Source organism: Clupea harengus, chromosome 22 (assembly GCF_900700415.2).
Source record: "Clupea harengus chromosome 22, Ch_v2.0.2, whole genome shotgun sequence".
Classification (NCBI taxonomy): domain Eukaryota; kingdom Metazoa; phylum Chordata; class Actinopteri; order Clupeiformes; family Clupeidae; genus Clupea; species Clupea harengus.
Genome location: NC_045173.1, coordinates 25,163,962 through 25,303,100, shown reverse-complemented (window position 1 = coordinate 25,303,100; position 139,139 = coordinate 25,163,962). Strand labels below are relative to the sequence as shown.

General features: G+C 42.3%; 6 protein-coding genes and 1 long non-coding RNA gene across 11 annotated transcripts; 3 read left to right on the top strand and 4 right to left on the bottom strand.

Annotated features, from left to right (window-relative positions):
* Window positions 1-6,575: 6,575 nt before the first annotated feature.
* Window positions 6,576-12,713, bottom strand: LOC105906146 (interferon-induced protein 44-like). Its single transcript, XM_031559334.2, has 8 exons — window positions 12,156-12,713; window positions 11,110-11,618; window positions 10,939-10,990; window positions 10,311-10,506; window positions 10,004-10,156; window positions 9,602-9,773; window positions 9,369-9,469; window positions 6,576-7,368 (listed from the first exon to the last, which is right to left on the bottom strand). Exons 2-8 carry the CDS (start codon window positions 11,594-11,596, stop codon window positions 7,177-7,179), a joined length of 1,353 nt encoding a protein of 450 aa, XP_031415194.1. The 5' UTR covers window positions 11,597-11,618; window positions 12,156-12,713; the 3' UTR covers window positions 6,576-7,176.
* Window positions 12,714-16,603: 3,890 nt separating this feature from the next.
* On the bottom strand, window positions 16,604-24,396 carry map1sb (microtubule-associated protein 1Sb). Its single transcript, XM_031559402.2, has 7 exons — window positions 24,218-24,396; window positions 22,401-22,502; window positions 20,902-20,984; window positions 20,655-20,795; window positions 17,321-20,522; window positions 16,947-17,176; window positions 16,604-16,769 (listed from the first exon to the last, which is right to left on the bottom strand). The coding sequence occupies exons 1-7, from the start codon at window positions 24,372-24,374 to the stop codon at window positions 16,614-16,616; spliced, it is 4,071 nt and encodes a 1,356-aa protein (XP_031415262.1). The 5' UTR covers window positions 24,375-24,396; the 3' UTR covers window positions 16,604-16,613.
* A 6,164-nt stretch (window positions 24,397-30,560) lies between these two features.
* On the top strand, window positions 30,561-32,170 carry gadd45bb (growth arrest and DNA-damage-inducible, beta b). Its single transcript, XM_012834244.3, has 4 exons — window positions 30,561-30,773; window positions 30,884-30,985; window positions 31,110-31,332; window positions 31,454-32,170. The coding sequence occupies exons 1-4, from the start codon at window positions 30,679-30,681 to the stop codon at window positions 31,556-31,558; spliced, it is 525 nt and encodes a 174-aa protein (XP_012689698.2). The 5' UTR covers window positions 30,561-30,678; the 3' UTR covers window positions 31,559-32,170.
* Window positions 32,171-45,290: 13,120 nt separating this feature from the next.
* Window positions 45,291-70,860, bottom strand: gng7 (guanine nucleotide binding protein (G protein), gamma 7). 2 transcript variants are annotated; one of them, XM_012834259.3, is made up of 4 exons: window positions 70,752-70,860; window positions 67,907-67,952; window positions 50,468-50,588; window positions 45,291-49,005 (listed from the first exon to the last, which is right to left on the bottom strand). In XM_012834259.3, exons 3-4 carry the CDS (start codon window positions 50,546-50,548, stop codon window positions 48,880-48,882), a joined length of 207 nt encoding a protein of 68 aa, XP_012689713.1. In that variant the 5' UTR covers window positions 50,549-50,588; window positions 67,907-67,952; window positions 70,752-70,860; the 3' UTR covers window positions 45,291-48,879. The 2 variants fall into 2 exon arrangements, with proteins under 2 accessions (XP_012689713.1, XP_031415532.1); XM_031559672.2 differs by having other exon boundaries at window positions 67,907-67,949; window positions 70,752-70,851.
* A 6,627-nt stretch (window positions 70,861-77,487) lies between these two features.
* Window positions 77,488-88,898, bottom strand: diras1b (DIRAS family, GTP-binding RAS-like 1b). 2 transcript variants are annotated; one of them, XM_031560043.2, is made up of 2 exons: window positions 88,391-88,898; window positions 77,488-80,796 (listed from the first exon to the last, which is right to left on the bottom strand). In XM_031560043.2, the coding sequence occupies exon 2, from the start codon at window positions 80,760-80,762 to the stop codon at window positions 80,166-80,168; it is 597 nt and encodes a 198-aa protein (XP_031415903.1). In that variant the 5' UTR covers window positions 80,763-80,796; window positions 88,391-88,898; the 3' UTR covers window positions 77,488-80,165. The 2 variants fall into 2 exon arrangements, with proteins under 2 accessions (XP_031415903.1, XP_031415904.1); XM_031560044.1 differs by lacking the exon at window positions 88,391-88,898 and adding an exon at window positions 85,747-86,352.
* A 3,041-nt stretch (window positions 88,899-91,939) lies between these two features.
* Window positions 91,940-101,305, top strand: yme1l1b (YME1-like 1b). Of its 3 annotated transcripts, none has more exons than XM_031560090.2 (18): window positions 91,940-92,111; window positions 92,917-93,039; window positions 93,356-93,536; window positions 93,697-93,810; window positions 93,997-94,103; window positions 94,583-94,733; window positions 94,871-94,954; window positions 95,219-95,371; window positions 95,636-95,788; window positions 95,895-96,027; window positions 96,219-96,281; window positions 96,881-96,993; window positions 97,082-97,237; window positions 97,392-97,543; window positions 97,822-97,948; window positions 98,415-98,488; window positions 99,344-99,430; window positions 99,684-101,305. In XM_031560090.2, exons 1-18 carry the CDS (start codon window positions 92,079-92,081, stop codon window positions 99,825-99,827), a joined length of 2,148 nt encoding a protein of 715 aa, XP_031415950.1. In that variant the 5' UTR covers window positions 91,940-92,078; the 3' UTR covers window positions 99,828-101,305. The 3 variants fall into 3 exon arrangements, with proteins under 3 accessions (XP_031415950.1, XP_031415948.1, XP_031415949.1); XM_031560088.2 differs by having other exon boundaries at window positions 91,941-92,111; window positions 95,198-95,371; XM_031560089.2 differs by having other exon boundaries at window positions 91,942-92,111; window positions 93,697-93,795; window positions 95,198-95,371.
* Window positions 101,306-136,910: 35,605 nt separating this feature from the next.
* On the top strand, window positions 136,911-137,886 carry LOC122128647. The gene is made up of 3 exons (XR_006151539.1): window positions 136,911-137,038; window positions 137,229-137,257; window positions 137,779-137,886. It is a non-coding gene; the product is annotated as an uncharacterized LOC122128647 (long non-coding RNA).
* Window positions 137,887-139,139: the final 1,253 nt, after the last annotated feature.

Genomic DNA, 139,139 nt, shown 5'->3' with positions numbered 1-139,139 from the left:
TTTGTCAATAAAGTATGAGGGTTAGGTACATCTGCAGGCCAATCTTCCACTATTGCATTTACACGACGTAAATCCTGCACCATTCTCCATCTCACCTTATCTGCCTTGAGTACTGGATAAATGGGCGTGTTGCATTCAGCAAACGGCACTTTCTCCAATACACCAGCCTGCAAGAGTCCCTCTATTGTGCCACGTATTCCTTCTGCTGCAGCTGGAGAGATAGGGTACTGCGCCTGAAATGGTAACTGAACTCCGGGTTTAAGTTGAAATTCCATGGGGGTTACAGATTTCACTAATCCTATATCGAAATCCCCCTTAGCCCAGACTTTATCTGGAACCTGCTTTAATATGTCATTTTTGTGTATATCTGTGCCTTCCTGTAATATCATCATTTTCCATTTCTTAATTTTTATTACAGATTTGTCCTGAGGATCACTGCTTGGTTTCTCATGTTCCGTTAATGGCTTATGTAAATTAACATGCCAACATCGATAACCTGCTCCTTCGAACTGACCATATAAACAGAATTGATTTCCATAAGGGCAGGCTACTGTGTATTCTTTTTCATCACTCATCTCCACTACCTGTGGCTCCCCTTCTAGCATTGCTACGTGTCTAATTTGCATTAGTGTATCATCTTCTGACACTCCTACTCCCTCCGTGCCTGACACATCAAGGGGCACCCAGACACTAGTTCTGGCTCTCTTCATCATTTTATTTATATCTCTTGCTCTATATCCTAAGCCTACCCTAAGTGTAACATGCGGTGTATTATTAGGCACATTAAAGACTGTCGCATGCAATTTGTTGTCTAACGTTACCTGAACTGCTACTCCTTCAGCTCCTATGATCACCCACTGGGTCCCCAGTTTGACCTGCTCTCTGTCCTGCATCGCCTTCCTCCATTCCGTGTCTTGCTCCTCACATTCGCCTGTGCATGAAATCTCACACACAATTACTGCACAATGTGACGGACAACGAGGTTTTCTTAATGTAGAGTGTCTGTCATGTATCAAAGTTCCCCATTTATCGAAAATTTCGTTTTCCCACCCTGTTTCCAGCAGTCTTATCCAATGAATATGTTTAGTTTGTGGAGTGGAAAGCGATCGGAGGGTCATGGAAAGTTGTGACATCTGGTTAGTTAATGAGAGTCCATCTGGGGTACACTTAATTTGGACTCCTAAACGGCAAAGTACATCACGTCCTAACAAATTAACAGGAGTTTTTTCTGAGATCAATATTGGCATTTTTACTGTTTTACCATTTACTTCAATTGTTATTGGAGCTGAAAAGGGAATTATTTGTACTTGCCCTGAAAATCCAATTGTCTTAGCCACCCTTCCTGTGCTAGACAGGGGAATGTGACGAGCTTCATCAGTAGAAACACAAGTGTAAGTAGCTCCTGTGTCTATCATTACTCTAACTGATTTACCCTCAATTAAAACCTGAAGTACAGGTTCTTTGTCAGCTCTCTCTGATAAAACTGTTAACTGACCCTTCCCCATAGAATCCTCTAGGCGTCCTCAGTATGGCATGCCTCCGTAGGGAGACATGGAGCCCATGGGTGCATTCATCGGTGTCTGAAAATTACTCCTTTCTGCCACATTTTGCCTCTGCGCACATGTTCTTGAGATATGTCCTGGTTGTTGACAAATCCAACAGATAGGGGTTTCTTGGCCTGGCCATCCCCCCTGGCCCCCTCTTCCCCTCCCCCTTCCTCTGAAATTCCCGTGGGTCTGACCCCAGGGCTGCCGAAGCAGCTGTGCCTTGTTTGGTTGCCCATACATGGGGTTTGGGTGGCCAAAGTCATTTTGGGGAGAGGGAGGGCTCTGTGTCATCACTGGGGCCTGAACGCTTGGTTTCTTCCCATTTTTTATAGACTCAAGTTGCGTTTGGATGAGCTTGCGTTGCCTCTCCGTATCCTGCTTTTCCAGACATTCCTCTGTTTTCCTGTGTTGATTGACAAAATGGGTTACAGCATCCCTAAATTCATTTCTTGGCATAGATCCAACTCGGTGATCATTTTCAAGTTCTTTTTTTGCCGAAAAAGGGAGAGCATCAATGATTGCCTTTCTCATCATGTTACGGACCATGGGATGCTTGTCAGGATCTAATTCCATCTTCATTCTCCAGTCTGCCTCCACTCGTTCCACAAACACTGCAGGGTTGTCGTCTGCCTTTAGTTTATTTACGACCACACTTGACAGGGAGAATGTGCTGGGGTACGCTTCTCTTAGCGCTTGCCAAATTCGTGCTCTGTAGTTATTGAAAGGCGTTGCATCCACCATTGTATCCCCTATGAGTGCTCCCAAGTTCACTCTGTTGAAAACGGATAAGGTAGTCTCTTTTGTGAGGATATGGCTCAACAATGATTTAATGTCGGCAATTGCGAGGCTTTTTCCTTCCATCTCACTTTCCAGTCTAGTGATGAAATTTGATGCGCTATCCTGCAAAATGGGCAGTCGTGAGACCAGTCCAGCCATGTCCGAATGCCCCCATGGCTGATAAACATCATTCTGACCCTTATTTATAAGAGGCATGACTACGTCAATAGTTTGAACAGGACTCTGTATCTCTGCTTTTTCTCCTTCTTCTCTCTCCTGTCGCTCGAGGACCTCTTCAATTTGTTTAACCTTATCCTGAATCTTTTTCCTTTTTTGTTTTTCTTTCTCCACTTCTTTAAGAACTTCCTTCTTAGTCAACATAGTGACAGAGCATTGCTCTACTATTCCTACGTCTTCCTCTTCTGAATCACTACTTTCTTTTCCCTTACTCCATTCCTTTATTTCTTTCAGCGTTTGTTTTAGCCTTTTTCCAACGTAATTTGTTGCTACTTTCTTTGCTGCCATTCCAAGCTTAAATGGAAGCAGTGGGTTCATCTTTCCTGTTCCCTCCTCATTGGGACTTCCTGGTCTTTCATTTAATAAACTTCCCTCAATGCGCCCTCCTGAGATCTCAAATGTCACTTCTGTACCACCTGTTTTTGTCCCGCGTGCATTTTTTGCCAGCTCTTTTTTCCTAACCACAGGCGTCAAACCCTCCAGGACCTCCTCCCGCATTTTCTTTAAACTTCGTAAATACCTTGTGGCTTTATCGTATTTTTTATGCCCTTTTACTATTTCCCCGGACTCCATAATGTCTCTAATCAACGCATCCTCGTGTTCTATTTCCTTCATCAAGTGTTCCATTCCTCCCTTTGAGATTCGCTGTTTTAGCGTTTGTGTTACGAAATCATTCAAGTGAAAAACTCTTTCATCTATTTTATCCCAAAACTCCTCATAATCTTCGTCCATGCCGAAATTTCCCTTGATATTTGACAGACCACCCCAATCGTCCTTTGCATTCTTCTCACTAAATTCCTTCATCTCTCTCTCTGTGTCACTGATCATGTCTGTCGAAAGACTGGTGAATCTTTCGTATCTTCTTCTTACTTGTTCTCTATCTTCCTCAACTAAATGACTATAATCTTTTCCTTCTATCATTTCATTAATGGTCAAAGACCCAGGTTTACTACTGATACTTTCGACATTTAACTTGCTGTCATTCTTTTCTCCCCCGCTTTTCTGACTTACGGTTCCCCCACCTGCCGCTTGTGGCGTTTCATTTCCAAGCTGGTCCCTCTTTTGCACAGCACCTGATCCTCCCTCTATTTCTCCCAATTTACAGGATATTTCATGTACTACCGTACTCACATCATTCATCATTTGCCCAAACCTTTTTTCTAAACCGTGAGTCAACTCAATTTCGCCCTGAATGGTTCCTTGTATACCTACAGCAGCGCCTTGCACAACAGGTAACTGTGGATACAGTCTATTTACTGCAGGAAAAGATTCATTTGAGAATACATACGGTGGGGGCCTGAAGGCATTTCTGTCTTCATGTTCCCTTTTCTTACTTTGATCATTAACTTGTTCTGAACTTTGTTTCTGGCTCAGAGCCTTGTTTTTCGCTATTTTCATAAAGGCGCGCAACGTTAATAATTCCTGTTTTCTCTTTGTCTCCCGTACTTCACTTGTTTCTTTATGCTTATGGTCATATATTTTTCCTTCCATTTGCAGAATCAACTTGAGATCCCAAGAGCCGTTCTTTGGCCACGGGTTCGCATCATTCTTAGTACGATCACTCCACTTTTTACTAATTTTTTCAATAATACTCGCCTCTGATGAGTACAATTTACTTATCTCCTCCAACGGTGTAATTTGTTCTGTGTCTACCAAAGCCATTTTTAAGTCCAGAAATTACCACAGAATTATTTGTATTATATTATTCCTTTCTACTCTCGGTTCTACTTGTGTATGCAGAAATTCACTTGTGGCTCAAATGCGCATAACAGCCCCTCCTTTACCACGCACTCAGGCTTGTGGGCTTGGAATAGCCCCCACCCGTTGCCTTCCTCGCCTGTCTCCCTTTCTCTCTCTCGGGAGCGACTCTCCCGTAAACTCACAATGATTGATTCAAAGAAGTCAAAGTTGATCAGTTATTATGGTCAAATTACAATACTTTGGATGATGTTAATTACGATATCATTCAATATTTTACGCGTATGCATCCGCATATATATTTCACACCATTTCGTATTTCCTTTGTTAGTCACGAAATTACCTTTAAAGGGATATTCAATGACAGTTTTTCAAGTTAAATGTTTTACAGATCACAATTCTCACTTCTTCACAGAACTGTTATTTCCTGAAAAACAAAACTCATTTAGCACATACATCAACCAATCATTCAACTTCACTTTTCTTCATACAATGACCAATATCAGTACTTACTGACATACCAAACATTTATCACAACTCAACAAGTTGTTTTTCCAAATCTTCCAATTGACAAGGAAGACCCCTTTCTTTACACACAATTTTCTACTCACCATTTACCACTTTCTTTAGTAAATTAATATATTAAAGGCCCTGCCTTTTTCCACGGCAACCCCTGATTGCCTAAATAATTTTATCAGATTATTTTCACATGCAACACATGCAATTCACATGCAATGTGCCTAATGAGTTATAAATAACTTTTTCCTAGACACACGGAAAAAAAACCTTGTTCTTTCCTTTTTCTCAGGCCGTTCCTCGAGCACCTTAATAATCTTTTCAGATTATTTTCACATGCAACACATGCAATTCACATGCAACACATAAAACGAACAGTTTTTCCTAATTACTTTCAGATTTTACACACTCAGTCTCATTCCAGGGTTTTTGTCTGAAGAATTTTGTCCAGGATAGGGTTTTCCAATTGACTCAATTTCCCCAGTCTGGCTAGCAAAAATTATTCTGCTTACCGTTTTAATTTAGGTGCCTTGGGTCAAGCGGTTCCCCCCTCGGATCTTTTTCTGATCAGTTCCTTCGATAGGTCGCCAAATATGTCGTGGCTGATCATTCCATTTCTTTTTGTTATCAATGTATTTTCTGAGACTGATTGTAGAGAAATCTGATAGTATTTATTGTAATCGTTAATGTCACAATAAGGAGACGTCCATGGTCAAGCTCGATCTCAGCGCATGTACTGGTTTCTTGGTACTATTTAAGCCTTGTTTTTGTGGGGCGTTGTCCCATATTAATTACCCTAATCATCTGTATTTGGGCTTGTATCGACTACCCCCAGGGGGTCTATTTTCTGAGGCCACCTTTGACCTGACAACTGTCTCTTCAGAGAGCCAGACTTCTTGTCTACTGTACACTTGGCACTTTTTGCTATTCTAAGAGTTCCTTACTGTAAGCATGTCCTTATCTGGCGCAAGTGTTCTTATCTATTCCTGTACTGTACCTTGCGCTGAGAACCAGTCCATTCCATATTCACATTAACATAAAAAATATCCCACAATTGCCTGCCTGGCTGTTACTTCTGTTTGGCTCAACAGACTGACATGTTGAAACTTTCTTAGTATCTTTGCCAAGAAATTTCTTATTTTTGCCATTTTCTGTTTTTAACTGTTTTATTCTTTCGATACTTTTTTGGCTCGTTTTTTACATCTTCCTGAGACAGGTTCCTTTTTACTTGGGGTTCTCCTCAATCCATTTTCAGACTTTGTAGAAGCAGTTGTTTTACAAGACCTCAGCGGGAGAACATTGTAGAGGTGCTGCTTCCTGCAGACCTGGGAAGTCCTACTTCCTGAGCAAGGGTGTGTTTCTCTGGGCAAATACCGCCATTAAAAGATAGAAAGACTGAGATAGAGGAAAGATAGAGGGTCTGAATGCTCTCTCTCTTAGTTCCAATGGTGGAAACATAGACCTGGTCAGGATGGTCTGCAGGGTTTTTATTTAGCCATTTTCTGGCATGGGAGTCTCCTATACAAAAAGACTCTGAGGAAAAGACAAAAGAATTGCCCTTCTGATGAACTTGACACCAAGAATCAACATTTTCAGGCTGGTGGCGCCAGCTTATGTAAAGCTGTTAGTAATTATATACTTAGTATTTTTATGTGCCAGTATGTCAATGTCTTGTGTACAATATTTATTATCCATTGATTAAAACTATTGAAACTTTCAACGTTTTCAAATTCCTTCAAAAGAAAAATAAGGAAGTTCAGCAGGTCAAAAGGTTTGTAAAAAAATTGGTGTGACACTCACTCCATGCTGGATTTTCTTTTAATTAACAGATTCACCAGACTTACAAAGAAAAAAAAGCCACTCGTAAAGGTGACCAACATCAATATGAATTACAGGTGATGGAACATGAAGGCTAAGGCTCTATGTAAACGAAAAGGAAGAAGCCAAGTATCACCAGAATCCCTGCATAAGCTGGATCAACTGTCAAGTCCAGCAAGTTTAAACTAAATATATTAAACAAAAGAAACACAGGAATTCAATTTCCATGTTGACATACTCCAACGCTCTGATTCTTATTTGACCCAACTGTGTGATGCATGGTTTACAGGCAACATTAATTTCAAGCCTAACAAACTTCAGTGTAAGTTGATTATTAAGCTATACAGCCATATTCACGTCAGTATTGAGAGTAAACATGACTCAAATGTAAATAAATCCTAAACATATGTTGATTTGTATTCAATATAAATGTTGGTGCTTCAGGAAATCGCGCTGTTTGAAAATAACATATGGCTGATCTAGTAATTTCCTTCAGAACGTCAAGTTGTAGGACACTTGTAGTGAGAGGATATAAATGTAACATATAAATAAATAATAAGTGGGACTACACAAAATGTGACTTCTAGTAGTCAGTCTTCTCTACTTCGTCCTGGAAGAGATCATCAAAGTAGCTCTCTACCACCCGAAGCATCTGGTTGACAGCGCTGAGCAGCAGGATGTCTGTGAGTGGGTCCAGCTCCAGCTCCTGACTGTAGTTCTTTACCGGGATCACAGCTGACATGGACACTCCCAGTTGGGCGGCAGCCTCACGCATCTACAAGAACACAGTCCCAAGCCAGATTACTATGTTTACTATGAAATGGAAAAAAAGCTAATGCTATCAATAAAAAAAAAAAATGAATTGCGCAATTTGCTGTGATTAATCACGATAGATTGCTTTTTCTTCCCTCTATAGACTGAAGCTTGTAATAATGGATGTTTTAATGTAAAATCACAGAATTATTGCTGAATCAACACATGGACGTATATTTAAATGCAAATGCTATTGTTTAATAGCATCTTTTCAACTTTGAACATAGATTCTCTTCTGTGAACTACAGATTGCCAATAAAACCATCTAGGTCATCAAAACTGATCATCAGCTTGACAGGCATATTTGTTTTATGTGTAGCTAGAGTGACCAGGTGTCCCGCTTTATACGATGATTAAGCACAATGTTTGAGACGCTTTCCATTCATTGTAGTGAGATTATATTTTCAAGGGTCAAAAGTAGCGGTGGTGGTGATGGCAATGCCAATCGTTGTGGGCACATGTCCCCAGCGTAACTGATGCCAATCGTTGTGGGGACATGTCCCCAGCGTAACTGATGCCAATCGTTGTGGGGACATGTCCCCAGCGTAACTGATGCCAAGCCTTGTGGGGACATGTCCCCAGCGTAACTGATGCCAACCGTTGTGGGGACATGTCCCCAGCGTAACTGATGCCAATCGTTGTGGGGACATGTCCCCAGCGTAACTGATGCCAAGCCTTGTGGGGACATGTCCCCAGCGTAACTGATGCCAACCGTTGTGGGGACATGTCCCCAGCGTAACTGATGCCAATCGTTGTGGGGACATGTCCCCAACGTAACTGATGCCAATCGTTGTGGGGACATGTCCCCAACGTAACTGATGCTAATAGTTGTAACTATGGCAGTTGAGAAGGCAATTCTTTGCGTTCTTTTCAAAGGCTCTTTGGATCCTGATCAAAATCAGTTTTAATACGTGTTTAATTTTTTAAATCTTTTTATTCTTATCTTGCATTTGTTAAGGACTTCAGTTGGACCCATTGTGCACACTGTCTTTTAATACAGCTGGGTTGAGCTGCATGGTGATTTCTGCTTTGCTTAAGGACAATTGCTTTTGATGGGCCTGTACTGGCCAATGCATGTTGGATGACTATCAATAAAGACATGTTACATGTTACATGTTACATGTGTGCTCATCATGTCTTTCATAGAGTTAAAGCTGTAGCCTGTATCTTTTATGGCCTAACTGGTGTGCTGTGGAATCAACTAGAGGACAAAGTGTAGGGGTTTACAAGCCAAAAGGCAGATGTTTCTTATACAGTTAGATAGACATATCAAAGTTTAAGGTTACCTCTCAGAATTGGTAACATGTCCAACATTGTCCCTCACAAACGTACTACTCCCATATTTAGTCTGTTTGCATCGGGTCACCCTATGCGTAGCACGTAAAGTGTGAAGGGACTTTTATTTTGAAACGGGAATTAAGATTAAGACGTGGAGAAACGGGAAAGAGAGATGGACTTTTGGGGAGGGAGATACATTGGAGGGAGCTAGCGACTAGGTAAGCTGGTCAGTAGTTAGAACATGGTGTGCATCTTGTTGAGTTAGATGTAAGTTTAAGTGCTCAATAAACTGGCAAGGCAGTGAATTCAACTAAGGTGTCCAATGGATGCCCCCAGATATTTGAACCATGACCAGAAATAACAACAAAAACCCAGGCAGTTGTGTTAACTACTTTCGCAACACTAATAAATACCTAGATGTACATGTACTCCTGGTAGAAAGCTCGACTCGAGAGTTGAAAAATAATTACTTAAACAAAGGAAGCCAACTAAAAACTCCCTCATTTGGTTACATTTAACCAAGTAAGTCAACTAAAAACTTGCTAATTTGCAGTAATAATGGTACAGAGGAAGTGACTGTGAAATAAACAAATACACAATGACTCATATTGATAAAGGCTTGCACATATTCAGACTAAAAGGGTGTAGTAACTGAACAGAGGGGAAAAGATATATACTCCTCACCATTGTCTCAAGGTTTTTGCTGCAGTAAACATGTTTCAGGTCCTCTGCAACTAAAGGACAAGCCTCATCCACCTTGGTCATGAGCACAAGTTGGGGAATACCTGTGACACAGAGGACAAAATAATCTGCTTTTCTCTCTCATACATATAATCTCTTATGTATGTACAATTCACATTTAATACAGCACATTTGGTAGTAATAATCATTAGGGATGACATGTTTTACACACTGACCCAGCTGGTTGGCTTTCCTGCGGAGAGCTGCAAATTTTTCTATCATTCTGTCTGGGAGGAGTTTGACTTTGGAGGCGTCAATCACAAAGGCCACACAGTGGATCTTGTCCTTCAGCGTCACAGATTTGCGGAAACCAGGAGTGTCTTCTTGCAAGGGCATTGATTGGTTGAACTGGAACAGTTATACAGCAGTCTCTTCAGCTCATATTATGAAGTAATGCGAGAGAAGGTATGGTCTATACCTATCATTGGCAGTTTAGTCCAAATTAGTCCAAAAAAAAATCTAAATTCCCTCTAAAAAAAATCTATTCAGCAGAAAGCTATTCCATAACACCTGAAAAGTTCTACTTCCAGAATATTGTAAAATCAAAAGCAGTAAACCATACAATAAACCAGTGTTACCTGGTAGCGGTCTTGCACATTTCCCTTGAGGATGCTTGTGAAATCATCTATGTCCAGACCAGCATTTGCCCCTTCTTCCAGTCCCATGGTGTCACACAGAACAACTGGCAGGGGCTTTCCCTTGTAGCCTCCTCTGATAGAGTAGGTGCGGTACTGACAGATACAAAGACATTCCATCAGGTAAGCAGTACCTATGCCATGCAAGCGTCCCGTGACAAGGCTTTTTAACATGAAATTTAGCAGTTTCATTCAAATGTGGTTAATTCAGATGTGAATTGCGTGTCTTGTGTACTTTAATCATAAGTACCTGTGTGGTCAGACTGGTCCCTGCAGTGCCTGTGTTGGCCTGACTTGACACGTGTCCTTTGAAGACTGAACACACAGAGTTGAAGAAGCTTGACTTCCCAGCCCCCACCGGACCAACAAGCAGCACACTGACCTGGTTCACCGAGTTAATGACAGGCTTCCACTTTGCAATGGTGTCCATAAGGTCTTTTCTCTTCCTAAAAACAATCATATTAACTATTCATCTTCTTTGCATTATTGCAGCACAGGTGCGTATAATCCCATCACAAAACTACATCGGCACATAAGGGCCATTGTAGGTAGAAAAAAAAATGACATTGCCATGGTGGGGGGGTCTTTGTCTATCTTATTTGTGCCACCAATCAGTAGTTATGAAGAGAGTATGAAAGTATGGGAAATATGTGGACACTGTCGTTCGGAGACATGCTAATGCAAAGTTGTTTTTCTCGTAAATTGATCTTGTCTTTAATATATTAAATTGTGAGGTTCATTCTTTAAATATTATCCCCGACCCCCGGAATTGTTTTCACCTAGAGTGGCCCTAATATGCCGTTGTACAAAACACCAAGGACAGAGAAGGTAAATGTTCAGTGTGGCTTTTAAGTTTTTAAAAAGTAAAAATGATATACTCAGGATTCCAAATGACAATCCTCCAAGGCTTTTCCAGGAGAGCACCACACTCTACGGGAACAAAGGGAAAAGATTCCACTTTAAATACACTTTTTTTTATAAATACTGCACTAACAATATTTTACATATTATAATAATATAAACATTATGTTGCTTAACATCCTACTCACCTTCAACTCTGTAGACTTCACATTCAGTCAACTGTAAATCATTTCCATGCATCTTTAATGGATCAAAGTTGAAAAAATTCCCAGGGTTACTGTAGACGGTGGCATCATGGTTGTAGAGGAAAATCAGAGATCCAAAATTTGGCCCAGTGTTTCCGTCAGTGAAGGAAGCCTGGCCAGTGACACTTTTGACACGATAAGGCTCAGGGTTCTGCTTCCTTCCATCAAGGCTGAACAAAAAAGCTTTTTCATCAACAACATTGGCCCCTGTTCGTGCATAGTCCTTACTAATGTATGCTCCAAATATGAATCCTGTATTGTTGTATGCAACTGTCAGGGTAGGACCTTGTTGGCTGCACTTATAGTAAAAATTATTGGAAGTATAGCCATGGACACTAGCTTTGTATATTAGATTGAGTCTGGCATGGCCAAACATAGAACTGATCTTCTTCTCTTGATTTCTGGTCAGTCTGGAAGTTACAACACTCATGATGGTTCTTGATGATGGCAATCTACAAAAACATTTGCGGAAAAGTTAAATTACTTAATAAAACTTTGCACTTGCAACACTATTGCAGAGAACACAAAATATTGCAACAATTATTGTAACAATGCAACAGTTTTAGTTAGTACAACAATACAATGTTTTCATTGTCAACCACCAAGCCACCATGCCACCATACCCTCTAGGAAGCTTGTAGCCTACTCTAGGGAAGAAATATGAAATTCATGTTTCACGATAATTGCAAAAGTTGTAATCTAAATATTTTGAAACAAAGGCAACACATGCTGGTCTTCACACTTAGCCTATTCGTTAATAAACCTAAATTAGCATTTGAATAAACATCTGTAAATAAGAAGTCTAAGTCTAGTCTTAGTTAGACTACAAGATGATACCGATCAGGCAGTTTCGTTTTATAGTCCACAGTACAGCACTTTACAGCCTACTTGAATATCTGAATGTCTATCATCATGAATTGTCACTATACTTTGTAAAGCATATGCCACAGACACGTTTACATTTCAATAATAGGGCCTACAATGCTTACCAGTTTCAGTGATCCAGTAGCCTAATAACGTTATGCACAGATCGGTTTGTTTATGTTAAAAACGAATTTATTATTTAGGAATCGCACGTAGGCTGCAACGGATTTGACGTTTTCTTAAGGCTAAGATCAACACTTGTACCAACGTTTCTGAGAATCGAAAGTTGACGGGCAACGTTTAGTGTGGTTGATCAACGTCACGTGCTTTCTGTGAATCGAAACTGATGACTGTATTTGCATGATTTAATTTATTTATTTGTTTGGTTATTTAGAGAGTTATTGCTACTAGTGTCTACAAAATATAATGTTAAGCGGGATCGTGTCGCATATCGTAACCAGTGCTTTTACTTTTTGAAGTGTTTCCTGACTCGGCAGGTATCAGACGGTTTGAAAGTTCAGAGTACAGCCGAGGTGACTAATAGGCGGACCACGCGCGTGTCCGGACCCAGACGCCATCCTATCCGGACCCGGGCCTATAAATTTAACCGATAAATTACTGAGAATTATTAGATTTTGACGGAGCGTTTCTATTTAAACCGGTACAGGTTTAATGGCCCAGGAAACTCACAGAACAATTGCATCCGTTGTAAATAATCTCACGTGATGCTACTCAGCCAATCAAATCTGTGCATTCCGATAAGCATTGCGACTCGAGTCAGTGAGTGAAATAAACACTCAGTGGAGTGCCGAGACGAGACAGTAGTCGGATAAATACTTGAGAGAGAAAAGTAATTTCACCTCGCGTGATCTAAAAAGAGAAAAGTAGACAGCGAAAACAGGCTTTTAATAAAGAATGGCTATTATATGGTAATTCTTCCCGCGGGCAGTTCAAAACCAATATGTCTCATATGTTCCGAGACTCTGGTGATTATTAAAAGCGACGATGTGAAGCGCCACTACGAGACGCAGCACAAATCTTACGAGCAAACATACCGACTCAAATCCGAATTGAGGGCATAGAAAATGCACGATTTAAGAGCCCAATATGATAACTCCACCAGAATCACATTCATTCACTGCCCAAAAACGTGCTAACGAATGTTCCCTTAGGGTTGCTTGGATTTTGGGTCAACAAAAAAAACAAAAAACATTTACTGACGGAGGGGTTGTCAAGGAGTGCATTGCTTGCGGTAGCTGAAACCTTACTTGAGGGGGGAAATCAAGCAAATACCTATGTCAGCATCATCAGCCACAAAGAAAACTGAAATATGAATCCAGGATGGGCTAGCACAGCTGGATGAAGCAGTTCATGCGGCACCATGTGTAGGCTTAGCTGTAGATGAGTCCACTGATGTGTGACGTGCTCAGCTGATAGTTTATGTAAGGTTCTTCAACAAGGAGAAGAAAGAGTTCAGGGAAGACGTGTTAGGTGTTACACCCCTTCAGACCAGTAGCCTACAAGAGGAGAGGACATCTATCTGGCCATAAAGGAGATGTTAACAAAGAGGGGAATAGAGCCGAAACAAGTGGTTACTTACTGGGCTACTTTAATATATATGGCACTGAAATTATGATGTTCCGGACCTCTGCTTGAGGAAATGTATTCTAACTGGACCTCATTGAATTTTAATTGAATACCCCTGGAGTATATTATATACAATAAAGCGCGGAATTTACTCACTAGCTAGTCTACTAGATTTAGACACACTGAACCACAACACGTGTTTGACATATTGGCAGACAGTAATTTCACATCAGTCATAGAAAATGACAACCACTGTTTCATAGATTCTTGCTGCATACAATCTTCACTGCCTATCATTCTAAATAAACACTCCAATAAGACAACAGTTCTCATTTTTGAAAATCTAGGAGGGCTCTTTAATAGGTGGGCATATAATTCACATGATGTACCAGTCACATGTAACCAGTGGGACAAAGAAGGAATGAAAAAGAATCCATGACAAGGACATACTAAATGTTACGCCAGCGATGTGCCCTGCTCCTGCCACGCCTCCTCCTGATTCAAATCACCTGCATCACCTTCCCAGTCCCCTGATTGCCTGATTACCTGCAACTGTCACTCTTTCCACTATATAAACTCCTCACTTCCCTGTCTGGCCTCGTTTTGAAAGGACTAAACTCCAGAAGCTCCGGACTCTTCACCTCCCGCGATCGTGCCAGTCTTCCTCCACGGCTTACAGGTCATTTTAATTCACTGCGTCCTCTCCCTAGCTCTGTGTTCCCGTGCCTTGTTTTCCCTAGTTTGCGAGATTCCTCTGTTTTCCTTAATTCTCAAAAATCTTGAACGTTGTGTTTTGTTGGACATTGAATTTCTTAGCTTTGTACCTTTGGACTATATCTTCTGAGCGTTATTTACCAGCTTTGCTTTCATGTTCTCCCCGTAATTTCCCCTGTTCCCCCCTGTGCTGGCTGTATTTAATAAACTCTGTCCATTTACGCTTCTGAGTCGTCTAAACTCCGTGACACTAATACAAAGTGATCAGTCATTACATTTTAAATGAGTTTAGAGAGACAAAAAAAAAAACGAATCTAAAACTGTAAAGTGCATAACATAATAAATAAAACCGCACAGAAACAATAACAGTGAAAATATATCAAGCTATTAAACCATCCAAATTCTGTTAATATGAAAAAGTGAACGTTTGCTTGTAATAGTGTTTGTAGGCTACTGCGGTAATGTGAGCTATTTGAATTTTCTTCACTCTCAACTGAATGGTCAAAATAGCAGATTGTATGAACACTGATCCTGACAGAGAAATGCATTATATGTCCAATGACATACGCAATTTATGGTTGTCTGTTTTCGGAGACAGACACGGAGAGCCCTCTCCGACGTTGCAAACCCTCTCCGAGCACCTCTCCGTGGCCTGACGTGCACCTCCCAAATTTAACTATCCGACTCTGTCAATCCGTCAATACATCGCTGTTTACCTTGTAGGTAGTAGTATGCCAACATTAGATAGCTGGCTGACAACTTGCAAATCCCCTCAGATGTATTTTTCAGTTACAATAACGGGGTTTTCACATTGCACAGTGTCTATTTATCTGTAACTTTAAAAAAAATCTAAGCCAAAAAAAGTCAAACAAACAACTTTTATGTACAAATACGACAATCTACGGAGTTTGGTCCGCCGCCATCTTTTAAAAAAAAAACTGCTTTGCAACACCCACAAACCGTCGGAGAATCATAAATGAAAACGAGTCCATCGAGGCAACGGCGTGATCACGAAGTAACGGAGTCGTAGAAGTATATTTCGGCCTATAAGGATTGATCTTTCACTGTGGCCAGAAGACACAGCAGAGTGGGCTCAGGATGGGTATACTGCCACCTAGTGGATAGGGCCTAAACCCTGCAATATGTAATATATGTATGGCCATAGTAATAAAAAACATTTTACAAATACAAAAAATGACTAATGGCCCAATGATAGTCTACTGGTATACATTTACAATCAGGGTCTGTTTGATGAAACCGATCTTATTTATATTACAAGTTAAATATGTTTATGAACAGTAAAGACATACATACAGTACATAAGTGGACATAGGTTTCACAGGTACACAAGGTTAACTTTACATTTTGTCAAATATCTGACCCAACATGACTGTAGGCACAAACTGAAAATAGTAATAATTTCCTCATAGAACCTCATATAATCAGTTTTCTAAGGGAACATAATTGATTGCTTGATCAATGTTCTTGCACGTATTGGTACTCCAATCAGTTTATATAAAGGACAATAAATATATTTTAAAATCTCATTGATAAGTACGTTTTCAAGTAATATCTTTTTACTTCTGAATGGCTTTAATTGGTCTTTGTTTTAAATCATTTAACATCAGTGTATTTTACCCACTCATGGGTTTAATGTTTGCACAGCAAAATGCAACATGACTACATTTCATTTACATGGAAATGAATTTCTTCTATTTCTTGTTTTATACCTAAATAGTATTTTATCTCGGGGTCAGTTTGTTCCCACAGAACTGAGCCTTTCTAGATCATATCTACAGAGGGACTCAGATTGCCCCCTTGGTTTGATATAATGAGCTCATGCACGTTAGTGTTGCCAAGAGATTCCCATGGTTACAATCGCTTTGGAATTTACTCCAACCATACAACTAGTCAGGCACTTCCTCCTCTTAATGCTCATTCACTGTGCATATGCATTATTGTGTATATATACATACAAATCTTTTAGAACAGACAAACTGTTGCATTATAGTAGGACAGTCTTTTTTTAAACTTAGTCAACTTTACGACAACCCTCAACACAAAGTGCACAGGATATATCTTTTTGGAAAACTTGTGTACCATTACACATAATCCTTATGTAAGTGCTCATATGTAGTTTCCAGTGTTAAAAGGGAACATATGTGTGTATGAGAGTATGATATCAGTGATATGACAGAGAGTAAGAGAGTGTGTGTGTGTGTGTGTGTGCACGTGTGCATGTGACTACTAAATGTGTTGTACTCTATAGATTTGCCTGCTCATCAGAACTCCACTTTGCAAGCAGGGAAGGTCTCTTCTTGCATGGCAACGGTGCTGTTGCTGCCCAGCACAGTGACGCCCAGCTTCCTTTGTCTCTCCTGTGTCTGCTGGTACCACTCATGAATGGTCAGGGACTCAAATGTGGGAATCAAAGTCACCTGAAATACCGGACAATCAGAAAGAATACATGAGAAAAATATTCAAGTTAATATTAGGACTTTATAATCATTCATGTATTCTCTAAATCACTGCTGACAGTGCACTGGTATACAAAGAAAATGTCTACTGAAACCAAAGATTTGTCTGAAGGTCAATAAAAAAGGAAGTTAGCTGACCGGCACATCATCAGGCCAGACAGATTTTCCCTCCAAGATGGCATCCAGAATGGGCTTCAAAATGGTCTCCTTCAGAGTGTCATCACCACTGATGATGTAACAGGAAGAGCGCAGACGGCTGAAGAACTCCACATCAATGGTAGCGGCTGCGTGGCCCGATGGTAGATATGCCAAGTCCAAATATACAGAAGGGCCTACAATACTTCCAGCCTTGCTGCCAATGCTGTAGCCTGTGAAGTGCATGAAAAGCAGGCAACAAGAGTCAAGCTGTGTTTTGATTATTTTACATTGAAAAAAAAAAACATAACAAAAAGAGAGCAAATTGAAAATTAAGAAATAGACAGACAAAATGCGATTCCATAATTAGATCGTACCTGACGAAGTGGGCCGTGACGCAACTCCTCTGGCACCTGAGGTACGAGGGACTGTCTGGGTTTCCGAGGCAGAGCTCGTCTTCAGATTGCCCACCGAAGCACTGGAACTGCCTGTCTTGGTTTTGTTCCCCTGAACCAAACCTGCAGCAGACAAAGGCCTCTGAGCAGCTCCGGGTAACTTTTTAGTCTTCGTTGCTGCAACCCTGACCCCTCTGCCAGGGTCAGGCATGCAGGCGCCAGGCTGTGCTGGCAAAGGAGGCAGGTCTTTCAGAGGAGCAGGTGGCGGGTCTTGAGGCAGGGGATGCCCCCCTTTCAGGGACAGGTGACTTTGTGCGCAGTCACCTGCATTCTGAAGCGGAAACGCCACGCCGCACTCCTCGTCAGAGTCCAGGGCTCCGTCAGCTGTGATGGACGGCCAGTCTTCGGTGCCTGGGGGCATGTCGGAGTCCGAGGCGGTGTGCAGGTAGTCGCTCGCAGACGTCAGCGGCGTCTCCTGGGCACATGGATGACCCTTGCTGACCAGATTCGATGGTGCGTTGGGCTTTGCCGACTCCTGGGAGAGGTCACTATCATCTGAAAATTCGTGAGGGCTGGGGTTAACCACTCTGGGTGACAGGGGATGCTGCTGAATCCCGACAGGCTTAAAATGCTTGAACTCACACGGCGACACCAGGCACAGGTCGACGTCGTGGGCAGGCTCGAATATGAGCCCGTGTGGTGCGGGGGGACGTCCGTCTGAGCCTTCATTCTGGTTTTTCATGCCATGGGGTATCTTCAAGGGCAAGGACACTTTGAAGTCAGAGTCCACAAAATGCCCATTAGAGTAGGACTGCTCATCCTCATTACTAGACTCACTTACAGGTGGAAGTACCTGCTCAAAAGACATTGACAATGATTCATCCACTTCTGTTGATTGCGGGGAACTGACTTCAGCAGGCATCGAATGTGTTGTCACTGAGGGGGATATGTCTGGGCCTATGTCTTTGAAGGAACTCAGGGACAGGAAGCTTGTGTGTTTGTCTTTGGAGGACGTGGAGGTGCTCTCTTGGTTGCTTTTGATGGGGCCTGCATCAGAGTTCTTGCAGGATTCCATCGACTGGCTGCATGAAATCCTGTTTCCAAGGCTGCTGTTCTTCTTAGAGGACCACATCTCCTCAGGTGACAGGTGATAAGGAGTATGGCCAGCACTGTTTGGGCCGGAACGTGGGGAGGTCAACTCAAGCGTCTTTTCGTCCGGACTGGCACACACTTCCACTGGGCTGTTTTTCTTTGATGAATTATCTTTCAGAGCTCCATCCAGTAAAGTATACTCTGTTGGCGTGAGGTCCAGATTTACACATTGTTCACCTTCAGTGGGTTTAGCAGAAGAAGAGGGAGATGCCATAATTTTACCATCTTTACTGCAAACCCTTTCAGGATCATCTAAGCTAGGCTTTGTCCCATCCGGCACACCTACCTCACCTGCTCCCAGTGTATGACCATCGTAGATCTCTGACAGCCCTAGGAGCTTGTCTTCAGTCAAAACCTCCTCTTCCTCTCTTAACCTCAGGAACTCTGATGTCAGGTTCTCTGGTGATGACACAGGGGAGTGATTCGGAACATCACCAGACAGAATATGATTATGTTGTTCTTTGTTAGATTTGTGGTTTATTTTTTTACATTCAGACTCGTTGCTGTTGTGTGCCCCATCTGCCTTTGCGTTGCCTGCCTGGCTGTTACTTCTGTTTGGCTCAACAGACTGACATGTTGAAACTTTCTTAGTATCTTTGCCAAGCAATTTCTTATTTTTGCCATTTTCTGTTTTTAACTCTTTCTTTCCATCCTTTTTTGGCTCGTTTTTTACATCTAACTTAGGTCTTCCTGAGACAGGTTCCTTCTTACTTGGGGTTCTCCTCAATCCATTTTCAGTCTTTGTAGAAGCAGTTGTGGCAAGGGGTTTGTCCAGTTTGGATGCCCGCATTTTACTATTGTCAGCAGATTTGGGCTTTTCTTCTCCTTTTGGCTCCTTTTGGTCACTTTCGTTTGTGGTTTTGGTCTTGTCATTTCCGCTTTTCCCTTCCCCACGGGATGCCTTGTCCTTGAAAAGTGCACTCCCTGGCCTGGAGTCCCTGTTACTGGACTTGAGGCTATCTTGGCTCTCGGCACGCTTCGGATTCTTATCTGACTTTGATGTCTCCAGATCGTTGGAGCACACCACAGGCCGTTTCAGGAACTCCAGGTGTTTCAGTTTCTCCACACCTTCCAGAATTTTAGCCTGGGGTGTAGAGCCAGGGAAAAGAACTCGGATTATCTTCTCGTGTGGGTTGGCTGGATGCCAAACCAGCAGTGCACAGACAGACACAAGGCTGGTCAGGGGTAATTCTGATCCTTTGGGACTCGTGCTGTTCTCAGGCCAGTGATGCATGAACATCTCCAGATCTTTTGAGCGTTTTGCTGGGTTGAGGACGTACAGCTCCAAACACCCCACCCCCATCTTCTGGAAGAGGGTGACTGGTTCGATGGCAGTCCCTGCTGAGCGTAGAAGTGGTTCTGGCGAGATTTTCAGCTTCTCGAGATACCGCAAGGTGAGTGCCACTTGATCACTACTCCTGAGCACGTTGGGCTCCCCGTGGACCTTTTTCAGCCTGTTCGGCGCGTTGAGAAACACGACACCGATCTCCGGGGAGATGAGATTCTTCAGCCATTTCTCTTTGATCTGTGACTCAGTGGCGTTCTCCTCCTGCTCAGCCACTTTCCTCTCCAGCAGGCTGTTCATGCCAGGCAAGCTGTCCAGCCCGACGTGCGTCAGAAGCACAGAGTCGACCCTGTCTAAGTGCCTCACCAGTTTCCAGAAGCAGGAGCGAGCATCGGCTCCTCCGTTGACCAAGATATTAAAACCGTTCACAGCGAAGAAGGCACAGTCACCCCTCCCGCCGGGGAAGACATAGCAGCAAGGTCGGCAGAGCTTCAGGAAGCCCACGCTGCTCGGGGGCTCCAGCAGGTCAAAGGGCGAGAGGAGCTCCATGGATTCGGAGAGGCAGTCTGTGAACCCCTCGAGGCCCTCCATCTTTGGCAACACCATCAGAGGGTTGATTTTGATATCGATACAGTCCTGCAAGGTTTGCTTTCCCAACACAGAGTTCTTCCACTTTCCAGATTTTGGGCAACTTAAGGTCAGAGCTACCTTGCCAGTCTCACTGGCAGCAGTCAGCAGCAAACTTATCTAACAAAAAATATAATAGATATTAATAAAATGTAAGCATCGTTTAAAGTAAAGCTAGGTACAATTCTGTTTGAACACATTCAAAAAACGTATGTGGACAGTGATATCGAATAGCTTCTGAAACACAACTACCTCCTCATCTGCAAAAATCTGGATGAAATCCTGTGGTGAGAACTGCCCAGTGTGCAGAAGCAAATCTCCAACGTCCTCTGATGACTGCCCAGTTAACACAAGCAACTTGTGACGAGATCCATCTGATATGAGCCAGTGAACCTGATATATAAATAGATTTTAAAATAAATAGATTTTTTTTATCCATAATGTATGAATAATATATTTTAAAATATCAAAAGGTATAGTAACAAGAGGTACTCCTCACCTCTGAGTGCAGTAACTCCTCAGATGGGTTGACCACAACATGGATGTTAAGAACGTCTGAACTGTACTGCAGTGACCTCTGACCTGATGGGAGAGAGACCAGACAGAAGGCTTTGAATTTCATTTAGTCACAAACTGAGGAATAAGAACCCTGATCATGACTAGACTGGATGTAACTTTGCTTTGAAAGACACACTGAATTTGTTCCTTTGAAAAGCGCATGCGGTTCTCTCTGTCTGGGTTTTTCTCTTTTCTCTGGGTTAATATTTTTTCGCAGAATCTAGTTTTATCCTAACAAGATTGAAGATCTGGAAAAACCTACTGAATGAACTAGCGTCCGTTATAAATATAAGCAGTCCATTCACAGGCTAAGAAAACCCTGTACCAAACTGTTTCCAAATATTCCAAAACTATATCTGATGGTGTATACTGATATTTCATAAGAATAAGTAAGGAGTTACCAAGGAGTAGAGAGACATTTTGAATGAGTTACAAATGTATACAATTATTGCTATTCCCAGAACCTTAACACCTTCATAACATGATAACATGAACTGTTTGCGTGTGTGTGTGTGTGTGTGTGTGTGTGTGTGTGTGTGTGTGTCCAAGAGCCTAACAATTGGTTGGGAGCACTTCCTTCCTCTCCCTTACAGGATGTGCTGAGGTGGCAGCCCAGAGAAGGCTGTAAACACACCGCTCCAAGAGAATAGGAAACCTCAACATTCCCATTTACCTGAACTAACTTTAGAGATGGTGCTGATTGTATTTGACCAAGGTATCTATAACTTGGTACAATGAAAAGGAAAAGGAATTAATAAATACTATCTTAAGGAAATGTATAGTAATAATGTGCAGTAAATCATATATGATGACTTTTGTGTTGTCATAAAGTTTTTAGTCCATGAGCTAATGCCTTCATACCAGTGCAACCAGTATAATGCAATATGCATACAATTATTATGATAATAAGTATTAAAACAATAGTAGAACAGATATACATCTTCTCCATATACATTTGGATTTAGTAAATCAATGGATTCTGAATTGGGGTCATATATCAGCAGTTTGCCAGTGCAAGAAAATCTATTGTTTTCAGTGAGAATACATTTCAAGTGGAAAGAATGGGCACGGAAGTGCGGGTCATGTTCAGCAGCAAAGGCTGTTCCAGAATATTCTTTCTTTTGTTTCCCACGTCATTCCCCCACTCGTGAGCTCCTCTTGTATACTGTGTTTATTTGCAGTTCCATCTATTTAAACTACTTTGGATATGTTTACTTGGATATGTGTATTCTTTATGGTGAAATTAAAAGATTGTTTCTGAAGGCATTGAAATGTCTTGATATAGTAATTAATCCTTGTGTTTCACTGGCAGCTTTAGCCATTGCAAAAATAAGTCTGTGTTTGTACCGTCATGACTGTCTTGGTCATTATAGGAATAACCTTTTGGATTTTTTTCTCCACATAACAAAAGTGAAACAGTGACACATATCTGAGATATACCTTTGATGTCACTAGACAGGGTGTTGGAGTGCCGGGACACGAAGAGCTTGAGGTGCTCGTCCAGGTCACAGGCAGTCAGATCAATGTCCCAGGACCGGATACCTGAACCCAGGGATTCAAATACAAGTGTGGATGTGAAACAGGGGATATTCATCAAGACTTGCCTATTAATGTCCTGAAATAGAAGTCAAGTCAACTGAAGCTTCCACTCCACACCAATAAATAGGTCTGAGTTTTTTCCCAGAGTATCCACACAGTAATGAAATCATTCTTAACTAAAGTAATACTATCACAAGGGCAAAACATTAGCTATAGCATTCATGGAACACACACACGTACTAACGGTTTGCTGGGGCTGGTCTGTGGGAAGGTACCAAATGTATAGTGAGCACAGAGGCCTCAGCATTAACTGCCTGAGAATGACATACATTAATTAAGAAGGATGAATTACTTCAGCTGTGTGAGAGCAGCTACATCAGTTTAGCTGTGCTGCACAAATCACACATTCCTTTCAACGAAGATTAAAGACATGTGCAGGCCTAAACCAGTAGAGATGAGCAGTGGTCACAAAAAGGTCCATTTTATGGGAGGAAAACCTCAATTCAAGTTGCCAAGTAGTTGGGATCAAGCAGTTAAGGATTGAAAGGGTACAACACTCTAAATGCAAATAGGTTTATCCAATAGGCCACTAAATGTAAGGTGATCTTTAGACTGATATGTAAGCATTTAAGTATTTAAAACAGTCCTTTACAGTATTACATATCAAGATGTTGATGTTATGTTGAAGACATGCAGTGCATAACATTGTGCATCTGTTGGACAGTACGTATATAAACTGATGAAGGGCAACCAACCTGAAGACACTTTCACATAATTTCATGATTTCAATTAATTGATATTAGACCAATAAGGGTTGTTTCATTTTGTCACTGTCAGTATCATTTATTTTAGAACATCTTGACCCTCCAGACTGTGCCATTTGGTGTTCATGGTCGTCTTTCTCTGAACACAGCATTACTTACTCAATACACGGTTAAGCTATGGTAGTCATCACCAGAGAACATTCACACCATGAGGCGTTTACTATCATGAACAGTACAATCTGTACAGTCAGTGGAACTGTTAAATGTATCAGTCACTCTCAGACTCATAGGCTATAGGCTGGATCAGATATCCACATTAACTACCTCTAGACATTGTTACCTATTGACACAATAAGACACGTCACAGCTCAACTAAACAGTTTGGCCACTGGTTGACGTCTGCAATAAAGGGGCGAAATGCTTTATAAAATGTACTAGTAGGCATGCTTTACAAAGCTTTACAAAACAAAGAGCGATGAACAGGCTGCGCGGAGCCTTGCAGGTATTACAATAGCCAACGAGATCTAAATTGACTCGCGTTCGACGTCCCCAGTGTAAGCACCCACACCACTGCAACAGACTGCACTGCACCAGGGTGCCGGGGCTTGTCAAACTGCATGGATTTGTAGTCATATGGACTATACTGGTAGGCATTCATGGTAACAAGGCTTGTCACTATTTCGAAATGAAAATGGCCACCCCTTGCATCGCATACAATAGCATCATTTAATAGCCTACTAGAAGAGATGGATACAGACAGACAATGTCTGTAGTCTAACACGTAACGTTAGGCTGTTTCTCTTTTGCGCATTGGAGATTTTCTGATCCTACCAGTGGTCCTACTAATCTAGTAAATATTAAAATGGTATATTATAGCCTAAACACGATATACTGACACAGTATCATACACAGTACAAATATTGCAATTACAATTTTTGAATAAAACGCCCATACCTCTTTCAATTTCTAGCATAACATATTCGACAAGGCTCAGTCGACGATGCGCTCCGACAATAATTAGAAGAGAATATTTGTCATTTCTGAAGCCTGCATGAACTGCCCGACCCTGATTTCCAAGCGGTTCCCTTGGTCGCGCTTGTTCAGACGCCATGTTGAAAAGTTATGGTTATGATGTCATACGAAAACAATCAAGTGTTATCACAGGGGAAAACTGAACGTCGGACCAATCACTGCCTTGCTGAGGGTCGCTGGGCCATGCTATTTTGCTGGCAGAAGTTTTTATTTACATTTTATTTTAAACATCCATACACTCGCGTATTCACATATTCATATGCGTAGGCTATTCTGTGCCTAAATGAATTTTAGGAAACATAGCTGAGTTTGTCTCAATGACTTTATTACAAGTGCACACTGGTCTGTTCATGCAGAAGAAATGCGTTTTATGATTAAAATGCAAAATACTGATCATTCACCCATGACCATGACGTTTGGGCAATGACTGTAACAAGGAAAACTATGTTCCTCGTTCAGCTGTAAATCTCTACGAACATTTTAAAATGAAGAAGTCGCAGGATGTTCCCTTTCGGCAGCCGCAGAGTTTCCCGACTCGTGCACCTTTTCGGATGGCACAATGCTCACCTGCATCACACTAAAAATAACAACATATACATTAAATATGTCCTGCTAAACACAGCGCCTTATGAAACATACAGAAACACATTTCTTGAACACATTGCTTTCTCCTGTGAGGGCAACACGCGTGGTGCTGGTAATAGTCGAGCCCTGTTCGTCTGTTAACCAGCCCACTACACAAACTCACAGTTGCGCTGTGTTCATAACAGTACACATAGTTTAGACATCTGGTGAATATCCTATTTGCGGAATCTTACCAACGGAATCATGCCAAACCTCTTTGCAGAATTTGATAATCCTGTACTCTTTAATTTCCTCAGAACTTCCTGGAGTGCTTTCATCTATAATAAAAATCACCAAGTAGAGTTTGAGACTGGAGCAAATTACATAGTTTTCTTTAATAGTTCAGTCATTTTTAATCAAACATAAAATGCTATTCATTTCCTTACCAGTTGCTTTTCCTCTTGCTTTTCCGATGAGCGCGTCTCAGGCAAGTTATCACATCTCACAAACATTATTGACACAGATAAAGTAACATAAAGGATGAGCTGAACGCTGACCATGGTGCTGAAGACCTAATATTTCAGAGTCGAGAGGGTGTGGCTCGCCGCCGATCTGAGAAGGGAATTTCGTGTCTAACCTCTTCGACTCTTTATACTTCACGCTGACATCAGTCAATACAGTATTCATGACACCCCAACAGCCACTCAAAAGTAGGGATTGCTTCTGAGGGCTCTATAACGACTTTCAGTATTGCAATCAGAGTCCATGTCTCTTTAACCTATAAACCGATGGAACCCTAATAATCAATTATTGCTTGAGGCCTTACTGTTCTCATAAACATGATGCTATATGGACCACTTGTTTTTTGACTGATCAGCCAATGGCATCTCTATCGTTCAACACGATATGACTGAAGTACCTGTATCTGATCCTGTTCGGGATCGGGAAGACGCTATAGGTTCGCTACAGCAGCCAAGACCATTTCCAAACGCATAAGATCTTCAGAACACTTTTCATTGATACTGGAACCATGTCCGTTATTGTTGTCTGTACTGCGCATGTTGTGTTATTTATTATTGTACTTATTGTGGTTTACTGTGATGTGTTTTAATCTGTGGACAATAAAGGGTATTATTATTATTATTGTTATTATTATACTCTATACGGTACATAAAAAGCGCAGGTAAAAACAGTTTGCACACAACTTCTAAATATCCCTGTTGACTAATTTAATTTATATCAATTGAAAACGTAAGATTTCATTGATAGGGGAGATACCTCCATGGCTCCATGGACTGTTTAAAGCCATTACACCTGATATTGTTCAATATGATAAGGCAAACAATAATATCCCGGGCAGACTAATAATGAAACTGTCTAGCCATTGCTAATGGATAATTGAACAAGGGACAAGGGTGACCTGCGTGCGGTGACTCAGTCTTTGAACAAACCCAAGCAAAGGGGAGATGGAGAAAGATTGAGTCACTGGGTACATCTGCGGATAGCAGGGTCATTCTTATTTCAGAACTTTAAGTGGAGAATGAAATGGTTGAGACTATGGTTAGCCTACACTGGGGCTATGTCTCAACGCTCATGCTAAAGCAAATGGCTAGACTTGATAAACACTTTTTTCCCGAGCAAATGTCCAGAGTATTGACATTATGTACATAAGTTCTAACTTGTTTCACTTCTACAATGTCATACAGACAAGCTGAGTAAAATATAAGCTAAACTGAAGACACAATTGAACATTTCCTATTACAGTATATTGAAATAATGACATCTTAGGCCTATATCTTGGATTTTTAGACGAAGAGGGTATTGGCATATGCGACAGCTGGCAAATAACATGACAATGCAACTGGCACCAAAAAGATTAGAAAGAATAATTAAGAAAGAAAATTAAGAGACCACTCCAAATCTTTCTTAAATCAGCATCTCTATGTGTATGACAGGCATTCCATTCCAGTGTCTGTTGAATTCCAAAACAGGCACACCTGATTCTACTTAATGTACTGATTAGATGATCACCTGGACCAAATCTTATTTAATGAAGACATTTATAAAAAATAAAACAGTGCTGTGGTTAGGGACAACAAAGCTATAGACCGGCAGAGAAAAGCGAAAACAAGTCTCCACTCACCGGGATGACCGGCAACTCTTTTGAATGTCACGCAACAACCGCAGGATGACATTGAGTTACCTCCAAAAAGAACGGCAAATGGCAGCTGGCAGCTGGGGTGAAATGCACGGCAAGGACGGTTAGAAACAGGCTCCTAGGGACACGCAGGGCTGAAGTCGTGCAAAGCTAGAAAAAAGCCCTTCATCAACGAGAAGCAAAGAAGAGCCAGGCTGAGGTTTGTAAAAGACTTGGACCATAGGAAGGATTGGACCATAGAGGACTGGAGTAAAGTCATCTTCTCTGATGAGTCCAATTTTCAGCTTTGCCCAACACCTGGTCGTCTAATGGTTAGACCGAGACCTAGAGAGGCCTACAAGCCACAGTGTCTCATGCCTGCTGTGAAATCTGGTGGAGGATCCGTGATCTGGGGGTGTTTCAGCAAGGCTGGAATCAGACAGATTTGTCTCTGTGAAGTATTAATCAAGTAAATATTTTCTGTAAGAAAACTTGCTTCCTTCTGCTCTGACAATGTTCCCTAACTCTGAGGAGTGGAGTTTCCAGCAGGACAATGCTCCATGCCACACAGCCAGGTCAGTGAAGGTGTGGATGAAGGACCACCAGATCAGGACCCTGTCATGGCCAGCCCAATCTCCAGACCTGAATCCCGTTGAAAACCTCTGGAATGTGGCATAGTCACCCAACGGCAATGTGAAAGACTGGTAGAGAGCATGCCAAGACGCATGAAAGCTGTGCTTGTAAATCAAAGTTACAGTATTCCACCAAATATTGATTTCTGAACTCTTAAGTTAAAACATTAGTATTGTGTTTTAAAAATAAATATGAACTTTAAGAAACTGATCATTTGGAAGTGGTCTCTTAATTTTTTCCAGAGCAGTACATTTTCACGTCATACCTTGTTGACTATTTATTTGTCACTATTGAGAAACCGCTCTGAGGCCTAGGCCGAACAGAGGAAAATGAAAGCACTACATTTCGTGGCTTTACTTTTCTGATCATTGTCATTGAATGGAAACGTGAGAAATCGCTTACACAGAAATGTATCGAGCACTGAAATAATTATTTGTATTCAAAGCATTTGTTTACAGTTTTTCTCGATTGCTTAGGCACGATTTTGATCGTTTTGTTTTTCAAAACACCTCACACAATTAGCAAAACACCTCAGATCCTTTGCAAAATGAAACACTCTTGTAAAAACTATACACTAATTTAACAAAACCATATTTTGTTACCATATGAAACACACACGTTGCTGTGTACCAGTTTCTGTTTGTACCAGTTACACACTGCTGTTGCAAACCTAAAACACTTTTAGCAATTCTACTTCTCAGTGATTCGAGTAGTGTAAGTGAAGTACACAGAGAAAGTGCAAATATACAATAAATTCACCAAATACTACACAAGACCAATGCTGCAGACTGATGAAAATATTATTTCATTCTCTCCATATACCCAAATCAGTCAACATGTCAACATGGAGAATCGCAACAAAACATGTCCCAGTTTTCCTGCTACTACATTATGTGTCCAGTACAGGTTACAATCCCATTCAAAAAAGATCAGTAAAATAAAGATCTTTCATTTTAACCTGATGTCTTTTTAGGATGTATGCCAAGGTTGACTGAGAGACCTGATGGACATTATTGAAAATGGCATGGTCACCAATAATGTTGGCTTGAATTTCTCTGAGCCTGATAGCATTATTGGCCAAAACCATGTTTATGATCTCTCTCTCTTGTTCTTGCGTGAATATGGGCCCCCGTCCTCCTTTCAAGTTTATTTGATACATTCGGTCTTCTTCTTCTTTGAGTATGTTTTCCTCCTGCTTCAGGTCTTCCTCTTCCTCTACCTCCACCTCAACCTCAGCCTCTGGCATGGCCTATGCCTCTTCCTCCTTCTACTCCTCTGTGGATTCCCCCTCTCACCCTCACTCTTCTTCTTCTGACTCCTTCCATTTTGGTTGAAGACAGATGAACTCCTCTGCTGCATTTCTATAATGCTTAAACCTGTTTGGGGTGTCTACAATAAAGCAATCATGTGTTTGCGCACTTGATGGCTGTGTTTATTTGACAGGCTCATAGGTGTGGTAATTTGACAGTCAGTGCTTTGGAATTGCAAGGAAGTGACATCTTGATATACTTCTGTGTCTAATGTACACAAGTGTGTTTAGTGTTTTGCAAATCACTTGAGTGTATTGTTTCGCAAAAAGTGTCATGTTGACATGTGCTTATAGTGGTGCAAATCTGAGCCGTTGTTTTGCTCCTTGAGTGAAGGTTTTGATAATTGTGAAATACTTTTGATTTTAGTGTTTATCCAATCGTAAAAAACTGTATTAGTCACATGATTTTTTTTTTCACGGAGCGAAAACCCTTGATTGGCCTACTTAAGCCATTTTACTGCATTACAGGGAATTCAATTTCTAGTGATAATGTTCATATTCATTACCATGATGGTGATTAGGCTAAACACTTTGACGATGTCTCCACTCCTGAATGCCCACTTCTTTGTGATGGATTGATGACAATTATAAAGATGAGCAAATATCTAATACATAGCCTACTAAGACGGGTTTGGTCATGGTGGTGATGTTAGCAAGCCACTGAGTAATGACCAAAGGTGTACCTTTGAAATGTCAATCATTTGGCTAATTCCTAGGTAGCCTATTATTTTCCAAATGTGTTCTCACCACCACCAAAGCAGTGTTGACTCACTTTGTCTCATCAAATCACACTCATGTTCACAGTTCAGTGTTGTAGACTAATCTTCGTATTTCTTAGCCTTGTCGATGGCTACACTATTCATTGACGTCTATATCTGATAATCCATCTGATGACGGTCATGTTCAGGCAATACATTAGTTCACAGGCATGTCTGTGCAAGCCCAGAGGATGACGCATACTGTAAATGAACCATCCCACGAACAGTCGGGGAACGTTGACCACAAGAGGGAGTTCATCATGAGATACTGATGGCTCAAGTAATCCAGTTGTGGCCAAATATTAAAACTACATCATGGAACATCAACAAAGAAATGTAAATATAATATCGGTATAACCACACAATAGCGGATCATCTTACGTTTCATTTGCATTTCAGATTTGGTGAAACTTCATTTAATGTATCCAGTTTTAGCTAAAAGGGTCCACTAGGAGGCGATGAAGATTACCGTTGAATTGCTGCGACTTGATCTTACAAAACAGCATGTTATGAAAACGTGACGCACGTGTAAGATTATGCCTGTGTCTTGTTTACTTTTGTAGACGTAGGAAAGTGCATTTTATTGAAATAATGGTTTTCATAGGCTACATAGCAGTGACATTTGCAAGGCAACATAGAAACAAAGACTAACGATCAACTGCACTTAAGATTTCATTTGGTACAGGTTTCGTCCTTACTCCTGAATAAAGGTAATGTAATTATGCAGATCATTGTGTACTTCAAAGCAGGCTAGTTTCTGTGAGCAAGATCAACGACAATCAATGAAGAGCTTCGATTGAAAGCTCTCGGCCAATTAGAGGTTTCGACTGTAGTTTCATCCACGCCCACACGCTACGAGCTATAAGAACTTGCAGTGTTGACTCAGCCGTCAGACAAGTCTTGGATCGACTGCGATAACACTGAGTGAAACTGTTTCGCGTGGATTTTAACGGATTATACATTTGCCTGTTCTGCGCAGGGTATGTTGGATTTACTTGGGGACATTCTGTGTTTGGATTCAAATCAAATTACAATGACTCTGGAAGAGGTTTCTGGATGCAGCACTACTGACAGAAAGTAAGTATTTTGCATAGTTTAAGTTTTTAGTTTCTTGTTATGGTCAGTTGTCATGACCACGTCTGCTATAAATCTACACATTCTAAGTGGAAATCGCATTTCTTTTGAAGGATGGAGACAGTAAGCCACGCGCTGGAGGAACTGCTGGTGGCAGCTCAGCGTAAAAACTCTCTCACAGTTGGTGTCTACGAATCTGCAAAGTTAATGAATGTGTAAGTATTCCTTTCTAGTATAACACAGTCTACTTGAATGTAAACTATCTAATACATATCAGATCCATATGAATTCTTTATGGACTAGCCTTGCTGACATTTTTTTTTTTTTGACATTTTACAGGGATCCAGACAACGTGGTATTGTGCATACTTGCCACAGACGAGGAGGACGAAAATGACGTTGCGCTGCAGATCCACTTCACGCTCATTCAAGCCTTTTGTTGCGACTTCGACATTAACATCTTGCGAGTCTCTGGCATGAAGCGCCTTGCACAGGTTTTGGGGGAACCCCTCACAGACAGCAACGCCAATGAATCAAAGGACCTTCATTGCATACTTGTCACTGTAAGTATCCAAACCAAATGTCCTCTCGATTATCTTTTGATTCTACATTCAACTGCTCGTCTGCATTCAAGTAACCTTCAACATGACCATTATTAATGAATAACTGTTCTTGCTCTTTCAGAATCCCCATGCTGATCACCTGAAACTGAACGAGGTGGGAAGCTACTGCAAGGAGAGCCGCTGCAACAACCAGTGGATCCCCTCTCTGGCCCTGCAGGAGCGCTGAAAGACAACGTTGTCGCGAGGAGTTGTCGAATTTGAGATTGATGTAGTCGTTCATTGAATATGAGGACACAATCATCAGTAACAGGATTTATCTCGATCCTATTGGAAGCCTCTCCGGGCGCGGATGTTCTTTGGATACACCGAGAACGCACAGCTGATCAGTGGTGATGAGGCATTCAAGTTACAAGGAGTGCTGAGTGTGATTGGCATAACGTGAAGGAGCATGCATCCGTGATGCACCCAGAAGCCGATGAAGGTCAACCGCGCAGAGCTGTGTGGAATATGCGCGACAGGACAGTTGGAGTAAACTGGAATGACTGAGACGGTGCAGCAGGGCACTTTATTAAACACGAGGAGTAGAAAGTTATGTTAAGTTATCAAGTTATGACTGAAAATGTAACATTTTGTCATAGGTCAAAAGTGGACGGGGTCTTTAACATGTGAAAAACTTTATTGGGCTGTTGAATCAGCATTAGCATATTTAATTGCATTTGTAACATGATAATATTTATGCATTTCAATAAGTTGTTCTGCATCGCAAATAGTAATATATTTGGTTATTTATTATTTGATTTTCAAGTTGTTTATCTTAAAATAAATCCTTAAAAAGAAACTACTGTTCACTGTGTGTGTGTGTTTCAAAGGGCGTGTTTTTGGGGTGTTGGGGGTGGAATTTGCATATTCTACAGAGCAGGCTTTGCATTTGCAGTTACAGCATAATATACTTAAACAGCCTTCCTTACATGTTTACAGCCTTCCATACATGTTTACATACTTCCTTACATGTTTACATACTTACTCAGTGGATGCACAGTCCAAAGGCATCTCACTCATCTCAAGGTGCCATGGCGAGTACAATTAGGTGGCTAGTATGCCACTGAAAAGCAAACGTTATGTCATCTTCGGAGCTAAGTCCACTCTGAAGCAACCTGGGGTCTAGGCTTCAGGTAACTCTTATTTGTATGAGTGGCTTTATTCAGAACCCTAAGATGAAGTATTCCTTACACAGCATGTTGAGAGGTTTTCGGCAGTGTTATAATACTTTCTTTTTTTTTAAGAGCTATTCTTAAGTGAGGCACACTCTTACTAAGGAAGTTGAAGTCTCAAGTTTATTTCATTGTGGACCCTGGTGTCTTTTGTCTAAAGCCATCTGGGCTCCTGGTTCAACACGCCGTGACAGAAAAATAGCCATTAAGGGTCTATTTTTGGATTGTAACATTCAAACATAGACAAAGACCAGCTGATTGCTCTTCATGTGATCTGTGATGTTGCTGTTTTGGGGAATTCCCCAGGCCATAAACAGCAAGAAAGCACCTCACGTGAGTCCTAACAAAAGGCCAGGGAAAGTCAAGACAGTCACACCATTAGGAATTTGGTTCAGATTTGAAAATGGAAACAGGAAGTGGTACAGTGACCTCAGCGCATTGACACACTGGCATGCTTGTCTCACATAATATTGACATGACATTATTAGACAGTGTTAACAGCACTGTAAGTCACATTCCTATTTTCTGGTGTGAATTAAAAAGCGTGGCTGTCAGTTTGAAAAGTGCTTGTTGTGTGCATCGCCTGCATGGGTTTGTTTACTTGTTCTCACTTGCACATGCAGTATTGTTGGGTTCATCAGCAGAAGCAGATGCATTTGGTATAAAATAGCTCAAAGGAGCTATGGCCGACCAGAGGCAGACAGAGAGGCATTTATTTGTAAGTAACCACACATTACTCAACAAACAGGTAGTAACCCTCTGGACAAGCTGCTCAGAGTTTCTACAGTGTCTTCTCTCCTCCACTCCTTTCCGCTGTTTTTATTAATTATTCCTTTAACACACGGATGCAGCAAACCTTCCAAAACATACAAGCACTGAGATATGACAGTAAATACACTTAGAATATTACATGCACTGCCTGTAATGTTTTCAGTTTCCAAACTTCATCAGTTTCTCCCTTCAGCCATCGCGCAGTTTGATCTGCTTGTGATCCCCGCTTGCTTGGATAGACACACCAAGAGGGGTCACCGATTTGACCCTGTGACTGTGCTCATGAGGCTCAGGGCCACGGCGGAGTGAGAGATGTGCGGAAGAGGAGAACCCGGAGCCTGGTCATGTGTGATCAGACCCCCGGAGTCTGGGAGACAGAGAGGGATGAACGGGGCCCCTGTGCTTTTAGTTTCATGTGACTGGCGCCACAAGTTACACGCCATGACCTGAATGGGATTTGCTAGAATATGTGACATGCAAAATGTATCTCTTTTACGAATATCTGGCTAATGCCAGTTGTTCATTTTCATGTAGATTGCTGATAGCATGTTTATGCTATAGGACACTAGACACACTCAGTAATATCTGAATGCCATTCTGCACATCACATCTGTTCCAGCCATTAATGCCTATTTTTTTTCATACAAATTTCCCATGGCATATTTTTTTACATTTTCATTTGTGCATTGGATGATTTCAAGGGCATTGCAAAGCTTTCCATTCTTTCAAGCTATGAGGTAGAAAGTGGCAGAATAATGATGAAGCATTGGAAATGCCTTTCTGGATATCAGGTTGCTTAACTAGAAGAAATACTGCACAAACGTTACACCACTAGGGGAAAAAAAAAGTGTGCATTGTGCAAATGTGCATTGGTTAGGGTCAATGAAATGAAATGACAAAGGCAGTGCTTCGCATATGCAGGGAGCTAACAGGAGAAGTGCAATCTGCCCCAAGGCCTCTCATTTCAACACAATCTGAGCATTGAGCCAGGGGCCTCTGCAGACAGACATGACTTAAGCCCAGTGTGTCTCTATGGGCGGCTGCGGAGAGGAGCTGCGCGCTTTGGGAGCGGGCTGACGTCAAAGCAAAGGGAAAAAATAGAAGAAAAACAGGAACAGAAGGCTTTTATTTCCATGGTAGCGCCAGCTCAACCCTTTGCAACGACGCAGGCTCAATGGAGGTAACCGCCACTGCTGCTATGAATAGTCTGACTGCATGCCTATTTTTAGGTACTGTGGGGCTATATTTGACACTCCTATTTTTTTGTGTTTGCAGTTTCATGGAGGATGTTAGCAGGACAAAAAAAAAGACTGGAGATTTCTGTGTGGGAAAGACATTATATTTTTAACATTTGGTCTGCAACTGTTTTTATTTTTATTTTTAGGTGTGAAAGGGCCTTGGTCTATCCTCTTATAGCTGAGCACAACTCTCAGTCTTCGTGAAACTCCCTGGGTTGTCCTGGTTATTCCCTGCTTCTCTATCTTTACATTGCAAAGACTATGAGCTGATGTGGGACACAGGACACAGAAATCAGACATCATCTTTCAGACAGATGAATAGCAGCGATCTCAATACCTGAGTAATATGGAAAGAGGGTTTTGCATCATATGAGCCATATGTGAACACTAAGGGGCAGATTAGTTGATAAAGACTGCTGATGAGCATTGACTTGGTTAAATCATCTAGGCAAGTCATCTGTCATGACTTTACTTCTTTAGTCAGAGCAGAGATACAGGGAGTTCCCTGGGGTTTCCACAACAGTGAATCAAAAAAAGATAGAAGATCATAGAGGAAAGTATCTTGCTGTCAAACATTGTTTTTGAGCGTGGCACACGCCTTCAGTCTTTGACGCCTTGGATGATTTCCCTGTGCGTCGATCAAACTAGTCCTGCGTGTGTAAAAGGGTGTGGAGTCCTCACTCATGTCACAATGTAAGTAAATATGGAAATTCACAGTCACCTCCATACCTGTCTCTCCTGCTACAGTATCTTTCCCTCTTGACGTAATGGGACTCAATGTTTAAACATATGGCCCCAGTGTAAAGAAAGTCCATCAACATGTCATCGTTCTGCCCACATTTCCTGTTGTCTCAACAGAATGCTTCCTGTTATGAAAGCAGATTTATGGTAGACCCATAAAGTCGAAGGTTTTAAACTAGTAGACAGAATATGAGACCTCCACTGATAAATCATGGCCCATAAACTAAACTTACATTAGCAGAGCACACTCCTTGACACTGTGCGTTACTACTACCGGAACTACATGATCACACAGAGCAGCCTTTGAAAATGTGTTTTCAACTATTCTTTGAAAATAAAGCGTGCATTATCACAGTAGCTTATGACACTGTGTTCAGGGGTGATAACTGGCGAAAATCCAAGTTAATCACCTTACATTCGAACCAAATGACCACAGTTTATTGTTGAACCCTAATGGTGCCGTTTATGACTTCTCCCAATTTAATGGCCTGTTGGTTTGCCAAGTGTGTGTTGTGAACAGAGCATCCTGTAGTGTCTGCTTGTTCCTGAGGGGTGTCTCTGATTATCCTCTCCTCGGCACACAGTCTCTTAAGAACATATTGTTGTCCAGAGCAGGGAGCACTACTACTACTACAGCAATACTATGATAACGCCATGGAACATCACGTGCAGTACTATACACCGTACTGTGCAGTACTGTAAAAGCAGAATACGAAGAGGAGGCCAGTCATAGAATAATACACTGTCATTATGGCTTTTAAGGGTGATGGGTGTGTGACATATTTGCCTCAAAAAGAAAGAAAGAAAGAAAACGTCTTTACAAGCAGAGACATTTGAAGAAAGCGTCATCAGTGTGTTGTGTGGAAATGGGTAACAGTGAGTGAAGAGAAGAGAAGAGAAGAGAAGAAGGGGGAGAGGTTAATGGAGAGGTGAGGACCCTCCCCACCGTGACAGATTCTTGAGCCGTAGCCCAGCACACGACAGGACGCTGGTCAGTCAGGCATACATTCATCAAAGCTAAAGCCTTAATCTGGCAGTGAGGCCCACAGAAACAAAACCTCCTCAGTAACCCTGCAGCAATGAATCAGAGATGGAGTTGAGGAGCGGAGACAGAGAGAGAGAGACAGAGAGAAAGAGAGAGAGAGAGAGAGGACTTTGGGTGTGTGAGAGAGCAAAATGAGCACAATACGTCACATCATCTCTTTTTATATTTACTTGTGCATGTCATGATTTGCATTCATTTTTTTTCTTTTTGTGTCTCAATTCACTGTCATCAGTGTGTGTACAACCGAGCAGTCCAGCTTGAGTTTTAGAAGGAGCCAAAAAGGATTTCTTCATTCTCCTGTTGTGACCTTAAATGAACCTTAAATGGACCTTTTTTGTCTATCATGAATGAGATGCCCACCCATATCGCATGAAGGTACCTCAGGATACTTTTAAAACCATTAAGACTTAACATGTCTGCCTCATGTTTCCCCAATCAAAATCAATCAGTCTGAAACTAAATAAAAGACCAATTTTAATATTTTCTATATGTAATCATTCATAATATGTTATACATATATTATAAATGTTCCATATACTGTTTCATCATCAGGGTTGGGGAGTAACTAGTTACATGTAACAGAGTTGCGTAAATAAAGTACAGAATAAATGTAATTGTAATCCATTGCAGTTGCTGAAATATGTAAATAAATGAAAGTTACAAGGAGATGACAAAAGGGCTACATCTGAATATATTCTTTTTGGTAAAAAGCTTTAAAGCTTAAATGTAGAAAATAAGAGTCATTATGTTGCTTTGCATCTTTTCACCGTCCAGACAGGCCCCATTCATTTGGCAGTGTGCGCTCAAATGTTGAGAGTTGTTTCTGATTGGTTCTGTTGAATTTGCACTGCCTCTCATCTGCCAACCAAAAAGTAAATAAATGCAACTTTGATGAAGTTATTAAAGTATTTACATTTCGTATTACATTTTTAACAGGGCAACTAGTAAATATGTAACCTATTACATTTAAAAAGTAGACTTCCCAACCATGGTAATTATACATCATATATTTTTCAACATACCAGGAAGGTATGACGTGTTTATTTTTACAGAAGAAAAAAAAAAACCTTAATGGACCATGTTTTTACTATTTCTCTGTGCAAAACACATTTAAAGAAAACTGTGTCTTATAATTGTGTATAATTTTAGGGGCATTGAGGCTGATAGTTGTATGTTCAAGACCACATTAGCAGTGGCATGTATACTGGCAAGACCGGTGAAACATGTCATATTCAGAACCCTCAATCAGGTCTTGTTAGTAGAAACACAGACATGGAGCAGGCATGTGGACTGACTCCAAAAACAAGGGGAAATCACGGTTCGGTTGTTCAAACTGCAAAAGATAAACTCCGCTCTGTTTCTCTGCTGCAGCAGGGGCAAGTCTGCAGCTGCTGAATCCCCAGATTACCAGGCCAGGCCGAGCACTTCCTCTTCCTTTGTGTGGACACTTCACATCACATCCCCAGGGTCAGAGGTCACCCGCAGCCTTATTCACTGGCACACTCCAAATGTCCGACTTTGCAAGTCCTTTGGTCGGTGCAGGGTCAGGTCAGATGAGACAAGAACCCTGGAAAAGTTTCTCTTCCTGCGCCTTTTGTTTTCCAGTGATCACATTAGACATAGCAGTTAAACCAGAGGCTCAAAGGTCAGTGTACTGAACACATGCAGACATGTATACACTAGGATATCATTCCCAGACTCATGGAGATGGATCTGATTATGTAGATAGCCGCTGCATACAGTGTAGGTAGTATGCATCTCACCTGGCTATACCAGGTGCCTTTAGCTCCCACTAAGCTAAGCACACATACTGAAAATACATTTTGTACCCTGTGTGCTGTTTAGCATGAAATTGTCTGCTAAATGAGTAATAAAAGGTAATAAAATAAAGTAATAATACAAATCTAATGTTGAGTTACTAACTGGAATTTGGAATATATCTTGATAATGACTTGTTATGAGGATTGGGAGTACAACAGCAGATACACTGCAGTCAACACACTGCAGAAGGAGTGATTATTTTAAACACAATTCTCTCATCACAGCCAGGCCATGTTGTTCTTCTTGGAGAACAACCCACTTCCTGCCCAATATGGTCTTCTGATCACGATTAAGTGTAATTGAATGTGTGATGACTTGTTTTGCGTCTGTCATCTTTCAACAGGTAGAAGATGAGAGGACTTATTTACTGAGCATGTCCAAAAACAGCAGGTATAGACGCAGTGAAAAGGTAATGTTTGCCTCAGTGTCTGATCAGGGGGGGGGGGGCATGAGTGTGGCTTTACTCACAGAATCTCGAGTGCTGAAATGAAAATTTATGGCGTCTGGAGTAGCTGGCTATTCATCTGGCTGACTCACCCCGTTGAGAGCTACATGCAACTGTCTGCAAATGCTCCTCCCTGCGTGCCGCAGTTCCTGCCGAGCCCGTGCAGATCACAGGGGCTTAGCAAACCTCCAGACGAGAGGCACCCGTGGCTGGCTGGCCCGCCGGTCTGGGTCGCCACAGCTCCAGCTCCTGGCCTAGAAATTCACCAGCCCTGCCCCCAAACAGACCTACTGCTAAGATTGAGGTGTGTGTGTGTGGTTATGGGGGAAGTCTTTGTTTCACATTGTGTTTTTGGTCTATTTAATACCCAAGGCAGACACCCGTATTACAGTGAGGTTTATAGCAAAACACCAAGGTTCAAAGCCTCAAAAAGGTTTTCACTCCTAAGGTCTGAGTGACTGGCCTGCTGGTGTTCATCCAGTTTACATATTAAATGTACCCTGCTAATCCGTCAAAACAAAGAATCCCTAGGATGATTTCATTAGCAGCTCCAGCATTAGTAGGGCCTCAGTGTAGCATGGCCTGAGGCATCGTAGGCATAAAACAGGATCTGAGCTAGGGAAGTTGAGAAAGCTCTTATCTTTCTTGTCTCTTTGTCTTGAACTGCTGATTTACTGGGATTTAAATGCCCTGAGATTACAAACGGCAAGAAAGATTTTTTTTGCTCCAGCTTTTCCTTTATCAAATGAACATTTCAAAGTTCCCAAATGACCCCTTGACTTATAGACCACATGTTACTTTATGTGCATAGTGCTGTGCTGTTGTGTTTGCAGGTGCAGGTATATAGAAATGTATCGTGTGTCTTTCTTTTTACATTTAGTCATTTAGCAGACGCCTTTATCCAAAGCGACTTACATATGTGCGACTTACAATGTATACACATTTTACATTTACACTGATGGCACTCTGCACATCAGGAGCAATTAGGGGTTCAGTGTCTTGCTCAAGGACGCTTCGACAGGGAATCGAACTAGCAACCTTCTGATTACTAAACGACTTCTCTACCTCCTGTACCACTGTCGCCCCTTTTGGAGTGCTGTTGGGTAGGAGGACCACTGCTGTACATGAGTCATAGCGATGAACTGATGACATCATCAAGTGTTGGCTCATGATCTTCTTTAGCTTCTGCGGGCGGCTCCTGGGAAATGCCATGTGCCTGCTGATTTCCATGTTAAAGCACAGGCATGATTGCCGCCCATTGAAAGGGCATTGAAACACTGAGAGAGCCTGATCCTCCTGCCCATTGAATGTGTGTGTGTGCGTGTGTGTGTGTGTGTGTGTGTGTGTGTGTGTGTGTGTGTGTGTGTGTGTGTGTGTGTGTGTGTGTGTGTGTGTGTGTGTGTGTGTGTGTGTGTGTGTGTGTGTGTGTGTGTGTGTGTGTGTGTGTGTGTGTGTGTGTGTGTGTGTGCAGGACTAAAGCTCCACTGCGTGACCTGGGTGGGTAGAGGAGGGACGCCATGCTGCCTTTGTGATGCACATAGCAGTGAAACCATCCCAGCACACCTCATCTGATCCGCCTCTGCAGTGTGTTCGCAGGAGCATGAGACTTACAGAAGTCACTGCCATTGTTATTTGTCAAATGCATTAACCACAGAGCTCTCTGACAGAGAACTTATTTTCAAAATGGGAAGGCATTTCTCAAGAATTCTACAGTATAGGTAGGTGCACCAACACTTCACCCCCCGCAAGAGAGCACGTGGACTACCTGAGGTCAGAATTCCAAACCATGCTGGCAAAGACAGACCGGAACATTCCACCGGAACATTCCACACATTCCTTACTCCAAAGGTCACTGTGGGAGGCGTTCAGGCTGCACCTACTAACAATTTCATGCAGGTCTAAGAAAAAAAGAACACATGCGTCTTATTTTGGAACAGAGAACAAAGACTACGCATATCAGCTCTGAGGCATTCCCAACTGGCGATTGTGACTACTACTAAGACACGTGAGCAGTGCATGAATAGGACATTGGCATTAGCCTGCTGGCTAGTGTTTCTGCAACAGGGCAGGGCAGTTCATAGCTCTCAGCCACATAGTGAAACCTCTGATCTGATAGGTTGCCAAGATTTCTCCCCACACCTGAAACTTTGACTTTGGGTGCCAGCTGGCAGGTTAGAGGGTGGGGGGGTTGGGGGGGTTGGGGGGGTGGAGGGTGGGTGGGGGTGGGGGGGCTGGCCTTGGCTGGGCAGGGGGCAGAGAGTGGAGGGAGTCTCTCTACTTGATTTACTCCCCCAGCCAGTTTCAACCTGCGTGCAGCGCACTCTCCGTGGATCAGACACCTATCATTATGAGATCAACACTAGTGAGGGTTAGGGTTAGGGTTAGAGGGGGGTGCCAGGGCTGAATCAGCATGGCTGAGTCACTGCGCCACAGCTTGTGCACACGGTGCAGGCATGCACACACTGAGAGATTGGTGAGAGAGATAAGGGGGACATAGGGGTTGAGAGAGACAAAGAAAGAGGAAAAGACAGAGAGAGGGTGAGTGTGAGAAAGAAAGATAGAGAGAAGAGGGGGAGGAGGAAGCAAAAGAGGTGCTTTCAGCGCGGGGTGGGGGGGTGGTGGGGGGGGTTCTATGAGGGGCTAATTTTCCTTTAATAGAATTAGGCCTTCCTGAAGGGAACACATTCTGCCTGGTTCATAGGGGGTCTGTTTCTCATCTCGCACAGGCCCTGTGGCCTCCCAGTAAAAACACCTAAATGGTGTGTGATTAGATTAGCTCAAACCCTATCAGTCACAATGGTTGTAATACAAGTGAGCAGAAAGGAAAAAAAAAAAGTTTCTACATGCCTTTTGACTGCGTTGAAAACGTATTGCGATCGGGGGGGGGGGGGGGGGGGGGGGGCAGAAAGACCAGGTAAAAGAGCAAACATCCTGACAGGCTACTTCTGCTTTGTGTTTGTTGTTGAGCAGACAATCGCATTGTTGTGTCCATTGTGTAAATCCCATTGGGATTGGGTATTGGGTGATGGTAGCGTAACTGTAGTTTCATCTAGTGTTGTTGGCAGAAGGTTTGCTCTCCCGTTGTAAAGGAGCATGCAGGGTGAAATGCAAAGAATGTACCAAGTCCTTTATCTCCTTGGCAACAACCTCAAAGTGTGTAGGGCTACTACGCCGAGCAGAAATGAAAACAATGTGTTCAAATGGCGTTGTGATGTTATGCTTACGGACATGAAAAGCACAGGTCATTGTATTAGTAGAACACTGCCAGGACTGCTATCCTGTTGCTTGATACAATGTGCACTCTGAAATGTACCATTATAGTACAGTCCACAACAGCTGCCAAATAGGGGCGCAGAGGTGATGGCGTATAGCCACTGTGTGCAGATGTGAATGTACAGTATGCATGCAGGAACAGGTGAGATTTCTGAGAAACACTCATGGCCTGTCTTCCCTGCGAGGAGTTATTGGTGGTGTTCTTGGTGCTTGATGGACAGCTGCAGAGGGGATTTGCATTCACAGACACAGCCCCCTCTGCCTCGTGTCTACGGCTGGTGTTTACACTGTGTGCTCAGCGGGCTTGGCCAGAGCTGGGAGCTGCCGTAACTGTGGCCGTGCCGTAACAGAATGTCCTGGCGGTTCCCACAGATTAAAAGATGCAGACTTGACACAAAAAACGATCAGGTTCCATTACGGCCACACAGTTCAGCATTCTGTTTAGGTCAGTCCTTTGTTTGTGGTTCTTTGCAAATCCACCCTGTTGGCTTTTTTAACATCTGCGCAGAACTATAATTGTCTTACCCTTATGAATCAATGCTCTACACACCAAATCAGTTTACAATAACCCTGCACTGTTGGTGGGTAACTACAGAGACTATGTTAAGCATGTGCTGTGAAAATGAACTGCACAGAAGTGGTCACAAGTTCCATGTAAGCATTGTGTTGACAAACACAAGAACTTGTGCTTTTTCCCCCCAGTGGTGCTCAACAACACTATGCATGTTCTGCACACCCTCTTGGAATGTGCAAAAACAATCCAGGGCTCTCAGTGGCTGGCCAGCCTCATGCTGCACACGCTGTGGAAACACTCCACTCCCCCCCCCCCCCCCCCCTGTTTCTCCCCACTCTTGCCCCTCACAAGCCTCTCCTACCCCCCCCCCTCTCTCTCCCTTCCCCCCCTGCAGTCCAGACCTCTCCCTCCCCACCCTGCAGTCCAGACCTCTCCCTCCCCACCCTGCAGTCCAGACCTCTCCTTCCCCCCCCTGCAGTCCAGACCTCTCCCTCCCCCCCCTGCAGTCCAGACCTCTCCTCCCCCCCCTGCAGTCCAGACCTCTCCTTCCCCACCCTGCAGTCCAGACCTCTCCTTCCCCACCCTGCAGTCCAGACCTCTCCTTCCCCACCCTGCAGTCCAGACCTCTCCCTCCCCACCCTGCAGTCCAGACCTCTCCTTCCCCACCCTGCAGTCCAGACCTCTCCCTCCCCACCCTGCAGTCCAGACCTCTCCTTCCCCACCCTCTCTCTCTCTCACACACTCTGCAGGCTTTTAAATAAAGCCTGGGCAGGAACATTGTGTGTTGCCTGTGTTATGTTCCCGTCTGAGGCACTTTGTTACCCTCAGCTGATCCAAGGGGCAGATACATGCCAACACAACACACATGGAGGGAGGGAGAGGAGGCCACCACCCCCGGCCACCTCCTCCCAGATGGATGGCCCTCTGATGCAACATCTTCAGTATCGTGTACCAGAGACTGAGCTGGCCCCTTAACCACTGAAAGGAGAGGCTTAGTGCTCAGGTATTTGGCCTAGCCCAGTAACCAGTCACCAACCTGGGTGTGCATGCATGTGTCTCTGTGTGTGTGTGCGTGTGTGTGTGTGTGTGTGTGTGTGTGTGTGGGCCTGTGTGTGTGTGTGTGCCTGTGTGTGTGCCTGTGTGCGTGTGTGTGTGTGTCGTGTGTCTGTGTGTGTGTCGTGTGTCTGTGTGTGTGTGCGTGTGTGTGTGTGTGTGTGTGTGTGTGTGTGTGCGCAGATGCTGTATTGCATATGGATGTGTCTGTTTGTATGTGTGTGGATGTGCATAGTTTGTATATACATATAAGTGTATGTATGTGTGGCGGGAGGGTTGGATGTATGTGTTGCATGCATATGTGTTTGCGTATGTAGATGTATATGTGTCTATGTGTGTGTTTGAGACAGAGAGAATTGCTTGTGTGCGTGTGTGTGTGCGTGTGTGTGTATGTGTTTGTGTGTACTAGTACAGCTCAAATCCTGCCACCCCGCCCTCTGCGCTCACATGTCTGAGCAGAATACTACGAGGGAAGGGCAGCACACACGCACATGGGGAGCTGGATTGTTTACCATCTGCTGGTGAAAAGGTCGTCTGGCTTGTATTATTACTCAAAGACAGTCGACTTTAATCCAATGTGTGATACTAACAGGACCTTTTTTTTGGAGGGTTCAAACAAAAACAAAGATCTGCCCTATGGCATTAACATTTGTGCAAAACAAAACAATTATAATAAAAAAACAAATCAATTAAAAAAAGATAAACACACTGTTTTCACACAAGTTATTATATTGGTGCAGCCTGGCTGTACTTCAGCTACAATACAACTGAGACTATCAGATAACTGCTGCAGGCTCAATACTAGAACTTGATCTGAGCATTGCAATGCTGTATGCAAAACAGGTATTCTTTGAATCCCAGGAGGGAACACACACACAAACACACACACACACACACACTACAGATGCCATCCTTTGTTATCCTCATTCCATTATTTATGTGCTGACAGATTTGAAGGTTTGTTGAATATGTGCAGGTTAAAAAATGAAAAACGTCTAATTAGATTGTTGTGTCAAGTTGATAGTATCAAAGGCTGCTTGCTTATAAGCTTGCCTATAAAATACAGAGTTAAGAGAACGATTGCACCTGAGGGAATCATCTGAAAGAACATGTTTGGGCAATTTGGCTTGGACCTGACACGATCACACGGTTTCTCAAATCCAATCTTCATGTGTTCATATATAAACATCTGCAAACGAAGCACCTTTGGAGACCGATCCCACCGCTGGTTCCTGGAAGTTCTTGCCTTTCTTGAGCCCTGCTCAGCACTTACTTTTTGTTCCAGATAAACAAAAACACAAAATTCTCACAAAGTTCTGCTTTTCCATGCACTGAGAGTGACAACACTGAAAGACCCAGGGGGAGAATAGTGGCTATGATATGACCCTCTGTAGATGGGACTGTGCTGTAGTTTTGTGAGCTCTGCACAGAGGTCTCCAAAGACAGCAGTGAACTCTGGAGCAGATATGGCCCAGATCAGGGCTGCATCTTTTCCAGAGTTGGTAGTCATCTTGCTCAGGGTTTTCCAGAGTTGTTAGCCATCTTGTCAGGTTTTTCTTTGGAAATGTTATTTTAATTTGACTACTGACCCTCTACCATCAATGTCCATTCAAGTATATAGAGATGTAAAATAATGGTGGAGGATATAAAGAGTTGGATAATATTTATTATAACTTTTGTAATATTATCCAACATGCTTTATATCCCCTTTGAAAATCACATAGAACCTGGATCATACTGGCAGAATATATAAAGAATATATATAAATATAAATATATAAAGAATATGATCAATATGCACTTTTAGAAAAAAATCGATGTACAAACGACAGAGTATGCTACACAAATGCAGTTACATTTGAACTTTATTCCTTTTGTCTACGTTTTGATATCATCTTAAACAGCAATATCCACAAAATATTAACAGTGTGCAAGAAAACATGAGTTATGGCACATAAGAGAAGAACAATTACAAAAAATAGATATATTTCTTCATAATCAAGGCAAGAAAGATACGTATGCATACACAGGAAATAACCCAAAATCATGACTCAGGCTGAGACTGGATTCTACTGGCTAACGACTTGGCTAAAGATATTACCCACATAAAGCCTCCTCTCAGCTCTTGTGAATGCACTCCGTGTTTAAAAATGGCGGACAAGAACATGCGGATTGAGGGATCGAGGTCTCGACGTCACGGCTAGGGTACCTCAGCACCTTTTTGTGTTCTCGTTAAGTGTGACTAAAAGAATGGCAACTCCTCTGTGCTAACACCGGGATATGACACAGGAAACTCCACGACCTAGCAAGCCCCCAATGAGAATAGCGATGATGGTGTGGAGATATCTCGGCTGTCCATGGGCTGGTACTGACGGAGGACTTTAGGCAATGCTGAATCTGGCACTTAAAGTAACGCTAACAGACACTCAGCACAGTGGGCCCCCTTGCACACATTGCTGGTGAAGAGGTTGGAAACTGTCCTCCTCAGAAATGCTCCGTACGTACGTTCACAGTGTTTACTCCAGTGTAATACCATCTGGAAATGGTACAAGGACTCATCAGTTTGCTTGGTTACTTGCAAAGAACCAACCTGGCTGAATAAGAGTTAGGAAATGCAGTTTGTACACTCTGACTGTACTGTTGTTGCACATCCATAAAATCACCTTTTTACTGACTGGAGGCAATTTCTTTGTATACATTTTTTTATTTAGAGAGACAGGCCGAAATGCAGCTAAATAATATGTGTCTGCGTGGTGATATCTCCCAACTGACATGTCCCTTTAACTGAATAAGAACTACAGAATTGTGTCCCCCCCCCCCTCTACAAGGCACAGTACAGCTTCTGCTCAAGCGTTCCTCAGCTACACTACAAATCTCTTCTCTCGCACGCAAAACTGTGTCACCCAACTCAGTTTTCTCTCCCTTCCTGACCCACGTGGGGAGAGCCTTGACAATGCAATCGCTCCATTCATTTCAATATAGCCCGAACTAATGGGAGAAGTCTGACACCATGGTGTTTCCTTTTGGGGAGCGCCTTCTCTTTCTTTGCACACGTGGACTAAGAGAGGCCTGTGCTGCGAGTACCAACCAAGACATGTGCTGGAGTCAAAACAGACAGTCCTCTACTCCCTCCTCCACTAAACAGTCCTTCAACTATCAGCTGATGGACAGGTGCGCGAGACACACCACTGTATGACTCATCATCAGCAGAGTAGTCTTGTGACTTCTCCCCATCTCTGACTCACTCCACGGGGAGCGCAGGGGCGACTAATCATGCTCATTTTCTATAGGGGCTTGGGACTGTTGTTCTCTCCGCAGTGACCACAGCCCAGAGCCTTACTTGGTGCCATTTTTAGCACAAAGGCGAGGGACTGACAGCATAATGCTATTGAACGTTAACCCAACCAAGTTCTGCGGTAGTGTTGACTGGCAAGCTGAACTCATCTGACTCCATTTTTAGCCAATTCAGTGCTGTCGGTCAGGCTGCCCACAGGCAGACAATGCTCCCACTGACCCTCTCTATTGCTCACACAAACACACACACACACACACATACCCACACATACCCACACACACATACCGCCCTTTCATGACTGACACTGTGTGCCTTGACCTTATTGTTCCGTACAGTTGTAGCATGTGCTACTCGAGTGATAAAACCAGGCGTGTGTCTTGTTTTGTAACATGACATCCTGCCCTTGACACCATTGGCTATGGGACCACAACACACCCCAGCTTGGAAGAGTGTTGGGCTAGATATCTGTGAACATTGGACCTGCGTACAGAACTGTTCACTCATATCATGCAGGTAATATAGACTGGCAATGCACTCGATCCATTCGCTACATTTTTCAAGAGGGTAGAGCAGGTGGAGATTGAGTTCACTGACTAGGAGTGTCTGACCACTATGCTGTTGAGTGTGGAGGTAATGAACGTATTGATCTAATCTTTCCTCTCAGACGCAGAGCCCATCCAGATATTTTCCCTTCCCAATAACAAACAGAACTGTTAAACATGGTCGATGAGAAGAAACAGAAATATTACACAAAAATTACAAAAGATAAAACATCCAGAGAAAATGAATGCGCTTTAGTTATCAAACACTGTACAGCATCACACTCAATGACTCCCATTCCATAGAGTCCATAGAAAGAAGAAGTTTCACCAAACAAATCCAAACAGCTATTCTCAAAGGTAACACTTTGAAAGAAAGTTTATACATTGTTTTCTTTCCTTTTTTTCTTCATGGATTTTACAATCAAGTTTGGTTTCAGAGAAGAACAACAACCTCTGCCTGGACGAGTCATTTTTTTTCTCAGACTCGTTCTTGTGTTGGCGTGTGGTACATACAATTCGGTTTCTTCATCAAAATACTCTGAGAATTACTCAACAGTAATATTTTTTCTTCAATTATGTATTACAGGTTTCCTTGCCTATCCTTCTGTTATCACATCTACATAAGCCGAAAAGCTTTATGTTTCAAGTAAATGGTGGCCGTACTATAGACTACTTTAATACCACTCATTATCAGTGAATAGGAGGACATTTAAATCAGGGGTATTCATTTCTTTATAGTGCTTTCATGGTATCATATAAGTAGGTATGTCTTTCCAAGGTTAGTAACAAAAACAAAAAATATTGAAAACAAAATCTATTGTTCAATGGATCCAATTAAAAGAGTTTAAAGTAATAACTTGACTGAGAACACTGTAAAAATATTGGCAAAAATATTGGCATCTCTGCCTAAAGTCTTGAATCCCTTTGTAAATCATAAAATGTGCTGTTGCAGTAAAGGTAAGCATGTATCCGCAATATGTTTTTTAAATTTTTTTTCATATTTGGCCATACAAATCTACAAGTAGCCACTTTCAAAAAAGAACACAACTAATCATTAACACTGAATAACCAGAACCACAGTGTGACTGGGCTAGCCAGCTAGACAGTCAGCATATTCCGTCAACTCATGCCACAACGACGTCCCTCAACTTTCTCTCCTCTACGCTCACCCCGCACCATAAAACCTCGTCACAAGACCCGTCCATCAACCCATGGTCCACTCTGGACTGAAAAACATGCTGTGTATCGCTCAGTCACAATATTTTTTCTCTATATTTAGCTTTTTTAAAAATTGTGAGATTCTCAAATCTGCCATCCCCCTGTTAAGTACATCTGTGTGGATAAATGTACTGTAGACAGCAGCCAGAGGTATTCTGCACAAATGTGTACATTCCTTCACAGAGATGCACTCAACTACCGGGCTGCGTGATGCTGAGACAGATATTGCCCCTTCGCCTTTATCAAGAGAGTGTGGCATTTTAGTTTTTTTTTCCAGAGTGTGTTTTTTTTCTGAGTAAAAAGTACTGTTTGAATTGTGCCCACTGACTGTAACTGGGCGCCTGTTAGGTCGGGGAGGGACAGGAGGGTTTCGGAGTGCGGCTATAGGATGATGCAGGGCTTCTTGTCTTTGAAGGGGTTCTCCGAGGTGGGCACCCCGACCAGCAGGGGGTCGTTGCGGGCGTGCTGCTCACAGTAGCTCATGAGGTCGGCAGCAGCTTTCGACACCTGGGGGAAAGGGAGGTAAGAACATTACATTCTATTACAGGGGTTGTCAATCCTCAGTCCTGTGCCCTGCATGTGTTCTATCTTCCCCCTGCTTCATGTACACCTGATTGAAATGAGTGTAATGCTCCTTAATGCCAAAATCAGATGTGTTCATTTAGTCAAGAAAGCCACTGACAAGCTAAGTCAGGTATGCAGAGCAGGGGGTGGGCTAGAGATCACCTGGCTTTGGGTGCAAGCTGCTGGTGCTTGGGAGGCCTATGTCATGTGTACAGGCTGGTGGAGAGAGGCCCTATGTCATGTGTACAGGCTGGTGGAGAGAGGCCCTATGTCATGTTTACAGGCTGGTGGAGAGAGGCCCTATGTCATGTGTACAGGCTGGTGGAGAGAGGCCCTATGTCATGTGTACAGGCTGGTGGAGAGAGGCCCTATGTCATGTGTACAGGCTGGTGGAGAGAGGCCCTATGTCATGTGTACAGGCTGGTGGAGAGAGGCCCTATGTCATGTGTACAGGCTGGTGGAGAGAGGCCCTATGTCATGTGTACAGGCTGGTGGAGAGAGGCCCTATGTCATGTGTACAGGCTGGTGGAGAGAGGCCCTATGTCATGTGTACAGGCTGGTGGAGAGAGGCCCTATGTCATGTGTACAGGCTGGTGGAGAGAGGCCCTATGTCATGTGTACAGGCTGGTGGAGAGAGGCCCTATGTCATGTTTACAGGCTGGTGGAGAGAGGCCCTATGTCATGTTTACAGGCTGGTGGAGAGAGGCCCTATGTCATGTTTACAGGCTGGTGGAGAGAGGCCCTATGTCATGTGTACAGGCTGGTGGAGAGAGGCCCTATGTCATGTTTACAGGCTGGTGGAGAGAGGCCCTATGTCATGTGTACAGGCTGGTGGAGAGAGGCCCTATGTCATGTGTACAGGCTGGTGGAGAGAGGCCCTATGTCATGTGTACAGGCTGGTGGAGAGAGGTCCAATCAGGCCTGTATCTGGGGGCCAAGCTGTGACGCAGAATAGGCCCCCATTGTGTTTCGACCTTCTCTTGCTCCTTCTCTTGCTCCTTCTCTTGCTCCTGTTCTTTCTTCTTCTGCCATTGGAGTCTATGGCAGCCTCTAGTAAAAGTTTTGAAATTTGGGACACTGATTGGGGACAGTGCCCTACAGTTTCACGTCTGCGCCTCAAGCATTGTAGCGCCACCAACGGGTCAAACTTGGAAGTGTGTTAACGCACATCACTTTTGAGCTGTATGGTACATTTTCAAAAGTGAGGTACCATTAGATTGTTTTGGATCAAGCTGAGTTCATGATGTCAATTTCTGTCACATTGGATTTGTCTTCATTTTAACTCTAGAAGCAAGAATGTGTTTTGGCTAGTAACGCTTGATGTGTTTGCCTTAAAAATAATAATTATTGGCCTTTTCATCGCTGCTTGCATCTATGTTTCTGTGTGCTTTTGTGTGTGTCACACCTTGATGCGCTCGATCCCCGCCTCAATCCTCAACTGCTCCACCAGCTTCCTGGCCTGGGCTATGTTATTATTCGTCGACATTCTCTGCCATCAGTTATGAAGCTGCAACCAGGAGAGAAAGCTGGAGCAAAGGAGAAAAAGGCCAACATATAACCAAGCACAAAAGCAGCAGGGAACAACACCTCATCATTTTCAGTTCAGACAAGCAAATATACTGGAGTTTGGATTTGCAGAATATGACGAAAGCAAAAAACACACACACACACACACACACACACACACACACACACACACACACACACACACACACACACACACACACTCATATCATAGTTTGAACTCACACATGACTGAAAAATGTTTGTGAGGTCATATTACAGGCCAATTTGCAGTGCAAGATATTCTCTTTTACGCGACCTACCAATCTCCTTACACGACATGACCCTCTGCAGTAATCAACCAACGGACCTTCTACTCAGCCACCCTGCTATTTCAGACCCTCAACAACCACCATCAATCACTCTATCAGTACAACTCAAGCACAGGGGCACCCCATCCATTGTGACCAGCTAGACAGTCTTATCTCCGGTAAACTAGTTCAGGATCCAAGCTCTGAGGGGTGTGTGTGTTTGTGTGTGTGTGTGTGTGTGTGTGTGTGTGTGTGTGTGTGTGTGTGTGTGTGTGTGTGTGTGTGTGTGTGTGTGTGTGTTTGTGTGTGTGTGTGTGTGTGTGTGTGTGTGTGTGTGTGTGTGTGTGTGTGTTTGTGTGTGTGTGTGGGCCTGTGTGTGTGTGTGTGTGTGTGCATGCATGTCTCTCTGTGTGTGTGTGTGTGTGTGTGTGTGTGTGTGTGTGTGTGTGTGTGTGTGTGTGTGTGTGTGTGTGTGTGTGTGTGTGTGTGTGTGTGTTTGTGTGTGTGTGGGGGTGGGGTGGGGACTGGGGGAACAAGCTGCAAATAGTGAAGGCTTGTTTGTGAGGATGGGCAGAAGTTCCTCAGCCATGAAACTGTGTGTGGGCCCCTGTCCTCCCCACCCCACCACCACCCAGTCCCTTCAGTGGCATCACAGACCTAAGCAGCACAGCTGCTGTTGCCTCCAGACTTGTCCCGTAGGGCCCCTGGTCACAGGACGTTACTGAAGATAAATATGCGCATTAGGAGTGTTTGTTACCAGCCTTAACCAGCCAGAGTAGAATCAGAGAACTGTGTCAAGACCACCCTCCACTCCAATCCCCCCCCCCATGTTTACCTTTGAGAAGAATGGCATGGTCTGGTCTTCAGATTCAGAGTGAACATCTCACAGGATCCAAGCTCTGAGGGGTGTGTGTGTGTGTGTGTGTGTGTGTGTGTGTGTGTGTGTGTGTGTGTGTGTGTGTGTGAACTGTCTGATAACTCCTCCCGTGTACATTTCAGTGTTAATCATGCACATGCAAACAACATCAAAGTCCAAATGTAAAACTAAAAAGTTACAAGATACAGGAAAAACTAAAAAGGCTGAAGACTGTTGCCCTCAACTTTCACACATGTGGCTCCAAAACCTAACTATCCTGCTTCGATACAACTGTACAGATCACGAACGCACTCAGAAAGAAGTCGTAAAAAAAAAGACCTCTGTTTCGTCTTTTGAGCACTAACACATATCACATCAAACCCTTTTCCTCACACACCACATTCCTCAACTCATGACTGTTCCTTTCCGAGGTTTTCCTAGAAGGACCTCTCTGCAGAACAGACACCTTTCTCAGTGGCTTTTGCCTTTGTCCTTACATACGAGACAGAGCTGCTTTTCACAAGGCACCTGCCGCCTTCCAGGAAATGGCCTGTGCAGCCCAGGAGTATAAATGCTCTCCTTGAGAATACACAGACATGCATTCATTCAAACGCATCCAACGCATACCTCTCATAAAGGACAATATTTCTGGGCTACAATTTTTTTCCGAGGCCCTCTCACTTTTCAGCGCCACACTGGTCCGACAGGAAAACGGCTAGCATACGACCGGGGCTGAGAATAGCTGCTATTTTCTCCCGTTTGTGCCGCTCCCAAAGGTTTTGCAGTCCTAGATTTTCCTGGATTTTTTAGCTTACAGATGCAGATACATATGATCCTGTACTTGCAGTAAATACACATCTGATGAAGTGGAGCTGTAATGTTAGGGGACTTCCACTCTGTTTACATTGTATAATGTTTTTCACTTTGGTGAAACATAAAGTACCCATCAACATTTACTGTAAAAAGTCACTGAGGTTGACATGTCTTTTGAGACAAAAGGTAAGTTTCAAGTCAAGTTCAAATATGTACCTAAATAGTGTGCATTTACTGTAAGAAAGCAACAGGAGGGATTAAAATAGTTCCACACTCGCTCTGACTTAACATAAAGTGGGTTAAATCAAAGGGGGTTCTAGCAGTTCGAATGGCGCCACCAGGACCCTCCTATTCCCCACGGAGAATCTATTTTCCCCTTCAAGGCCAAGTGGAGTTCCTCACCCCTACTCAAAACACACACACACGCACGCACGCACGCACGCACGCAGGCACGCACGCACGCACGCACACACACACACACACACACACGCACGCACACACACACACACACACACACACACGCACGCACACACACACACACACACACACACACACACACATACGTGCACGCACACACACACACACACACACACACACACACACACACACATACGTGCACGCACACACACACACACACACACACACACACACACACATACGTGCACGCACACACACACACACACACACACACACACACACACATACGTGCACGCACTCACCAGGCCAAATTCCCTTCTACTCTGTTCCCCTGTTTCTAAGGGCAGTAGGCCTCACGTGCTGCACCCCCCCTTGCTCATTGCTGTGTGGTCTCCTGTGTGTGTGTGTGTGTGTGTGTGTGTGTGTGTGTGTGTGTGTGTGTGTGTGTGTGTGTGTGTGTGAGTGTGTGTGTGTGTGTGTGTGTGTGTGTGTGTGTGTGTGTCTGTGTGTGTGTGTGTGTGTGTGTGTCTGTGTGTGTGTGTGTGTGTGTGTGTGTGTGTGTGTCTGTGTGTGTGTGTGTGTGTGTGTGTGTGTGTGTGTGTGTGTGTCTGTGTGTATGTGTGTGTGTGTGTGTGTGTGTGTGTGTGTGTGTGTCTGTGTCTGTGTGTGTGTGTCTGTGTGTGTGTGTGTGTGTGTGTGTGTGTGTGTGTGTGTGTGTGTGTGTGTGTATGTGTGTGTGTGTGTGTGTATGTGTATGTGTGTGTGTGTGTGTGTATGTGTGTGTGTGTGTGTGTGTGTGTGTGTGGTCTCCTGAACAGGCATCTCTTTCTCCTGACAGTAGAATTCTGTTCTTCCCAGAGGGGAGGAGGAGGCAGTTTGACACGGCTCATTCTCATTCTCATTCTCATTCTCCCCTACCTGGAACACTTTTTCTCGTTTCCATCCAATTACCTGCAATGTCCCTTTGTCCTTTCCCATTAATGAGGAAGTGTTCAAATAGAGAATGCAATGTCAAAATGCCCTCTGAAAAGGCTCTGAAGGAGCAAGACACTGCCCAGAAAGTAATATCAGTTCTTTTCCATTTCCAAGAATTGAAATGCAGTAATGCTATCAGAGAGAATCATTAAAACACTCTTTAGCATGCACAGTAATCTCAACCTTGTGACCTGGTGAATTTGGTGTCTTGAGAGGCAAGCCTTCCTTACGACTGTCTTTTGACTACATCTGCAGTGGTGGAAAATAACTAAGTACATTTACTCAAGTACAATTGGAGGTAGTTCAAAGGTATATGTTATAATACTTTATACTTCCAATCAACTACATTCCAGAGGGAAATATTGTACTACTAATTTATACTCTTCTACTCCAAATATTTGACAGATTTAGTTACTAGTTACTTTTAAGATGAAGATCTTACACAATGGATAATATAACAAGCTTTTGAAGTCTGACATCTTACAAAAAGCGGTGTGTAGTCGGGATCACATTTCAGCTGCTATTCCCCCTCTAAAACTAACCCTAACCCTAACCCTAACCCTAACATAACACATAACACATCATTTTATTTCGATTTATGTTCAAATAAATATTTTTCTTCTTTCCTCTGCCATTAATCATCTCATGACCCCCCAGATATCTGGTGTCCCTGTATATAAAACTGTATATAAAGAAGTTCAAACCAGCTCCGCCTCCAGCAGCTACAACAGTAACGAGCTGATTACACACTGATGCTTCAGTATTAATACTATAAGGATATCATATATAACAATACATCAGTCAGAGGGGCCAAACCAGTACTTTTACTTTAATACTTTACACTTTGCTGCTATTACGTATGCACCTTTGCTTAAGGAGGATTCTCTTTGCAGGACTTTTACTTGTAATGGAGTATTTTACACTGCTGTATTGGTACCTTTACTAAAGGAAAGGATTGGAATACTTCTTCCACCACTGTGTGTCTGACACTACAGCCTGACATCCCCTCGCACTCATCTCCTGCCAGCCCAGCCCAGTCGGCTCCAGGCTCCAGGCTCTGCGCTCTTGCCCTGATCTGATCAGGCCGTTACTCCAGTTCCCACTCCTCCGGGACCCCGCTGACATTGGCTTGCGCGGGAGGGAGGGAGGGAGGGAGGGAGGGACAGCGGAAAGGGAGAGTGGGAAACAGTGGCGGGAACGCTGGTGGGGAATGGGTCCACTGTGTGGCCCGCTGAGTCTGACGTGGAGCAGAGCTGACTGATGTGTGTGTGTGTGTGTGTGTGTGTGTGTGTGTGTGTGTGTGTGTGTGTGTGTGTGTGTGTGTGGAGCTGACTGAGGTACTGATTACAGCACAGGAAGAGGGGGGGGGGGGGAGGGGGGGGCAGCCACTGAGTGCAGCAGGGAAAAGGGAAAAGACCTGCACTGGCAGGAGTCTGACCAGGACAGCTTGGCCACAGAGTGTGTATTAGACTCAACATTGTGTGTGTGTGTGTATGTGTGTGTGTGTGTGTGTGTGTGTGTGTGTGTGTGTGTGTGTGTGTGTGTGTGTGTGTGTGTGTGTGTGTGTGTGGGTGTGTGGGTGTGTGTGTGTGTGCGTATGTGTGTGCATGTGTGTTTGTGTGTGTGTGTGTGTGTCTAGAATCGATGTTTTAGAGATTGCTGTTAATGTTATTTTGCAGTGTTGTAAAGCTATTACTCCAAGGTATTTAAATGCTATTCTGTACTCAATTACTAATGGTTAATGGTACAACGCTGCCATGGAAATGCAATGAAAATGGAAATGGAAAGTATCAGCTTACTCAACAGCCTGGTCATTAATGTGGGTCATTTACTGGGCCACTAAATCCATTCAGGCTGTATGCTTCTGTCAAAGTATTACACTAATACTCTAATAACATAATATGACCTACACGATAAATTACACCATTACAAAGGTCAAGCTTTATTATTTCAGTCATATTTTTCTGAGTAAAAGTACACTTGTACAATCATAACTAGTAAACAGCGGCATTTGGCCCAAGTAACAGACCTGTTTTTGTTTTTATAGAACTGCACCCCTGTCCTTTTTGTTCTGCCTTCTCACAACATGCCCTTTCCCCTGAATTAGAATGTGTGTGTGTGTGTGTGTGTGTGTGTGTGTGTGAGAGAGAGAGAGAGAGAGAGAGAGAGAGAGAGAGAGACAGAGAGAAAGAGAGAAAGAGAGAGACAAAAGTGGAGGGAGAGTTTTGCCATTCATGTCCTGATGTTTCTGCAGAAGCCATTCCAAACACGCACTGACATCAACGGCCTCAAGAAATGCTTCTGGAAAAGCTATCTGCCTCAGCCCATGTGACCTCACTTGGCAACTGGCAGTGGAATGCAGAACTGGGGGGGGGGGGGGGGGGGGGGGGGTGTTCTGATCACTCAGCTGACATCATGTGACAGAGTGTGTGAGCTCACGCCGGCGTGCGGCTGCCTGTGGAGAGGTAGAAGGACGAGCGTGGAGCAGAGGGGGAACAGTGTGAGTGTCAGTGAGCGAGTGACTGAGGTCCAGAGGCCAGCCGAGGGGGCAACAGAGGAAGGTGGGGGTGGGGTGTTTACAACTTGACTGTGTGTGTGTGTAGCTAGCTCTCGTGGTGGTGCTTTGCCTTGTCTTTTTGACCGCCACACTTGGGGACAGGGAATGTGCTGTCATGTGAGGGTGTGCTCACCTTTGCCTTCATTAAGTCATGTCTCTCTCGCTGAAGCGGTTTACACATTCACTCCCCAGTTATGGCACATTCAGATGTCTCCCTGCTTCCTGCCCTGCCCTGGCTGTATATGTTACCAAGGGCAAGCTCATTGCCCAACCCTCATGCTTTACCTCTGTGTTAAGTAAGGTAGGACAAGCGTTTATGTGCGTGTGCGTGTGCGTTTGTGTGCGCATGTATGCATATGCCTGTTTGTGTGTTTATGTGTGTCTCTGCACGTGTGTATGTATGTGTATGACTGTGTGTGTATGACTGTGTGTGTGTGTGTGTGCGTTTGTGTGTGCGTGAGCGTTTGTGTGTGCGTGTGCCTGTGCGTGGGTGTGCGCATGTATGCATATGCCTGTTTGTGTGTTTATGTGTGTCTCTGCACGTGTGTATGTATGTGTATGACTGTGTGTGTATGACTGTGTGTGTGTGTGTGTGTGTGAGTGTGTGTGTGTGTGTGTGTGTGTGTATGACTGTGTGTGTGTGTGTGTGTGTGTGTGTGTGTGTGTGTGTGTGTGTGTGTGTGTGTGTGTGTGTGAGAGAGAGAGAGAGAGAGAGAGAGAGAGAGAGAGACGACACACAGAGAGTGAGGGGGAGATGAGTAACATATGAACATATTCAGAGTGATGCCTGCATTCATCCCCTCCTCATTCAGACTGACCTGCTTGCCCACTGAGACATCAGCTCCTGATAACACATGTACGCCCATACTGAGCACAGAAATCTAAACGGCCTTGGGGGTTTTGTGCTGAATGTTTGCTGACAGCGTATCAGGGAATGGGAAGTTCTGTTGAAGTTCCATAGTGACTACTGAGGACAAATATATAATCAGATAAAAACACACACACACACACACACACACACACACCAAAGAGGGATTTCACTACTTGTGCAATTCAAAGCCTCCCACTGGCTAAGACAATCAATCTTCAGGAACATGGAAGATTTCTGCATATTCTGTGGAAATCTTATAAAACTCTTATAAATAGATACAGCCCAAATAGACTGGTCTGAACAGACATCTTTACAGCTTAGACAGCTTTTTTTTACCTATGTTCAGAAGACAGGAAATAGCTTTTAAGAAAGGAGGCGAAAGCTTTCACATGGAAGAGAAAAAAACCTAAACATTGTTATTCTCAGCTTTGCCTTTCAGGAGTTCCCTCTTTCCACTCCCATAAGTGACCAGTGAAACTTCCAAACAAACAGAACAAGCTGGTCCTCCCTGTGGAAAAACCAGGAACTGCCCTTGCAAGGCCTGGAGTGGCACAGAAACCAGCTTGTCCAGGGCTAGGGTGGGCGTAACCGGTCAGGCAGGAACCAGCGAGAGGCCAGGAAAAAGGCCAGTGTGGACCCAGGAGCCACGGCCTTCTGCTCTCTCTACGACAGCACAAATGCCGCTGCCATGGCAGAGGTCACATGATCTTTAGTGTTGGTTTAGATGCGCCCCAGGGCAGGAAACCAGCGGTTAACAATACAGGAAGACACGCTGAAAGAGGAGTCCCCTGAGATTAGCTGAGGCACTCTGATTATCTTCCACACCACTGGGAGGGAGAGCGTGTGGAGACAAAACGCAAATATTCAGTAGTAAATGCTGAAGCAGAACGATGTGTAACTTTTATGGTTTTACAATTTGTGGTATTCACAGCGAGCAAAGTAGTTAGAACAGGAAACAAAAACAAGAAACACACACACACTTTGTGTTTAGTTCAGTAGTACACTAGTACAGTGCTACACAGTAAGGGACTATCATTACTGTGATATTTGTGTCATGGCAAGCGATTGTGCTCCTTAACTGGAACAGCCGTGTTTAAAATCATAAAACCGCAGCCAAGTCCCAGTAATTCCCTGCCGTTCTGTGGCTGCAGAAAGGTGTTGAATGACTAAACCTCCACAGACTGAGTGTGTGGTTAAGCAGCACCTCCCCGGAGCCTGAGGGCGGAGCAGCGTGGCGATTTCATCTTGTGGACAGATACGAGGTCCACTGCCGTTATTGGCTTCAGTGTGCCTCTGAATTCCCCTGCCGTCGGCCAGACCGAGTGCATTGTTCAGCGGGTAACAAATAACGGCCGCTGACCAGAGAGACTAAAGCAGGCATGCCAAGCAGGGGGAGGTGTAACGAACAGAAGTCCCGTTTTCACCAGACAACGGTGCAATTGGCCCTGCACGCTCACAGTGCATCAGTCACAGGTGCGACGCAGGTGCGGAACGACACGTGTTTCTACTCCTCTCCTCTCTACTCTGCGTGCAAAACAGAACACAACACATCTCCATGGCAGGTGGAGTCAGCCAGAGCCCAGGTGCCTAATGATACTAATACAAAGCCCCTGAAGCAGGGAGGCAGGCGGTGGGTAAACAGCGCACGGGGCAAAAGACTGAGACAGACAGTGACTAAGCAGCTATCACCAGCTGGCTTCCTGCAGAGCGTGCGTGGCCTTATAAGGCAAGAGGAAGCATGGGGAAACCCTGAGGGGCCGGCCAAGCAGCTTCCAGTAAGAGCTGCTGCTCACAAGGGCCTCATTGGAGAGAGGACTCTAAACACACACATACACACACACACACACACACACACACACACACACACACATGGCATCGGAGCATTACTACTCCTCTGTCTTTTCCTCATTTGGAAACAACAACTACAAAAGAGAAGTGTGGAAAAAGAAAAGAAGAGGACAAGAAAAACCACACACACACATTAAGCTAGCCTGAAGTGTGAAGATAATTGAAGCTCTACAGCTAGCTTGGTCATTTAAGCTACATAGGGGGGTCTGTGTGTGTGTGTGTGTGTATCACTATAGTGAGGTTGGTTCTCAGGACTGGTAGAAAGAGTGATAACTGGGCCGCAGTCTGTGCGTACTCTACACACAGCGAAGTGCAGCCTGTCTGTCCTTGAGGCGGATTAATGGGGCACTGTGTCGGGGGGGGGGGCGGAGGGTAGGGTGAGTCTTGAATGACGTGGGGGATCGTCTGTCAAGGCAGCCTGTGACGCAGGAGAGCACCATGCATGGCTGTCAAGTCTCCACTGCTTCAACCCTCTTCTGATAAAACGCCTGCTCTGCTGCAGCAGCAGACGCTTGGCAATTTTACTCAGCATGGTCTTAATTCACTTTCCTCAAATTTGACTGTGCATGCAAGTACCACTTCACAATTTAGCTTTCACACGTACAGCACTAGATTTAGCACCGCCACGTGTTAAAATGGAACCATTTCTTCACAATAAAGGCAGGCTGTCTGAATATGTTCTATATCTGAACACTGAAACAGCAAGCCGACCGAGGGCGGAAACTGTGTGAATGATAAGTTTGCTCGGAGAGGGAAGCACTCGGGGTTTCGTAACTGACTCGAAACATGGAGCATTTTCACTGCAATCAGATAAGAGCACAGTAATTCAAACCACACAGTAGGTTCAATCTACGCAGACTGTGTGCATTTGGGTCAAGTATTCCAGGCAAACCCCAACGACGCAACTGATAATGATAATGAGACTCGTCCACACACACACACAGACACACACACACTCACACACATACACACAGCAAAACACCTTCCAGGTTCATCCAAGGCATAAATGAAGTGTGTTTTTATTATTTTTATTATTATTTCTCCAGATTTCAGCCTTTTGGGCTCTCCTTCCACTCATAGGTCTGCTGTATGTCTAGTGTACGTTAAGTGTCTGAGTGTGGTTAAGAATAAGGCCTTTAGCTTTACGTAAGAATAACCTGAACAGTGTTCTATATGCTTCCAGAACAACTACGGATAACCATCATGGAAGATGAGCGGGCCAGCCTGACTTGATCTAAAGATGTAAAAGAATCTGATCATTCAAGATGACTGTGTGTGTGTGTGTATGAAGCGTAGATAAACCTCTCTAAGACTTTCTCAGACCTTGACAAGCCACCATGTTACCAATCTCTGGAAAAAAAAATCTCATCACATCATGCTATCAGTGGAGGAACAGTCATCTGATCAACAGGTCACACATCAGCAGAGGTATTGCCTGCTGGGATCACATCAAGGCAGAGTGAATACAATGAAGCGTTAAGCTTCTCCTTCCTTCACCATCTCTTCCCTCACGTGACACAATTCAAATAAAATATACAAAATTCTACTTCCAGCCCAAGACTCATACTCATTCTGTTGGGTGTTAAACGTAATCATTTAGGCCGGACCAAATGTCCATCCATTTAGGGGGTGAATACACACGAGTGGCACTGGAGAGGATACGCCTAATCAGTTACTATTTATCCATTCATTTTTATTCATGTCAGTTCTGTTCCAGACAAGTTTTCCTTTGAGTTGCTACCAAACCCTGGGCGGCTGCTGCTGCTAGCTACTCCTGTTATGCCACTTCATAGAGTCGCTACCACACACACACACATGGGGTCTGATCTGAGTGATTCAGTCAGAGACCTTAAGGTAATGATGATTAGATGTCCGGCGGGTAGATAGAGTCCAAGGTCTATCTGGGCACATCTCATTATTGAAGCGCTAATCTGGCTTTGATGATTTCATTTAAGAGAGCCCATGGGAAATGAGTAATATGTGGTTTCAATCAGAGAGAGGGCTATATCACCCCCCCCCCCCCTACTGGTCATTACTACACACTGGAGTGGTCTGCCAAGCTCTTTTACTCATCTGTGGTCATCTGACTAAACAGCCTGGGAACTCTACGCAGGCCCACAGTGTTGTTGTGGGGCAGGTTTATGGCCCTTCCCTACGAGCGCTGGTGGCTGCAATAACAGCTCATTGAGCCGGGCCACCGCGAAGATCTTCACACCTCGGAGCTGGAACGGCGCAGGGGCAAGGTTCACGTGCGCGGGGGGGGGGGGGGGGGTTGGGGACCCGCAAGAAAAGCACACACGCGCAAGGGAATCTCCCAGACCGGCGTCTCCTGAGAGACCTCCTGGCGAGAGAGGCTGCTGAAGCCCTCGGCTGCACAGGTGTGTGGAGCTGGATCTTCACTGCCCCCGCGCTGGACTGGGACTTCTCACAGGGGCAGGAGGAGCACACGCACAGCACAGAGTTCAGCTCAGGCTGACCATAGCTGTTCACTATCATGTGATCTTGTCAGTTAATTGTGATATTCAACTAGTATGCCAATAATCGCGTTTGGTCGGTCAATGCCGAAACACTTCAATTTAGTGGCAGCCTATCTGTGCATATAAACCGATGATGACAAAATGCAAACCAGGGGCAAAGCAACTTCAGAATCTCTCTCTGGGCACTCCTGACCTTTCAGGTCCTGCACTGTGTGAGTCCACATCAGCTACCCACACTCTGTCCCACTCAGCGCTGCAGTGTACAGTGTGTCACTACAGTGATTGCCCCCTGAGATAAACAGCCCAAAAGGCCACACATCTTTGATGGTGATGAATCACAGTGCAAATGCAAACTATTGCACAGTTCAGTACATTCCCTGAGTTACTATCACTGACCAAAAGCCCTTCAGGTCATCAAATTTCAGTGACATTCTGCTCTGTGTGTGTTTGTATCCAAATAAATGATGCGCAGTGATCACCTCAGGGTTTCTCTCTTTGACTCAAAGTTAAGTAAACAGTGGCGTGTGTGAAGCGAACCTTTGCCCCCTCACAGCCCGGGCGGGCGGGGCATCACCGCTGAGAAGTGACACTCCCGTGCCATTCCCACAAAACACAAAGTCCATCTGAGAAGCACTCACTCACGGGGACGGCCACTTAGCTTTGCTTTTGTTTTTGTTTTTGTTTTTTTTGTTTTTTGGTCTATTGATTGGGACATGCAGTTGGAGCGGCATGTGCAGCCCGAGTAAAAACATTCATTTTCTGAAATACTCCAAAAAAAATCGTATTATTATTTCAAGATCTTATTGAGTATTTCAAGATCAAAACATATCTGGTCATAAAATCACTGGTTTGCTTAAAAAAAAAGTCCATATAAGTCCATTTAAAAAGCCATTTAAAATCATGACCCAGACAACACAAATATAAACAACAGCAGCACAGGCAAAGGTGTGAAATTCCACCACCCCCCTGTGAAGTGTCACCTCGTCCCAGAAGCTCCCTGCATCAGGCAGGACGGACGGACGGACGGCTGCAGCCTGGAGGGGTTTCACAGCCTGACTGACCGAGGTCACAGCTGAAGAGCCAAGTCCTTCAAGGAAATGGTGACAGAGTTATGACACATTTTCACAACTGATTCATCAATAGGCTTAACCTATTCATTCAAAGCCCAAGATTGCATTCAAACAGGGGCAATGCAGCTACTGGGAAATTACTCATGAGTTTGCACTAGGCTGAGCAGGCCTAACTTGGAGTCCGCCGCACTGTGAAAGTAGACGCTCATCACCACCATGTGTTACGCACCAGAGAGAGCACAAACATAGAAAGGACAGGGGGCACTCGGTGTCGCAAATGTAGCTGGGCAGCAGGAAGGCACACATGGACTGTCCTGACCCACACAGCCGCCCGTGATTCAGGTCATCTCAGATAGCCATCGCCAGCGGGGACATCGCCAGCGGGGGCATCGTATCTGCAGGAATGCTTAGTCAAGGGCACAGCCAGGCGGCAGGGGGACGGAGAAAAGGTTAACAAAGTTCAGAGGGTGCACAGACCATTTCCCTTTTGAATAGGAGGGCAATACTCGACACGTCTCAAAACCGCAGTTGCGAGAGAAGACGTGCAAATCTGCTTATGCAGCCGAGTGGACAAACAACTTGTTTTTAAAAAGCGGCCAAGATTAGGTATCAGTCTGAAAATGGCACATCTTGAGACAAAAGGAAGATTCTTATAGCAATATGTGCATACAACAAAACGTCCTGTTTGGAACATTGTAACAACCCATACGGTAGGAGTTCACATTCAGAGAACAACATACTGACCCCTTACAAACAGTTCTCCAAACCACAGAGCGAATCTATCCGTGTAGAAAGTGAAATGTTTTGTTTGTTTCTCTTGTAATGTGTGCATGCAGAGCTGCTAAATGAAAGATATAAAAAGTACAAAAAAAGCTACAATCAAACTGATTACTGGTACACCAGCTGTACAACCGTGCACATGGTACAAATATTTGAAACCATACCCACAAACACGCCTGACATTACCAGTGTTGAACTGAATGTAGGGAGGAGGGGGTGGTGGAGGAGGAGGAGGAGGAAAGGACGAGGAGGCAGAGACGTTATTTTTTTTCACACAGCATCACTATGAGCTGTTCCTCTGGCACTCACCAGTGGGCAATGAAGAGAAGGAGGTGTAGGAGAAGTGTGGGGGGGGGGGAGGCGTGTGGGAGAATAACGGCCGCTGTTACTCACATTCCCGCGCATTCCGTTCCTTCTCTCAACGGCAAAAACGACAACAACAAAAAAAAAAAAGCATCGCTATAGCGACACGGCCAAGATTTGGGGGGAATGCTAAAAGCACTGTCTGACTGGAAGTGCTCAACAGGAGAGGTAATTTGTTTACAAGAGGCTGAAATGCCATCTGAATCACCTGCAGAGAAGAGAATGGACCCTACAACCCTAACCACACTTAGCACTAAGCTTATTAACTGGCTCTTTGAAGAAAACTTTAGATCATGCCAGTGTGCATAAAACATCTGAGAGGCTGACTGATCTGATGCATGTTGCTGTGCGTTTAGCATGACATGAGTAGACATAGAAGGAAGCCTGGATGAAGTGCTGACTCACATTCTAAGCACAGAATGCCACAGAACAGCAGAGTCATCATGACACTCCGACACTCTTACTTAGGCTCCACAAGTGTCTGCGCATGGCTGGGACTTGAGTTCAGGCAAACAAAGCTTATACAAATCCACCGTAACCTTTAGCAACACTTCAGCCAATCAAAGTGCCCCTATCCCCTCCCTCTGTTGCAAAAGCATTGCACAACAGCAACAGGCACCACACATGTCGTTTCCTTGAATAAAATCAGCCATGCTGAATTGTGCTGATGCTGTCTTACAGAGCAATGCCTTTCATTGCATAGTCTATTATGCCATGTGGACCATCTTGTGATTATGTGCTACATTATGGCCATATTTTATAACCCCCGTTAGCTGGCACTGTTCCATATCTCATCCTGGCAAGACAATGTTTAGTCTGGGTGAGATAGGGGTTATGGGGGTATGCTTCCACTGGAGTTTTCTGCACATGATTATGTGCGTCTAAGCTATGCAGACTGCCTCCCGAGCGAGCACGACTCCATGGGGGGTGGGGAGATTTGAGTGCGTGGGACACACAAAATAAAATAAAAAACAGTGAGCCGGCAGTCACACAGAGGTGGCGTCCGGAGGCTTGTTTTTCCAGATGAGACCTCAAAAACGTTTTCCCCCCGACAGCCTGTGAGTCAGAGAGCTGACGTAAGAGGAGTGGAATGCAGTGGCGTGTCTGGCCTCAGTCGTGCTCCTCGATGGCTTAAGAAAACAAACCTGACGCCTGCCGCCCCACACACGCAGCCCAACACTGCCACCCTGTGGCTCGCCTTTATTACTACACAGCTATGCTCTTCTACCAGGGAAGACTTGTTGGGGAAACGTTGGATGGCACACTGTTGATTCTGAAATTCCAAAGGCACTTTAAATGAACTAAAACAGTGTAAAACCTAGGCAAGGTGAGATCTTTACTGCTGCACGTTTCATGATGGAGAGAAACTCTGGCCTGTTGACCCAGCCCATGAAAGACCTGTTAAGGGAGTTATGAATGTGGACTACCTAATGTGGGATAAACTGAAATCTTTTTGTAGTGTGTATTTTATTTTATAAATCAATCCCACATTGATATTGACCTTTGTTTGAGCCAATTATTTCAGAGATCGTGCTCAAGTTCAACCCATTTTGAAAACAACTTCAACCAGATACAAACAACACCTTGCTACATGAGAGAAGATGTTGGGTGACAGTGTGTTAAAAAATGGGGCAAATAATCTAAAACATATTAAACACAGTAGATGCAGTTGGAATTAGACTGACAGACAGAGATCTGCATAACTCTTGCAGTGAGGAAGTACACGGTGGACTAAACTGTAGCATTGTGCTGCCTATTGTAGCGTCCCATTCAATTATACAGGTCATCATACACAACAGCATTCACTCCTTACCCACAAAATAATACAGTAAATAACACTGAATAGGCTTGCCATTTCTTAAAGACTGGCCTTACAGAGTCCAATCCACTTATGGTTTTAAAACCATATGTGTATATTCTGAATGTGACTGGATGCGTGACTCACGGTGGTGGTGTCACTACTGCTCAATGCTTGCTGTTTTGACAGCAAATTTCCATTGAAACTCACCTTGTAGACAGCATGTTAGGATGCTGCAAGGAGAGTTTCTGTATAGTGAGAGTAACACGTATGTTTTGCTGAATGGCATGAAGGACCATGTTAGTGTCATCTGATTTAGACCACCAGTACTTCCATAAGCCACCATCTATCTTTTCTGTGGGGCAATAGTAGAGCTTTGTGGTTATTTATAAGATTAGGGGGGTTAGTTTTACTGCAGTAATTTGAGTTTATGTACAAAATGCCTAGTGCTGTGTCTGTGGCAGGTTGCGTACCCACGGCACACACTTACACAGAGATGTATACACTACATGTTATATCAGCATAACTCACCAGTCAAGCAGCATTCAGTGAAACAAGCTGGCATGTATGTCTGAATACGTTTATGTCATAGCTGTTATATTCAATATTTCAAGTTAAGATAAGTTATCGGTATACCAGACGGCTCCATAGTTCAAATATTGTATTGATTTATGAACTGCTCAAACAGACGTAGTTCACTACCACAACTTTTGCAATCACCAGCAATTGGAAAGTGATTGTTATAGGGGACGAGCCAGTGTATTGTTTCCCACAGATTTGTGATTCAACATTTCTGCACTTCCTATTGTTGTGGGTGGGCAGCACACACCCTGAGAAACTCTGCACATGGAAGATAACAGCTAGATCGCAGCTAATCACTCTCCAATTTCCAAGTAAACACTTCCAATTTATTTAACTGACTTTGTATTCATGCTATCGCCCACTGGCCAGTAAAAAAAAAGCATGTAGGCATGCAGGAGTTTACTGACGTGATGCAGGGGCTTAGTTTTACAGAACGTGTCTGTGTCTTTCTTTCCTAACTGAATACCCTCAAAGAAAAGCTGGTATTTCCCAGGTGTAAATATGGGCTGAATGACTGGCATTCTGACTACTTTGAAATAGACGCATTACCCCAAAAAACTGTTGAGCAGCAAGGGCCACACTTCTGTCTGGTAATAACTGTGATCATATACATAGTAACCAAGTTGGCCAAAAGTGTAATTGACACAGACATTCAGATATGATCTATTCAGAGTTCTATGTTGAATGCCGATTTTAGTGTGTACCTCTGTGTTCACTAATAATAATATAAACACTAGACGTGAATTGTTCTGACATATACGAGAGCTTCTTCCCTGAGGCTGGGATCCTGCTACACTTACCACCTTTCTAATGGCATCATTGACCTTATTACTGTGCTGTTTACAGTACTTTAACAAACATCTTATTAGTACTATTTATATTTTACACAGACTGAACCACCTACACTGTTTAAATAATGTATATATGTTGTTTATACTACAAAATGTACATGTACTGTTCCTACTGCACTACAACCTTACATTTGCACTCTTTATTCTCTGACTGTCCACTTCTCTGTATATGAATTTAAAATATTTACATATACAGTACCAGTCAAAAGTTTGGACACACCTTCTCATTTTTTGAGAAGTGTTTTCTTTACTTTTATTATTTTCTACATGGTAGATAACACTTTTTTTGTTTAGTACATCATTCCATATGTGTTCTTTCGTGGTTAAAATGTCTTCAGTATTAATCTACAATGTAGAAAATAATAAAAGTAATGAAAACACTTCTCAAAAAAATTAAAGGTGTGTCCAAACTTTTGACTGGTACTGTATCATATTTGTATATTGTAACTCTCTGCTACCCATCACTGCACGTTCTGTAAGATATAGCATAACCTCTGCTTTAGTACTTACATTACATTGCATACATCTGTAAATAATACTAAGTTTGTGCACTTCTGGTTAGATGCTAACTGCATTTCATCGGCTTCGTACCCATCCTCTGCACAATGACAATAACGTGAAATGTAATCTAGTCTAATATGTAGTATGGAATTGATCAAACTGAATGCATACACTGCACTGAAACAATGACCTAATGTAATCAAACTATGGCACTGTACTCTGGGTGATGTTCTGAAAGTGTGTGAGGATGGGATCTGTCTGTTTGACCTACCTGTATGCTGATGTTAGTTGTTCTGATCAGGTGTTGTATTCTTCTGCTGCATACACACACACACACACACACACACACACACACACACACACACACACACACACACACACAACCAGAGAGAGAGAGAGAGAAAGAGAGAGAGAGAGAGAGAGACAGAGAGATTAAATATTAAATAAAAATAATGTCACATAATTTAATTAGGTTTAGGCTGTACCTCTTTCTATCACATTTCATGATTTATCACTGATTTATCTACCATGGCAAAGTGGACATTTTCCTCCACTAGGGGGCTCTCTATAACATAGTTACAGTTACCGCAACAGCAGTTTCTCCAGTATCACATTGTTTAGAATATATGAAATACACACTTAAGGTGTCATAGGGCAGCACATCAATCTGATACATGTCAGGGTGGAACAGAGTGCATTTCCAATGTAATTAGATGGTAAAGTGCAACAGACGCCAAAACAATAAAGCTTGTGCTCGACCAGTGAATATGAACAAAAAAAAGGCAGCATGCTCAACAGTTTGGCTGCACTGAAAATCATGAATGAGATGCGCATGCATTTCCATACGGCAGATGGTTGCTATTTAGAGTACATTATAGATTAAGCAAGGACTCACACATACATTAAACAGTGGATAAATGTACTTTGAGCATTTGAGAAATTTACTGCGAACACTAAATCTAATCTTGATTGAGATTTGGCCTGTTTTGGTAATAATAATAATAATAATAATAATAATAAAACTTTACTTATATAGCACCTTTCATGCAAAAGAATGCAGCTCAAAGTGCTTTAATGCAGCTCAATGATGGGAGTGATGGTCATACTTTCAAAATATGTTTTCATTTGAACTAATTAAATGATTTACATGGTGCAGAGCTAAAGGGGAGATCGCAAAAAGTACTTCAAGAAATATACAAACATGCACAACAGAAAACAATAGCACCACAACAGTTTTCTTGAAGCAAACTTTCTGTAAAATGTAATCCTTAAACTGTGGGACCTATGTATGACCTATAGTTACGAGTTCATATAAATATATATATACATTTCTGAAAAGTGTAACCTTTGCTTGCAATACATTTTATCATCAAATAAGAAAGAATCAATATTCTTCTAAATGTAAAATCCTGCAGATAACATAAAGTATATTAGTGTATACTATACTACTATAAGAAACAGATAAGCAAGTAATACATTATGCTGCACATGAGATCATCCTGTCGACCAAGAGAGGCAATAGAGCCAAAATCAAGCACCTCACTATCCTCCCTACTGGCAGAATGGGGTCACACACGTAAAACAGTTTCTATGTCATCTGTAGAGGAACTAACATTACTAACAAAAAAAATCACTTTTAATTAAATTTCTATTAAATAGGTGAATGACTTGTTGCAGTAATTAGAGTAGTGTGCCAATACATGTAATTACATTCTTGTCCCACAGAGAAACTCGCAGAGAGGAAATATGGCCTTCTTCAAGCTTTTGGATAATGGAAAACTGATTTAAAGGTGTGACTGCTGATTCGGCCATTAAGTTTGATGCATCGCACCCTTCACTTTTCTCTGTTTTATAGGGAGGGTTAATTGCGTTAAATTGTCATTATAATTTCAACAACAAAATGAAATGAAAATGAAAAAAGCATACACCTTTGTTTACCTATGCTTTGAAAAATTGGTCTAAAAACATAACTAGAACTATAACATTATACATTTCACATGTTGACAGTTGAAGTTGAACTGTGATATGTGAGTAGTGAGACTCAGAAGACCTTACACGAATAATATCATCGAAACTCAACTCATTAAGCAGGTCTATTTAGCAAGGAGTGACATGACTCCTGAATTCAGCCCCATGACATTTTAGATTAAGAAGGGATCTTAAAATATTTCGTGTAGCCAGGATGAGAATGGTTGTGGGGGTAAAACATTAAATCGCTATTTTCTAATATTCCCGAGCAAGTCTTCAATGCCACTGGAGCACAGCATAACATAACAACACAACATTTTGCAAAAAGATAGACTAAGGCAGTGGTGTGGTAAAATAGAAAAACATATTTAGGCCTGACATGATCAAAATGATTGGTTAAGCAAAACACAGATCAAAACCAAAAGTAATGTTAGTCTCCAGCAAATGTAGGCTATGGCGAGTATGTCGTGATATTTCGAGAAATCATCCACTACGTGCGAACTGAAACTCAATGCAACAGTATAACATACTGTACCCTCCCGTTCATGCCTTCTGTTGCTACTAGTAGGCCTTATTGAGAGTGATAGAAAGACAATGCGGGTATTATAAGAAACGGTACACCATGCATATTATTTTGTTGATATATCGACAACGTACACTAATTACTAAACGCATGTTTGCAAAGATACACATTCAGCTAACATACTAGCGTCTTTAACATAGGAATATATTTTACGCGCTGGAGGTGTTGACAGGAGGCGCGTGAAGCCTGCACTCGGCTGAAATGTCGGTCTAATACGGTAGGAATTCTAGCTTATAGCGAGAAACGCCGCTATTCACGCTTAACGAGATGGGCTGTCAAATAGTTCCGTGTTTGAAAAATCCACGTTACATATGAAACCAAAGTATGCACGAGTGCTAACACCTCTTGATATCAAACGTTTCCCTTCTGCCCACTCCCCACCCCTCCGGACAAAGCTTGGAAAATTCAAGCCCTATCGCATTCGTGACACCGGTGGAGTTGAACACCCGCGCCCTGTCGGTGCCAAAGCCTTATAATGACGAGCGTATAAACGTGCAGTAGAAAAGCATGCTTGTTGCATTTCAATTAAAGGAATGGACAACATTTCCAGTTTTTCGCTACTCACCTCCGAATACGGTGAATGTGCAATTTAAAGGGCCAGATTCGCGCAGATTGTTCCCCTCGATCGTTCACTCCCCCTTACCAAACACCACCCCCTCCGTTTACCACTGTCCACCCAATCCCCCTTCTCCCCACCACTTGTGACAGCGTTTTCACACACAAACTTGCTTTTCTTTCCTGGGAAAAATAGACTCCATTCCAAGTCAAAAAAGGCGGCTCTTAGCCTACTTGAAATTTAAATCCAATCACTTGTGTACGCAGTGCTCTATCCAACCCAACCTAGAGACTCTATGCTAGGTTGTATTTTCACTTCAATCTATACGTTTGTAAGTGGTGCGTGTCAAATAGATGTATATTTTTCCATGTAAGATTCCCTTTTTCGAAATAAATCAGGACAGCTGCGCGATGCGGTGTCATCAACTCACACATCTGCGCAAAGAAAACCATGAATTTCTCCAACCGCAATATGCAATAATTGGTATTGACCCAGGAGGGCGCCGTTACTCAATGTCTGTTTCTTCAGGAGCTCGGCCTACGTGCGTCTCAGCCAACGTATATGTGTTTGTGAATTGGGGGCGGGTTGTGGTGGTGGTGCAGGCTTTGATATGTTATATCACTCACACATCTTCCATTAACCTTTTAAATGTGTCATCTAGGCTGACATAATCTCACATTCACAGTCGAGTTTAGAGATCCCATCTAAATTTTCAGGTGGCTGTTGTACCAATGCTAAGTCACACTGCTTATAAAATCATTGTCTTTACTTGCGTAATCTTCGGCTGTGTGGAGGATGATGTGGGTTGATCCACACTTCAAGGAAGATTTACTCCTTGGCACCTGATCAGGCATCTCCAATGACCTCAAGCAGAAACTAGCGGTAGGATTTCTGTGATGTCCTGTGATCTAGTGATGACAGAAATGATACTGTGTTCCTCAGAGATGGACCACTATGGGTCCATACAAAGACATGGCGTTGACATGACTGTCAATTTACAATTTTCAAACCCAATATTATCACAATTAACCCATCCCTCTTGAAACTCTTGATCTAATGTCACATACTTGTCTTGCCTCTTCCACAATATACTCCAGTGATCACATTCAAGAGACATGATCTGTACACCACTCAGACCAATGCAAATGCATAATCGGCGCCTGCTGTTTGCATTGCATTGTGGTGCATAGCTCCCACCAGAACCATGAGAGGGATTCTGTCCATTCCATCTTCACATCATCTGCCGTTCCCTTATGGCGATCTGCGCTGCTGCTACAGTCAACGCAAACATCTGAGATGGCACTTTGACTTTTGTGGGACAACTGGTGTCTCCCCCGTGGATGTTATTTATAGCCCATGGGAAGAGGAGAGACGAGGCTCTACTGCATTGGCCTCATTTCCTATGGAGCATGAAATTATGCTGATGCATGGACATCTCTATTTCTCCCTCCCTTTGAAGTCCCTCTCACCAGCGGCAGCCGCAGCAGCAGCAGCAGCAGCAGTGCATTTCTCAGAGGTTGGGGCGCTGCAAACGCTGCGTTCATGCTGACATAAAGCCAAGCTCACGACAGCACTCTGACAGAGAGAAAGAGGGATGAGAGGGAAAGAGAGATGGAGAGAGCGAGCGGGAGAAGGAGAAAGCTAAACGAATGAGAATAATATGGAGAGAGAGAGAGAGAGAGAGAGATGGAGACAAGAGTGAGAAAGGAGAGGAAGAGAGGAAAGACAAGAGAGAAGACGGAGACAGAGATGAAGAGAGAGCGAGAAGGGAGAGGAAGAGAGGAGGATTAAGGAGAGAAAGAAGAAGCAGAGAAACAGATGGAGAGACAGGGAGGAAGGGAGGAAGGGAGGAAGGGAGAGAGTGAGAGAGCGAGAGTGAGAAAAAAAGAGAGCGAGGAGGAGGGAAAGAGAGACGGCGATGAGAAGAGAAGGAGCGTGAGGGAGCAAGAGGCAGGCAGTGGATCAGTCAGAGGAGAGCCGAGTTATTTCATGCCAGCTCCCAGCAGCCATTTTCTAACGTGTGCTTCTGGTCAGCAGTGGATCACAGGCCTTTGATGGTGATAAGCTTGCTGATTAAGGAGTAGCTACTGCTTGCTTTTTTAATCAGTGTTTCAGTACATTTCTGATGCCGTAACATCTAGTTGGAAGGCTGACACAGTTCGATGTTATGCACGGTGCTTACACATGAGCATAGGGAAAGAGGATTCTATTCTTGTAATTATTGCATGGTGGGAGTGGCTCAGTGGACATCAGAAAAAAATGGTTGCCAAGACCATGGACCAGTGCAGACACGAAAGCGTACCAAAACCCCCCCCCCCTCTCTCTTACCATGACAGCGAGAGTCAGCCTCTTCTTATTAGGAGATTAGCTATAGTGTTTAAGGACTGACATCAGTATGTGTGCTTTTGGAGTACACCCGACAAAGGGACACGCATCCGTTCTTTTGATGTGCCGCTGTCAACGTGCCTCCCAATGCGTCTGAGTTTGGCTTTCATCTCATTCTGCTTTTCGTTGTCATTCGGTTCTGTAAGCGGTGTCGGTGGTGACGATCCTAATGAACTAAATGACTCCTCCTCATCTTGACATTTGAGCTTGTCATTCCTGTGCTTTGGTAACCCCTGCGTAACATCACCTAATTAAAAGAAAACGTCTGTTATTTTTCAGGTGCTGGGCCTTGGGACTAATTGCTCTATGTAAGGCTATGTATCACTGCCTCCGCACGCTCCGGTCCTCACCTGATTCAGCCAAGCATAAGATGGGGAGACCGTCATGACGTTGCCATGGAAACAGTGCATGGGGCAGAAATCTCAGAGCGGAGTGGATTTCCTGGATAAAACTTCAGAAGCATGTTATCTACTCTGTATGTGTATGTATCTCTCTCTATATAATATGAATATATATAAATATACTCTTATCTATATGTCAAGAAATGTCAGCCAGAGGAATGTGAATTTTATTTCCATTTTATTATGAAAATCAGTTTGCAGATTTATCATAGAGAATATCAATTAAGTATATATCATATATATATTTATTTATATATTCAATATTTACGTCATATTTTTGTTTGTCGAGGGATGCATGAGGACAGCATATTGTTAATAGGAAGACTATTGCTAGGAAACGTCTGTATATATCAGCTAGATTAAAAAAATATTCAAACCATAATATTGTACAAAAACATATTCAGTTAAAAGCAATATAATTCCAAAAGAAATGAAATGCACAGGAATCAAAAATGAGAAGTCACTTCACAGTTGTGTTTTTGTTTTTGTTGTTGTTGTCCTTGCCCTCATGCTGGTGGACACCAATAGGAACCATGCTGTACAGGTTTCGATATGGATTGCAACATTACACGCGATTCCAACACCTCACCATCGGCACGACTCTCGGTACATTCCTTGACCCACTGGAGTTTAAAGTGCTCTCCATGCGACTAACCAACTCAAACAAACTAGCCATCCAAGTTATCAGACATTTGTTTTAAGTAATTTTGTCATTTGTTTAAGGCAGTGGTTCCCAAACGTTTCATGGCAGGCCCCCCTGGATAATGAAAACAAATTGAGTCCCACTCCCCACCACATGGTGCAAAAGATTGAGACACTCACATATTAGGCTGCCCCTTTCAGCTACTGCATTACTTTAAACATTGTTACTACATTTGAACAGTTAAAACATATTTTAATTTAATTTAATTTAGCAGTTAAACTTAACAGTTAAACATTTAAATGTCTCACTGGGTGAACAATCCATACAACGGTCATGTTAGGCACATGTTCGTTGTATTAATAATTAAGATAGCGATCTCTTCTAAGATGGAGGCTAAACTATAGGACCCTGACCATATTATATAAGTAGGCTATAACCTCATCCCCAAATAGGTTAGTGAAAGGGAACTATGCTGTAAGAGCATTCAAATGTTTTACATTTAGCAGACGCTTTTATCCAAAGCGACTTACATATGTGTGACTTACAATGTATACACATTTTACATTTACACTGATGGCACACTGCACATCAGGAGCAATTAGGGGTTCAGTGTCTTGCTCAAGGACGCTTCGACAGGGAATCGAACTAGCAACCTTCTGATTACTAACCGACTTCTCTACCTCCTGTACCACTGTCGCCCGTTGTACTTCTGGTTGTTCAGGTTTGTCATTCTGTTATTAGCCCAGGCCCCTCTCACTGTAACTCCATCCTCCCCTCGGGGGGCCTGCCCCACACACACACACACACACACACACACACTCACATACACATACACACACACACACACACACACACGCACACACACACACACACTCACATACACACACACACACACACACACACACACACACACACACACACACACACACACACACACTCACATACACACACTCTCACATACACACACACACAGACACACACACACACACACTCTCACATACACACACACACAGACACACACACACAGACACACACACACACACACACACTCACATACACACACACACAGACACACACACACACACACACACAGACACACACACACACACAGACACACACACACACACTCTCACATACACACACACACACAGACAGACACACACACACACACACACAGATGCACACACACACACAGACACACACACACACACACACACACACACACAGACACACACACACACACAGACACACACTCTCACATACACACACACACAGACACACACACACACACACACACAGATGCACACACACACACACACACACTCTCACATACACACACACACAGACACACACACACACACACAGACAGACACACACACACACACACACACACACACACACACAGACACACACACACACACACACACACTCACATACACACACACACAGACACACGCACACACACACACACACACACACACTCACATACACACACACACAGACACACACACACACACACACACACACACACACACACACACCTGCCCCACACTTTCGGAACCACTGGTTTAAGATGTATTGACAACCACAGTTGTGAAAAGAAAATGGCAAAGGAAATATCTTTAGGTCCTTCAACTACAATTACCATAGCCATCATTCTGCCATGTATTCTGTTAATTCCTCTGTTTCCAGTTTGGGAAACATGATGGATCTTATGAAAGGATCTTGTACATACAATTTTACAATTATTTACAATCATGAAAATGTGAAAAAAAAACAGGTGATACTGATACAATTGAAGCCATAGAGCCTGCTGCCAGACATGGTTAAAGTAGGTTAGCGTTGCTTGAATAGAAGAGGGAGATGGGCAGTTATATGCATTGCTGAGTGCTGTTACAGAAGAGTTGTTACGATTTCAGGCCATCGAGTCTTTGTCTTGTGACAAGCTCCATACCTCTCAATCGTTACTGGACACAGCCAGAGGGAAGTGGAAGATTGGCAATTGCACATACGCTTTGCCTCTGTCAAGCCGAGTGAATGCAGCTGAAGGACATGGGAGACGTGTGGGTGATGACACTCCCACGCCCCTACAGTCAAATAAGTGGCATGCATCTCCCTCAAGAGTGAAAGTTTCTAAAAAACTGTGTCAGCCGTATTGTGTTGTCAGAGTCAGAGCTGGTACATCCAAATGAGCGTGAAATTCACAACGGCACTCCCACGACACGTTTGCATCTTGCCGAGCACGTCCCACCCCCCCCCCCCCCCCCCCCTTCCATCATCTCCGGAGGCGTTTCAAGGATGACTCACACAAAAAAAGCTGCATGGATTCTTTGAGAAGCTGAGACACTGAGGCATCACATATCTCACAGTGGCTAGAGGCCCAGGAAGGGGCCACATCAGGAGCCGGATCTGAGCCGGGTCTGAGCCGGGTCTGAGCCGGGGTCTGTTTCCAGAGCTAGATAAGGTTAAGGTTAGTCCTGATTCACAGTAATGTATTCTATCAAATCCATTCATTTTCACTTTGGCTTACACTGGAGACATGGCTGTGCGGTTTTTAGAGTTAAAGGACTGACTGGAGGACTGGGGAATGGGCTTGCTTGTACCACTATATATTTTTTGCATAAAACTTTGTGGAGCACAACTAATGTCACCAGCCGTGTCTGTAAGGTGGCAACGTCCTCACTCCTAGCACCGTTAAGGTAGGACTATCATGCTAAGCGTACAATAAAACAGCCATGGACAAACATAAACATATGCTCCAGCCCGGGTCAGCTGTAGCTGCTATCCTACAACTTCATATAAATCCACAGAATCAGAGCAGAGTCCCAAATGTCTTGATAATGACCTCATACCACATCATGAATACATTTATAGATTGAAACTACATGGAATTACTCCCCAGAGAGCATCTGATGCCGTTTCAGATCCGAATCCAAGCCAGCAGCCATCTCACTCTGTGGCAGCCTCAGTTGTTTCATTATATATTTGGCATTAACATTGCTCTATATTCGCTCTTTTGCCTTGTTGTACATATTGACATTGACCTTCATCAGCTTTGTCTCTGTCTGAGGTGCAGTCTATGTACACAGCATTACTGGAAAATAGATTGTATGGAGTGTGAACTGCAGACTGACTTTGTACATGTTATTTTTGAGAAGAAAACCTGAAACACTTTTCACAAAGTCTTGTGACCAGCCCGTAAATAACAAATAAAAAAATGTCTCTATACATAATGTTACAGGATAATTGTTCAGTACATAAAATGTCAATGGCAAAAAAAAGCATAGTGACACAGAGGAACATTGACACAGCACAGTAGCATGTAGTATTGTATATTAATTCTGCTAACGAATTATTTTCCCAGCAGGAAAATTGAATTTGCACTACTGTATGATCACACAGAGAACTTGACAGATATCAATTTTACACAATGAGGTACTTTGGTGTACCTTTTTCCACCAACCTATTTTTTTCACACTGAGGTCAATATACAGTGACATTAATTAGAATCTAATAAAGTGCCCAGTTGTTTTGTATTAAATGAAATACAATTACAGCGCCAGGGGGGATTGGTTTAAAAAACAGGAGTGTGCTTCTCTTCGGCGTCAAAATGAACGTGTATGGCATCTGATTTGTTTGGTATTACAAACATTTGACACACTGAAGCCATAACACAGTATTTAATTGCATCTCATAGTTATGAAAAAACAAAAAATATAATTTTTAAAGGTGCCTTTAAAACATTTAGGACCTCTCTACCACCATGATACCCTGTTGATCATACCAGCCAAGCCAAATAAACAAATAAACAAATAAATAAATAAATAGTCTTGTGCTTTTGACTTAGCGCTGAGACACGCAACCGTCTTGCTGTGGGTAAAATGACAGGAGCCATTTTGCTCTACAAACATACTGTATCCAGCCAGGCCATCACCTTCTGATCAAACACAACAAGACAACACATACTCAAAGCACAGGGAGAGCAAGCAGTGTTTAGCCTCTTAGAGTGTGTCTGAAATAAAGTGCAATGCGAGCAAATTCTCACACTGAATTTTAAACAGGTTAGGGGTTCTGCCCAGGTACTGGGTCATTAGTCATCTAGGACACACACTCGGCATGGTAAACTGAGCCCATCTGTTTCAGGACATAGACGCCATGGAGTCTGTCTCTCCACTTCATTCCTGTTTCAATAGAATCTTGCACTACATAAATGTGAATGAATAGGGGCTTGGTCTACTAAATGACCTGGATTAATGTTCCTCGGTTTACACAGGCCAGTGTTTTCTTTTTTTAAGATATTAAAATAATTGTTCTTTATTTCAAAAGATAATGTTGTTCTCTATGATGCCAGATAGCTGACAAGCAGTAAGTAATCAATCAAAACGTGTGTAAAAACATGCCCTATCCTAACATAACTGGCCAAAGCTGATTCATTGTTCTGATGCAAGCCAAGAATAAAGTTAGGTTCATTCTAAAGGGGACTGTGTATCCATATCCTGTAGTCTGTATGGTATCTACCATCGTAATCGTGATATGCAAAATAACTGCCTGACAAATCACAAGCCTTAATTGATCCCACTTAAGGTGGCTCCCAAGATCCAGCCAGAGTGAGAGTGTGGGCACTCCTTCAAATGGGCCCGATCTGATCCGACTGCTATCCAAGCCTAAGACCACATTTACAATTTATTGATGTAAAGCTTTTTGTTCTCAACAGGACAACTGCATTTGTTTTGTATTATGTTTTCCCAAAATATTACTCCTGAACTTGAGTGTAGAAGGGTCTAACAGCAATAATGGTCCTGGATCCTGAGGAGTTCAGTCAAACATGACTGCACAGTTAAAATACAGGCTAGGGAACACTATAGAAAAAAAAAAAAGTTTAAATATTGTAAAAAACAAACATTAGCACACTGGGCAGAATGAATAGAAGCACTGATAAGTTTGTATTAGAAGCACATATGAGAGATCGGATGAATTTTCTTTTTAAGCTTGGACATTTTTGAACACATTTATTATCCTACTCTAATTGCAGTATTTGTATTTTTTGTATTGTTACCTCTAAAATAAATATCATGCAGACAGACGTGTTTTATCTTCTATACTTGAATGAAATGATTGTCATAAATATTTCTGTCTATGGGCATGAGATGTTATTGTGGAACTCTTTAGCCCATGGGATGATCATCTACCTACACATGGGTTGGGTTTGCTATGATATTGAAACTCTTATGCGACTCTCTCTCCTCTTATTGATCTATGTTATGCCATATGTTATGTCATGTTTGTCATTGTGCTTTGAATTTGAAAAACAGCTCTAGTGAATGCTTTTTTTTGTGCAAAATGTGAAAAGCAAAAAAAAAAAAAAAACACACAAGTGCATTATATAAACTACATTTCTGGTGGATGCCCTTTTCATCTCAGCTGTTCGCCCCTCTCAGGGAAACTTCCATGGAGTTTCAGAGACACAACCCCGCAATGATGCCTGCACCATAGTGCCTTAATGACAGAATAAAAAACCCAACTGCACACAATGTTGCTATGGACATAAAGCAGTTATGAGTTCAAAAAATGTTTGCATAATGTAAGCAGTCTCATCTCAGACATGAGGGGGGCGGGGGGGGGGGGGGGAGTTGAAAACCTATTCTACCTAGATCTATGAGGAAGGTTCAGGTGTTGTATGTACAGTTCTTCACACAGACAAGGCAACAAGAATGATATGGCTTTGGAAGAGCACGTACATATGCACATGTGTGAATTTAATTAGGCTGTGGTTCCCGTGAGAGATGGCTGGATGAATGTACGGTAGGGAGTGGAAAAGGAATGCTTGCCACTGGAATGAGTAGGGCTACGTTGACTACGAAACAAGCTCCCCGGCCACGATGAACCATCCACATCCATCCTCCCTCTTCCTGTGTGGCTGTAGTTCGTTTTGCTTTGTTGGTTCCTGTCTCAGCCATTAACACTCCCCCTGCTATATCCCCCGCTCTCATCTGTCTACATGACGCTGCATTTGCCCTTGAGCTTGTCAGCTCGTGACTGTTTGCCGGAGCGCTTGCCGTCAATGTTCAGGCTCATGTTCCTCTTCTTGTCCAGGTTGAGCAGCTCCTGGAAGAGCTCCGTGACGTTGTGGTTGGTTTTGGCCGAGGTCTCCATGAAGGCACACTTCCAGGAGGTGGCCTGGGCCTCGCCGTCCTTGGTCTCCACCTCGCGCTGGGGCTCGTCGAACTTGTTCCCCACCAGCATGATGGGGATGTTCTCCACGTTGCCCTTGATGGCCAGCACCTGCTGGTAGATGGGCTTGAGCTCCTCCAGCGACTGCTTGCTGGTGATGGAGTAGACCAGGATGAAGGCATGGCCCTTGGAGATGGACAGGCGCTGCATGGCGGGGAACTGGTGGCTGCCCGTGGTGTCTGTGATCTGGAGGGTGCACACACTCTTGTCGCAGCTGATCACCTGCCGGTACGTGTCCTCCACCGTGGGGATGTAGGTGTCCCGGAAGGTGCCCTTCACGAAGCGCAGCACCAGAGAGCTCTTGCCGACTCCGCCGGCCCCGAACACCACCACGCGGTAGTCGTTACTCTGCTCCGGCATCTTGGGCGTTACCTGGGGGTTTCCTTTCCTAGACCTGATGGAAGACGATAGAAAAGAAAATTAGAATGCAATTTGTCATTACATTTACATTTAGTCATTTAGCAGACGCTTTTATCCAAAGCAACTTACAAGGATGTATACACATTTTACATTTACACTGATGGCACACTGCACATCAGGAGCAATTAGGGGTTCAATGTCTTGCTCAAGGACCCTTCGACAGGGAATGGAACTAGCAACCTTCTGATTACTAAACGACTTCTCTACCTCCTGTACCACTGTCGCCCACGCCCATTTGTCAGCATAGAACGTGCTGTTTTACATTAACCCAGAACTGAAAAAATAGTTTTCACTGTGGGAAAAATACAGTGCTGACTAAGGACAGCACCTGAACATTTGCTGTAGGGTCAATCAGCAAGCTATGAGAAGAGGTTTTGTTGTTTTCAGCAAAAAAGATGCTTTTATTTGAAAACAAGCTACAACATGGATAGGCTGTTACAGCATTTATGCCTTAATGGGATGTACGTATATATCTCTTCAGTGAGCATACATTTGTTAAATGCTAAGGAAGAAGTTGATTTGAATGCTTGTCTTCAGAGAAAAGACTCTTCTCTCTACTAGATTCATCAAAAGCATATCGTAGCCTACATTCAGTAGGACCTCTGTCTAGCTCACAGGTAGGTGCAGAGAGATTGGGGAACGAAGTTCCATCAGAGAGAAAAGAACATAGTAATGAATAAGACTTAGAAAATATTAAATTAAAAATAACGAGAGCGGGGTAACGAATATATAACCTAAAAGACATCAAAATATATTTAGCCTATGTACTTATGACTTTCTCTTCCTCATCCTCATATTTCTCTATCAAGGACACCAAGAAGTGCTCCTGCTCAGGCAGCAAGCCACTCACTGTGTAGGGCACTCGCAAGTGGCAAAGAGCAGGCTGATGTTGGACGTCTTCAATAGGCCTAATATGTTGACACATAATGCAACAAAGAAATCTGATTATTGTATACAATTTTATTTTTTAAATTAGCATTATTTGTGTGTGTGTGTGTGTGTGTGTGTGTGTGTCATAGGCTTACTCGGAGATGTTTTTTTTCTTAAGTTAGGTATGGAAATGTTAATTTTTTTGCCAAGAGTAGGGAATATTTATAAAAGCAAACTTTTAGTCATATTTGCTCAAACTGTCATTCTATCCACAGTAGCACACCAGACAGATTATCTGTAAATTCCAACGCGATCGAATGAAAACAACCAATGAGAGCCAGGAGGCGTGTCAATCACTGCCCGTGCACAAACTGTGGGTAGCCCCCCGTCCTGCACATGTACTCACTCTGTCAAGCTCAATTAAATAATAATAATAATAATAATAAATTAACAAACATTCGTGAAATCCCTCTTAGAGAACACCCGTCACTGCAAAGATTCATTATTATTGGGGAACGGGGCCCTGGATTCATTTCCGCAGCCTTTCATTTTAGTACACTAGCAACATATGAAACAGTTGAGACACAACCAAACAGTGTTCATTATAAGTTCATTATTATGCATCTGTGCTAAGCCCTAAAATAACGTTTTGCTTCCTCTGCAGAATAGGCCAGTGAAATATTTATTACATCCTAGGCGACAAAAAAATGTAGTCACAGCGGAAAGATCTCAGTACAACAAGTATGTGTGTGTGTATGTGCAAACCTCTGCTGATATGCATGTGTATGCATTTGCGTTTTTAATTTGTATAGTATGTGCCTCATTGTACACCTCCATTCCTATCAAGATCCAAGCCTATCAATGACTCATTCCTCTAGTGGGTAGTGGTAAGGACTGGCTGGGGACACTGTGACAAAATCAAGGATTGCAGGATCAGGAAGAGAAGAGAAAGCACAACAGTCATTGTGCTCAATTCACTTCAATGGCCACATCCAATTACAGCGGCAGAGCAAACGAAAAACAAGGGGGAAAAGAAATGGTAGGGAACTGCAACAATGGGACTGCCAACTGCACACTGGTCTCTAATTAATGCATTATAATCACGGCTAATCAACAGCTGGTTCAGCAGTACAACAATCCACATTACTATCATTCGAAGATTGGGTGAAATTACATGGCATTTAAAGTGTTGCGCTGAGATTGCAAATAAAATGTACAACCCAGGGAAATTCTAATCTCATTGTGCCGTGATGCTGCTGACAGTAATCTTTCCAAGCTGGCAACATTGCCTGCCTTCCCCCACCGTTCGCTTCCTAGCAGGAAGAGAATTGCTGTGTCCACCCTGATGAAGCTCAAGTGGACACACTCTGCATTGGAATTGGCCAGGACAGGACGTGCTCACTAGTGTGCAACAAGCCCACGAATAGACAGGCAGACGGGCAGCCGATCTGGTCTGAGTACCCCACTGTGCCTCTTCCCAGTTCTCCTCGTGCTGTCAGATCAATAAGCAAAGACACTGAGGCTTTGATCAATGGCTGTGTCTGCGGATTTAAGCCCGATGACAGGGCACGCCCCCCTTCTACCCATTGGGAGGGGAGCTGCGGATGCCAGGCTGCTCCCTGTGATTGATGTCAATCCTCCGGAAAGCAAGAGTTTCTTATTTATTTATTTGGTGACTTATTAATGGTTTTAACGGATCTATCCATCCAGCCAGACTCCATTATAGATTAAGTATGGCACTAGCCGAGATTGCTATGCGTGTCATTCCCATTCAAGGTCCTCCAGAGCGCTCCCACGGATGTGCTGATGCGGCAGAATTTGGGAACAACCTTGCCTTTAAGTGCCAGCTTTGAGAGTGGACGAATAAAGAGAGTGCCATTCGAAAATCAAAACCTATTTTAGTCCAACTACTAATGTATGGCTTTTGCTGACGCAGGGGGATCGGGCACAATCATTGTTGGTTAACATGCTATAAATGTGAATTGTGTGCTATACACATGTTCACATATACATAACACACATGGTTTGTACTCATGTAAAAACACACATGCAAAAGCTGAGAAGTATAGGAATATTGTGAACATGAGACTCATATAAACTCACAGACATAAAGGGAAATGATGATGATGATGATGATGATGATGATGATGATGATGATGATGGTGAATGGATTCCTAAACTTCCCACCTAGTCAGTGCTCTTTTACAGAGCTGTTATGACTGTAAGAGTGGGGTTTGTTGTCCAACTCAAGACATTAGACCCCAGTCTTCACTGGACTCAGCAAGGAGCTTTATGGCACACACCATTCTGCCTAAAGAGCAGCTTTCACACCATGACACATGCCAGCCTGCGCAACAACCACCCAGGGAGTGCTATTTGCCTCCCATGCCCATAAAAAAAGGCTCCTCAACTCATCAAGAGCAGCATTAAGGAGCATTAATTACTGTGTTTGAGTTTTTTGCTATGAAGTAGGCCGTTCACAGCAAATGCAGGCAAGACTTGACTCGCAGGCTGACCCCCCGCCGTCTCCCTCCTCCTCCCGTGACCCTAGTTTGCTAGGGGGGTCCGCAGCAGCTGGAGGAAGCAGCTGTGTGTATACATTGGAGTCTGTGTATGCGGCCGAGCGAGAGCGATCCTGTGGCTGTGTGTGTGTGTGTGTGTACACATGTGCGGGAGATACTCCAGTTCAGCACGTCCACTGGGGGATTCTCTCGCTCCGTGGGAGAACGTTGGTTACTGCAGGAACAGGCCCTAGGGGCACGGCCATGAGAGAGGGAGTATGATGGGGGGGGGAGTGCTGCACTAGGCGAGGCAAGGAAACGTTCACAGGCTCTGGACTTGCATCATGATTGTCAGAGACGGTTCATGCTTTATTATGAGAACAGGACACAGCATGACATGGCACTGTGGTGGTTGGCACTGTGGTGGTTGGCCCTGTGATTGCAGCGTATGCCCACAAGATTTTTTTTTTTTTCTCAGAATAGGGGCTTATAATAACAAACGCAGTAGCATGTGAACGTCGTCTCGTGCATTGTCTAGAGATATCATGCCGATGCTGATCTGACCGAGTGGAAAAAGAAGACTTAAATAAAATGTAGATGGGGGATTTCAGTCTGTTAAGGCAAAGTGACACATTCTGCTGTGCTGTTCAATAACAAGACCTCACAAATCATCAGCATCTCCACCAGTCAAACAAATAATCAAAAGCTTCTGGAAACACACTATGAACACCTTTTGCTTTCTTTTCTTAACGGTGTAACTGGTCTTATCTATTTTGAAACAGTATATTGCAAGTGTGATGAATGTGCATGTCTGTCTGTGTGTGTGTGTGTGTGTATGTGTGTGTGTGTGTGTGTGTGTGTGTGTGTGTGTGTGTGTGTGTGTGTGTGTTTGTGTTGGCATAAACACACCTCTATCACAGGACTTAATGTGAGAGCAAACCCACTGCCTAAAAATACCCAGCATCCATCTGCCATCTCTCTGCACCAAATGTTGTGTGGATTAACGCAAAGCCATTTCCACAGATCTCCCTCACTAAGTTGCGTGAGGGAATGCAGCCCATGACAACCAAGTGAGAACTTAAATTGTGCTTCAGTTTCCCTGACACTAGCAATGCAGTCAGCTTTCATTAATCCGCACACAAATACAGTAGGAAGGGCACAGATCCTCAGTCATCCCAACACCATGGATTTTCATGGACTATTGTAGAAGGTTTGCAAAATAATGATGCAATAAGCAAAGGTTTAGGTTAAGGTCTTAAAAACCATGAAAAACCATATCTAGTGTGCTATTATTCTCAATGGTACAATGCTACACACAATTCTGTAAAATACACAATCTTTCAGCTTGTAGTTGTACATCAGTATCAGTGGCACATGAAATGCAAGGCGTACATGAAATGCATTGTGCAGGTAAAATGTAGTACAATGCATTAGCTTTTCACAGCAAAGCAGATCATTCGTTTGGGAAAAATGATTTCTCTACCACTCATTTAAAGGCACACAAAGTCGCCCAGATAAATTCACAGAGTAAAAACACAGCAAAATCAGCATACCCCAGCTCAAAAAGCGGCCTGTCTCAAGTCCTCCCTTGCATATTTCCCCTTCCTTTGTGATTTGATCATTCGGAGACTCCTTGTCAGCATAAAGGACAACAGTGTTCCTGATGTGGTTCACTTTCCGTCTGTCAAACAGATTGCCCCCACTGTGGGCGGGGCTTACTGGCTAATCATCATGCTTAACCTCGTCTGTGCTCCTGCACATGATTCCATTGACCCAGTTCAGAGGATTTAATACTCCTAGCATGCAGCCAAGACATAAACCAAAGCCTGCATCATATACAAGCATTCCTATGGACTGCTGGTGAATTTCCTTTTCCCATAGCATGTTTTAATTCTTTTCACAAGGCTTACAGATTTAGCAGAATAAAAATGGAATTAACGGTGTCAATAAGGGAAAGTATTCCTATGCAGATAAAAGCTGAATTCCTTTGATGAAGTTAGAGGTAGCTCTGGTTCAGATGTACATATGCGGTGCGTGTCAAATCTATATCACCAATGTCACATGATCCGCAATTATTCGGATATTTTGTCAAATATTTCATTGACAACATGTGTGATGTCTGAATATTTGCACCATTGCCAGTAAGCAGGACCGGTTTTCGTGTTCTTGGAAAACCAATACGTGCACAGCACCGTGGACAGAGGAGCAGGGGGTAGTAAATGTCCCAAAGATTTGTCAAGGTCTAACCTGTTCATCTCTAATGAGGATGGTTATTGACTCTGACTCTTCATTAACAGCATTCATTAATTAGCGGTGAGAGCACCTGACCTGCCTCTCATCTCTACTCCGCAGAGTATCATCCCTGCACTTGATGGATGATCAGTGGGCTGGAATTAAGAACTACTTACTGTCATACTAGGTTCTAAAGGAGGATTTAAGGGTTGACTTAACTCATTCAGCCTCTAGATGGTATAAAAAAAACGCCATTCTAACAGGCCTGGGCAGTCTATTTATCATGGTAGCATGATGTTAGCACTGTCAAAACTGTGATACACGTATCCATTCTTTTCACAGCCCATCGATTTAAAATTTAAAATAGAGCTCAATTACATGGGCAGAGATGGGAGGGAGCACTCTTTGATCCCAACTCATAGAAGTAAGAGACATGTCCATAGCGTATACTATAAATGAAGACCATAATATGTTCTCACGTGGCCTGTTCCAGTGAAAGCCTCTTAGATACTGAGAAACTCTTTGCAATGTTTTGTTGTTTGTTTGGTTTTTTGGTGCACCACAGATCCAATGACCAACTATCAAGCTGAATATTCTGGCCTACAGCACCCGTTCTTGCTATGGGCCAATATGAATGTGACTCCACAGTGCACAGTTTAGTGGGCTACCCTGAGGCTAGGCCTTTGCTTAATGGGATACCACATTAAAGAAAAGAACAAAAGAAAGACCGAGGATCGTTGAGGACAGGAATACATTATGAAACACTGAAATCAATCTAACATGTGACAAGCAAAGGTTCTGCGTCATCTAAACATGCATTATTCCTATTCCACATGCCTCCGACATACTGTGCCAAATTCATGAATTTACACCAAACGTAGAATACTGCACGGTACGGGGTACTAGGCCTATACTCCGTAATGTGCTGTAACCAAAATAATGTCCCTACAAACCACTTATATCAGCTGCACCAACAAAGCCATTGCCGTCAATGTCTGACGTCGTATATCATCCAAAAGGGAAGCATGGACGTCAAACCGCCTTGTGTGCATGGCCCTTACTTTTACACGAAGCCATGATCTCTAGGTGGTGATCACAACTCACTACTCACATACTCTGCAGCTCCGTCGCCGCAAAGTGTACCCTTATGTGGAGTACATTTAATTCTTCTTTTTCCACATAAGCCAACCACGACAGACTATAACCAAGTAGGCTGCGCTGATTGCTATCCGTACAGAACCTGACAGCGTTCACAGACTTTGATTCAGGGAAAAGGCTATTGCTAATAATGACCCATTTGAAACTATTGACATAAACAATATTCCTTTTCCGTGGCAGCTATAGTATTACGCAAGGTTTACAATGTAGTCCGACTCGCACGCATGTAGGCTATTGTTTTTGTATGTGTTTGGGCATAACGTTCCCTAGCCTGCAGATAACAAAGGCACCGTGGATTATTCTTTTCAGTTTTTATACGAAGGGCTTTTAACGATCTCGATACAAATGACTTGGTTTTGGGGTAAAGTATGAGTTGAGCATCCCCCTAAGCGCATCCGCAGCAGTTTGTCGATCCACCCTTAGTACATCATACGCAGCTCGTTTCATTCATAAATAGCTGGGGATTGTCATCACGCTGGTCCTGTCATTATTTCCATGCCGTGGTACTCTGCCCATGAAAAGAATACGTTTTAAACCCTCGCCTAGAAACTGCCCCACCACTCGTCTAGCTAAACGATAAATCATTCATTGTTATATTTAATGAAATTTTCATTATCACAGCAAACAATTCACCACAAGCATACATGTTTGCCCCGTGACAAGAAGAGCTGTAGACCAATAAAACAACAATAAACAAAATATCCCAGTGCTGACGTCTCCACAGTACGCACATAACGGTAAAAACACGCAAATTCGTGCAAAAATAGCAACAGATTTTGTAATTGAGCAGCGATTCAGATTACCTACCTGAACTTCTATTAAATCCTTCCGTGTGACTTCAAAATAAACAGGTGAATGACAGACCAATCACGTCCTAAAGCATTTTACAGAAATAATGAAGACCAGATACCCTATAGTCCAATCTCAACTACGTCTCTCTCTCTCTCTCTCTCTCTCTCTCTCTCTCTCGCTCTCTCAACTCGTTTCAACCTTTTGATTCCAAAGATAGAAGGTGGGAGGTACTTCCATTTCCCATCTTTCTTAAATAGGCACACTTCACTCCAACGTTCAAATGAAGAGAAGGGTCGGTGACGAGCAGATATGCGGGGATTTAGAGTCCTGCATCGCAATTCGCCCTCCAGTGTTCAGAAATCGAGCCAATTATAGCTAAACACTGGTATCCTTGAGCAGAATGGGTGGGCTTGCCCATGTTGGAATACATTCTCGCTATAGCTGTATACATACAGTCTACCATTTTGCTCAATGCAGCATTTCTGCCGAGGCTGCTTGAATTAACATCGATGCGGATGACGGATGAGTCACAAATGTTGAAGCCCTATACCATGCTGCGATACAATTTCTGAATAGCCTATAAGTCTTGTCCGTTAAGAACATGTTTAGAACCATGTGCCACGGTGTGTGCCATAGATGACTCATCTTACATTAGATTCATGTGATGAAACAAAATGTGTGTATATTGGCTTGTTCTGAATACTAAATAAATACTCCATTGTCCACACTAACACTGTGACAACGATGCCATCCTTTGATCCTGTTTTACAATTGCCTCGTAATATTAGAGGGTCCGGGTTGCGTCCTTTTTATTGTAGTCTTCTGTTTCTGAATTTTCTGTCAGTAGGCTATCATTAAGCATAAATGTCTCACCCTGTGTCAGGAAACCAAACAGCATCGCAGTGTGCTAGAAAAAGGACTTACCCCTCCCTGACAAATTCCTCTATTCAGGAAATGTAAGGCAGCAAAAGCAAGCAAAAGTGTTTGCAACTCAGATCATGTACCAAAAGAATATACTGAAATGCTTTTTGGATCGTATTTACAAGTATGTCACATATAAAATTACCACAGATAAAGAGTAAAGACGAAATACACTAATATTCCAAATGAAATGTATAACTCTGATGATTTCCCCATCATCATTGCATGGTGCTCGTCAAGTGGCATCCGGTCACCATTACCTGGTATCTTCCTCCCCCACCAATCTCACTCTGCAGGGGTCTGTGGGTGTGAAGATGAGGACTTTAATGGCCAGCTGGCCAAACAGATGCCAAGGCCTAAGGAGACCGACTCCTTGCAGAGGGAACTGGTTGGTTCCTCTGACTGAGGTGATGTTCAAGGTGAGTGTGCTTTAGGGCATACTTACATTAGGCCACAGGACTTCTGTTTATGGTCGAATTTGTGCACTGCTACTGTTGTTTGATAGGATGGTGCTTGGGAGGGTGCCTTCAAGCCAGAGACCTCTAGGAGGCAGAATTTCTTCAAAAATGACCCAATATCATGTAGATGTAAACACAATGTATTCACAAACCCATCAGTATTTTTGATGTGGAATTTATCCTAAAATTGTTTGTAAATTTTGATGGCATCTGATGAGATGATCAATATGTATTCGTGCAAGGGCAAAATAATATTTTTGTCATGAACACAATATTCATATCTGAACGCTCTTGCGCCAGATAGAGCTTTTCGATTCAGACTGCCAGGGGTTGCCACAAGTGGTAATTGCACCTTTGGGCATATTTGGATAGTCACTACTGTAACAATTAGGGAGGTTAACGAAGCATCTGCTTTCCTTGAGTAAGAGACTGTAGCATTATGTTCTGATTATTGTCCAAATATTCTGTTCTCCCTGTGTCTAATGTTAGTGTGTATGACTTTTTCCGTGTTTATTGCTGTGATGATGTGTGATGCCTGTGTAGTGCCCCTGTGTCAGTTTAGCGTTATCTTTGCACCTTGTCACAGCCAGAAGGCCGGAGATGAGGACCCAGACTCAAAAGCAACATCAAAGATTTGAAAATGAGAACTGGTTTTAATAAGTCCTGTCTAAAAAACTGTTTTTTTGCAACAAAAACCTAGAGTAGTTTCTCCTCCACATGAATCCAGACACTTGAAATAGGACAAAAAACTTACTATATTTTGCAGATGAGACACAAATATATTTAGAGCAGTACAGGCACTCACAGAACAGGCAGACAGTAAAGACCAAAAGTCTTCCTGGGAAGGAACCCACATTTCATAATCCAATACATGAGGCAAAAATCATTATCCCAAAAAAAACAGGAAACAAAGTCCAAACAACCAGAGAGGACAAGGCAAATGAACAGGCCTTGAGTGTTTCTGGCAAGATAACTCCACACCGACTGACCCCCAGACCCAGGTTTGCACAGTAGATGGCATGTGTGTGCACGGCCATCGTATCAAACTATCAATGTCATACGCCAGAGTCACTCTCACCCACACCTCTTTGGCGGCCATGCTGCTGCTCAGACCGCAGGAGCTCCACTCGGAGGCACTGGCCAAAATGCCGCCGCCCCAGTGTGCTGGCTGTGGTCAGCTGTCTCGCTGGGATCCAAAAGCAGTAGACAAGACAGCGCATCGTCCGTCAAAGAGCAAGTTGGAGCAAGTCTGTTCAGCTGACCAAGTGCTCACCCAGGCTTACGATTCAAATTGGGCCTGGAAAACCTCCCAGTCTCCCCAGGCACCACCATTTTTGTTTACATCCCTGCTGAAAGCTCTGACTCTTTTTCTCGCTGACTTTGCAGCCCCAGCACGGACATGCCGGTCCTCTTTCTCCATCTTGATATGGACTGTCAGCTCTATTATTGTCCTAACCCCCAATTTGGCAAGCTAGCATGAAAAATCCAATCCAATCCATTTCTTGGCTTTACATTACTGTAGAAGGAAACCGCAAGGCATTTTGCTATGACAGACACTAACGGTAGACAGATAATGCTGACAGAATTGGGTCTGAACTAAGGTATTGAAATGAGAATAACACAGACAAGCAGGCTAACATTCCACACATCACTGGACACAAAAGGGAGGCATGAAACACAAGATTCTAACTAAGAACACTTAGAAACACAACTGCATAGCATGCTGGGATCACTTACCCCCTGCACGTTACAATATGAAATTAGGCTCTTTACGCCCTTAATAATAATAATACAAATAAATAATAATTCATTTTATTTGTAACGCACTCTAAAGTGCTTTGAAGTGTGGTACAAGGCTTTACAACAGAAATTTGCAGGTTGAAAACTGTTTTGTATATGACTGTGCCCCCCACACAAACAAAGAAAAAACCGAATAATAAATTAGATATCTCTAGACTGAGATGGGGGACCTAGCATTCAATAAACAGAATGCACTGTATGTAATGTTGAGAGGTAGTTTTACATTTTCGGTCAAAAATGTATAAATTAGAATGAAACTGTTGCGTTTCATTTTTTTGTCACCTTCACAGATGGAAAGCAAAACCATAGTAGTCTTCCAGTTTCACTAAAGGCGACTGAGTGCCTTAGATTCTGCTACTGATGTACAACCATATGACATGAGTAGCGCTGTTGAAACGACCGGAAATTACGTTGGTTCTGTTTATGCTAGCGTTACTGGTTGCACTTTCACTGGAATAGGACATTCGTGGAGGGCATAGCAAGAAGTCAAGACAGGGCACAGCCAGACAATCAATTATCTAGAAATGTTTTCTCTGTCTTCTACATTGCAACCACAGGTATGACATTGGAAAAACTTGCCTACTTGGTGGTCGGTGCTCACAGATTTGATTAGCTTGTTGTGCTAAAGATATGAAGTTAGCACTAGCTATCTGTGCTAACTGGCTTCTAGATAGTTTAATCGCTAGTTTATCTTAAATCAAGCAGCCGGTTTCAGTGATAGTCCCAGAGTAAACTTCTGCTATATGTGTACCATGTGTCGGCAGGTTAACCCAAGAACATATAACATTTGCCAGAAACGGTTGGGGACGAGGAGAATACATCAAGGCCTATATTTATGGATTTGTCAGCTACGTAGCTATCCAATGAACCTGGTATCGTTAGCGAATATACATAAACATTGGAGTTTTGCGGATTTTACCAAGTTCGGTTTAAAATTGCTGGCTAGGCACCTAAACACTTAACATAAATTATATTTATGGCCAGCTGGCTTGTTATGTTGATCAGCTACCCAGTCAGCTCTACTCATCAGACCACACTCAACTGTGTCTATAACAACATCATAGTCATAAACATTTGGTAGATGGAACGTGTTTCGTTGGATTGTGTTGGTTGATAACATGAGCAAGGAACCGACATTTTTTCAGATGTGTGATGCATTGTTTCAGTAATAGTGAAGCAATTTCACAGGTAGACCTGTCAGGCTTGTACACTCAAATTACTTGACACAAGTTTTCTCCACACTCCAAGTCAATAGCTTGAATGAGATCAGCATTTGCAGTACATTTCTTTGCTCCTTACTTGGTAATTAGAGAACAGGGTTAATTGTGACGGTTAATAAGATGGACTCGCTTTTGCTTTCAGGTTACAGTCCAACTGAGCCACCTCATCAATGCCTTTCATTCTCTCAAGAGCTCAATTGGTAGCACACCTGGCAGAGTTCAGCAGAGAGATCATGCCTCAGAACAAGATGTACAGATCACAGAGGTAATCTCTCTCTTACACTAACAGGCACACACAAACAAACAAACAAACAAACACACACATACATACAGTACATACATCAGTTGTGCTTTCGCACCATCCTACTCTTACACCCCTTTTCTCTTACACACACACACTAATCTCACCAAACAAAACGTTACTCCAACTTTCTACAGCTCTTTCCTCTTCATCATTTCTCTTTCACTCCGTTCTTTTATGCATTTTGAGATGTTGCTTATAGTAGTTTTGAATACTAAAACATTCCTCAGAATATTTCCAGTTTCCCCAAACAGATCTGCGTGTGTTCTGTAATCTGCAGACTATCTGGAGCCTGAGGGAGCTGGGATTGACAGACCTAGGGGTAGGACAACTGGATGAACTAGTGAAGACGTTGTTGCCCTGCATTGTCCAGCAGGGGGCACTCTCAGCCCCAACCCCAGCAAAAAGCCTATGGAGAACGTCACATAGCTCGACAGGGTCATTCTTCCACAACAAGCATGGTGAGAGGCATTTTTTAACATGAACATAAGCATTCACATGTTACTTAATGCTTATGCTATGTACATAAAGATTTGATGTTTTGAATAAAGTTGAATGTATATGTGCTCATGCAAACTTGACTTCCTGTCTTGTTCTGATTCTTTAAATCTCTTTATGCAGGATTTTCTGGTGGGCGTATTTGTGGGGCTTCATCAATCTTCTGTAGACAGAGTCCTTCTCCTCTACAGACTTTAAATGCAGATATGCAGTTTCGGCCATGTAAGTCACTCATCAGTAAGTTCATCAGGACATTTAGTTTCTTAACTATCTTGGGCTGTTAAAAAAAACCCAGTAAAAACGTTTACTTCATGTTAAAAGAAAATGTTTACTTTATGTTAAATATAGTTGAATCATAATGGATATATCATTGGAACTGGTTGTCGAATGGCATTAGCTGAGAAGTCTCCTACTTTTTTTTAGTATGGCAGCAGAGTCGCAGCTTTAAGACCTTGAAGTCTAGAACGAGACGACTGCAAGGTTTTGATCGCTCAGTGGAACCTGAGGGCTTCACTCCCTCTTTCATGAAGGTTTGTTACGCCGTGTCTCGAAGACTAGGGGGCGAGCGGCCGTAGCTCTGGAGCACCAGACGTCATCACTTATGACGATATGTGAATGTGTGATCTCTCATTTACAGGAAAAGTAAATGAGTTGTTTTAACCATTTAAAGTTTGCATACATCAGGCCCAGTTCTGAATCAGATGCCTTCATCTTATGTTAATGAATAAGAGATGGCCAGGAACATGACTGCAGGAAAGAGAACAAGCTCAGTAACATAAGAACACCCATGCTCATTGTGAGAGATGTACCCTAACTCTTCACCATAATGTCGTTGTTGGAACTTGGTCTACTAAGTTATACAAACAATTCAGTAAAAAGTAATCCAGAGTAATTATGAAGACGGCACTCCCAGTTTTATATTGCAAATGTTGTTAATATATTGATCATTATGTGATGTTGAATGTGTTCTCAGACTGACATTAGCTTGGTTTATGTTTTTCCTCTGAAGAGTTTTCTTACACGAGACAAGGGACAAGAGGTGGAAACTCTGGACAAGCTGCTCAAAACAAGAAACATTCCCACTGGACAGCATGATGCTTTCAAGACTGGCTTTGCTGATGGTTTCATCAAAGCCCAAGCACTTTCTCAGCGCACACAAGGTCTGACCCCTCTCTTAGTGTGTGTGTGTGTGTGTGTTTGTGTGTGTGTGTGTGTGTGTGTGGGATTATTGTGTGCCTTGACATGTGATAACATTTCTGATGTTCGGTCCATATGCCTGTTTTTATTTACATGGTAGAGGCCTTGAGGCGAACCCGACTGATCCTGCTAGTGCTGCTGTTGGTGGGCCTCTATGGCCTCTCTAAGACACCCTTTCTGTCAGGTGAAGACTCCTTTTCTATCTTGGCCCAGTTTAGCTTGCTTTGCAGTGCACAATCTAATTGTTACTAAAGTAAATGCACGTTTTGCTGCAGTTTAACTGGTGCAGACTAATTGTTTATGGATAGTATTCCCTTGCTTTTCTCACCAATTCACCAAATGTGTGTCTGTCAGTGTGAAACCCATGCATGTGGTGTTCCCCGAGTGCCGCTTGAGTACGAACTTTTAATCTAACCATTCCGGACAGTGCGATTTCGAACCACATCAGGAATGGACTCGGCGGTGGACCCTGTTCAGGTGAAGAACGTGACTTTCGAGCACGTCAAAGGGGTGGAGGAGGCCAAGAATGAGCTGCAGGAGGTGGTGGAGTTCCTGAGGAACCCGCAGAAGTTCACCGTCCTCGGGGGAAAGCTGCCCAAAGGCAAGCCTGCAGATCTAACTCCACCTGCCAAGGGTTTCATGAACCAGTACTACAGTACTAAGTGTCTACATGTAGTCAGTTAGATGAAGCATTTGGTTACTAAAAACGATTGTGTTAGTTTTCCAACAGGTCTTGTAAACCCTGGGAATCAAACTATTAGACCCTATTCTTGGTAGTATATTTGAGTGACAGTGGAGTGTTTTTTTTTGTGATTGTTTGTTGTGTTTCTTTTTGATTTTTTGATTTAGCATTCCCTTTGTACAGGAGTCTTGCTGGTTGGACCTCCGGGCACAGGGAAAACTCTGTTGGCCAGGGCTGTGGCAGGAGAGGCTGATGTACCTTTCTACTACGCCTCTGGATCCGAGTTTGATGAGATGTTTGTGGGTGTGGGAGCCAGCCGCATCAGGAACCTGTTCCGTGAGTGCTTCAGCCCTCATTATGGGACTCTACAGCACCCCAAATGGACACCCAACACCAGTCCTTATTTTCTAAAATGGTGAACCTATGTATGTGCTGTCCTCAGGGGAAGCCAAGAGCAATGCCCCATGTGTGATCTTTATTGATGAGCTGGACAGCGTGGGGGGCAAGAGAATCGAGTCGCCCATGCATCCTTACTCCAGGCAGACCATCAATCAGCTCTTAGCTGAGATGGACGGGTGAGCTTAGACAAAAGACCATTGTAGTGCTCTTCACATTATGGCCTGCTTGTGCCAGTCAACAACACACTTCTGCCACTTGTTTTTTGGTTGGTTTAGCCTTACCTGATATGACTATATGACTGAGGTGTGTCTGATTGATCTATAGGACTGAGGTGTGTCTGATTGATCTCCGATTTGAATATTCTCAGGTTTAAACCAAATGAGGGGGTCATCATCATTGGTGCGACCAACTTCCCGGAAGCTTTAGATAGGTAAGTCTATTGTGAATGAACCCTTTGTTTTTTTGGTTTGTAAACTCTTTGTTAATTCTGTCTGAGTATTTTGGTCAGAGTTCAAGGGAAACTTTGACTAGAGACTATTAGCGATCGAAATCGGTCCAGTATTGACTTAGAATGCTAAAACCAGCAACCGTGAAATGGCTATACAATGGAATCTATACAATTGGCCTGGCATGTGGTGCTGGAGTGGGTACTCAAAGGACAGTGTCTCTCTTCGATAATCGACTACAGGCACTGAATGGGGTGCTACATCAGAGACCAGAAGAAGAGACAGATGAAACACAACAGTCATCTTCTGCAGTTTGTTTACAGTTATTGAGGTGAACAGATGCAGGTTTATGTCCGGAGGGATCCTTTCTGTGCGGTCAGACCCTTATAATAACATTTACGAGCCTGACTGTGGCTAAAACAAGCAGTTTACTTTGACGTGCATGCTTGCTCCATAGGATTCCATTGAATAGCCGTTCCTAGTACAAATTTGGACCAAAAAGACCACAAAAAAAAATAGGGCTTGAAAAATTCTGAAGTTGCCCTCTAATCCCACGTCCCCCCCTCTTTCCCCTCTTAAACAGTGCTCTGATAAGGCCAGGCCGGTTTGACATGCAGGTCAACGTCCCCAGGCCAGATGTGAAAGGACGCACAGAGATCCTTAAGTGGTACCTCAGGAAGATCAAAGTAGACACAGGTACATCTGTTTGACTACAGGATCTAGCTTGTTATAGTTTTTAATCTGTAAACGCGTAATGTATGAGACCATGTGCTGTCTGCCGCAGCTGTTGAGCCAGGGGTGATTGCCAGGGGAACGGTGGGGTTCACTGGGGCAGAGCTGGAGAACCTGGTGAACCAGGCAGCCCTGAAGGCAGCTGTGGATGGCAAAGACATGGTCACCATGAGGGAGCTGGAGTTTGCCAAGGACAAGATTCTCATGGGTAAGTAAGTAGCCGAGGTAGAAATGTTATGATTTTAGGGTAGACATTTAAGTATATACAAATAAAATCAGAATCAAATCCTCTGAAAACTCACACGGATAAGGGTGTAGTTTTACATTCTCCCTTCTTCTCGCCTGTCTCCCTCATCTCTCAGGCCCAGAGAGGAAAAGCGCAGTGATTGATGAAAAGAACAAACAGATCACCGCCTACCACGAGTCTGGACATGCCATCGTTGCATATTACACCAAAGACGCCATGCCCATCAATAAGGCCACCATCATGCCACGAGGCGGAACCCTGGGCCATGTGAGTACCTCACTGTTGCCTTCTGTTACCAGGACAACCCAGTCGGCGCTTCCACTGGTGTGTCTCTCGCTTAGGTCGAGGTGCAGTGTGTTGAAAGATGGAAATGCGGCAAGCCTTAGAGCTAAAAAAAAATCGGAATATAAAGACGTAAACATGCAGAAACACTAGACACATTCAGTGGAGACCATCTCTTTGCAGTCCACATATTAGTTAGAACAATACGACCTTTTAGCAAACGAAAAGGATCTGTTTGCATTTGTGATGTCTGCCTTCTGCAGGTGTCCATGCTGCCAGAGAATGACCGATGGAGCGAGACGCGATCCCAGCTGCTGGCCCAGATGGACGTCAGTATGGGGGGGCGCGTGGCCGAGGAGCTCACCTTTGGGGCGGAGTTCATCACCACAGGTAAACACACGCACGCTCACTCCTCTTCTTTTGACCCGAGTTCATCACCACAGGTAAACACACACACGCTCACTCCTCTTCTTTTGACCCGAGTTCATCACCACAGGTAAACACACACACGCTCACTCCTCTTCTTTTGACCCGAGTTCATCACCACAGGTAAACACACACACGCTCACTCCTCTTCTTTTGACCCGAGTTCATCACCACAGGTAAACACACACACGCTCACTCCTCTTCTTTTGACCCAAGTTCATCACCACAGGTAAACACACGCTCGCTCGCTCACTCTTCTTTTGACCCGAGTTCATCACCACAGGTAAACACACACACGCTCACTCCTCTTCTTTTGACCCAAGTTCTCTTTTAAAGAGAGATATCCTTTTTTTTTCCCCCATTTTTTATTTTGTTTTTGTTTTTGCTTTAAGGTGAAGCTGTAAGACCAACATTAATGTTTCTCCTGTAGGTGCATCGAGTGACTTTGAAGGTGCGACTAAGATAGCCAAAATGATGGTGACTCGATTTGGAATGAGTGAAAAGGTAGGCAGCTATACACATCAGATGCTCATTATGCACCATTCATTCCATTGAATTAGTCATTATCTCTAATCTACTGACACATTGCACAAGTGCTTAAGAGTGCTAAACAATGAAAACATGTATGTGTGTGTGTGTGTGTGTGTGTGTGTGTGTGTGTGTGTGTGTGTGTGTGTGTGTGTATATGTATTACATTCTTTAAAATATATATATATATTTTTAGGTAACAGATTAGACTGGTTTACCCCAGAATCTGAAACCACTAGATACAAAGAACACTGCAGACATACTTGGTCCCAGCTGTCAGTACTATCTCTACTATAGCAGGGACCCTGAACACATCACACACAATCACACACAATCAGTGTTTCGTACCCTACCACTGCTAACAGTCGTGCTAGCTGAACATTCATTCTGTGCTGCCAGGGGAGCTGAAGGACAAGGCTGCTACTGCTGATGGTGTTGAAGTGGCCTTAAAGGTCTCTCCTAATGGGGACCGGGACAGGGCACTTGTAGGCTGTATGAGATGGAGAGTGAAAGTTTAGTCCTAGCACATTTTGTTCCTCCATTTCATTTCCTCCACTTTGTCTGAGAAATGTGTGTGTGGAGGGGAGGGGGGGGGGGAGAATGATGAGCGGGTTAACTTTGGTGACTGCTGGTGGTGACTCTAGTGTCCTTGGTAGATAGTGCAGCTTATCATAACTCTGCCTGAGCCATGTTCTCCAGTGGTGGGGATAGGGGATGCTCTGTGCTGCCTGTATTCTGCGTCTGTGGTTAGGTTTATGATGATATAATATAATAATAATATGTAAATAAAAGTAACTTTTTCTTGGTCATGTTTAACACGTTTACCTGTAGCTGGGTGTCATGACCTATGCAGACCAGACAAAGCAGAGCCCAGAGACACAAGCAGCCATTGAGAAGGAAATCCGGATACTCCTGAGGGTAAGTAAGATCATCCATACTACTGTAAGGAATAGACAATAGGCCTCAGGAATGTAAAACATGTGGACATCAATGATTCTGTTTTATACTAGTGATTCTATGAGTCATGCTCAGGCAAGCCAAATATGACAGGGCAATTAAAGAATTATAAATGAATTAAAATTTACAAAAAAAAATCGTAACTCACAACAAACATTGTCTGCCAATTCCATTTTGATAATCATTGAGGCGTGTGTGCGTGTCCTCTTCTCAGGACTCGTACGAGCGGGCCAAGGCACTCCTGAAGAGCCACACCAAGGAGCACAAGAACCTGGCCGAGGCTCTGCTCAGGTACGAGACCCTCGATGCCAAAGACATCCAGATGGTCCTGGAGGGGAAGACCCTGGAGACCAGATAAGCTCCAGAAGCTCCGTGGCTGCTGATGGCCGGAGTTCTGAATGTATATGTGCAACAACAACACGTCAAAGCCGCACAAACTAGTCTCTCCAAGTGTTTTTGCCCACGTGTTTAGGCTACAGCCCTGTCACTTTGTCCCCTGATCCTCGGCAACGCGAGAACAACTCAAACAAGGCCCTTGGATCTTCACTCGCACAAGGCCCGGGAAATTTCCCCCCAATCAAAGTATGGCCAAGTATGTTTTGTGACGACTGAGGCAGTATGCCGACTGTTTCACTGTCTGTTATCCACACTGTTCCTCTGCACTGGAACGATTCAGCTGTTCCGTGGCAGAAAAGCCCATGAGCAGCAAGCCTACAGATCATGTGACTAGTAATAAAAAAGAAACATGGTCAGCTTTACATTACTGTTTTCAGCTGTCATGTCATGTCATTTGATTTGTGTTTCACCACATTAATGTGAGTTGTGTGTGTGATGTGTATATATTTTCCTTTTTTTTGTTTTTAAAAGGTGGCATTTCAGATATCTGTAGATGGAGAGATCAGTCTCTTGAGAGGTGGTGCAGAACAGTGTGTTGTAGCACTTTGGTCAATGCAAAACTGTACGTGTATATGTTTTAAGTGAATAATCATCTTCATCTTCACTATCTGAACCCGTGGAAAATGCTGCTTCCTTTCGGTCATTTGCAATTGTATTCACAGCTTGACTTCTGTAGGTCACTCCTGCTGTGATGAGTAAGTGTGTGAGGGTGCAAATACTGAAGGAACCCCTTGTGTGTTTGCACAGAGTTGGACTGATTAGCTTGAGAAAAAAAAAATCTTTAAAAGGGCTGATCAGTTGAATCCATGAACTTTTTTCTTATGAGAGACTCAGGGATGTGAAGGGATTGATGCCTGGAGAAGCCAGAGCTGTGTTGTACAGCTTCCTTGTTTCATGCATATCAGTGGGAGGAAATATTTTAATTTAATCTAAATTAGTTTAGCTATGGTCTATCAAGAGAGTCTCTACTCTATGCTCAGTATAATGTACTCAGTTTCTTTTATCAAACTGCAAATTTATTTTTAAATTACCTACAGCTTAGAAAGATATGACGGTTTATTTATGCCACCCTGGGTATGAGAGAATAATAAGCCATACCTGAAAGACTCAACGCCTCCCTCTATGGTTATAAAGATGTTCTTGTTCAGTTATTCACTTCATTACTGGTTGGCATGTTAAATCCACACAAGATATTATCTGGTTATGTTTATTCAGTGCCCAGCTCTTGCCCTCGCTTCCGCATCATGCCCTTGTGTTTGCCTTTTACCCAAGCTATATATTGTATATACTGAAAACACTTAAATGGGAATATTGTATATAGGTGTATAGAGGTATTTTAGGTTGAGTATTTCGTTTTCATTTTAATTTGCTTTTTGTGTCCAAACTTGTTGACAGATTTGTCGAAACCCAAGCTATAAATAAAGTATACAACAACTCCTATTCCATCATGCATTTGTGGTTCTTTGTAATGTCTCTGTACATAAGACACCAACAGAATTGCATATCCCATTTGTACTCATGCTATTTTGTAGATCTTAAGTAGATTTTAAAAAGCACTACACCAGAAATAAAAGCTGTGGAAACATTTTAAAGTCATTAAACAGATTTATTGTAAAAAAAAAAAAGAAGCACTTTCCAAATATAAGTCATTAGGTTACCGGTGTTACATGTTCCTCCAAACACCTCTTGAAAAAGGAATGCCAGACTCAGTGTGTCACTGACCATGTTTTTTGTTTGCTGCATGTCCCCAGGAAGCTCAAAAACACAGGAATGAAGGCTATACTGTGAAGCAGCCCAAATAGGATTACTAGAGACATTATCTTGAAGAATGTCCTGAAGATGTAACTTGAGGAAATGGAGAGTACCATTACCCCCACTAGTGTAGACAGCGCCCCCTGTAGGATGGGGTAGCCCAGGCTTGACAAGGCCTCCGCCACCCTCTCGTTGGTGTTAGTCTTTGGGCTGGAGGCATAGGCATACGAGATGTGAGCTGAGTAGTCCACCGCAAAGCCGACGCAGATTATCAGGTTGATCATGGAGACGGAGTCCAGGCTGATGTCACAGAGTGTCATGAAGCCAACCACGCCCATGATGACTGAGGCGATGGCAAAGGTCAAGGGTCACCCACAGAAAGGGCTGGGGATGAGCAGTAAAGATACGACCAGCATCACGACAGTAACCACCGCAACAGTCTGAATGGCGATGTCCTTAATCACAACGTACTGGTCATAGTATATGAAGGACGGGTCATAGACCAGTACAGGCATCAGGCAGTCTTGTGTGGTTTTCCTGAAGTCTTCTAACATTTTCTTTTCTTTTTCAGAAGAGTTAATATGAACAGTCTGGAAAAAGAAGCGTGATGCGCAAGTCACGTTGTCAGATGAGATGTTGAGGTCCTGTTTGAACATTGGATAATGGTCCAAAAAGGACAACAGGCTCTCTGTGTGAATGTAGCTTCTGAGCTGACATTGATTTTAGTCTTGTTTGTTAATTCTTCAAAAGACTGAAGCCATGACACAGAAAATTCTGGGCCGACTAGGGTCAAATTTTTCAAAATGCTGTATGCACGTGTCCAGTTTGTGTCGTGCCTCTTCCTCCCAGTAGGGATATGTGTCCTGCACTGCTAGCATCACCATCGGACCATGTTCAGAGAAGTATTCCTTCTCACTGTCATGGTATGTCTTTATATACCACCCATCTTTAGCAAGGTTCCCAAGATCTATACCCTCCTTCATGTTAACGCATCCATAAATTCCCACTGCAAGGTATGCAGCATAGAGAACACATACCGAAACCCCCGTCCAACTCGAGACCACACACGGTCAGTAGTACCTCCTCAAGAATGTCCTGCATTGGCTGTTCTACCTCTGTTCCTGTGTCATGATCATAAGTCCCTCCCACACAGCAAAGACCAAATGTTCTAGAACTTCCCTGTGGAAGCTGTTCTGGAACCTTCACGCAGGTGAACCAGTGCCTGTTGCTCTCCTCCCTTCTCCCATTCAGTGCCAGACATGCTCCGAAGAAGGTGACATTAAAGATGTGGCAGAACAAGGCTGCCGTGCCTGTGTACAGGCAGAATGACTGCACCGAGCCAAACGGGATCCTGCAGCTCAGGTAGAAGGCCAGGACATCTGTGATGGAGATGGAGATGGCCGCCACCCTGAATGTGTGTGACAGCCGGTCTGAAACACTGTCCTTCACATTGGTTTGCTGCCAGCTTGAGGTCATGATGAACATGTCATCAACGCCAATTCCTATGAAGTAAATACATGTTATGACAGGTAACAACACAGGTAGGGCAGTCTGAATTGTAAAATTGGAAGCGGATGAGTATGTTTTTTTGATACGTTATAAGTGAATGTGTGAGAGAAGAGGATTTTGTTCAGGATCAGGAAAGGGGATGTTCCCACTGTTATGACAAAGGGCACGCCCATGGCAAGCAACAGGCCAAAGCTACTCAGCACAGCAAGGCCAGTGGAGAAGACACAGAGACAGGCCACCCACACCTTATTCCTGACATTGTCTAACCTGTCAAATTGGTGTCCCGTTATTTTTATATTTGATCTGTTTGATCTGTCTCTAAATTAGGCTGTTGTAATTCCAGAGGTTATGTATAGACATGAATAGATATAAATCTAATTCTATTTTAATCTTTTATGGAAGAATATTTAAAACCATTGATAATACAAGATACAAACCTTAAGGAAGATAAAATTGAGAATGAAATAGCAATGACATATGCAATGGCAAAAAAATGGATGACACTCTTTGAGGTTTTCTCAAATTCCTCCTGTCTTGACTTTGTTGTGTAATAAGATATCTATAAAGAAAAAGCATGAATTACATAGTTACTTCAACAAAGTTATTCTGTCATCATAATAGCCTATGTTTCTTATCGTTAAATATTTGAGCCTGCAACACTGCCCTACCTGTGTTGTCGTTTCAGACTCGAAGGACAGTACATCTATAAACTCAGTCAGCCATATACCAGACTTTTCACCATCCTCTTGTAAATAGAAGAACAGTCGTATCGCTTCTGCACTTAATACTACAGCGTTACTGTCCACATTCACGCCTCCGATAAAGTAGCCCATGTGAGTACTGCCATTTTCTGAATGATGCACTGGAAATGTTACATTAATTGATCGGAAATTACTTGCATTATAACTGACCATATCCAGTAAAGTATTTGAAAAACAATTATGGTTCATTTTGGCACAAATATCACTGTATTTAAAGGTTTCTTCGCCAGACGTGGTTGTCATTTCACGTATTATATTCTCGATACGCAAGACCTCTTCAAATGCTTCTGTGCTTAAAATGTTTGTTTCATGTGTGAGTATCACTGTTGCGTAAATTCCTTCCGTGCTTAGTCGCAGACTTGAAAACATAGACAGGTCCTCCGGAAACGTATCTTGGATATATTGCCTTTCCAATTTCCCACGTCCGTCTACAGGAGTGAATTGTTTTTCAATATCGTTTGACGTCCTCTCCTCAAGAAAGTAAAATCCTGCTCCCATCATTCCGGACAAAAATAAGGGAATTATAAGAAAATACCAAGGATGCAGTCCAATAAACTTGCCAATTATCCCAAAACAAAACCGTAAATGCTGTTCAATGAAATACACTTGTATCCTGGCCATGGTTCCTGTAGCCTCCTGTAGCCTCCTGAGCCTCTTTCCAGTGCTTATTAGGCTGCCAGCGCACCCGAGTTCCTCCACTAAACGACTGCCACAGTGAGCCTGTCCAGTGTCCACACTAACTTCTCAAAGCACCTGAGCCTTGGCTACACAATTTATGTGGAAATAGCCGGGGAAAAACAGTAGATGCTCAATAATATTTGCAATGATATCTATATTTTCTCTGTGTTTCTCAAAATGCTAACGCAGTACTTGATGTGAGGCTGCTAATAAGCAGAGTGAGGCTGATGGGAGGCTGTCTTTGCATTGCCTTTTGTATTTCTCCCTGGGTAGCGATTTCAAAGATTAGATTACGTGAAAACACTATAATTTCCCTCTTCTCATTCCATTGCCTCAAGGCGCCTATTCATCTTAACAGTGGTGGACAATACTGAAAGAAAGCAGTTCATCATACAACCACACCTGAGGCAAAGGGTGTGTTCACTTAATGATCTTGAAGCAAATTCAGTCACAATTGTATATCTTTCCTTTTCAACAGGCACGTACAATGCCTTTGCAGAGTATTCCATACACCACAAAGGAAATGTATGCAAAAACTGGAGACTTATTGTTAGCTTCACATGAGGCATTTCCATTGCCATGCATATACTAATGCATTTTAGAAGGTGAGCAACAGGTCACACCTGATTCTGTTAATACTGTTTAATCATTTCAGATGTTAGCCTGTACATTATTACTGATACTAATACCAACATTAACATGACTGGGATTTTTTTTTATAGTTGAATGACAGTTTGTTCTTACAGTTATGGTTAGAATTATTTTACAAATTACCTTCTGGGATTCCCAAATGTTTTTGTATTGGTAGTTGCAGATGTTAGATCTACAGCCTCATAGGCTGAGGAAACTACAAATTGTACCCCCTCAATATAGGGGTCAAATCTCTTTATTAGAGGGTGTAGAACATGATTCTGAAATAAGAAAGTGGGGAATTGTCGTCCGAGTGGCATCCACAATCTTTCAATTGCAGGGCCTATTGACATCTATAGGCCGAATGGACATACACTGATACTGCAAAGGTTGTTGCTGAGAAAACTACAAATTGTACCCCCTCAATACAAAGGTCAACTGTCTATATTGGAAGGTGTAGAACATGGTTCTGAAATAGGGGGTACAATCGCAGTATCAGTGTATGTCAATTCGGCCTATAGAGGTCAATAGGCCACACGTTTGAAAGGCTGCGTACACCACGTGGACTTGGCCTATTATTATGAAAAGAAAAAACAACATTTTGAAATAAAATGAGTTAACTCACTTCTTTTTCTTGGCTATAGCCAACATAAAGTTTTTAACACTTTGATTACAGTTATATATACTTATTTCACTGTCTTACAATCCTAGAATCTACTTCACCATAAATACGACAGTCAGACATGCAAATTATGATTGGCTTTTTTTACTACGTTTATTTTTAACACTCACCGTTCGTAATGAGCGTCTTATAGTAACAGTTTTAGACACAACTTTTATTTTAACATCATCATTTTTAACATCAAAGCAAAATGCAGTGACATATAAGAGAAAATCAGTGTGCACTTCTTATGGTGTTGCTAATTTTACATCCATGGAAGAAGAGACAGTTTCTTAAAACATGGTTTTTTTTGGGGGGGGATGGAAAAGGTCCTACCTTTTCACTCATCTGTAAAATAGTGCAGATATGAACACTGAAGAATGTGTGGGTGTGCTTGTGTGACTGTACATTCATGTGTTTAAGCGCCTTGAGACAATGTGATTGATTTTGCGCTGTATAAATAAAACTGAATAGAATGTGTGTATCTGACACTACGGTTATGGTTAAAACATAAGAGTTGATAGCACAAAAACAGTACGTTCTTATTCAGAGCCAAATAATGGATGTGTTGAGAGAAGATAATCTCAACCCCACGGAGCCAGCCTAGGATGCTGTTTTCCATTCAGTATTTCATGACATGACTGACATGCTTAATAAAACAGAAAGTGTTTGACTTCCATTCCTACTGACCTAAGTTTCAGTAATGCAGGTGTTCTCAAAACCCACATGAGCAACTTATAGGTCTACACTGGAAAGATGTACAGGATGCATGTGAATGGCAGCTTATATATACAGTAACAAAACAGGGAATTTTTTTTTTTAACTGAAGTCATGCAGAGACGTTAATACCATATTGTTGTCACAAGAGAGATACAGTATCGAGTGAGTATGTGGGGTGTGTGATAAAGTATCGTTGGAGGGAGGCACTCCTATTCAGCACAGCATTAGCTTTCCCTGGTAGCTACCACCAGGGGGAGCTGTGCATACAGAGGAGTTATCTTTGCCATAAGTTGCATTAGATTCCACTTCAGTGTAACGATCACATTGAGCGAGAGTGACTCATTGAAACTTTTTTATCACGGACAATTGTTACAAATGAGAGATATATTAACAGCTAATCCTATCTCACCAAATGTAAACCCTGGGCCACATCCATCCATGGCAATATCTAGAAAAGGCCTACCCAAGGAAGAGCAGGAAATATCGAAACTCATGGTGTCTGTCCACCCAGACCCCGAAGGTGATACACACTTTCACACCACCACAATGCACTGTTTGTAGCCTAGCATTGGAAACTGTTTGCACATATATGTTTTGTATAGCTGCAGCTCAAGACATCTCCTGACTCAGGTAAGCTACCCTTACTGATAGCAGCACTGCTGGTTAGGTGTGAGCCTCCCTCACAGTGGGGTGCTGTGACTAAAGGTCAAAGGTCAGACCAGCCATTAGGAATTATGGACAGGGGGACAAAACTGTTCCAAATGGGGCTTCAGATTCGACGGCCATTGTGGTTATCAAGTTTCCTTATTTAAAAATCCTGTGAACTATACCAGCTAGTCAGGTTTTAGGTTAATGCAGCTGAAGTGGTTCATAAAGAAGTACAGGAGATGGTTCTCATTGTTCTCACTCTGCTTCCTGAAGGAGTGGCATTGTTCGTTCCCTGGCTCTGATGGTCAACGGTGACGTGGTTGCATGATGCTATCAGGAGTTTCCCAACAGCATCCACAAAGAACTCTGTCAGTGAAGGAGATAGAGAAGGGACTGTTGAAAGTCCATTGCGTGCATTTTGTTATCATATCTGACAATATGGTGATTCTGTTGTGTGAATTTTTACCAAAAAATTGACACGAAGTTTTAGCATTTCTTTAAAAACTGAACTTGTTATCACAGTGTTTGTGTTTTTCATAGTGTTTGTGGTCTTCATGGGAGAATCCAGAGGTATTGCCCTTGCTTTCACTATTGTCTAGCAGCTTTACTACAGCAGTTATGCGCATACTAAGTTCCAACTGTCTTTAAGCAACCTAAATTTGTGAGGTTGAAAAATCATGGGTTTAATATTACCTTGTGGAAGAGAAATCGACTCCCCACTCGTCAAAAGATTAATACCAGTGAAGAAACAAACACATTTATACACACTCAATCAGAACAATGAAGGAATATAACTGCACATCATCAGGAGTGGCTGAGTGGCAGGTTCTGTAAAGGGGATAGCAAATCCCTCCTGGTGGGGGGAGGGGGAAAAGGGCTTTGGAACTATTCGGATGGTAATGTGGTGATGGACATTTGCACATTGACAGTCAACACAGGTCTCAACTCATTGGTTGACTTCTTTCTTCATGCCGTGCCAAACAAACGTAGCTGCAATGAGACGCTGTGCAGGTTTTCTGCCTGGGTGTGCGAGGCCGTGGATTGAATCAAAAACGTTCTGCCCTCAGCCCTGAGGTACCGGTGGGCGAGGGTGTGAGGCAGAGATGTTGAGTTAGAACTGTAGTCCCCGCCTCAGCGAAAGCTGTGTCAGCCAGCTGCAGTCCTGTGGCTTCTTCCCTGAGGGCCAGGATGCCCGGGTCCGAAACCTGGTCCAAAACCATACACACACACACACACACACACACACACACACACACACACACACACACACACACACACACACACACACACACACACACACACACACACACACACACACACACACACACACACACACACACACACACACACACACACACACACATACACACATTCAATTACCAGTTAGAGAGCTGGAGAGACCTGGTCCAAAACCATACACACATTCAATTACCAGTTAGAGAGCTGGAGAGGTAGTCGGCCATCAGGTGGTTTCCCTGCTAAGTGTTGAATGTCTGTGGTGAATTCAGAATGCATGGTGGCATTGTGGCCGAATAATGAAGACAGTATTTCAACGACTAAATATTTTGAAACTCACCTTTTAGGAAGGTGAAGATTTCTGTATTGAATTTTGAATGCTGGAATTTTGTGTTCAGTTGAAATATACAATACATCGCAGTGCAGAAAAATTCAAGCATTGTTATTGCAATATGTTTTCATTCAGTTTATGTATTTCAACATGCCATTTTACATTGAGGACATTTGGCACTGTTCCATAAGATATGGTCTATCCAAACAAGCTCATGTGTTCTGGAAAGAGGACCGTTTAAACATTCAACATTTGACTATCACTGATAGTCTTTGCATAACTACCACCGGCAATAACGATCCAAAATTGTTATATACCCCATGAACTGTAAAACGATAACTAATGGCCTAAGAGTCCAGTTGTTATGTCCTATTGTGACGCCATTCCATATATTGAAAAGGGCACATGGGAGAACACAGACAAACTAAACCCAGACCAAAGGAAGCAACCCCACACAATGACTTGTGTAATGAGTAACTGATCAATGTGGATTTTAAAAAGAGTGATTAAAACATACTTACCCCAACTGACTGATAAACCTCAGAAGACCTGCCTGCTGCAAAATAATGCACAGAATTAGTGAATAAATGCATGTCAGCACAAGACATCATCAGTAAGCAAACACTACAGAAGGGCAGGCTTAGGGAAGTTTAACTATCTGAACTATAGGGGGTGTTTACAAGTGGGCCTATCTTGATGTTTGAGTGAAACATTTAAAAATATTAATAAAAGAAAAAAGTAATCAAACATTTTCAAACAATAGGCTAACTTTATTTTGATGAACCATACTTTATAGTACCATTAGTTTGCTTGGGGTTTGGGTCAGGATTAACTGACCATTAAGAACTATGCTTAGTAAACACTGATATTACAGGCCTGTTAAAAAGGTGTAATACCTTCTGATTGCTAGTTGGGTGTCTGATATTAGACCATTGAAAACAATGTGTTACTCAGATAACATATGCTGCACTGTACCTTGATTCTTTGAATGCTTTCGAAAACACCAAACTCCACCAAAGAGGACGAGTAGGCCTAGTCCTGAAGCCACCGTAACACAGATCCATATAAGGGTCTGCTTGCCATCAAGAGGTTCTGCAAAGACACAGCAGAAGAAACTTGTTATAGTCTTCATGACACACAGTAAAACATTAAAAAAACCGACACTGAACCAAATACTAACTTTTCAAGAGTCTCAAGAAATGAAGTAGAAAAAAAGCAGCTCTTACTGTTATTGTCTCCACATTTGTGAGAATGTGTGGAAAAACAGAGATTCTATGTGTTTCTGTATGTGTGTGTGTGTGTGTGCATGTGTGTGTGTGTGTGCGTGTGTGTGTGCATGTGTTTGTGTGTGTGCGTCTGTGGTAATGTCATAGCAGAGTCTGCATTACTTGCCATCAGAAAGATTAAACTGATGTTTCTTACTTTGTGGACTTTGGCACACCGTCTCCAATTCCACTGTAGCATGATGCCAGCTGACGTGGTTGCTATGGTTGCAGATGATGACACCATCTTTAATAGAGATGGCAAGGCTGGAGGGTGCAGTCTGTTCCTCCAGTGTGCAGGTGCTGATGTCACAGTTAGAGGTCAGAGAGAGGTCACCAGATCTACAGGTCACTGTCACATTACAGAGGTCACCACTGGATGAGAAAGGCTCCACAGTCAAGAAAGGGGCCGTTACTTGCTCTGCACACACACACACACACACACACACACACACACACACACACACACACACACATTGTTTAAGAGACACTCATAGCACACGCAGCAAACACCTAATTGTTCTATAGTTCAATCACCATCTAAAGGCTTAAACACACATTCCCCATCGGCAGAGCAAAACCATCCAAGACACGCTTTTGTCTTTCACACCAGAATAGCAAGCTAACCTATTTAGTTTCTGGTCCGCTGTACTCTAATTTGCACTGATAACACCTATAAATATAGTAACAGCTATAAATGGCTAGAAATATAAACTTCTGCGTAAGTGAGGAGGTACACATACGAAAAACATCAGTGAAATGCACACTAATGCACGCCTGGGCTGTTTATAGTGCTAACTGTATAGTGCAATTCTACGAAACTTAATTTAGACATAAATGTATTTGAATGTGTGCATATAACAAAAGAGCTTTTTCTCAATGCATTTTTTCTCCACTCATAGAAGGTTGATGAGTTTAAACCAGCTCTGAATCTCTAGCTGCTGTGCCACGTATGGGGTGCAGGACTCCTAACGTCCTGTACATGTCTTTAAGTCAGAAGCATGAAGCCTATATCACTATCAGACATAAATCAATTTGTTCGCATAAAAGTGGGCTGGCTCAACCCCATAACAACTGTATTAGTTGTAAATGCTGTCCCTATCTCATTCTTTTATTCACCTTAATAATCTCTGAAGTGACATTGACTCTAATAAGTGGGATTTTTGCATGGTGACTCACCAAGAACATTAAGCCTGTATTCAGTAACAGCCTTCCTCCCATCAGCATTCATCTCTCCTTTGTAGAGTCCGCTGTCATTATTCTGCAGGTTTCTCAGCTCCAGAGAGAAGGTGGTGCTATCAAACTGTACTCTGCCCTTATAAGCGTCTGTAATTCTTACCTGGCGAAGTTCATCATGATATGGATAATATCTAATAACATCACATGATTGATTAAAGACCCAGACTACATCATCTGTATCCATGTTGTTATTCCTCTGCATGATCAGGGTGACGGAGTTTCCCTCTAGAGCAAACACAGACTCTGGGACACTGGCCACTGCGGAGACAGGATGGTAACAGTGTGCTATAAGTGTCTCATTGTGAGAGAGAGCTAATTTTCATGAGGAATTCACAAACATATATGTGATTATTTAACTATTTACTTTTAATTTTGAGTCACTGTATCAGATCACTTTGAGTACACTGCTGATTTTGAAAAAGTGTCCAGACTGATATTGTAGCAGATACGGTACCTGTGTGAAGGATGGCAGCAAGGAGAGACAAAGTCAATTTTGCATCCATTTCTGTACCTTCGACAAGCCTCTTTCTGCCTGTCAAGACAAAGACAGACTGATGAAGCCAGTGACCAGTAGGTGACAGGCCATAGGTCGCCCATAGGAACTAGCAGCACACGTGACATGACATTTAGATACGTCACACGTAGGGCAGGGTGATATCAAATTATGTTTTAATATTTTTGTTTTTGAAGACGCATGTACACATGAAGCATGCGGCCTATATCACTATCAGACGTAAATTAAGCTGTTTGCATAAAAGTGGTTGGCTCAACCCCATAACAACTGCAAATTCTGTTGCAAATTCTGATCCTATCTCATTATTTTATTTAATCCCGTCCTGGGATTGGCAGTTCATAAATGAGGTGCCTCTTAACTGACTGAGGTAGGATAGTTGAGGTCTCTGGGTTTCCACATTCTTGCTCTCCGTGCTGTTGCTGCTGAAAGGTATGTGATCCTGGTTCATTTCCACTGGTAGTATGCAGCTGCATGACCATTTGTGCCTAAATGTACCGGTGTTTCCAGGTAGTATGTCGCTACTGAAGGTATTGGCACACTATTCCATCTATAACCTTAATCTATGTTTCCCTGTTTTCAGTGTTTGTTCATTCAATGATGTATAGAGATAACATTGAACAATGTTGATGTATTCATGACAATTTGAGACTTGTTTATTATGTATTACCATATACATGACAGATTTAGATTTTAGTTTTTTTCTTTCTGTAAATTTAGTATAATTTCAGCTTTTGTCTGGGTTGTTCTTTTTCTGTTGTATTTATTTGCTGGTCATTTGACATAGCCTAAGCCTAGGTGTGCTCTGGGTCTTGTGTGCCTTTTACCGCCTTCATTGTTGTCCCTTCCAAGCCAATAGGTGCGGTACTGGCTGCCCCAGTGTTCTTCCCTGGTTGGGGTAACCCCCTAAAAGATTGAACCTAGCCCTTTCCCAGCCAGTTAGTCTTAACCCCACCTCCTCTTCCTCTATAGAGCAATACAGAGAGTGTTGTAGCTGTTCTACGGGGCAGGTCGCCAGATCTGAGTCCTCTTCTCCGTGCACTGCATGCCGTACTCCAAGCGGTAGCGTGCGCCACATAATTTGCTGTGATCCCTTTTTGCAGTATCTGTGCCTAGGTGTGTTGTGTGTTTGTGAGTGGACGTGTGAGTTGGCACCAGAGTCAAGAGTACGGGTGGTGTGTCGGTCTCACTCCTTTTCCAGGACCGGTAAACCCCCTCAACAGCTGCTCCATGTAAGCTCCTTCAGTGCCCCCTACTGGTGGCGGCCATTACCCTTCCCTCTTGCCATATGGCTGCTTATGTTGTGGTGGCCTGATGTGGTTTTACCCCAGCTGCACGAACAATCCAATCCGTAGTTTATTATCATTGAAACATGTTTTAATAAATGTCCATTTTTTTATTGAAATAACATGTCTCTGTCATCACTTGAGCGTATCTGTGTGTGAGAGCCCGTTTGTCTCTGTTAGAGGTCTAGTGGGATATCCTGTATATCTTGGTGTAAATGGCCCCAGGTGGAGTAGTCGAGCACTTCAGAGCCAAGACCTGAAAGCCAGTAGGTCACAAAAGGTTACAAACACACATAATTGATAATCTACGTTGACCGCTGTAAAACTGCAAACTGTACCAACTTTGACTGCACTTTGGTGCACTCTCATCATTCGACTGGTTTTGCATGTGGTCCTGTTGTGTCCCTTGACAATGTTAATCAAATCTCAATCTATGAATATTATGGAACTGAGCTTTGTCTGATTAATCTGGTAGATTGAGTCCATGAGGCATCTATAATACATTTTGGCTATTTTTTGGTGGTCCTCATTACCATTTTATTTAGAAAGAACATTTTGCTGCCTACGTAAAGATTCAGCAATACTGTCAAGACCCAGGCAGGTACTCAGGCACAGATCAAGACAAGTCTTTCAAAGAGAGTCATTTAATGGCAAACAGTCCAGGACAACAGGCAAAAATCTAAATCCAAAACCACAGGAAGAGTTTGTAACCAGGAAAGCAGTCATACACAGGCAGATAATCCAAAATCCGTAAGGCCACAAGGCAGTAAGGAACTAAACAGCCTGGAAATTAAAAAAGGAGGAAAAAAAACCTGAAAGAGTTTCACAAAGGTCAGGTAAGTACTTAGGAAAATAAATGAATTGATCTGACAAACTAAACTTGAAAGAGCAGGGTTTAAATTGTGACGACCCCGCCTCTTTTGGTTGCTGGGCGGACTGTTTGTCTTTGTCTGTGTGTTTGTGTTGCAGATGCCTAGCAGGTGTGGTCGGCTCGTCAGTTATTGGGAATACCTGGGTCTGGTGTTCCCAGTACTATAAGAGAACATCCCACTGGTTCCATTGAGACATTCATACAGAGATTCAGAGAGAGAGAAAGGGGAGACTTTGCTCTCGACGCTCTGCTCGCGCCATGCTCATCCTGGCATACTTCTTGCGATACAACACTCCATTTACTGACCTAGCATGCATGCATACAAGCCGACACCACTGATTAACTGACTGCCACACCTCACCGTAGCTTGGACTATTAGTGTCCTGGCTAGTTGTAAATAAACCCTTAGTGTTTTGGCTTGTAAATCTGTGTGAACTTCTGTTATTTGTCATGTCTGTGAGCCGGACATGACAAATTACACAGAGTGATCCAAACAAAATGAAAAAAAAAACAGGTTAACAAGGAAAATGACAGGAACAAGGTGAGGGGCAGAGTCCAGGGCACATGGCAGGGAAAACAAAAATAAACCTGCAAGTGTCAAACACTGGCAGGCAGGAGGAGAATATATCTGAAAATATCTCTATGACGGTTCACAATGGAGATTTTATTATGTTACATCCTATTTAGGATAACATTATGATATGTTATTTAGAAATACGGTGATTGTAACCTCTTGTAGCCTGTGTAAAGATTCAGCCTTACAGTCAACATCAATACTGAAACCATCTTTATGACGGTTCACAATGGAGATGTTATTATGTTACATTTGATAGAGCTGCATTAATTATAGTAAAAAAAAGTGCCATTTCCATTGTTTTGGGCGAAAATCTGGGGGGTAAAAAAAAGTCCCTGACGCCGGCATACAAGCAAAAACAATACGGTGGTGTAGGCTAATGACTAGTTGTGCGTTCAGGCAGCTGGGAATTGGGAAAGTTAAGAACGTCTCACCTCCAAGTTTAGAGCTCAGAGCTCTCAAAAACCTCCCACTTTCCTACTCGTTGATCCACGTGTGATACAATTGGTTAAAAACCCAGACTGCATCATCTGTATCCATGTTTTCGTGCCTCTGCATGGTCAGGGTGACAGAGTTTCCCTCTAGAGCAAAAACAGTCTCTGGGGGACTGGCCACTGCGGAGACGGAATTTTATTTTATTTTATTTGAGTCACTTTATCAGATCACTTTGAGTACACTGCTGATTTTGAAAAAGTTTCCAGACTAGTGGCTACTCGTTGATCCACGTGTGATACACTTCCTACTATTGCACTGTAAAAAATGCACAATTTCTTCAGCTAAGCGTCTAACACTGCAGCTGTTCAGTTGCAACTGTTGTGATTTAATTTTCAAACTTCAAACAGGATGTGCTAAAATGTGCCTGCATTATGCAGAAGCCCTGTTAGTAGAGGAAGTAGCCTCGTCGGTGTAGTTTAACTGAATGAGTAGGTAAGCTATTTACATTTGGGATACTGACCCTAACCTCACTATGATATGCTAAGGTGTGAAATGTATTAATCTGGGCGTAGGGTATCATTGAGTATCATTATTATACTGTTTTATAGGTACAAAAGGTCCATCTAGTGGTAGGAGAGCATCACTGCATTAGACTATGCTCAAGCTAGACATGTCATTTCTAAACAGCTGAGTGGCTTCTTTTAGTCTTCTCATTATATGTCCGTTTCACGCGTAGCATACACCTTCAGCATAACATTTCGGCATTTACTCTTTAGTTAGATGTCAAAATGTGTACTCGTACATTTTCAATGTGACAACCAAAACTATTTAAGACTTAATGTGTGCCTCTATTTCTCCTGGTTACAAGCAATAATATGGATGTCATCAAAGGTATGACAAAACTCAAGATGTCTATTTGTCCTCAAGATGTCCAATTCTTCTGTAAAATAATGCCCTTCTGAATCATAGTGTTTGTCAAACAGTTTCAGAAAAGTTTAGTAATGACATGACCATTGTTCTGCCTTCTGTAAGTAAACCTAAATTTAGTAGCTTTAGTAGCTAGAGATAAGTAAATACTGCCACCTAGTGGACAGCCCACACAAGGGAAGACGCGCAAGCTTGGGTTTCATTTATCGAGTTGTACCAAGAGAGAACACACTGGTTTTCTTTAAGCTGAAGTCATCCTTGAAGAGCATTCTTCCACGCGCGAGCTTTGGATAGTATTTGTCTGTAAGTGCATATTATATTGTGTTTTGTTGTTGTATAAATGCCGTTTAGACATTTTTGGAAATAGGTTGAATGTACGTTTATAAATGTCGCGAATTCACAGCTAATAAATAGATAAGCGATGCTAGCTCTCGCATTCATGCTATCTTTGTGCCACATTGTTTTACGTGGTATTTATGTATGTCTTTGTTTTTGTCTGTTCCAGTTTTACAAAACGTCAATCTTTTATGAATAAGTGCAGAAGGGAAAAACAGTAAACGCAAGAAAATCAAGACTTGTAGTTAGGGATGCACCGATACCGATACCAGTATCGGTATCCGTGCCGATACTTCGTTAAAATACTCGTACTCCTACTCGTTGTTGAATTGCCGATACCAAGCACCGATACCACTCATCAGTATTTCACTGCATCAAACTGGCCGGGCTATGCTGACACAAAATGTGATTTATTGTCCTACCTGTCCTACCATTCTCTGCCAGACTAGTAAGTAGCTTATTTGCCGTCTTGTGTTGCATTTGCTTGATGTTTGACTGTGTTAGGAAAGTTTGTCATAGTGTCAAAGTATTTCAGTATACAGGTTTCGCTAAATTTAGCTGCTAGCATCTCGTTAGCGATTAGCAATTCCGTTGTGCTGCCTTAACGGCGATTTGGGCTCATTTTAAGATAAATGACGACGACAGGAGTAAGGCACAGTGTAAGATCTGCACTACTACGGTGTCGAGGGGCGGACAGGAAAGTACTCTGTTTAACACAAGCAATTTGATTAAACATCTGAAGACGCACCATAGTGCTAAGTACACAGAGTTCACTGATGCTAGTGGCGCAAGACCGAAGCAACCAATCTTAACTGACGTCTTGCAAAAGAAAAAAACGCGCACGCACACACAGAAAGAGAGGTAGAGAGAAAGACTGTGCCACATAGGTTAAGTGATTGTTTGTGTACTTGAGCAGGAGATTCTTCTGATCCTTGTGTAACTGAAATGTGCTCTTGTGCTAATCCAGTAATAGTTCTGTTCACTTTTTGTTAAGCAGACTGTGTTGTTAACTGCAGCAAATTGAATTGCCTTTATCTGGTTATATTTGCATTTTGTCTAATGTGATATTGTCTGTTTGAAGGCTTTTTTTGTGTGTTCAAACCAGAAAGCTCGGTTTATTTTTGGCTTGGGATAGCCTTCTGTTAATTTTGTACTATAGGCTTGACATAATCTGCAGAGGATAAAATAAAATCTGCCTCCAAATTAATTGCACTTTCATGGAGACCAAATCTAAGAAGTATCGGTATCGGTACTCGGTATCGGCAAGTACACAAATAAAAATACTCGTACTCGTATCGGTTTGTAAAAAAGTGGTATCGTGCATCCCTACTTGTAGTTTATCTTTATTCATTCAGGAAAAGTGTAAGCTAGTTGTCTAAGCCTGCTTAGAGGAACCACGCAGGTGGAGGACAGCATAACCATTTCCCCATTTAACTCAATGCTGTGTATCTTCACATTGGAATCTGAACCCTATCAAACTCAATGTGTCTTGTCGTGGAAAATTCACAAGAGTTCACAAGAAACTCAAGATGTCTATTTCAGTGGTGTATCTAGCCCTATTTTAGGGGGGGGGGGCTGGAGACCGCCCAAAAGTTTCCTTAGCCCCCCCAAAAACAAAAAATATATTTTTTTTTTATTTTGAGATCGTCAAATTCACACCTATCAACCGATTTAGTGAACTTATTTTGTTTAATTTTTAGAGTTAGAAATAAAATAGTCTCAAGTAGCACAGGAATCCCGTCTGTTTGAGACTGTGGTGTCAAGCACACGGCTCTGTTTGGTCGTGAGTGAGCGAGCCTTGCGAGGGTGCAGACAGACGTTTAGTAAATAGACTGGGAGCGACTGTCCGACCCAAGCTGGTGAAAGCTGCCATAATCAGCTGCTGGATATAAAGGTATATCACATGAAGTTTAAAATAGTAAAAGAAACTAAATGTTTAAATCATCACGAGTTAATTATAGATGTCCTGGCTCTCTTTTTTCATGGCAGTTCATTGATCCTGTAGCTCAGCCAGCTATAACTAGCTAGTGAACTCTAGCCTACAACGTTAACCTACTCACTTGAGCTGCAAATCTCTACCATTGGAACTGATTGTGCTACAGTATAATTAGCACCTATCTCAGCAGATGTCTTTCAATATGTTTTATTGTTGTGCCATATTTCTAAATCTTAATTTGTAAATTGTTCTTCCTAAAACCATTAGAGGACACTATTTAAAAGGATATTTTCAAAAAAAAACCTAGTTTTGCTGGGTCACATGAAACAATTAGGTTTTATCTAGGGGCTTTGCCCCCCCCCCCCCCCCAAAGTGGGAACCTAAATTCGCCCCTGGTCTATATTTGTACTCAAGATGTGCATTTCTTCTGTAAAAGAATGCCCTACTTAATCATAGTGTTTGCCAAACAGTTTCAGAAAAGTTTAGTAATGACATGATCATTTTCCCATTTAACTCACCGCTGTGTATCTTCACATTGGAATCTGAACCCTATCAAACTCAATGTGTCTCCCATTACTATTTCTTACCATTCCTGATGAAACCCTCTGAAGCTCACTGTTCTCCAACACATCAAACAGCACCACAGACAGATGGTGGTCAGCACAGACCAGCAGGAAGTATCTGTGTTTTTGTGTCGTTCTAATATCTAGTCTCTGTGTTGTCTTACTCCCCTCTATTATTTTATTGTTTGTTGGTTTATTTTGTACATTCTCTTGAATTCTAGTATTTATTACCTCAGAATTGTCTTATCCACTGTGTTGATAACTTTGTAGACAGCATGTGTACAACACTGGTTTATTGAAAGGTGCCACAGAAAAATGGCAGGCGATGTGGTCATGTTGCTCCTCAGTCTTCACAGGACCAAAGTGTTGAGTTTTCCTAGATCGTATTAAGGTGCATTGCACAGAATGAAAATTGACCATCAAGTCATTTTGAACATGACTTGTTGGGCAATATTTATATCTCACCAACAGGTGGTAGGAGTGTCAAAGATTGCTTTCGTAAGGGGAAGTCTTAGCATCCACGTAATTGCATAGGTTACAAAATGGCCGCTGCTGCTGGACCGCAATCACACACATTTGCATTTTCTCAGAGCTTGCATTTCTAGTTCAGCAGCATTAATCCTCTTGAACACTGATGAGCCTCTGGGGCCTTTCCTTCTCTCCGTTCCAGTGACAACCTCAGTACATTTAAAAATCATTATTAGGCATAATAATAATAATAATAATAAAAATGGATTGTTTTACTTTTACATTTTCTCTTAATTGATACTTTTATTGTGTGTAATGTTTTTTTTATGTTTTGGAAGTCGCTTTGGACAAAAGCATCTGCTAAAAAGCCTTAACCATAATGGAATATAAAATGTGCAGCAATAGGCAATCGTAACAAACATTTTAGCACCATGACCAAAAATGACACTCATTGTCTACCATAGAAGACCTTGAGTCCTAGACCTAGAAGACCTTTTTTATATTCCGCAAATCTTTGACATTGACAATATGCCCCTTCATGCAGACTGGAATGATTCCACAGGATCATTTGACATCACTGACGGTCTTTGCATAACTACCACCGGCAATCAGATGGGAATATACACCAGGGTTGACTGTAATACGATAAATAATGGCCTGAGTCCAGTTGTTATGTCCTTTTTGTGAACCCATTCCATACATGACAAATATTAGATGAGTAACCATATTAGTTTCCATTTTATATATTTGAATTGTTTTCATATATGCTATACAGCCCAAGACCTTCACTATAAAAAAAGGAAAATCCAAGATGGGTAAGTCTCTCTGTGTGGTTGTGTGCATTTGTTTACAGCTGTGCTTCATTCCAAAAATGTTATTCCAACTCTGGTCCCTGATCTGCCATACCCTGCATGTGGAGTCCGTAATCACTTAACAAGTGCTGCTTGCAATATACAAAACATGTTTTCTCTCTTAAGGGTCTATAGGAAGCAGTACTGACATCATATGGAATATCTTTGGATTACAGTCTGCATTGCTTGTGTTTGTATTCAAATCTATCCTATTATAAAACAAGTCTGGTAACATAATCAGATTGGAAAGCATGTGTAGATATTTCCATTTTGGGATCAAGACTGGTATAGTTACACCAAAGTAAGAATAAGCTTACACTGAAAAAGCATCAAGATAATTTGGGCTGTGCAGAAAACCATTCTAAAGCATTATAATATAGTATATAATTTAGAAATATTTAACACCCTGTTTAGTCACGTCAATCTTTTAAGATATCAAGCAAGAAACAGAGTCTCAGTAGTACACAGGCTATGGGGTCTCCAGGTCTGTGTTGGGGCCGGTATGGGGTTGGACCTTGCTGTAGATGGTGGAAGGACTAGTACTTCTAGAGGAGACAAGTAGAAACAGAAAATGGTCTATTAAGACAACGACACCTACAGTAAATAGGAACACTTCCAACAAGCCTTTACAAGGGAACTAGACCCGTTTCCCTGTTTGTTTACAGAATTGACACCCACAATAGAAAGACCAATCATCAGCAACAATAGATTCTCAAGACGACCAACTCCAGGATGTATCATTTAGTTTGTCCCAGTATACAGGACATCTGCTTTTTAGCATCCTGTGGTTAGGAATGAATATTACTGTGAGTGAATCTCACTTATCTTTATTTTGATGAACCATCATTTATAGTACCATCAGTTTGCTTGGGGTTTTGGTCAGGATTAACTGACCATTAAGAACTATGCTTAGTAAACACTGATAATACAGGCCGTTTAAAAAGGTGTAATACCTTCTGATTGCTAGTTGGGTGTCAGATATTAGACCATTGAAAACAATGTGTTACTCATATAACATATGCTGCACTGTACCTTGATTCTTTGAATGCTTTCGAAAACACCAAACTCCACCAAAGAGGGCGAGTCCTGAAGCAACCGTAACACAGATCCATATAAGGGTATGCTTGTCACCAAGAGGAAACTCTGGGTCTGCAAAGACACAGCAGAAGAAACTTGCTATAGTCTTCATGACACACAGTAAGCCATGTAAACCAACACTGAACCAAATACTAACTTTTCAAGAGTCTCAAGAAATGCAGTAGAAAAAAAGCAGCTCTTACTGTTATTGTCTCCACATTTGTGAGAATGTGTGGAAAAACAGAGATTCTATGTGTTTCTGTATGTGTGTGTGTGTGTGTGTGCGTGTGCCTCTGTGTGCGTGTGTGTGTGAGTGTGTGTGGATGAGTGCAGAGAGATTCACTAATGGAGTAAAGGGGATCCTTGAGGTAATGTCATAGCAGAGTCTGCATTACTTGCCATCAGAAAGATTAAACTGATGTTTCTTACTTTGTGGACTTTGGCACACCGTCTGGAATTCCACTGTAGCATGATGCCAGCTGACATGGTTGCTATGGTTGCAGATGATGACACCATCTTTAATAGAGATGGCAAGGCTGGAGGGTGCAGTCAGTTCCTCCAGTGTGCAGGTGCTGATGTCACAGGTGGAGGTCAGAGAGAGGTCACCAGATCTACAGGTCACTGTCACATTACAGAGGTCACCATTGGACGAGACAGGCTCCACAGTCAAGAAAGGGGCCGTTACTTGCTCTGCACACACACACACACACACATTGTTTAAGAGACACTCATAGCACATGCAGCAAACACCTAACCAAGTTGTTATATTGAATGAAAAATTGTTATGTAGTTCAATCAACATCTAAAGGCTTAAACACACATTCCCTATCAGCAGAGCAGAAACATCCCAGGCCGCTTTTGTCTTTCACACCAAAAGCGTTTGTGCAGTTGAATAGCAAGCCGCTGTAGCCTAATTTGCAAACAGCTTTAAATGGCTAGAAATATAAACTTCTGCATGATGAGGTACACATGCGAAAAACATCAGGGAAATGCACTCTTAAATGCATGCCTGGGCTGTTTATAGTGCTAACAGTGCAATTCTACAAAAGTTAATTTAAACATAAATGTATTAGTATGTGTGCATATAACAAAAGAGCTTCTCAATGCATTTTTTTTTTCACTCATAGAAGGTTGATACGTTTACACCAGCTCTGCTGGGCCACTTCTGGGGTGCAGGACTCCTAAGGTCCTGTACATGTCTTAGTCAGAAGCATAAATCAATTTGTTCGCCTAAAAGAGGTTGGCTCAATCCCATAACAACTGTATTAGTTGTACATTTTGTCCCTATCTCATCATTTTATTTACCTTAATAATCTCAGAAGTGCATGTGACAATGCCTCTAATAAGTGGGATTTTTGCATGGTGACTCACCAAGAACATTGAGCCTGTATTCAGTAACAGCCTTCCTTCCATCAGCATTCATCTCTCCTTTGTAGAGTCCGCTGTCTTTCTTCCGCAGGTTTGTCAACTCCAGAGAGAAGGTGATGCGATCAAACTGTACTCTGCCCTTATAAGGGTCTGTAATTCTTACCTGGCGAAGTTTATCATGATGTGGATAAAATCTAATAACATCCCACAATTGGTTAAAAACCCAGACTGCATCATCTGTATCCATGTTTTCATGCCTCTGCATGGTCAGGGTGACAGAGTTTCCCTCTAGAGCAAACACAGACTCTGGGACACTGGCCACTGCGGAGACAGAATTTTATTTTATTTTATTTAAGTCACTGTATCAGATCACTTTGAGTACACTGCTGATTTTGAAAAAGTGTCCAGACTGATATTGTAGCAGATATGGTACCTGTATGAAGGATGGCAGCAAGGAGAGACAAAGTCCATTTTGCATCCATTTCTGTACCTTCGACAAGTCTCGTTCTCCCTGTCAAACTGATGAAGCCAGTGACAAGTAGGTCACTGCAAATGTATGACAGGCGATAGGTCTCCCATAGGAACTTGCAGTACGCGTGACATAAAGTTCCGCTATATGTCACACGTAGGGCTGGGCAATACATGGAATTAATTCGATTAATTTTAGTTTTTGTTTTTGAATGATGTGAAAAATCGTGTTTGGTGTTTCCTCTGCGGTTACTCAAACGCCAGCGCCAGCACTTATTTTGAAAGACCATATAGTTGCGATATTAATGTTCACAGCGAAGTTTCTTCCTGTTATGTCAGTCACTATCGGTATCAATATCTGTCGGTCTGTCGTTTGTCATATTGTTTTGCTTTGAGCAAAGCTCAAGAGGTCATGCACATCTAAGGTAAACTATTCACAACACATAGGTCTCTTCAGGACAGAGGACATTCTTAGGAACTATACAGTATAAAAGTGCTGTCCTTGATTATAATCTGTTACAGTTTTTGTCAAATTCACCAAAGTTTTCTGCTTGTTCCTCTAGCTGTCTGTCCAGTGTGTGCAATGAAAACAATATGTTGTTCATGTACAGTCCTGGATCTGCAACTGGGAAAGAAACAAAGCAGCTTTCATCATCTCTGTGTTTGCATGCGGCATGCAGACACAAGTTCTGCAAAAATGAAAGCATTGGCCTTTTGGTTTATCACCACATTGTGTTTCGGTCTGTTTATTTCGTGACTGTTCTCTCATCTGATGCTCGAGGCACGCTGCATGAACTTCCTTCCCTCCTGTGACAGTCTTCCAGTCTTACAGTAAGGTAGCCGACACAAAATGCCCCCCCCCCCCCCCAAAACGTCTTGCAACCCATAAACCCATCTCTGTCTGCTAATGGGCCAGCACCTGGGCTAGGAGTAACTTTCGTAGCTATTTGATGGAGGAACTCTGTAACAACCTTGGATGTTGTTTTAACATGGTCTCCTATGTAATGACACAAACGACTCATCTGACTCCTAAAGGAGCTGCTTGTGTAGCAGGCTGAGTGGTACAGCAGGCCCGTGGTTAGAGTGGGGGATGCCCTGCCCTGCCCTGCCCTGCCCTGCCCTGCCCACGTGTGGTGGCTTCACATGCATGTGACTGAGTCGTCCTTGAAGGTGTGCCATTATGGAACAAAGGAAAGTGAACTAAATACATCTCCATGTAGGTAAAACCCAAAAAAGGAGTAGATTATTATTTATTTTAAGGTTCACAGAATGCAGCAAGATTTGTAAACTCAAGTCTTCCATACAAAATAAACGCATAGGCATTTTAGCTTGTATTTTCACATTGATCAAGTATAATTTGGCCGAATAAAATCCCTGATGCCAGAATGAATAATGCACATACAAGTAAACATGCAAGTAAAAAAATCATTACATTGACGTAGGCTGATTAGGCTTACTAAAGTCAGCTGATAGCTCCTTGCTCAATTTTCGTCTCATTTAGGCTTACTCATCAAACAAAACTTTCTTAAGGTCAACTGAAGCCTTAGAACAGAAAGAGAAGTGTGACATCAAACGTGGCAGAGCAGCATTACTCATTGATCACATGAGATACACTTCCTACTATTGCACTGTCTTCAGCTCAGGTCTAACATTGCAACTGTTCAGTTGAATGTTGCATGTATTATGCACAAATTGCATGTATTATGCAGAAAGCCCTGCTATAAAGTATAAGGCTATGAAAGACTTTCTGAATGACAAAGCATATTCTACACTTAAAGAGATATAATTCAAATAGTTATATATAATAATTGCTATTCATTGGTATTTATAAGGTGGTATGCTATTCTATAGCCAGACCGGCTGTTTGGAGATGTCTCGCATGGGTTTGCTTTCCTGCTCTTGCTCACCTGCTATGGGGAGGTCCGTGTGGTGATTAGAGCCCTATATGTACCAGTGGCATTAACACAAATACAGCATTCAAGTTAAGGAGCGGTTGGAATGCTTAACTCAAACCTGGGAACTTAAACTAACCCAAATCCAGGTCCAAGTCCCCAACAATATCATGAGGAATTATCTTTTCCTATGTATAACTCCAATTTTAATATGTTACTATTTAATATGTTAGCATAACAAGGTAGCCAATGCTAGACATGATGAACTAGTAGGCTTAGTTAGAGATTAGCCTGATGAGAGTTGCTAATGTCATTACACCAAATCTGACTTTAACGCAGCAGCACTTTTTTTTATTTAGACTTGGAAAACAACCAAACGTGCGATGGTAGCAACACTTAGAAACACTGTTAGAGCAACCACTTGAAGCCAGGAAGACATAACGTTTCTGACATTTTAGTTGGACAGGTAATGCACCAGAACAATGATGATTGCTTCCGACTGCATTCAACCGGTGATAAATAACTTTGTCTGATAAGCTTTCTATTCACTGTTGGGAGATTTTATTTTCAGTTGTCAAAATAGGTGGTGATGGAATTGGTGATTACAAAAAAGTGGTGGGGACATGTCCCCATCTTAAGTGACGCCTGTGCCCTGTCCTGCGGCACGGAGCTGATGTAAAATGGTCTTTCATAATGAGTACATACAAAGCGTTTGACAGGCGGGGGCAGGGCCTGTTTGGACTGGGGGGGTTATACTTGATGGCCGTGCAGCCACCTCTCATGAACTAGTCAATCAACTCTGTGTTTTCCCTCCTCCCCTTCTGAGACTCTACACTCCAAACACAGATTCATGGTAGCCTATGTGACACTACCTACTGTGATAAAAACAAGTCCAATCCATGGATCTAGCCACGTTCTGTAACTGTGACAAAAAATGTAATCAATGGATCTGGAACTGGGATAGTGTGAATAGATGAAGTAGAAAGATTGACATAACATTTGGAACAAAAAAATTATTTAACAAACTTAAAGTGCACAGTACCTCCTGTAAATGCATGAAAAAGATTTTTCAGGCAAACAAGTGGGGTGCCAAATGAATGGACATGTAACTTTATAAACACAAACTGCTCTGTCACATTTTTGCACCAATGTGTTTGTATCTTTATCCAACATACATAATCAGTGAATAGAGCCTACATTAGGGTGAATAAGCACCATACAACCATAAGTCCAAAAGCACTAAAAGCACATTAAAGAGGTAGACTATTTCATGCATAGACATACTGGCCCTTTTATTCGTTATAGTGCATACAATGAAAGTCACAATCCGGTTGGTTCTGACCAATGCACTTTGTGTCCAGACCACTTTTAAGAAAATTACCTGTAAAATAACATTATGTAAACCGTCAAAAAGCATTACGAAATAGTCTTGTCTCGCAAACACCGCCAACAGCCTAGTTGGCATCTTTTGGCAATATCGTTGATATTCGCGGGGTGTTCCGACTCAAACCAGAACTAAAGCGTGAATGGGCTGGCTATCTTGTGGGAACGAAAGGTGTGTTATCTCTCCTTCACATGACCATATTCCATCAAAATGTATTTGAAGATGATACCAATAGTAGGTCCACGTAAAAACATACATAAAGTGGCACATTGTTGCATACCATTGCTTTAAGACTCTTTAGAGTCATGCTTTTCGTAAACACCATGTGTACTGGCACTGTACTGTACTGTCATGTATCGCTGAATGAATGGATATTTGTTTTGAGGTGAAGGCAAACCTGAGCCCGCCAGCACGCCCTTCTATATTCTTGTCAAAGTAAAGTTTGAATTGTTTCACAAAGATATAGATATCCTGTAATAGCCTAGTAATGTGGTGTGCTATTGCGAACTCGGACACTCGGAACACACGCGCATATTCATTCATTTAATTAATGCAACCTTTATTTAATTCTCAGGAATTCATTGAGGGTGGCACTCATTTTCAATTACGTCGAGATTACAAATTCAACATAATGAATAACAATAAAAAGTAGTAAACATGTATAGTAAACCTACAACAATTAAATATATCAGGACCACGGAAGGGTCAACAGCCTTTCTCCAGAATCGCGGGGTTTATCTTTAACCTAACAGTTATACTACTCGCTACCAGTGCCCGTCTCTGTCACTACTCAATTAGCCCACTGTTGATAGTTTAATTTTTTCGTGTTGTATACTTTCACGGAGATGTAAACATTTTTTTAAATAATTTTAAATTATGTCGTTCTCTATCAATCACAAAAGTACACTAAAAGATCAGCCTAAGTCACATCAAAATGTAACTGCTAAATTTGCTTGTCCAGTCAGCAGCAAAACGGCCATGCCATTTTAGTTTCCTGATGTTCTTTGGGTAGGCACACGTGAGGCAACTGTTAGTGTGTAAGCCTACAGAGAAGGCCAGAGTGTTGGGCCGCTTGTGGTGCAAAGTAGATGAAATAGTGGGTTGATGTTGTTTTTATTTCTTCCTACTGTGTGCATCTAGGTGGGGTTCTGGGTTGTTTCCACAGAGGAATGACATTTGTATCTTAATTTGTATTAAAATGTTAAAATGTATTCCAGAGCTTACATTTAAAGTAACAGTATGCCGGGATTTACCACTATTTTGATGTGTGTTTTTATGGGCAACTAGTTTTGTCATCTTCAACATACCTGTAGTTTCCACACGCCCCTTAGGCGATGCACTACGTAGTTCTGTGGTCAAAGATGAACCCTGCCAGCAAAATTTAAGAAAATCTTTTCACAGCACAACTTTGCCAACTATATTGCCAAATGACAATTCTGAAAATGTCATGGTTCAGTCACAGCCATCACAGCCATAGGCATAGACGAGTTGCCCACATTACAGTAAAGAACACTTTATGTTTGCTGTGGTCTCTTGAGCTAGTTGTTGGTATGTGTCAGGTTTTACTTTATATGGTGTACATACTGTAGTTGTTTACATCTCACTTGTGACGGTCACTACTCCTTAGTACTGGGGGTGCTTTGTGTGGGTGTACTGACTAGGTGTTGCAGCAAAGAGCAGCTATCATTTTGTTTGAAGTGCAAGTGAGGCACAAGTAATTGCCCTGACTGCCTACAGCTCGTGTGTTACGTGTTTCCTTTCTTTAGTTTCTTCATTGTTGGTGTTGCAGCTCGAGCCAAATGCAAAGCCTTCCAATGCATCATCGTCAAATGGAGTCCTCTGTGCTTCAGCTGTTTCTGCTGGCCTCCATCTTCTACACAGGTACAGAACAGAGCAACATCACAATGTTATCACCATCCTAACAAATAACATGTGTATGGTTATGATAAGAAAGAACTATCACTATGGTATTACTGTACCTGAGCAGTTGAAAGAGAGATATGAACCCTCAAGAGGTAAAATTGTAAATTTGAATGGCAGAATGTATTTTAGACTGAGTTTTACACTTGTGTTTTTGGGCGACTTCAAAAGAATTTGTTTAGAAATGTACACATTACAACTTTGTGAGGCCCAGTTGGTCATATGGTGTTTGGTGTTGGTCTTTTTTTGTGTGTGCGTGTTTAGGCTCAGAGATTTTGTTTAATTTTGTTTCCATAGAGGCAAGAGATGTATATGTGCCTGAAGGACATCATGTCAAACTGGACATTCATGGACATGAAGCCGTTAGGAGGGAGGAAATTAATTATGTGCACTGGTCTTTCCACGGATCACCGTTTGTGAGATATTATCTTACAAAAGAAAAATTATATGTTCTTCCACAATATGATGACCGTGTGAAATTTGATTTTAGAAATTTCTCTATGATACTGAAGAACCTGCAGAAAAATGACAGTGGGCTCTACAGAGGAGAGATTGGTGCAGAGAATGTTTCGTCTACTGAATACAATCTCTCTGTCCTAGGTGGGTTTGTAAATACTTTTTAAAGTTTGAGACTCATGTCGACATTACCTGGCTCATTTAACGTTCAATACATGTGATCTTCGACAAGCACAAGTATTGTATACTTTATTTTTAGTTTAATCAAATGCAAGTATACGTTAAATGCTCTGGAAGGTACTTAAAGGGAAACCTCAGGATTTTTAAGTGCTGAAAATATCTGTTTTGTCATTTTGGGGAACCTCATTATATGTGGTGAAGTTATTCACTGATCTACTAACTGATTCATGCCTTTATTTCAAGCCGTCTTGATTATTGTAATGCAATCCTTACTGGCCTCCCAAAAAAAACAACTGAGAGACTTCAGCTCATTCAAAACTCTGCAGCTCGGCTATTAACCAGAACCAAGAGGAGAGAGCACATTAGTCCAGTTTTAGCTGCTGTGCACTGGCTTCCAGTAACTTTTAGAATTGACTTTAAGGTCCTTCTCCTAATATACAAAGCCCTTAATGGGCTAGGACCAAGTTACATTGCAAACTCCCCAGTCAAATACTTGCCCTCAAGAACACTGTGATCATCGAATGCTGGTTTATTGGAGGTTCCCAGCAAAAGCCGTAAGAAAATCGGGGACGCAGCATTTGTCAATTACGCCCCAGTGCTATGGAACATACTGCCTATAGACATCAGGGAAGCCAGCTCGCTTAACATCTTTGAAAGAAAACTAAAAACGTACCTCTTCACATTAGCCTTTAACTAGCTACCACTTTGCACTATATATATATATATATATATATATATATATATATATATAAATACTTTTAATTTAATTTAAATCTCTACTGGTGATATTAAGGGGTTAGATTAAATATATCTCTATAATTATAATTATAATTTTTTTTTTTTTTGCACTATATCTGAGTTATGTTTCTTTGATGTCTATTTTTATGTGCATGTAATTTCTTTGTGCATATTATGTATTTGCTGTAAAGCACTTTGAGCTGCATTTTTTTGCATGAAAGGTGCTATATAAATAAAGTTTTATTATTATTATTATTATTATTATTACTATATCATAGATAAAGCCTAATAGTGTCAACTGAGTCATGTAAACTGGTCAATTTCACTGATATTTGTATTATTTTGCATACTTATGTTGCCTTAAATGTGCGTCCTTAACCTAAACTAAAATTTCCAAAATGCTTAAAAGTATAATTACCTCAAAAAGATTTCAGTAACTGGAATAACATGATTATTTGTTACTTTCCATCTTGCAGGATACGTTATACCAGGTTTATGACCTCATAATAGTTCTAGAATGTTTACTATGATTTTGCAGCTTATCTGTTGATCTTCCATGTAGCATGAAGTCAAACTCTGTTAAACTACAGGAACCAGATGTGCCGTGTGATGTGTCTTTATCTTGCAATACCCCTGCATGTGTGTGTGTGTGTTTTCATCAGAGCCAGTATCAACTCCCAACCTGACTGTTGTGTCAAACTGGTCCAGCGCTGACTCCTGTAATGTGACACTGACCTGTAGGGGTCATGACCTCTCTCTGACCTTCATCTGCAACGGCAGCACCTGCACACACGAAGGAGGGGCCATTATTGATACCCCCCTTGTTGTCGTGTCCAGAGATGATCACATCATCTGTAACCACAGCAACCAAGTTAGCTGGAGCTACACTGTCTTGGGAATTAGACAAGTTTGCCCAATTTATTTCGGTAAGGCTTTCAGACAAATCAGTTTTCATTATCAACCAAATGTGTTAATTTCATGCTCAAAATGTACTTGTAATGTCACATTTTATTGTCATTCTTCATGACTGCTTTAGTAGCAATTTATCAAACTGAATAAATGTTGGATGTCTTTAGATGTATAATGGAGATGATGCTGGTGATATATTTCCTTTCAGCACAAAGGTCAAACTCCTCTGGAGTCGGAGTTTCATCACAGATGTGGATCATCATCTCTGTTAGCTTCCTTTTAGCCACTGCTGCTGGTTTCGCTCTCTTCACACTAAGAAGCAAAATAATGGGAAAATGGAAAGGTAAAGGTACTCCACAGAACCTTTCATAGTTTGTCCAAATGCCCAACATGATTTCAGTTACCATAGTTTGGCAGCCAATTGGCTTAGTCATTCATGTTTCAATGATATCTAGCGAGACGCTAATTCTGTACATTTTTAGGTGGGAATGCTGCCTGTTCTGATTCTGAGGTAATTATCCTCTATATGTGTATCATGCTAGAAGCAGATGTCAAATTAGTGCTGTCAAAATTACCATGTGGATTTTTGCGATTCATTTAATTTAATTTAATTTAATTTAATTTAATTCAATTTAACGATTTTGAAAAAATTTACACAAGTGCCTGTTTTCTGTCATTATTGATGTTAATGCATTAGCAATGTAATGGTTAAAATATCTGGGGGCATTCAACATACATCTGACATGGAGCTTAGTTGAATTCACAAACTTGGAAGCTCCTGCACTCAACAGGTAATCTGTGTTTAAAGTAAAAAAGATTATTAGTATTGTGACTTAAAATATACTTAATTTATGTTGATTCTACATTAATTCTGTGATTTTACATTTTAATATCCATTATTACAAGTCTGAGTTTTAGAAGGTAAAAACAATGATTAATCACAGCAAATTGATTCATTTAAAATCAATTGACTAATTGATTGCTTCATTACATAGGAGTAGGGTTTTTAGATGAGACACAATATGTCTTCTTTCAGGTTAAATCAGTGAAATGATTTACCAGTGGTCGATCCTTTCTCTACAGGTTGCCCATATATATGATCTGCCTGCACCTCAGCCCCTCCCCTCCAGCTCTGGGTCCATCCCCTTCCAGCAGGTTTCGTCCAATGAGATGCATCAGCCCTCCCCTCAGCCTGAGAGCTTTTACTCTCTCCTGCAGCTGTAAGCTAAAGACTGCCCTCTCCTGGTAGTGTCTCGCCATAACATATGGCCCTCCTGCTTTTGTCGAAGCTATCGTAGGCAGTTAGAATCTCTTCTGCTGTAAAGTCTACTCGAGAAAGGGAGTACAGCAGGGGTGGATTATAGGGTTGCTCATATAGAAAGAAATTACTTACAAATATGTTTTTTCTTTTAAATAATTGACATAATTATCAGATCTTGTCACATGCGGCACAAAGAAATTGTGTTCTTTCCACACCTGTTTTCTGTGTCACCTACATTCAGCCAGTCTTACATCAGGTGTATTATCTACCAGTGTTATATTTTGGCGTATTTGTTGTGTTATCAAGAGTGCATTGAATTAAATCCCCATTCACAGTTTGCCCATTTGCAGATATATACAGCATATGTAATATGTTACTTTATGTTATAGTAATACATTGCATGTTGCCATATGTATGCCACTCATGAACATACATTAGAGTATAAAACGTCTGATCGATGGATATTGGCCTGTCATGTACCTTTGGACTTTTCTGTTGATTATTTTTTAATCTTTTAAGTTTTTTGATTTTTTTATCTGTTCATCATTATATCTTATAATGTCTTGACATGATTTGTTTATATCATGAATGTTGTTCTGATCTATTCTATGCCTGTCGTTTTTTATACACATTCATCCAGTCATGTCCTGATGGTCTTTTTTCATATTATGAGCCAGCAGTTTTAATGCACAATTCTATGAAGCAGAATGTTTGGGTTCAGCAGACTCCTGGCAGTGGCCTTCACATCTTGGTACTGGGTGCCATTGGCATGTCACTCCTCGTGCCAGTGGCATGTACTTCCTGATGCCATATGTTGATTAAAAAGTTAACCCCTACTTATTCATTGGCTGGAATCTCAGATGAGACACGTGTCCTTATGTTAGAATGCGTACATTGTCTTAAGATAGGGTTTGTGATGTATTTAAGAAGCATTTTTTATATTTTTTTAAATGTTCTGTACATCCTGGCAGCAATGAATAAATGAAATGCTCTGACAATAAAAAGAAGGACATATGTCTTCTGTGGCCATCTTTGGGCTGTAAAAAGCCTTTCCAATAATTTATTCAGCCATACTTGTGTGCACTCTGCCCATGTACTCATTGCACGTGACCGGAGTTGTCCACAAGGCTAGGGAGACATATTGTTAAAGCTAGCTAACTAGTCACACAAGAATGGCAGATAAAAGTTCAAGGGCTGTGTACAGAAAGGCCCCCATAGTTGACAAGCACAAACTCTGTGACACAAACTTGGAAGCACAGTCCAATACATGGGTTACGGGGATTGTGCAGGCACAGCCACCCAACATGCCTCCTCCTCTCAGTCAGCCTGACAGTCGACCAGCCATGGGCAGCAAAGGAGATAAGGACCTGAAAAGTAACATTACTTTTGAATTTTCATTAATGACCACTCCGTGAAATTCAACATGGTCATCATCATATATTTGTACATATACTATGCTATACAGCTGAGACCTTCTCTATAAAAACAGGAACATCCAAGATGGATGTCTCACTTGTGTGATTGTGTAAATTTGTTTACAAGATGTGCTTCATTCCAACGCTTCCCTCCACCTCTGGTCCCTGATCTGCCATTCCCTGCACGTGGAGTCAGTAATCACTTAACAAGTGCTGCTTGCTCACGTGGGTCTTCTCTCATCCACAAGGCCTGAGTCTCTACCATTCAGGACAAGATGTATACAATTTAACTGAATTACCACACTGAAAGGAGCATTCAGTAGAATTCATTTATTGACATAGATCAATTAACAGTTCTAAGGTGACCAGGGTTAGTATCCCAGTTTCTTCCTTTCCCATAATCTGGGTTTGTAATTCCAAGGGCAAATTCTACTCTGCTTATAATACATTCTGTATGCCAGCCTATTCACCCGTAATATATAAACAAATGCCATCACTGACGTAGTTTTCTGCTTCATTGCTTTGCTTATCCTTGTAATAGTAACCTTATGAGGACACTGTATACCCACTAAGCTGTTCTACAACCAATACTTGGAATGCTGGCTCTCTCCATTTCTATCCACTATTGAGTCTGTACATTTCATCTATATACCTTCTTCTGTGTTTCTTGGAATCATATACATATACATGTAGCCTATTCTAGACATGAAAAACTAGTAGGCCTACTTAGACATTAGCTTGACCAGAGTTTCTATTGTTATTACACCAAATCCAACTTTAACGCAACAGCACTTTTTAAAATGTAGACTTGGAAAACAACCAAACTTGTGATGGTATCAAACACTTAGAAACTCTGTTAGAGCAACCACATGAAACCAGGAAGACATAACGTTTCTGACATTTTAGATGGACAGGTAATGCACTGAAACAATGATGATTCCTTTCGACTGCATTCAACTGGTGATAAAGAACTTTATTTACTATTTATATACTTTCTAATCACTGTAGGGAGTTTTTATTTTCAGTATCAAAAGTTTTGGGGATGGAATTGGTGACTGCAGAAAGTGGTGGGGAAATGACACCTATGCCCTTTCCTGCAGCACAGATATGGCAAGGTTTAACATCTTTCATAGTGAGTACATATTAAATGATTGACAGGCGTGGGCAGGGCCTGTTTGGACTGGGGGGCGGGGGATACTTGATGGCCGTGCCTCTATGTCTCATGAACTAGCCTCCAAACACAGATTCATGGTAGCCTATGTGACACTACCTACTGTGATCAAAGCAAGTCCAATCCATGGATCTAGCCACGTTCTGTAACTGTGACAAAAAATATAATCCATGGATCTGGAACTGGAATAGTTTAAATAGATGAAGTAGAAAGATTGGCATAACATTTGGAACATAAATGTTTGTGGTTTCTGGCGGGCATGAAATTATTTAACAAAAGTGTACAGCACCTTCTGTAAATGCATAAAAGAGAATTTGCAGGCAAACAAGTGGGTTGCCAAATTAATGGACATGTAAGGGCTGAAACACACCAAACGCGTTTTTAAAACGGCAGACGCTTCAAAAACGCCTTGGCAAAGTGCGGCGGACAAAACATTCGCAGGATCACCAGGCTGTTTTGCCTGGCGCCTAGGAAGCGGGGCTGCGTGCGCCACCTGCCTGGGCCGAGTGTGCCCTTCTGCCCTTCACATGATCATATTGCATTAAAATTAATTTGAAGATGATACATGCTCGTAAAAACATACATAAAGTGGCACATTGTTGCATTCGGTTGCTTTAAGACTTTGTATCGCTGGATGAATGGACATTTGTTTTGAGGTGTTGGCATTGAAACCTGAGCCCGCCTTTTTTCTTGTCAAAGGAAAGTTTGACAAACAGGTAGCCTGTAATAGCTTAGTAATGTGGTGTGTTGTTGCGAAAAACAAGGACACTCACAGCGCATATGCATTCATTTCATCAATGTAACCTTTATCAAATGATCGTGAATACATTTACAGTAGCCCTAGTTTTCAATGATAACGAGATTTCAATAAAACATAATAAATAACAATAGAAAGTAATACACATATATAGTAAACCTACAAACATTTAAAATGTCAGTATTGTATTAAAATGTAAAAACATGAATAACTTTATTCCATAGCACACATTTAAAGCAACCGTATTGAGGGATTTACTATTTTTTAATATGTGTTTTTGTGGGCAACTAGTTTTGTTATCTTCAACATAAGGTCAGTACTCCTTAGTACTGGGGGTGCTTTGTGTGGGTGTACTGAATAGATGTGGCAGCAAAGAGCAGCTATCATTTTGTTTGAAGTGCAAGTGAGGCACAAGTGATTGCCCTGACTGCCTACAGCTTGTGTCTTACGTGTTTCCTTTCTTTAGTTTCTTCATTGTTGGTGTTGCAGCTCGAGCCAAATGCAAAGCCTTCCAATGCATCATCGTCAAATGGAATCCTCTGTGCTTCAGCTGTTTCTGCTCGCCTCCATCTTTTACACGGGTACAGAACAGAGCAACATCACAATGTTATCACCATCCTACCAAATAACATGTCTAGGATTATGATATGTCAATATGGTATTACTTTACATGAGCAGTTGAAAGAGGGATATGAGAGTGGTGAAATTGTAATTTTGAATGTCAGAATGTCTTTTAGACTGTTGCACTTGTGTTTGTGAGCGTCTTCAAAATCATTTGTTTAGAAATGTACACATTACAACTTTGTGAGAACCAGTTGGTCATATGGTGGTTGGTGTTGGTCTTTTTGGTTGTGTGTGTTTTGTGTGTGTGTTTAGGCTCAGAGATTTTGTTTAATTTTGTGTTCACAGAGGCAAGAGATTTATATCTGCTTGAAGGACATCATGTCAAACTGGACATCCACGGACATGAAGACTTAAGGAGGGAGGAAATAGATTTTGTGCACTGGTCTTTCCATGGACAAGTTGTGAGATATTATCCTGCAAAAGAAAAATTATTTGTTCCCGATGACCGTGTGAAGTTTGATTCTACAGACTTCTCTATGATACTGAAGAACCTGCAGAAAAGTGACAGTGGGCTCTACAGAGGAGAGATTGGTGCTGCAGAGAATCTTTTGTCTACTGAATACAATCTCTCCGTCCTAGGTGGGTTATTAAATACTTTACAACTATTACAATGAGATTCATGTCAACAGCACTTGGCCAATTTAAAGTTCCTTCTTCTTTGTCTTGCAATACCCCCGTGTGCGTTTGTGTGTTTTCATCAGAGCCAGTATCAACCCCCAACCTGACTGTAGTGTCAAACTGGTCCAGCGCTGACTCCTGTAATGTGACACTGACCTGTAGGGGTCATGACCTCTCTCTGATCTTCATCTGCAACGGCAGCACCTGCACACACAAAGGAGGGGCCATTATTGATACCCCCCTTGTTGTCGTGTCCAGAGATGATCACATCGTCTGTAACCACAGCAACCAAGTTAGCTGGAGATACACTGTCTTGGGAATTAGACAAGTTTGCCCAATTTATTTCGGTAAGGCTTTCAGACAAATCAGTTTTCATTAACAACCAAATGTGTTTATTTCATGCTGAAATGTTCTTGTAATGTCACGTTTACTTGTCATTCTTCATGATTCCTTTGTAAAAGTTTATCAAATTGAATAGATATGTGATGGCCTTAGATTTCTTTTACATCAGCAGGTATGAAATTGTATGTGAAGAAATACATAATGAGATTTCATTGAAACTCATAATGATGATAATGGAGATGATGCTGGTGATATATTTCCTTTCAGCACAAAGGTCAAACTCCTCTGGAATCGGAGTTTCATCACAGATGTGGATCATCATCTCTGTTAGCTTCCTTATAGCCACTGCTGCTGGTTTCGCTCTCTTCACACTAAGAAGCAAAATAATGGGAAAATGGAAAAATAAAGGTACTCCAAAGAACTTTTCATAGTTTTTCTAAATGCACAACATAATTTTAGTTACCAGATAGTTTGGTAAACACTGGGAGAAATCTTCTGGCAGCCAATTGGGAATCATCATGGCCCCCTTACTTTTCACTACAAACACAATTAATGTTTGAATGATATCTGGAGCCTCTCTCATTCTGTTCATTTTTAGGTGGGAATGCTGCCCGTTCTGATTCTGAGGTAATTATCCTTTATATGTATATCATGCTAGGAACAGATGTCAAATTAGTGATTCATTTGAAATATTTAACGATTTTGAAATAATGTCTTCAAGTGCCTGTTTTGTTAATATTTATGTCAATGAATAAGCAATGTAATGTTTAATATATCTTGGGGCATTCAACATACATCTGACACGGAGCTTAGTTGAATTCACAAACTTGTACATTTATTGCGCACTCAACAGGTAATCTGTGTTCAAAGTTAAAAAGAACATTAGTTTTGTGATTTAAAATATACTTCATTCATGTTGATTCCACATTAATTCTGATTTTACATTTGAATATCCAGTCTCAGTCTCAGAGGGGGGAAAAAAAAGATTAATCACAGCAAATTGTGTGATTTAATTCATTTTTAATTCATTGAGTAATTGATTGCATCATTACATAGGAGTAGGGTTTTTAGATGAGACACAATCTGTCTTCTTTCAGGTTAAATCAGTGAAATGATTTACCAGTGGTCGATCCTCTCTCTATTTACAGGTTGCCCGTACATCTGATCTGGCTGCATCTCAGCCCCTCACCTCCAACTCTGGTTCCATCACCTCCCAGCAAGTTTTGTCTAGTCACTAGACTCTAGTGGGATTCATCAGCCTGAGGCCTTTTATTCTCTCCTGCGGCTTTTAGCTAAAGACTGCCCTCTCCTGGTAATGTCTCTCCATTACATATGGCCCTCCTGCTTTTGTCGAAGCCATCAAATCACAGTTCATATTTTGTTTCTGTGGTGAAACAATATTGGTATGTTTGTATTTATTATTATTTCATTGGTTCTTGAGGCTAGCTGAGTTTAGTCAAGTTAGTTTTCTTGCTGTTCTCACTTCAGATATAAACGTGAATTCAGATCTGATGGTCAGAGATCCTTCTCTTTTTTACCTTCCTCTTATGTACAGATACGTGTGCAGTGCTATTTATTAATCCAATTCATACAATGCAAACTCTGCCATTATGATGATTAATGTTTTATATAATAGGTTAAATACCCATTCACAGTTTGCAGATACTGTACAGTATATGTAATATTGTAATATATTGTACATATATTTGAGTATAACATGTTTGATTTTGGACTGTCAGGTCCCTTTGGACTTGCCAGTTTATTTTTTATCATTACATCTTATAATGTCTTGACACGACTTGTTTATATCATGAATGGTGCTGTGATCTATTCTATGCCTGTCGTTTTTGATACACATTCTTTTTTTTTCATATTTTGAGCCAGCAGTTTTAATGCACAATTCTATGAAGCAGAATGTTTGGGTTCAGCAGACTCCTGGCAGTGGCCTTTACATCTTGGTACTGGGTGCCATTGGCATGCCACTCCTCGTGCCATTGGCATGTCACTCCTCGTGCCAGTGGCATGTGCCTCCTCGTGCCACATGTTGATTAAACAGTTAACACCCACTGCCTCATTGGCTGGAATCTCAGATGAGACACGTTTCCTTATGTTAGAATGCGTGAATAGCCTTAAGATAGGGTAGGCGATTTATTTTGGAAGTATTTTGTTATATTTCTTGAAATTCTCGGTACATCCTGGCAGCACTGAATAAATGAAATGCTCTGACAATAAAAAGAAAGACAAATGTTTTCTGTGGCCATCTCTGGGCTGTAAAAAGCCTGTCCATCATTTAATTCAGCCCTACTTGTGTGTACTCTGCCCATGTACTCATTGCACGTGCCTGGACTCTTTCACAAGGCTAGGCAGACATATTGTTTAAGCTAGCTAACTAGTCACATAAGAATGGCAAAAATAATGGTTCAAAGTGTTCAAAGTTGGTTTTTTTTGGGGGGGGGGGGGGGGGGGATTTGTTCTTTTTCTGAATGATCTAGCCAACATAGCATATGTA

Excerpts from the sequence above, each read along its gene's own strand:
- LOC105906146 (XM_031559334.2), bottom strand. The coding sequence starts at position 11,596 with ATGAGTGTTGTAACTTCCAGACTGACCAGAAATCAAGAGAAGAAGATC. Across the intron at positions 9,774-10,003 it reads ATGTGCAAGACCGCTACCAG|TTCAACCAATCAATGCCCTT; the intron begins GTAACACTGGTT and ends TAACTGTTCCAG. Across the intron at positions 9,470-9,601 it reads CAGGAAAGCCAACCAGCTGG|GTATTCCCCAACTTGTGCTC; the intron begins GTCAGTGTGTAA and ends TCTGTGTCACAG.
- map1sb (XM_031559402.2), bottom strand. The coding sequence starts at position 24,374 with ATGGCGTCTGAACAAGCGCGACCAAGGGAACCGCTTGGAAATCAGGGT. Across the intron at positions 22,503-24,217 it reads TATGCTAGAAATTGAAAGAG|GTATCCGGTCCTGGGACATT; the intron begins GTATGGGCGTTT and ends CCCTGGGTTCAG. Across the intron at positions 20,796-20,901 it reads AGGAGTTACTGCACTCAGAG|GTTCACTGGCTCATATCAGA; the intron begins GTGAGGAGTACC and ends TTTATATATCAG.
- gadd45bb (XM_012834244.3), top strand. The coding sequence starts at position 30,679 with ATGTTGGATTTACTTGGGGACATTCTGTGTTTGGATTCAAATCAAATT. Across the intron at positions 30,774-30,883 it reads TGCAGCACTACTGACAGAAA|GATGGAGACAGTAAGCCACG; the intron begins GTAAGTATTTTG and ends TTTCTTTTGAAG. Across the intron at positions 30,986-31,109 it reads TCTGCAAAGTTAATGAATGT|GGATCCAGACAACGTGGTAT; the intron begins GTAAGTATTCCT and ends GACATTTTACAG.
- gng7 (XM_012834259.3), bottom strand. The coding sequence starts at position 50,548 with ATGTCGACGAATAATAACATAGCCCAGGCCAGGAAGCTGGTGGAGCAG. Across the intron at positions 49,006-50,467 it reads CGGGGATCGAGCGCATCAAG|GTGTCGAAAGCTGCTGCCGA; the intron begins GTGTGACACACA and ends CCTTTCCCCCAG.
- diras1b (XM_031560043.2), bottom strand. The coding sequence starts at position 80,762 with ATGCCGGAGCAGAGTAACGACTACCGCGTGGTGGTGTTCGGGGCCGGC.
- yme1l1b (XM_031560088.2), top strand. The coding sequence starts at position 92,079 with ATGTTTTCTCTGTCTTCTACATTGCAACCACAG. Across the intron at positions 96,028-96,218 it reads CTCTTAGCTGAGATGGACGG|GTTTAAACCAAATGAGGGGG; the intron begins GTGAGCTTAGAC and ends GAATATTCTCAG. Across the intron at positions 99,431-99,683 it reads AAATCCGGATACTCCTGAGG|GACTCGTACGAGCGGGCCAA; the intron begins GTAAGTAAGATC and ends TCCTCTTCTCAG.